Source organism: Chiloscyllium plagiosum, unplaced genomic scaffold (assembly GCF_037043375.1).
Source record: "Chiloscyllium plagiosum isolate Xiang-an unplaced genomic scaffold, Cpla_swu_hap1 HiC_scaffold_24, whole genome shotgun sequence".
Classification (NCBI taxonomy): Eukaryota; Metazoa; Chordata; class Chondrichthyes; order Orectolobiformes; family Hemiscylliidae; genus Chiloscyllium; species Chiloscyllium plagiosum.
In genome coordinates this window covers 60,528,490-60,672,668 of record NW_028270162.1, presented here as the reverse complement: position 1 = coordinate 60,672,668, position 144,179 = coordinate 60,528,490, and the positions used below count along the sequence as shown (strand labels likewise).

The window sequence follows — 144,179 nt, the reverse complement described above, 5'->3', positions numbered from 1 at the left end:
CTGGCAATCTTTGTAATATTAGGTACAATAGGCAGTTGAGTTTTGAGCTTTTTTCCCATCCATAACTTGGGACATATAGCCCTCTGTAATGGATCATAATGTTCAGTGTCACAATTGGACTTTTGGTGAATGCAGGATTTGTACAAATCCACTATGAAGTAGCCATTTGCAAATTGTATTCCATTGTCAGAAACACCTTTATCTGGAATTCCATGAGTTGCAAAAATTCTGATTACAGTTTGTAAAATATTTTTAAATTCAATCGATCTTGAAAGATTGTCAATGACAACCAAATACGATATGCTACTGAAGATAAATTAATCTATTCATGGCTTTCTCGGTTGAACCTTAGTCCTTAGTCAGCATTAGCATTTCCACCTGTTCTCGTTGGTGTATTCTGCGTGTTTGACATTTGAAATAATTTTTTCAATATTTAGAAATTCCGGATCACCAAGTTGATGACTGAGTCCTTGCTCTGCATCTGACGGTGCACAACTAACTGTGATGTAGATTCTCCATGATCGCTTCTCTGACTGAAGTTGGAATAATTAATTACTGTTGTAGACTAACATCTCACCAACAATGAAGTGTTTTTTTATGTTCAGGGTAAGCTTTCATGATAAACCATCAGTTCCTGAATTTCAATAACTTTCTGAAATATGTCAAATATTGATGGATGGATTTTGATGTATTCCTGGTCTTGCATCAGCTCCTGATGAATTTATTTATGTCTATTCTGATTTGCTGACCATTGGGTCACTGTAGTCTGGGTTAACAAATCAATTTCTTCAATGAAATTAACATCTCCCTGTGAAAGATGGTCAAAGGTTGTTCTACAGGTATGTCAACCAGTGGCCCTTGGGCAAGTATACAGCCCACCAAGGACTCCCTCACAGTCCGTGATCTGTGTGACAAATACAGGAAGCACATGTAAGTGATTCTGCAAAGAGATTCTCCCCCAATCAGAAGTCATTTCTCCTTTGCTCACTGCTGAGTCTCGCAGCAGTTATACATAGAAGAGAAACCACCTCTGATTGGAGGAACAGTGAACTGTATGAACACATTCTTATCTTTACTCGGCCTGAGACCTGGGCATCAGAAATGATGGAGAGTTTACAGGCACTAGGGGAGTCTGCAAGGGACAGGTTGCCAGCTGGCCAATTGGGGATGAGGCTGGGAGTTGGTGAATGGGTTGGAGACAGAATTGGTGTGTAGATCAGCAGCCCAGTTGGTGAACATGTTAGTGACTAAACTGCCAAATGGATCGGTAAGTGGGTTGGAGGAAGAGGGTCTGAATTAAGCAGTGGGTCGTGGAAAGGACAAAACTAAGTCCTTCTCATTCAGACTGTGGCCCTGTCCCTGAAGACCTAACTTTTGTTTAATTGTGTCATTAGTTTCTTGTCGAGTTTGATGTTCACCCCACTGTCAATATGTTAGGTTTTGTTGAAAACTCATTTCTGCTACCACTGGCATCTCACCATTGTGCTGTGGATCCAGCTATCTGCATCTTTGCTATAACCTGTAGACATGTCTGAAGTTGAGTTGGTATAAGCTATACACTTATGTGATGGATCAAATCTGGATGACACGATTGGCAAACACAGAATGTTGACTCCTTTCAATGCCTCACCAGTAGCAGATAAACTCTCATATATTGTGGACATGCAAGTCAAAAGGCGCCCATTGGCTTGAATTTGCTGCATCAATTAATAAGATTGCAGATCACCTGAATGTAAATTAAACTCAACATTCCAGGCTAAGCTCTTTCACTCTATAGTTTAGCAAGTATCTGTCTACTTCTGCTTTAAAAATATTCATAAACTCTGCGATGATACTTGGTGACTCCAACTCACTGGTTGCTCCTCCAATTGGCTGTCTTGGACATCCAACTCAAAGCATGATCCAATGGCGAGCAAGTGGCAAGTAACATTAATGCCACACAAATGCCAGGCAATGGCCATCACCAATAACAGCAAGCTAAACACCACACTTTATCATTCAGTTGTGTCACCATCACTGAGTATCCCATGATCAACATCCTGGGGCTTACCATTGGCCAGCAGCTGAATTGGACTTACCACATAAACACCGTGGCTACAAAAGCAGGTCAGAGGTTAGGAATATTTCAGGGAGTAACTCATCTCCTGACTCCCCAAAGCATGTCCATCATCTACAAGGTACAAGTGGGCGGCACGGTGGCACAGTGGTTAGCACTGCTGCCTCACAGCGCCAGAGACCCGGGTTTAATTCCCACCTCAGGCGACTGACTGTGTGGAGTTTGCACATTCTCCCCGTGTCTGCGTGGGTTTTCTCCGGGTGCTCCGGTTTTCTCCCATAGTCCAAAGATGTGCAGGTCAGGTGAATTGGCCATGCTAAATTGCCCCTAGTGTTAGGTAAAGGGGTAAATGTAGAGGAATGGGTGGGTTGCGCTTCGGCGGGTCGGTGTGGACTTGTTGGGCCGAAGGGCCTGTTTCTACACTGTAAGTAATCTAAAGTCAGGAGTGTGACGGAAAACTTCCCACTTGCCTGGATGACGCAGCTCCAAAAACACTCATGCAGCTTGACACCTTCCAACTGTCGACTGAGTCAGTAAGGGTGGAAGTTAGAAACAGGAAAGGAGTTTTCTACAGACCCCCAGTGGCGTCAGAGACATGGAGGAGCAGATTTGGAGGCAGATTTTGGAAAGATACAGAGGTAACAAGGTCGTTGTCATGGATGACTTTCACTTCCCTAATATTGTTTGGAACTTCCTTCGTTCAACTAGATTGGATGGAGCAGTTTTTGACAGGTGTGTCCAGGAAGGATTCCTGACACAATGTGTAGATAGGCCGACCAGAGGGAAGGTCATATTGGAATTGGTGCTTGGCAACGAACCAGGTCACGTGTCAGACCTCTTGTGGGGAGACCATTTCGGTGTTAGTGATCACAACTCCCTGACCTTCAATATAGTCACAGAGAGAGGTAGGAGCATAGAACATAGAACAGTACAGCATAGTACATGGCCTTTGGTCGTTGATGTTGTGCTGAACTTTTATCCGACTCTAAGATCAAACTAACCTCCATACTATCATCCATGTGCCTATCCAAGAGATGCTTAAATGTCCCTAATGTATCAGACTCTACTAACCCTGCTGGCAGTGCATTCCACGCTCCCAGCACTCTCTGTGTAAAGGACCTACCTCTAACATCTCCCCTAAACCTTCTTCCACTCACCTTAAAATTATGCCTCCTCATGATAGACGTTTCTGTCCTGGGAAAAAAGTCTCTGACTATCCACTCTATCTATGCCTCTATTCATCTTGTACACCTCTATCAAGTCACCTCTCATCCTTCTTTGCTCCAATGAGAAAAGTCCTGGCTCCTTCAACCTTTCTTCATAAGACATGCCCTCCAGTCCAGGCAGCATCCTAGTAAATCTCCTCTGCACCCTCTCTAAAGCTTCCACATCCTTCCGCAAAGGTGGCTCAGTGGTTAACACTGCAGCCTCACAGCACCAGGGTCCCAGGTTCGAGTCCAGCCTTGGGCATCTGTCTGTGTGGAGTTTGCACATTCCCCCTGTGTCTGTGTGGGTTTCCACTGGGTGTTTCAGTTTCCTCCCACAATCCAAAGACGTGCAGGTCAGATGAATTGCCCATGCTAAACTGCCCATAGTGTTAAGTGCATTGTTCAGAGGGAAATGGGTCTGGGTGGGTTAGTCTTCAGAGGGTCGGTGTGGACTGGTATATAACCTAATCTAATCTTCTGATAATGAGGTGACCAGAACTGAACACAATATTCCAAGTGCGGTCTAAACAGGACTCTATAGAGCTGCAACATAACCTTGCGGTTCTTAAACCTGATCAGCTTGAGTGGCAACTTTGAGAGATCTTTCATCAGGTCCCAAGGTCCCTCTGTTCCTCCACACCGCAAAGAATCCTGCCTTTAGCCCTGTAATCTGCATTCAAATTCGACCTTGTGAAGTGGATCATTTTGCACTTTTCCAGGTTGAACGCCATCTGCCATTTCTCAGCCCAGCTCTGTATCCTGTAAATGTCCCACTGCAACCTACAACAGTCCTCCACACTATCCATAACTCCACCAACCTTTGTGTCATCAGCAACTTTACTCACCCACTCTTTCACTTCCTCATCCAAGACACTTATAAAAATTCCAAGACAGCAGAGGTCCCAGAACCGATCCCGGTGGAACACCACTGGTCACCAGGCTCCAGGCTGAATACTTTCCATCTACTACCACCCTCTGTTTTCTATATGCCAGCCAATTCTGTATCCAGACAGCCACATTTCCCTGTATCCCATGTGTCCTTACTTTCTGAATAAGTCTACCATGGGGAACCTTACCAAACACCTTGTTAAAATCTATATACACCATGTCCACTGCTCTACTGTCATCAATGTTTTAAGTCACATCCTCAAAGAATCCAATAAGGCTTGTGAGGCATGACCTATCCCTCACAAAACCATGCTGACTACCTCTAGTCAAAATATGGTTTTCCAAGTACTCATAAATCCTGTCTCTCAGAATCATCTTCAATAATTTGTCCACCATAGACATAAGACTGACTGGTCTGTCATCCCCAGGATTGTTCCTATTCCCTTTCTTGAACAAGGGAATAACATTTTCTACCCTCCAATCATCTGACACTACTACAGTGGACAGTGAGGATGCAAAGATCATCGCCAAAGGTGCAAAAATCTCTTCCCTCGCTTCCTGTAGAAACCTTGAATATATCGTGTCTGGCCCAGGGGACCTATCTATCCTTATGTTTTTCAAAAGTTTTAGCACAACCGCTGTCCGAACATCAACCTGTTTGAGCATATCAATCTGTTTCATGCTGTCCTCACAAGCAACAAGGTCTCTCTCAGTAGTGAATACTGCAGAAAAGTATTAATTAAGGACCTCCTCTACCTCCTCCGCCTCCAGGTACAAGTTCCCTCCACTATCCCTGATCGGGCCTACCCTTGCTCTGGCGATCCTCTTGTTCCTCACATAAGTGTAGAATGTCTTAGGGTTTTCTTAACCTTTCCCTCGAAAGCTTTTTCATGCATCCTTCTAGCTCTCCTGAGTCCATTTTCAGGTCCTTCCTGGCTACTTTGTGACTCTCTAGAGCCCTGTCTGATCCTTGCCTCCTCAATCTTAAGTAAGCTTCCTTCCTTCTCTTGACTAGACGTTCCACATCCCTTGTCACCCAGGGTTCCTTCACCCTACCATTCCTTCCTTGCCTCAGTGGGACAAACCTGTCCAGCACGATCAGCAAGTGCTGCTAAAACAACCTGCACATTTCTGTGGTGCATTTTCCTGAAAACATCTGTTCCCAATTTAGCTACCTCAGTTCCAGCCCAATAGTATTGTAATTCCCTCTCCCCCAATTAAATACTTCCCCAATACTGTCTGCCCTCACCTTTACTATACTCATGAAGAGGGATAGAAGCATGCTTGATTGGCAACACATCCACAAGCACCTACACCCTCCACCACTGATGCTCACTAGCATTCTGTGTGTATTATCTACAAGGTGCACTGCAGAAATTCACCAAAGATTCTTAGACAGTGCTTTCCAAATCCATGACCACTTCCATCCAAAAGGACAAGGGCAGCAGATACATGGAAGCCACCACCTGCAAGGTTCCCTCCAAGCCATTCACCATCCTGACTTGGAAATATATCCTCATTCTTTCACTGTTGCTGGATCAAATTCCTGGAATTCCCTCCCTAAAAGCATTGTGGGTCAACCTACTGCACATGGTTTGCAGCAGTTCAAGAAGGCAGCTTGCTATTACCTTCTCAAGAGACAGGCGATAAATGCTGACCAGCCAGAGACATCCAAGTCCCATGACTGAGTAAACAAGAAGTACTGCAGGAGGGGTGATGACAGGGAGTTACCACAACTGTCACGTTGATGGGTGGACTGCGTAGCACAATGGTGGTCATCGCCAAATTGTAGTGACAGGGCTCAGGGCACAAGAAAGCCAGCTTATGTCTCACTTTGAGGTGGTAATTATGACATGTGGGGGTTCAGCAGAGATGGGTTGTTGAGGGAGTATTAGATAGAAAGGGACATGGAGACTTGTGGAGGGCACCCGACTACATTGTTGAGCCTGGGACTCACTGTATCCAACACAATCTGCATTTCCTTCCAAGATCTACCATTTGCTAAAAGCAACCTACAAATGGAAATTGATGAGGACCTTGACTGGAGAGTGGACAAGCCTGTGTCAATCTGATGATCAAAATATGATCTCCATTCCTGTGTGACAGGAGGTCCTGCGAGGGGCAATTGCATTTATCATGCACCTGCAGGATGCTATTTCTCACCATTTCATATAAAATCATAGAATCCCTACAGTGTGGAAACAGGCCATTTGGCCCAATGTGTCCACACCGAACAATGTCCCACCCAGAGCCATCCCACTACCCTTATACTTCCTATAGCTCACCCACCTAGCCTGCACATCCCCTGAACACTATGGGCAGTTTTGCATGACCAACCTGCCTAACTTGCACATCTTTGGACTGTGGGAGGAAACTGGAGCACCCGATAGAAACCCATACAGACACGGGGAGAACGTGCAAACTCCACTCAAACAGTTGCCCGAGGGTGGAATCAAACCTGGCGCTGTGAGGCAGCAGTGCTAACCACTGAGCTACTGTGCCGCCATTTGCAATCATATCATTGTTAATGTGAAATGGATGCAGTATATAATTAATTAGAGTGCAAATGCTGATTGCAGGCAATGGTCACCACATCACTGGTCTTTGCAAATTGCAGAAAAACATGATTCGCTGCCCTCTGAGAGAAGAAATTCCTTCTCAGCGCTATCTTAAAACGGTGACCCTTTATTCTGCAACTGCGTCCTCTGGTCCTGGACTCTCTCACAAGAGAAAACAAACTCTCCACATCTTTCATGTCAAGCCCCCTAAGAATGTTAGACCATAAGGCCCTCAGTCATTAGGAAATGTGAACAGGAATAGGCCATTCAGCCCCTCAAGCCTGCTCCACCACTCATTAGGATCTTGGCTGATGCCTTTTCTTCATAATCCTTCATTCACTATTGATCAAGAATTCATTTATCTCATCCTTAAATATACACAAGGGCTATACCCGCAAAGTTCTCTGTAACAAGGAGTTCCAGTAACTCACAACCTTCTAAGAGAAGAAATTCCTCATCATCACAATTTTATGAGGCATTCCTTTATTCTGACACTATACCCTCTGGTTCTAGATTCTCCCATGAGGGGAAACATCCCCTCAGCTTTAACCTTATCAAGCCCCTCACCAATCCTATATGGTACAATGGGATCACCTCTCATTGTTCTAAATTCCAATGAGTAGAATCCCAACTTGTTTCAATGAAATCTCCTCTCATTCTTCTACAACGAGTACAAACCCAACTCTCTCAATGTCTTTTCATGAGAAAATTCCTCCATACCTCGAATTAACCTGGTGAACCTTCTCTGGACTGCCTCGAATGCCAGTCTATCTTTACTTAGATAAGGGGATCAAAAGGACTCACAGTGTTCCTGGTGTATCAGACAAGTCCTTTGCATAAGTTTAGCAGACCTCTCTTTTTTTATACACCATTCCCTTTGAAATAAAGGTTAACATTGTATTTGCCTTCCCTGCTACCTGCTAAATTTCGATGCTGGTTTTTTATGATATGTAGATGAGGACTTTCAAATTCCTGTGTTGTGCAGCTTTCTTCAGCTTTTCCACCATTAATCTGGGCCTGTGAATTATCAGTTCAATACATTACAACCACTGTACCATCTCCTTTACAACAAACAGTTACATTTACAGCTACATACAAGAGACAGCCAAAAAAGTGAAATTCTTTCCTTGGTGATAGATTAAATTTGATCTAGCATATTAGCTGATAATTAGATTCAGGTTGCCTTGGTGTGGGGATTTAGGTAGAAATAAAACTCACTCTAGATAGTGGGAGGATCTATTCCCAAATAATTAATCTTTAGATGGGATCTCAAATTGGTTAATTTTCTGTACCACATTGCTCCTTATGAAAAGGTACTACAAAATAATTCAATCTTTTTTCTGCACATTTAAATGCTTTACAGGCACATTTTCGTCAAGGCTAAAGAAATAAAGAAATTTGGGCACGATTGAGGTTAAATACAGTTAACTGAGACAGACTTCACTGTAGCTTAAAAGAGATTAACTGAAATAACTCCTCAAAGGCCGGGTCCCATCGTGAAATCACCCTTATTTTACCAGGACATTCACTGTGAGGCCAGCAAGCTCAGTGTCAGCTTTCGAACTGGCTGGATTCTAAACTCCTGTTTATTTTTTTACAATTCAAGTTATACAGAGAAAAATCCAACCTTGTTTCAGTTCATTTTTCTCCACAAGTAAAAATCAATTACAATGCATTCAAGTGAAGCCTGAGATTGAAAGCTCAATTCGCACAATGGCTGTCGGCCCACACACAAAGGTTCAGTCCGGGGTCTACGCACTTAAACAAGCCAGGTCCAATCACCATGTCACCCCTTGTTTAACAGTGCACAGTATGGCATGGTGCCAATTCTCGAGCTGAGGAGATTCTAATCTCCTGGTTATATTTTTTCAGAGACAGTCCTCAATTGAGGAGATTCTAATCTCTTGCTTACTTTTTTTTAACTGAGGCGATTCTCATCTCCCGGTTTTTTTTTAACTGAGGAGATTCTAATCTCCTGGTTTTATTTTTTTTATTTTATTAAACAAATTACAAAAACAGTTTACAACAAACAGTTACATTTACAGCTGCATACAAGAGACAGCAATTTTACAAGGGAGAGTAGCAGCAAAGCCAGGCCCCAAACCCTACCATTCAAACAGTTTACAGGGACATGAGGACAAACCTCAAATCCCAGTTTCACATAAAGATATAAAGAAACAACAGCAAGGACAGTTGTACATTACACAGTACTGTTACATACAAAAGTGCAAATCTCCCGGTTTTATTTTTTTTTTATTTTATTAAACAAATTACAAAAACAGTTTACAACAAACAGTTACATTTACAGCTACATACAAGAGACAGCATCTCCCGGTTTTACTTTTTAGCCAAGGCTTTCCTGATTGGCTCAGGTTAATTATCCAATCAATGATGTTGTAGTCAACAAGGTCCAGCTGATCCCAATCAGTACAGTGACATAGGGAATGGAAAGGTCCCGATAAATCACAACGTACTTCTCAAATTCAAACTTAAAATTCAATCATCACGATGAAGCCGAATTAATTAGAAAATCTTGAAGTCTGAGATGGAAGTACCATAGGCAGCTTGTGCTTGAAATATGTGTGTGTGTTGTCATGAAGGTGATGAGAAACAGCTTATGGTGACTCAAATGCTTGGGTGGCGATAGTGTGAATAATTGTGAAATGCCTGATAGAGTATGGTACAATCAGAACTTTCAAAACTTGCATTTGTTTGAGACAGACCTGAACTGAAAATGGAAAAAGGAAACCGTGAAAGGAAACTGAAAAGATAAACAGAGAGAAGAAACCAAAAGTGAATTCATACTTTTTGGGCTGGCTGAAACTGGCTGAAATGTATAATAGATGCAGAGCTATCCGAGCTCAGTAATAGCAGTATGTACATCCAGAGGGGTAGAAAAGGCCAACTGAAGAAGACAGGGGCTAGATTCAGAAGATGGAATTAAGTTGCCTCACAGTTTCTGGTACTTGGAAATAGTACAGGTGGATCTATGCTGCCCAGAATGATTTGAGAATGTTCTGCAGACAGGCACCAGTTTTTCGGTGAGGACACACGCATGGAACTTGATTTGGTTCGGTGCTGCTGTCAGCTGGGGCTCACACTCATTCAGAGAAGAAGAGCTGAAATTCTTTATGAGGCAGACAGAGGGTGCGATTTTCCTTTACCCGTCACAACAGCAGTAATAGCAAATATTGTGACAAAATTGGATGAGGATGAAAATATCAGATTCCCAACGTCGAGAAAAATGTTCCAGACTTTCCCTTCAAGGGGAAATAACAGAATCTTGCCCTTGAGTGGTAACTATGTTATTTACGTCCAACTTCCAATTAGATTAGATTAGATTCCCTACAGTGTAGAAACACGCCCTTCGGCCCAACCAGTCCACACCGACGCTCAGAAGAGTAGCCCACCCAGACCCATTTCCGTCTGACTAACGCACCTAACACTATGAGTAATTTCACATGGCCAATTCACCTGACCTGTACATCTTTGGACTGTGGGAGGAAAGTGGAGCACCCGGAGATTCTTCTCTACTGAGCAATTAAACATCACAAATTCTGGTCAGGTAAAATGAGCAGGAAGCTGATAGCTGACCCTCACCTGTCCCCAGCCACTATGCAATGGTGTCTTTTGCACAGTATTCTGCAAGGTGCATAGGCAACATCCTCCTCTATTCACATGACTACAACAGTAAACCACCAGCCTCGCCACATCATCATGTTTGCTCTTCGCCTAACTCAGGCACTATTTTAGCCTTTAAACACTTTATCTTGGAGCTGATTACCAGCATGCTTCTGCCAGGTCACTTTGTGCATCTCGTGCATCTGCATAGGATGCTGGTACATGCTGATACATGAACACACCCATCCCTTGGCTCTCAGCTTGCTTTCCTAGCCTCATTCATTTCTGCACTTACGTGGAGGTTGCCAAATTCTGGTTGGTTTACTTTGGTGTCTTTGTACAGATTGACTTTAGCGCTGAGTTACAAATTGACAGCCTGAGAGATTTGTAGCGCAGAAAAAGAGACAGGCAGTCTGTGATGGTGGTGAGCACTGAGCTGTCAGTCTGTTTGCCAAGGGGTGCACATCTGTCACTGTATGGTATCGAGCTACATCAGCATCAGGGCTGTAGCATGTGCCAACAGCTTACACAGTTAACAAACTGCCTGTGCATCAAACATATGGCAATGTGTGAGAATCCAGGGAGAAGAGCTGTTAGTGGGGTCAAGGGGTACTGCACTGCAGTCAGTTAGACAGTCAAGTGACTCATCCAGTACCAAGTCAGTCAAGTGCAAGCAGCCTTGGGATTTTTCAGAGAAGTGAGTCAAGATGTCATGTAGTCATCAGTTCAGCAAGGCCCTGGATTTCCTGCAATGAAACAAAGGGAGAGACTGAACCCAATGGAAGTGGTTGAAAGAACAGTAAGAGGTGATATATGAGCAGGAGACGTACTGAGTGTTCCCCAGTGACTAACTAGGAACCACACTAGCTTTCGAGTAAACAGACTTAAAAAGCAGATATCTCTCTTTGCAACCATACAATCAAGGCAAAAGAAGAAATAAAGCCAGATATTTGAAACTCCTTCCTTATTTCTAAGGAATCTAATAACTTGGCGTAGTCAGCAGATTGCAAAGACGAATATTGGAACATTGATGACTCTCTACACCCTACTGGACAGGTAAGGGCTCCTCTTGATTCGAAAAGTCCCCGGGTGATAGTGAAAGATCAGACCCACTACATCTGATGCAATCTGTAACTTGTTTGTGACCTCCAAATTAAACTCAAATATAAATGTCCAGAAATAATCCCCTTCCCCCACCTCACCCTAGTTCTAAACTTCCAGCCCGCACTGTCCCCATGACTTGTCCGGACTTGTCCTACCTGCCTATCTCCTTTTCCACCTATCCACTCCACCCTCTCCTCCCTGACCTATCACCTTCATCCCCTCCCCCACTCACCGATTGTACTCTATGCTACTTTCTCCCCACCCCCACCCTCCTCTCGCTTATCTCTCCACGCTTCAGGCTCACTGCCTTTATTCCTGATGAAGGGCTTTTGCCCGAAACGTCGATTTCGCTGCTTGTTGGATGCTGCCTGAACTGCTGTGCTCTTCCAGCACCACTAATCCAGAATCTGGTTTCCAGCATCTGCAGTCATTGTTTTTACCTCGGGGACACAAATGCAGAACAAATTGACAATAGCAGTATAGTGCCAAAGAAATCTGCCTTTGTCATAGGGTTAAAACACAAACCAGCAAAAATGTTAAAGGTGTAGGTCCCTGAGTGGGAGACCAGTCACAGAACTTATGGTGAAATCACTGAAGCGACTAACCATCTAGAACAGAATTCGGAATCTAAGTTTAGAACCATGCAGACCATAGTAACAGCACCAGAAGCCTCAGCAGATAGACACCCTCCTCGATGGTAGAAAGCACTTGTACTCCATCCATAAGGTGCAGACTGAATATATTTTTAAGCTTTTCCAGTTCATAACTGTGGGCGAGAAGGACCTTGGGCCAAAACCTGTAGTGTTAAGGGAAAGCTATTCCAAGCCTGCCTTTAAACAGGAAACCTTTCCCTCAGGACCGCCCACCATTGAGCATGAAGGAGCCCACCTTCAATCTACTACATCCTACATTAGCAGCCCTAGAGAAAAGGCCCAAAAGCTGCTATGTCTCAATGGGGGTGGGCAATAGGGAAATCAATTGTCTTTTGGACACCCGTGCTGAATTGACATATTTACCTTTGATTGACGGATATAATCTGTCCTTTGATTGAGAGTGGAAGACTGCAGTTGGACTGGGGGAAGAGGATTGACTCTTTGGAAAACAAAACTCTTACCAATACAACTGGGACCACATGAAATTCTGCCATCTCTGTGGGTTGGGCCTGTGCAACAGTCTTTATTGAGAATGGATGTCTTAACCCAGATAAATTCATCATTGCATTTTGAGAATTGTCATATGACATGGTCAATACGGCATCTGCAAAAAGAGGATTGGCAAGATCATCCAACTTGGGCAAAGGACAAGAATGATTGTGGCCCTTTGCAGATAACACCAGTCACTTTTCCTGGAGTTGCCTGCCAAACACTAAACAATGCCCCATCAGTCTGGCCTCTATTGCTGGTACGTTGCCAGTAAACTCATAGTTCATCTAGTAGTCCGGTGTGGCCAGTTAAAGAGGCGGACAGAACCTGCTGTCCTACAGTGGACCATAGAAAAACAAATCAATGTATTGATCACAAAGTGCCCTTAGTTGCAGACCCCTCCACTATTTTTAACGCCATCTTACCTGACCGTAAGTACTTTTTGATAATAGACATAGATTTTGGTCACTCTCTCTGGCCCCTGAGGTACAGCAATCGTTTGTCTTTACTGTGCAACAGCAGCAGTATACTTGGACATGCCTGCCACAGGGTTTCAACATCGCCCTACTGTCTTTCACATGGCTTTGCAGAAGCATTTTGCAGGAATTGCCTTCAATGGCATTTATGGTGGTTCAATATATGGATGATATTCTGGTAGTGTCCCAGGCGGAAGAGCAACACAGGGAAGATTTGCTCATTCTCCCTGACCTTTTACACTCCTGTAAAAGGCACAAATTGCCCAGGAAGAGGTGGTATCTCAGTGGGAAAACGTGAAATGACCCAGGATAGAACCACTGCCCTGATCCATTAAGGAGATGCTGTCACATTTGGGACCCATAACTATACTGATCCCCCTTTCAGCAGGAGGATTTAGTGTAAAACTCAATGTAAATACCTTTTGTACATGTCTTACACTTATATCAAATGTCTCCAGCTGCTGGGTTTGTTCACACATTCCCATGCATTCAGAGGGCGGTATCCTTCTGAGACCCATTATTTTTAATGCACCTGAGATGTCAGAATGAGTCACTAGCCAGAACGAATCCTTAATGGCTAGGATTTTGCATGTCTGCTACATTTTCCGCAGAGAATGGGTGAAACAGTGGACATTGATCGTACCGAGATAAGTGGGAATCAGCAGGGAACAGCTTTTCTGCTTTTGAAGGTTGGCATCAATCCGTATACCTTTCTTCCTGTCCACCACCATTTGTTGCCATTATCAACACATCAGAGGTAGGAAGGCCGGTTGTCTCTATATGCCTCACTAGATCTGAGCCTGGGAGTTCGTCTGTGGGTCAGATAATTGCACCCAATATTTTAATGTCACTCCTGATGCATGGCCTCCATCTAAACTTAATTTTACTAACCTCATTCAAGCAACAACCTTTGACCACGTCTGGTTTTCTGAGTATATATCCAGGGTTGTTGCATACATTGGCATGTATTTTGTTTGTGGACACAAAGCATATGCCTGGTTGTCCCCCTCATGGATAGGCTCCTGTTACTTGCTTTTGTGCTCCTAATTATGCACCACACTTATGAAATCTCTGAAATCCACTCAACAGTGCTTACGTGTTCCATCACTGAGCCGGAGAGGTTCTGGATTATTGCCTTTCCTTAGTATGGAGCAGGTAGGAATTGCAGGGAGATTATGAACTTGGCAGCTATCCTAGAACAGACAGCCAATAGCACCTCTCAGGCTCTAGATAAGATTGATAGTTGCCATACAAGCAATCGTTTTGCAGAATCGCATAGCTCTGGTCTGGATCTTAGCTGAGAAAGATAGCTGTGCCCTTATAGGTCAAGAATGTTACACCTACATCTCTGATAACTCTGAAGCAATCACTAACTTGGTTGACCATATCCACAAGGAAATGGACAAACCTAAGCAGTACCCGACTTCCACTTTGTGGAGTTGGGCTCCCAGTTGGTTGGGATCATTGGGTACATCATTAATTCAAGGAATTATATTTTATACTGTTGTGATTCTTATTCTGTATTTCTTGTTTATGCTGCTTAAGTGTTGTATTCAGCAAATGCTGAAGCCTAATGTTTGGTATTTTACTGCTGTTCAACACTCCAGGCGACCTATATATTACAGTTGACTTGCTTTGCTTCAGGGATCATGTTTGTGAAGAATCAGAAGGGGAGAATTGTGGACTCTGTGTGGAGTTTGTCCCTTGTCTGTGTGGGTTTCCTCCAGGTGATCCGGTTTCCACCCACAATCCAATGATGTGCAGATTAGGGGGGGTGAATTGGCCATACTCAATGGCCCATTGTGTTCAGGGATGTGTAGGTTAGGTGCATAAGTCAGTGGTAAAGGTAGAGTAATGGGGAACGTGTTTGGATGGGTTACTCTTTGGAGGGTCGGTGCGGACTTGGGCCGAAGGGCCTGTTTCCACACTGTAGGGATTCTGTTCTGTAGGGATTCTATTCTGAGTGCATTGAAAATTGTGTGATTAAGCTACAGCATAACAAAGGTTGAATTTACAAATGTTATTGCAAAAAGCAGACTTGCAAAGTGTGGTTGACACAAAGGAAGTCAGTTTCAAACAGGTAGTGGCAAGTGACTCATTCCAACATCTCAGATGCATTAAAAACAATGGGTCTCAGAAGGATACCACCCTATGAACAGCTTGTGAGTAGATAGACTAAACAAAATGTAGAAAAAGCATGAAAAAAGCTGTTGCTGCAAATGTTTCAACTTGCAATCATATAATCAACACATAAGAAGAAATAAAGCCAGATATTTGAAAAGGTTACGGTCTCTTTTCTTATTTCTAAGGAATCTAACACCACTTTTCAGAACAATCCTGGACACTGTTCATGTCTTGCTGTGTTTGAACAAGTTGTGGACGTGTCGGTGTTGGACTGGGGTGGACAAAGTTAAAAATCACACAAGACCAGGTTATAGTCCAACAGGTTTATTTGGAAGCACTAGCTTTCGGAGCGCTGCTCTTTCATCAGGTGATAGTGGAGTAGGATCATAAGACACTGGAAAGAAGTTCTGGGATTTACATATTAATGAAACAAAACCTGCAACCCCATTCTAAAAGATGAAAGGCCTAACAGCAATCTAGGTTTGTCCAATATATTGTTTCAGTTACATGACACTGAGATCTTTTGTGATAAATTTTGTGTGTTATGAAAAGCAACCCTCCATCACCACTCTCTGTTTTCTATCTTTGAGCCAGTTCTGATTCAAATGGTTCATTCTCCCTGTATTGATGTAACCTTGCTAACCAGTCTACCATGGGGAACCTTGTCGAACGCCTTACTGAAATGCATTTAGATCATATCCACCACTCTGCCCTCATCAATCCTCTCTGTTACTTGTTCAAAAAACTCAAACAAGTTTGTGAGACATGATTTCCCACGCACAAAGCCATGTTGACTATCCCTAATCAGTCCTTGCCTTTCCAAATACATGTACATCCTGTTTCTCAGGATTCCCTCCAACAACTTGCCCACCACCGATGTCAGGCTCACTGGTCTATCATTCCCTGGCTTGTCTTTACCACCCTTCTTAAACAGTGGCACCACGTTAGCCAACCTCCAGTCTTCCGGCACCTCACCTGTGACTATCGATGACACAAATCTCTCAGCAAGTGGCTCAGCAATCACTTCTCTAGCTTCCCACAGACTTCTAGGGTACACCTGAGCAGATCCTGGGGATTTATCCACCTTTCTGCATTTTAAGATACCCAGCACCATTACCTCTGTAATATGGACATTTTGCAAGATGTCACCATTAATTTCCCCACATTCTATATCTTCCATGTTCTTCTCCACAGTAAACACTGATGCAAAACCTTGTTTAGTATCTCCCCTTTCTCCTGCAGTTCTACACATAGGCTGCCTTGCTGATCTTTGAGGGGCCCTATTCTCTCCCGAGTAACCCTTTTGTCCTTAATGTATTTATAAAATCCCTTTGGATTCTCCTTAACCTGATTTGCCAATGCTATCTCATGTCCCCTTTCTGCCCTCCTGACTTCTCTCTTAAGTATTTTCCTACTGCCTTTATACTCCTCGAAGGATTCACTTGATCTCTCCTGTCTATACCAGACATATGCTTCATTCTTTTTCTTGACCTAAACCTCAATTTCTCTAGTCATCCAGCACTCCCTACATCTACCGGCCTTGACCTCCACCCTAACAGGAATATACAGTCTCTGGACTCTTGTTATTTCATTGTTGAAAGCTTCCCATTTTCAAGCCGTCCCTTTACCTATGAACATCTCTTTTGAAAGTTCTTGTCTAATACCTTCAAAATGAGCCTTCCTTCAATTTAGAACTTTAACTTTTCCTGATGAAGGGTTTTTGCCCGAAATGTCAATTTTCCTGCTCCTCGGATATTGCCCGACTTGCTCTGCTTTTCCAGCACCACTCTAACTTGACTCTGATCTCCAGCATCTGCAGTCCTCACTTTTTCCTTTTAGATCTGGTCTATTCTTTTCCATCACTATCTTAAAACTAATAGAATTATGGTCGCTGGCCCCAAAGTGCTCCCCCACTGACACCTCAGTCACCTGCACTGCCTTATTTCCCAAGAGTAGGTCAGGTTTTGCACCTTCTCTAGTAGGTACATCCACATACTGAATCAGAAGATATTCATGTTCACACTTAAATTGCTCTCTACGTAAACCCTAAACACTATGGCAGTCCCAATCTATGTTTGGAAAGTTAAAATCCCCTACCATAACCACCCTATTATTCTTACAGATAACTGAGATCTCCTTAAAAATTTGTTTCTCAATTTCCTGCCGACTACTGGAGGGTCTATATTACAATCCCAATAAGGTGATCATCCCTTCCTTATTTCTTCATTCCACCCAAAAAACTTACCTGAATGTATTCCCAGGAATATCCTCCCTAAGTACAGCCATAATGTTATCCTTAATCAAAACCCTAATCCCCTTCCTCTCTTGCCTCCCTGTCTGTCTTTCCTGAAGCATTTGTATCCTGGAACATTAAGCTGCCAGTTCAGTCCATTCCTAAGACACATCTCTGTAATTCCTATGATATCCTAGTCCCATGTTGCTAACCATGCCCTGAGTTCATCTGCCTTTCCTGTTAGGCGTCTTGCAATGAAATAAATGCAGTTTAATTTATCAGTCCTGCTTTGTTCCTGCCTGCCCTGACTGTTTGACTCGCTTCTTTTCTCAAGTGTACCAGTCTCAATTGATCTCTTTCCTCAGTAGCTCCCTGGGTCACACACCACCACCACCACCAACGCCCCCCCCCCCCCCCCCCACCTTATTAGCTTAAATCCTCCCGAGCAGCTCTAGCAAATTTCCCTGCCAGTATATTAGTCCCCTTCCAATTTAGGTGCAATCCTTCTTGTACAGGTCACTTCTATCCCAGAAGAGATTCCAATGATCCAAAAATGGGAATCCTTCTCCCATACACCAGCTCCTCAGCCATGCATTCATCTGCTCTATTCTCTTATTCCTACCCACACTAACTTGCAGCACCGGGTGTAATCCAGATATTACTACCCTCAAGGACCTCCTTTTGAAATTCATGCCTAACTTTCTATATTTTCCCTTCAGAATCTCATCCTTGTCCCTTCCTATGTTGTTAGTCCTAATGTGTATAATGACCTCCTGCTGGTCCCTCTCCCCCTTGAGAACATTCTGCACCCTCTCTGTGACATCCTTGATCCTGGCACCAGGGAGGCAACACATCATTCTGATTTTTCGCTGCTGGCCACAGAAATGTCTGTCTGTACCTCAGACTGGAGAGTCCCCTAACACAATCAATTGCCTGGAACCTGATGTACCCCTCATTATACTAGAGCTAATCTCGATAACAGAAACTTGGCTGTTTGTGCTACATTCCTGTGAGAATCCGTCACCTCCTGCATTTTCCAAAACAGCACTTGTTTGAGCTGGTGATAGCCAAAGGAGACTCCTGAACTACTTGCCTCCCTCTCCTACCTTTTCAGGAGTTAACCCATCTACCTGATTGTATCTGTGGTTTTTCTCATATAACTGCCATCCATCACACCTCCAGCTCCTGTAAGTTTGTCATTGTATCTAACTGCCGTTCCAAATGATCCATGCAGTCGGATAGGGTTCACAACCAAACACAGTCCCTGCTATAATCATCGATAACATGTAAACTCTCCCTAAATTCCCACATCCAACAGGAAGAGCACATCATTCTACTGAAGGCCGTCTTTGCACCTTAACATCTACAGACCCAGAAAATAGCGCAGTCTTACTGCTATAAAAAACACTGCTCCAGGCTAACTTAGTATCTATATTATATATTTTTAAAATTTAATCAAGAGACAGATCTCAATAAAAACTAAAATCAAACAGAACTCACTCTACTCACTATGGTAGATTTACACCAAAAAAAAAGAATGGCAAGGTTACACTAAAAAACTATGTACCTAACTGCTCTTGTACTACGAGTTGGCCCACACAGGTTCCTGCAAGGTCAGCCGCGAATTTTGCTGTTTGTTAATTTTTCTTAGACGCACTCCAATGTCCAGGAATACTTAAACTCTAACAGCAAAGGCATAACTGTGCAGATTCACTGCTGTATCAGACAGCAGTGTAGGTTTCTTTCTCCGTTTGAATCATTGCCCATCTGGTCTCTGCCTTTTTATCTCTTCCTCCTTTTTAAAGTGTCATTATTTTGATCTTTTTCCTCCCCAAAGCTCCAAAACAACGTACTTACAAAAACTGAGGTTAGGAAAACCAACATGACAACAACCGACACTAACAACACTCAAAGATCAACACAGCTATAACTCAGAACATCATAGTGTAAAGTCTAGATCTCAGGAAGATTATACTATCATGAGATCTTAAATGAATTGTTAAATCACTTACACGTTACATAGGTGCATAGACTCTTAAACATTTCCATTCATAATTCAGAGTAAAAAGATCTGTGGCTACTCAAATTTGACATGTATTTTTATTATTAATGCATGTGATTTTTATCTTTGGGAAAGGAGATGCTGTCATATTGCTTTAAGGGCTGAATATGTCAATGAGGTATGGACCAGAATGAGACACTGTGACCAGCAGGAGTCTAGGCTGCAGCTTGTTAATGTAAGGATTTGTAGCTGTGTGGTGTTTCTTTGCTACTGCAAGTATTGATTCACTGTAATCATTCTGCCTGATGAGAAAATCTATCTTAGATTTTCATGTAAACTGAACCTAATTTGTTCACCTGTCCTGTGTAAAAGTGATAACTTTGTGTTGGGCAAACAACTCAATAACACAATACCAATTCGTGAAGTCTAAAACAACATTTAAGAAAATAGAAGTGTTATTTGCTGTAGATTTTGTGATGACAATGCATTGAGCTGGAGAAAGTCATTTCATAAGTGAGAATGTAGTGTCTAACTACTTATGATGCACTACTAGTCCTGTACAATTCCCTGGTTAGGTTCTGTGACATCAATTAGGATGTCATGACACTAACACCTGAACAAGTTCTATTTTCACCCAATACTCACTCTCCCTGGTGACCTGTACCCAATACCAGGGGGAGTGCGCGGTCCTGGTACCCAATACCAGGGGGATTGCGCGGTCCTGGTACCCAATACCAGGGGGAGTGCGCGGTCCTGGTACCCAATACCAGGGGGATTGCGCGGTCCTGGTACCCAATACCAATCCATCATCCAACATTACTGAACAGATAACATAAATATCTAATTTCTATTGTTGGACCTTGTTCTCAATTTGTCTGCTGCATTTTTAAAATTACAACAGTGAGTACACTTTAAAAATGCTTCATTGAGTGCAAAGCATTTTGGCATGTCCTGAAGTTGTGAAGAGCAATAGTTGAAGATGAACCATTACTTCATTTTGTCCAATTCTTTTAGTATTTGGTGCATACCAGGCTAAACAAAATGGCATACAGGGGAGGAGCTCTGATTCACGAACACCCGACTTATGAACACTTGTACTTACAAACACAATGCCATGCAGAGTATCTTAATAATAATTTTAAACTTCTCATATATGAACGTTTATTCGTACTTACGAATGGTTACTTTATATTTTCCAGTATTGTGTCCCAACTTGCGAATGAACTCAAGAGTGGTACTGTTAACAACTCAGACAAATGATTTCTTTAGACCTAGTGAAAGAAATTGAGAACAGAATTTTAAAGTTGGTAATTATCTGATTAGCGTTTTTAAACTGCTTTATTATTTTACAAAAATGAAGTTTGCTTACAGAACCGCGGGCTTATATCCCTCAAGTGTCCGACTCTACTTTTTATAGTTGATGTCATGATATCCATTTCTGACACCTTCTTGGAGATCACATCCAGATCTGAATGTTTCTTTTTCTTTCACTGCAGAAAAATGATAAATACAACCGTAGTAATCATTGTGCTAATATTGGTCCACGCACTCCCCCTGGTCCTGTACTGTGGGCTGAAGCCCAGGAAAGTGCCAACATATTCCTTCGAGACAGCTGCTGTTGCTGCAGATGCAGGGAACTGTTCAGAGATTGGCCGGTGAGTGTCTGTTAAAAGGCTTTGGTTCACATTGTCTGTCAGAGAAATAGTGAAAAATAGAGGATACAGGATGATCTGCCAAACCACTTCATGTTGATGGTTATCTTCACATAGTGTTTGTTCCTTATCTCATGTAGCCGTTTTATTTATTTTATATCAACCAACTATCTAATCTCTTCTTAAATGATTATATGAACTTGGTTTTAGTTAATGACCCTGGTAATCCATTCCACAAGTGCTCAAGCTACTATGTATAAGTGTTTCTCCTGAGCTTTTAGATCTATTTCTATCTGTCCTTTCATTCCAGATCCCTCAATCACTGTTTATCTTTATTCTGTCCCATACCTTTATAACTGTAAACGCCAATTACCTGAGGGGAATTATTTTACACAACCAGCAGTTATGGTCTGGAAGTCATAGCCTGAAAGCATTCAAGCAGATCCAATATGAATCTTCAAAAAGGAATTGGATTTATAATTGAAGGGGAATGAATTGTGATGCCATGGGAAAAGATCAGGATAATTGGCTAATTGGTTGAAAGAGCCAAAAAAAAAGGCACTAAAAGGTAGAATGACCTCAAATCACGAACTTTATTCATCAGAACAGCAGACCCAATTTTTCAAAGATACATTGTTCACCATTTATTCAAATCATTTGAAAAGAGAAACATATGTAAGTGAATGATATAACCAAATAATTTAACTTACTTAGGATAGATGAACAGATCATGTGTCAATGCTGCAGCACGTGGGAGATTCTGAAATCACTGTGATCCAGGAAAAACACACCTGCAGCAATTGCTTGTTCAAACTGCTTCAGTCCAGTTTGAACAAGCTGGAGGTTAAGCTACACACATTACAACACATCGGGAGGGAAAAGTTACCTGGATCTTTTTATAGCAGGAGGCAGTTACATCTCTTCCGATTGAAAATAGAAATTGGCGGACAAGCTGAGCAGGTCTGGCAGCTTCTGTGCAGAGAAATCAGAGTTACCGTTTCAGGTCAAGTGACGCTTTCTCAGAACTAAGAAGGGCCTGTCGACCTGAAACGTTAACTCTGATTTCTCTCCACAGAAGCTGCCAGACCCGCTCAGCTTATCTGCCAATTTCTATTTTTGTTGGTGATTTACTGTATCCTCAGCTCTTTCAGTTTTTACTCCCATTAGGATGATGGTTTTCTCATTTCTCAGTGGTCAGTGGCATGAAGGTGTGACAACAAATAGGGCCGGTAAGGGGACTCACAAAGCAGGAATGCAGGACTGTCAACCTCTGCAGCTATACTATTATAGAGTCACAGAGATGTACAGCATAGAAACAGACCCTTTGGTCCAAATTGTCCATGCTGACCAGATATCCCAAACTAACCTAGTCCCATTTGCCAGCACTTGGCCCATATCCCTCTAAACCTTCATATTCATATACCCATTCAGATATATTTTAAATGCTGTAATTGTACCAGTCTCCACCACTTCCTCTGGCAGTTCATTCCATGCAAGCACCACCCTCTGTGTGAAAGGTTTGCCCCTTAGGTCCCTTTTAAATCTTGCCCATCTCACCGTAAACCTATGCCCTCTAATTCTGGACTCCCTCACCCCAGGGAAAACTTCTTGTCTATTTATCCTATCCATGCCCCTCATGATTTTATAAACCTCTATAAGGTCACCCCTCAGCCTCCCATGGTCCAGGGAAAACAGCCCCAACCTATTCAACCCCTCCCTATAGCTCAAACCCTCCAACCCTGGCAACATCCTTGTAAATCTTTTCTGCATCCTTCATGTTTCACCACATCCTTCCGATAGGAAGGAGACCAGAATTGCATGTAATATTCCAACAGTGACCTAACCAATGTCCTGTACAGCCGCAACATGACCTCCCAACTCCTGTACTCAATGCTTTGACCAATAAAGGAAAGCATACCAAACGCCTTCTTCATTAGGCAGCATCCAGGAGCTCCAAAATCGATGTTTGGGGCAAAAGCCCTTCATCAGGAATAAACCCGAAACGTCGATTTCGAAGCTCCTGGATGCTGCCTGAACTGCTGTGCTCTTCCAGCACCACTAATCCAGAATCTGCTTTCCAGCACCACTAATCCAGAATCTGCTTTCCAGCACCACTAATCCAGAATCTGCTTTCCAGCATCTGCAGTCATTGTTTTTACCTCGCCTTCTTCATTATCCTATCTACCTGCGACTCCACTTTCAAGAAGCTATGAGCCTGCACTCTAAGGTCTCTATGTTCAGCAACACTCCTTAGGACCTTACCATTAAGTGTATAAGTCCTGCTAAGATTTGCTTTTCCCAAAATGCAGCACCTCACAATTACCTAAATTAAACTCCATCTGCCACTCCTCAGCCCATTGGCTCATCTGATCAAGATCCTGTTGTACTCTGAGGTAACCTCTTCACTGTCCACTACACCTCCAATTTTTGTGTCATCTGCAAACTTACTAACTGTACCTCTTATGCTCACAGCTAAATCATTTATCTAAATGAGGAAAAGTAGTGGACCCAGCACCAATTCTTGTGGCACTCCACTGGTCACAGGCCTCCAGTCTGAAAAACAAATCTCCACCACCACCCTCTGTCTTCTACCTTTGAGCCAGTTCTGTATCCAAATGGCTAGTTCTCCATGTATTCCATGAGATCTAACCTTGCTAACTAGTCTCCCATGGGGAGCATCGTCAAATGCTTTACTTAAGTCCATATAGATCACGTCCAATGCTTTGCCCTCAGCAATCCTCTTTGTTACTTCTTCAAAAAACTCAATGAAGTTTGTGAGACATGATTTCCCATGCACAAGGCCATGTCGAGTATCCCTCAGTAGTCCTATTACACAGTTTGAGGCTCCCCCAGCTTGTTTGCATAACAGTGGGGTCTGCAGGGTGGTTGAGCTAAATGACCATGACACCATTTATATTGGGAGTGCAACAAAGAATGTAGCAGGGCACAGTATATTGAGGAAGAGTTGACACTTCTATCCAACAAAGGACCAGAGTCCAGATGGTTATGTTGCCTTCCAGTGATACCAATTGTTCAGTGCTGGAAAGGAACGTGCAGTGGGAATGGGAGGATTCATTGATCATGCCCAATACAGGTTCCAATGAAATAGTAGAATTTGGAAGCAGGCTCTGTATTGACAGTATAAGGAATCAGACATTATATTAAAAAGCAGAAGCTCAAATATTATAATCGCTGGATTATTATCTGAGCTGTGTGCAAATTGGTAAGGAATGAAATTAAAGAGTTGGATAAGTGTCTCAAAGATTGCTATGGGACAAGTGGGTTCTGGTTTGTGGGGCATTAACCCCAGTACATGGGGAAAGTGGGGACTGTACTGTTGGGAATGTCTACAACTGAATTATGATGGGATGAGTGAGCTTGCAAACTACGTAACTTGGGAAATAGAGAGGGTTTTAAATGAAATGCTGTGGTCCTGAGATCAGGTGTGGATGATATATCCAAGGGTAAAGACAAGGTGAGACAGGAAAATAGTAATATGGAAATTGAGGGTTACAGAATGGGCAGAGATGGGGTAGAGAGAAAAATAAAACCTGGGAATACGCCAACAATCAAGACCAGATACTATAACAAAAAGACACAACGAAAGGCTCTGTAGCGAAATGTGCGTAGAATTAATTTTAACAATTGTACTGAAGTAAATAAATATAATCTGATAATTACATCAGAAATGTGGCTGCAGGATGACAAGGATCGAAACCTGAATATTTGGGGTATATTTAAGAACAATTGGGAAAATTTGGTAATGGTGGAGAAACAATACTATTGATCAAGGAAAGCATTTGTACAATAGTTAGAGATTATCTTCGTTTATGAGATCAGGAGTAAAATCAGTTTGGGTGGAGGTGAGGATTAGTAGGGGAAAGAAGTCGCTAGAGGGAGCCGTCTACATTTCCCTGAACAGGAACCATGCTGTAGGAAGAAGTAAACAAGAAGGAAATGTTGAGTGCTTTTGATAAAGGGATAGCAATAGCTATGGGTGCCGGAGCAAAACCAGCAGGCATGTGACTTCTACCATCCTTCTTAAAAAAAATCTTTAATATCCACAGTGAACTTTCAAATTAAAAAAAAAATTCTGGTGTTTACACTAAAGTTGATGTAATTTCCACAACCTTCCAAAACCTAGGGCCACTAAGCAACATTAAATATGTAACAACGTCAGTCCAGTACAGGTCTCAACTTGATCCATATAGCTTTGAATCATATTAATCCCATGATGTTGTTATTGAGGCAGTGATTTATTTAGGTTGATACAGGACAGGAGGCAACTTAGGATCAAAGTCATTGAGATGTACAGCACAGAAACAGGCAGTTTGGTCCAACTCATCAATGCTGAGCAGATATCCTAAATGAATCTAGTCCCATTTGCCAGTATTTGGCCCATCTCCCTCTAAACTCTTCTTATTCACATACCCATTCAGATGCCTGGCAAATGTTGTAATTGTACCAGCCTCCACCACTTCCTCTGGCAGCTCATTCCATACATGTACCACCCTCTGAGTGAAAAAGGGACCCGCTTAGGTCCCTTTTAAATCTTTCCCCTCTCACCTTAAACTATGCCCTTTGATTTTGGAGTCCCCTATCCTGGGGAAAAGACCTTGACTATTCACATTATCCATGTCCCTCATGATGTTATAAATCTCTATAAGGTCACCCCTCAGCCTCCAACTGTCCACAGCCTCTCCCTATAGCTCAAACCCTCCAACCCTGGCAACATCCTTGTAAATATTTTTTGAATGTTTCAAGCTTCACAATCTTTCCTATAGCACAGAGACCAGAATTGAATGCAGTATTGAATAATTGAAGAAGTGTCCTGCAGTATTCCAAAAGTATTCCAATGTCCTGCCAACTCCTATAGTCAACGCACTGACCAATAAAGGAAAGCATACCAAGCACTTTCTTCACTGGATCAGTGGTGCTGGAAGAGCACAGCAATTCAGGCAGCATCCGAGGACAGGCAAAATGGACGTTTCGGGCAAAAGCCCTTCATCAGGAATAAAAGGACTGTCCTATCTACCTGAAACTCTACTTTCAAGGAAATATGAACCTGTATTCAAAGGTCCCTTTGTTCAGCAACACTCCCCAAGACCTTACCATTAAGTGTATAAGTCCTGCCCTGATATTCCCAACCAAAATGTAGCACCTCACATTTATCTAAATTAAACTCCATCCATCACTCCTCCACCCAATGGCCCATCTGATTTTGGTGTTAAGATTAACCATTGATTGGCAGAGCTAGCTCAAGGTCTGAATGTCCTCCTGTTGTTGAAGTGCTTATAAATCTCTCAATCCCTTAACTGCAGGGATATTCTGAGGCAGAATGCCTCGGCTGTGGATGCTGCCATTGCCAGTTTGCTCTGTATTGGACTCATGAATGCACACAACATGGGGATTGGGGGAGGCTTCTTCATGACCATTTACAACGCACAGACAGGTAGGTGCCATGTTGCTCCAATTGTATTTTCACTTTCATTCTAGCTCTTTGTCCATAAATTCTGTACAGCCCAGAGGAACTATCCCTGGGCTATTGCAGACGGATCATTTAAAATGCTCTATATAGTTGCCAATGGTATCATGGCTTTGCATTCCATTGAACAGCCACTGGTCAAATTATTTCTTGCCTTTTTCCATAATTTTTACCAATGACAATATGGTTTATGAGTCTATCAATGACTCCATATGTGTCTATAAGAATAACCCACAAGCATAATAGATGAAATTTTCAAGACCGAGTTGCTGCTAAATCAGGTGAGCTCAAGGCTAAGGGATTGGTTGGAACCTGCAGCAGACTTTGCTCAGGGTATTCAAATAAACCATGACCTTAGCACTCTACTTGGGAGTTCCCCGACTAATCAGTGAGATAGTGATGGATCACAGACTTGAACTGTCAATCTCAACAATCAATGCAAAGATTTCTAATTAAAAGGATTAAGGGTCAGGGTGGCTCAACTGAAGCTTGGATTTTTGAAGAATTTTCTGATCAGCCTGTTCAGAGATGTTATTACGCATCTTTGAAGCAGGTGAGACTTGAATCCAGGCCTTCCATCCAGTGGGGGGGGGGGGAGGGGGGTGGAATTAGATTTTTGAGGCTGCAGTGACCAGCTGAATGGAGTGTACACCTGGGAAGGCTATTCCACCACAACACTGCACCCCTAGCCCCCATCTCGGCATCTCTCACTGGTACTTGAAGCCCAGCAGATCAAGCTGAGAGACTACAATGAGGTGAGTTTCTCTAAAGATGGAACAGAGATAGTCATCTTTGTCAACGATGCAAGTGCGTGTGCAAGTGATGGAGGAAGTTAACAGCGATGGTGTGGTTCTTCCCATCTTGAATAATGCACTAAGTGGACCTGGAACCTCAGGAGAACAGGAAATATGCCAGGTGCCCGATATTCTGATTATCCAGCATTCTGCTGTATAACACTTCTCAGAGTAAGAGATGGTAGAGTAGTGGGGGTGTACTGGATCAGTGTCCCAGTTTAATGCTGAATCCCGCCCTCACAACTGTGAAATTCATTAAAACAAAATCAGGAATTTAAACTAATCTCATTAATGATAATTGTGGCAACATTTGATCTGACGGCAGTACAGCAAGAAAAACTTTGTAATTTATTTAAAGTTTCTGTAGAATCTGTAACTGTTTTCCTCAAAACAGTCCAGAATGGGCTTTTAAGGGTTTATATCAAATGTAAAGTGATCAATTGTAATTGTCTTGTATAAGAACAAATTCTAGTCCATGTGATTTGATGACTCCTGACCTGGAAGCAGTACCAAAAAGGAGGAAGACAAGAAAGACATAGTTGGGCTGGTAGACAGAAAGGAAAGCTGCAGATGTAAAGGAGAGCTGTGAGAAGAGGAACTGGAGGATAAAGGCCATCAGTGCACAGATGCAGAAACAAAGTTAAAACATATAAAAACATAAAGAGGAACATCAAAAGCTCATGTGAGGAGACAGAAACAAAATATTCTCAAGGTGAAGTTAGATTTTTCTGTTTGGCAAAAAATGAGAGAAGAGATCTTGGAGGTACTGTATGAGCTGACTAATGAGGACTAAAACTTGAAAATGTATGAAAATTTTGGAGATGCTAAAGATCTGGGTGTCTTCCCAGAAGGGTGAACCTGTTATTTCTTGGTCAGTTGAAAAAGAGCACTGGTAAGCTAGACCAGCACTGTCCCAAAGAGTTAGGGGCCATGAAACGTGCTTGGCAAATGGGATTAAGGAAAATCCCAAGGTATTTTATACATATATATGTGAAGCAAGAGGATTGCTAGGGAAAGGGTAGCCTACTCAAGGATAAAGAAGGAATTTATACAGGGTGCCAGAGTGAGTGGGTAAGGCTCTTAATGAATATTTTGCATTGGTATTCACACGGTGAATGGTGAGTCAAGAGTGGGACATGTATAGGGCATATTGATATTTAAAGAAGAAGTGTTGGGTGTTTTGAAAAACATTAAGATAGACAAGCCCCCAGAATCTGATGGGAACTAGCCAGAATACTGAGGCCAGGGAGAAAATTGCAGGACCTTTGTACAAAGTCTTTGTTTTCTCTTTAGCCACAGGAGAGGCCCCAGAAGACCAGAGAATGAACAATGCTGTTCCTTTGTTTAAGAAAGGCAGCTGGGATGATTTGGGAGATGACAGACCAATGAGCCTTACATGGGTGGTAGGAAAATTATTGAAGAAGATTTTTAGAGACAGGCTTTACTCACATTTGGAAAAATATGGACTTATTAGGGATGGCTGTGTGTGGGAAGGTCACGTCTCACAAACTCGATTAAGTTTTTTGAGGAAAATGATTGAGAGCAGGGAAGTGGATATTATCTCCATGGACTTTGGTAAGATCTTTGACAAGGTCCCTCATGGCAGACTGATACAGAAGGCAAAGTCACATGGGATCCATGGTTAGCTGGTAAGATGGATACAGAACTGGTTTGGTCACAGAAGGCAGAGAGTAGTGGTAAAAGGGTGTTTTTCTCACTGGAGATCTGTGACCAGTGATGCTCCGCAAGGGTCATTGCTGGGGCCCCTGCTCATTGTAATGTATGTAAGTGAATTGGAGGAGAATATAGGTGGTCTGATTAGTAGGTTAGTGGGCAATACATAGGTTGTGGGAGCTACGCATACTGAGGAGGATTGCCAAAGAATACAGCAGGATATAGATGGGCTAGATAAATGGGTGAAGGGATGACAGATGAAATTTAATTCTGACAAATGCGAGGTGATGCGTTTTGGAAGGTCTAATGGAGGCAAGTATATAGTAAATGGAGGAGCTCTGAGAAGAATTAACATACAGAAGGATCTAGACATTCAGGTCCACAGTTCCCTGAAAGAGGCAACGCAAGTGGATAAGGTTGTCAAGAAGGTGCTTGCCTTCATTGGACGGGGCTGAGAGGATAAAAATTGGCATCCCACATTTCAGCGGAATCAAACCTTAATTTGGCTACATTTGGAATATTGTGTACAGAAGGATTTGGAGGCTTTGAGAGGGTACAGAAAGGTTACCAGTGTGTTGCCTGGTTTGTGGTAGTTCTGATTCATGCTGAGGTAAGTTATAAAAAGTTCAGTGTTGTTGATAATTTCTCCATTTATGAATGCTTTGGTCAACTTCAAAATTTTGGTGAATGATTCTCACATGAAACATGACTGGAATGATCACTATTTAACATTCCCCTTGGGGGAAGGAAATGTACCATTCTCACCTGCATCATCCGACGTACTACTCCAATCTAAACCATCTAGTTGACTCTTAAAAACCTTTTGAAATAGCCTAGCGAGACATTCAGTTGCACCAAATGTTTACAGAAAAGTTGAAAAGGAAAGAACTGGATAAACCAGAATTGAGATTAGATTAAATTAGATTACAGTGTGGAAACAGGCCCTTCGGCCCAACAAGTCCACACCGACCCGCCGAAGCGAAACCCACCCATACATTGACCCATAACCTAACACTACAGGCAATTTAGCATGGCCAATTCACCTGACCCTGCACATCTTTGGACTGTGGGAGGAAACCGGAGCACCCGGAGGAAACCCACGCAGACATGGGGAGAACGTGCAAACTCCACACAGTCAGTCGCCTGAGGCAGGAATTGAACCCGGGTCTCTGGCGCTGTGAGGCAGCAGTGCTAACCACTGTGCCACCGTGCCACCCATAATTGACTTCAGCACTGGAAATATTAATAGCACAGTATTCACTCAACCTGTAAAGTACTCCATCCCAATATTTGGCTTTGTAATAAAACTGGGAATTGTCAACTCACTCAATCATATTTTACAGGCAAAGTGCTAGACACAATCATCATCATCCTGACAATGTCCTGTCCTATTGATAGGGCAGAGTCAACAGAGATGGGAGTCCAGTGGTATATAATTAAATGGAGGTTGTTCTGGGAGTTCTCAACATGGATTCCAGGTCCCTAGGTCGTACCCTTTACCTATGTTCATCTATCCCTATCTCCCCACCCCACCCCTCTCCCCACACTCCCTTTGTCTACAGCTCCCTTTCAACCCACTCCCGGTCCTGAAGAAAGGTTACATCCAAAACGTTGACTTCTCCACCTCCTCATGTTGTCTGGTCTGGTGTGTTCTTCCAGCCTCTGCTTGTCTGCCTTGGAGTCCAGCATCTACCACATCTTCCGCCTGGGCAGCCTACAGCCTAGAGGAGTCAACACTGAGTTTTCCAATTTCAAAAAACCTCCCTTCCCATCTCCCCCCGGCCCCCTCCAAAATGACAACTTTTCCAGTCCCTTCTCCTCCCTTCCATTCCTCTGATTGACCCTTCCTTCCAGCTACCAATCAGGTTCATCATTCCCATCGACCAATCAGGTCATACCCTTTACCTGTCTTCCCCTATCCCTACCTCACCACCTCACCCCCCACTTATCTGCAGCTCCCATTGCATCCAAAGTTACCTTCTTAGGTCACAGCTATAGACACCAACATATCACCAGCTGCACAGCTGAACAATCTTGGTGGAAAAGACCTAAAATGGGTGAAGAGGGCGTGAAAGAGGTTCCTAACTCTCTGAACAGTCATTAGTGGTGAGCCCTGAAGGTGAAGTCTTCGCACATTTCTCTAACTGTGAGGGATGCTGCACCCTGATCATGAGGGACATGTCTGCACCATCCACCCACATTCAGGCTCAGCATGTGCAGCAACTTGGTGAAGGAGTTGTGCCAGCTCAAGGACCACACAATGCCATCAGACAGGGAGTGCCTCCAGCACTCCAACATCCTTCCAACCCAAGGGTGATATCAAATACACAACATCTCACAGCATTCAATATAGACCATCATTCTACTTGCATGAACAGATGATGAAGTGATGTAGTGTGCTTTATGATTCGACGACTCTATGTGTGGCTCACATCGGACACTTGGAAGCTGCACAATGAATGGTTCCCCTTTGGTCAACATTGGCTTCTTGCAATATCATTGCGGCTAACTTCAAAACTCATTGAGATGGTCATATTTAATTTGTAGGCATCAAGGGCATACAGCAAATCACCTTTTAGCAGCATCTGACCCCTAAGCTCCTTCATTCTCCATGGAGAACAAATGGACAATGAAATGCTTACAGATTAAGTGAAGTTAGGGTTTGAAGCCAAAGAGCTGCTTCATCTACTTGTTCCTCAAAGTTCCAATATCCAGCAAATGTACATTCCGCATCTTCATCCACCAAACGAACAAGGCAGTATCGTGGCTCAGTGCAGGGCAGTATGGTGGCTCAGTGCAGGGCAGTATCGTGGCTCAGTGCAGGGCAGTATGGTGGCTTAGTGCAGAGCAGTATGGTGGCTCAGTGCAGGGCAGTATGGTGGCTCAGTGCAGGGCAGTATGGTGGCTTAGTGCAGAGCAGTATGGTGGCTCAGTGCAGGGCAGTATGGTGGCTTAGTGCAGAGCAGTATGGTGGCTCAGTGCAGGGCAGTGTGGTGGCTCAGTGCAGGGCAGTATGGTGGCTCAGTGCAGGGCAGTATGGTGGCTTAGTGCAGAGCAGTATGGCGGCTCAGTGCAGGGCAGTATGGTGGCTCAGTGCAGGGCAGTATGGTGGCTCAGTGCAGGGCAGTATGGTGGCTCAGTGCAGGGCAGTATGGTGGCTTAGTGCAGAGCAGTATGGTGGCTCAGTGCAGGGCAGTGTGGCGGCTCAGTGCAGGGCAGTATGGTGGCTCAGTGCAGGGCAGTATGGTGGCTCAGTGCAGAGCAGTATGGTGGCTTAGTGCAGAGCAGTATGGTGGCTCAGTGCAGGGCAGTGTGGCGGCTCAGTGCAGGGCAGTATGGTGGCTCAGTGCAGGGCAGTATGGTGGCTCAGTGCAGGGCAGTATGGTGGCTTAGTGCAGAGCAGTATGGTGGCTTAGTGCAGGGCAGTATCGTGGCTCAGTGCAGGTCAGTATGGTGGCTCAGTGCAGGGCAGTATGGTGGCTTAGTGCAGAGCAGTATGGTGGCTTAGTGCAGGGCAGTGTGGTGGCTCAGTGCAGGGCAGTATGGTGGCTTAGTGCAGAGCAGTATGGTGGCTTAGTGCAGGGCAGTGTGGTGGCTCAGTGCAGGGCAGTATCGTGGCTCAGTGCAGGTCAGTATGGTGGCTCAGTGCAGGGCAGTATGGTGGCTCAGTGCAGGGCAGTGTGGTGGCTCAGTGCAGGGCAGTATCGTGGCTCAGTGCAGGGCAGTGTGGGGGCTTAGTGCAGAGCAGTATGGTGGCTCAGTGCAGGGCAGTGTGGGGGCTTAGTGCAGAGCAGTATGGTGGCTCAGTGCAGGGCAGTATGGTGGCTCAGTGCAGGGCGGTATGGTGGCTCAGTGCAGGACAGTATGGTGGCACAGTGCAGGGCAGTATGAGGGCTCAGTGCAGGGCAGTATGGTGGCACAGTGCAGGGCAGTATGACGGCTCAGTACAGGGCAGTATGGTGGCTCAGTGCAAGGCAGTATGGTGGCTCAGTGCAGGTCAGTATGGCGGCCCAGTGCAGGGCACTATGGTGGCTCAGTGCAGGGCAGTATGGTGGCTCAGTACAGGGCAGTACGGTGGCTCAGTGCAGGGCAGTATGACGGCTCAGTGCAGGGCAGTGTGGTGGCTACGTGCAGGGCAGTATGGTGGCTCAGTGCAGGGCAGTATGGTGGCTCAGTGCAGGGCAGTATGATGGCTCAGTGCAGGGCAGTATGGTGGCTCAGTGCAGGGCAGTATGTTGGCTCAGTGCAGGACAGTATGGTGCCTCAGTGCAGGGCAGTATGGTGGCTCAGTGCAAGGCAGTATGGTGGCACAGTACAGGGCAGTATGATTGCTCAGTGCAGGGCAGTATGACTGCTCAGTGCAGGGCAGTATGGTGCCTCAGTGCAGGGGAGTATGGTGGCTCAGTGCAGAGCAGTATGGTGGCTCAGTGCAGGGCAGTATGGTGGCACAGTACAGGGCAGTATGATTGCTCAGTGCAGGGCAGTATGACTGCTCAGTGCAGGGCAGTATGGTGGCTCAGTGCAGGGCAGTATGGTGGCTCAGTGCAGGGCAGTATGTTGGCTCAGTGCAGGGCTGTATGGTGGCTCAGTGCAGGATAGTATGGTGGCTTCGTGCAGGGCAGTATGGTGGCTCAGTGCAGGGCAATATGACGGCTCAGTGCAGGGCAGTGTGGTGGCTTCGTGCAGGGCAGTATGGTGGCTCAGTGCAGGGCAGTATGGTGGCTCAGTGCAGGGCAGTATGATGGCTCAGTGCAGGGCAGTATGGTGGCTCAGTGCAGGGCAGTATGGTGGCTCAATGCAGGGCAGTATGGTGGCTCAGTGCAGGGCAGTATGATGGCTCAGTACAGGGCAGTATGGTGGCTCAGTGCAGGGCAGTATGGTGGCTCAGTGCAGGGCAGTATGATGGCTCAGTGCAGGGCAGTATGGTGGCTCAGTGCAGGGCAGTATGGTTGTTCCGTGCAGGGCGGTACGGTGGCTCAGTGCAGGGCAGTATGACGGCTCAGTGCATGGCAGTATGACTGCTCAGTGCAGGACAGTATGGTGGCTCCGTGCAGGGCAGTATGGTGGCTCAGAGGAGGGCAGTATGACAGCTCAGTGCAGGGCAGTATGGTGGCTCAGTACAGGGCAGTAAGATGGCTCAGTGCAGGGCAGTATGACGGCTCAGTGCAGGGCAGTATGGTGGCTCAGTGCAGGTTAGTATGGTGGCTCAGAGCAGGGCAGTATGACTGCTCAGTGCAGGGCAGTATGGTAGCTCAGTGCAGGGCAGTATGACTGCTCAGTGCAGGGCAGTATGGTGGCTCAGTGCAGGGCAGTATGATGGCTCAGTGCAGGGCAGTACGGTGGCTCAGTGCAGGGCAGTATGATGGCTCAGTGCAGGGCAATGTGGTGGCTCAGTGCAGGGCAGTATGACTGCTCAGTGCAGGGCAGTATGGTGGCTCAGTGCAGGGCAGTATAGTGGCTCAGTGCAGGTCAGTACGGTGGCTCATTGCAGGGCAGTATGATGGCTCAGTGCAGGGCAGTGTGGTGGCTCAGTGCAGGGCAGTATGACTGCTCAGTGCAGGGCAGTATGGTGCCTCAGTGCAGGGGAGTATGGTGGCTCAGTGCAGGGCAGTATGGTGGCTCAGTGCAGGTCAGTACGGTGGCTCAGAGCAGGGCAGTATGACTGCTCAGTGCAGGGCAGTATGGTGGCTCAGTGCAGGGCAGTATGATGGCTCAGTGCAGGTCAGTACGGTGGCTCAGTGCAGGGCTGTATGATGGCTCAGTGCAGGACAGTATGGTGGCTCAGTGCAGGACAGTATGGTGGCTCAGTGCAGGACAGTATGACTGCTCAGTGCAGGGCAGTATGGTGGCTCAGTGCAGGGCAGTATGGTGGCTCAGTGCAGGACAGTATGACTGCTCAGTGCAGGGCAGTATGGCGGCTCAGTGCAGGGCAGTATGACGGCTCAGTGCATGGCAGTATGACTGCTCAGTGCAGGACAGTATGGTGGCTCCGTGCAGGGCAGTATGGTGGCTCAGTGCAGGGCAGTATGACGGCTCAGTGCAGGGCAGTATGACTGCTCAGTGCAGGGCAGTATGGTGGCTCAGAGCAGGGCAGTATGACAGCTCAGTGCAGGGCAGTATGGTGGCTCAGTACAGGGCAGTAAGATGGCTCAGTGCAGGGCAGTATGACGGCTCAGTGCAGGGCAGTATGGTGGCTCAGTGCAGGGCAGTAAGATGGCTCAGTGCAGGGCAGTATGACGGCTCAGTGCAGGGCAGTATGGTGGCTCAGTGCAGGGCAGTATGACTGCTTAGTGCAGGGCAGTATGGTGGCTCAGAGCAGGGCAGTATGACAGCTCAGTGCAGGGCAGTATGGTGGCTCAGTACAGGGCAGTAAGATGGCTCAGTGCAGGGCAGTATGACGGCTCAGTGCAGGGCAGTATGGTGACACAGTGCAGGGCAGTATGATGGCTCAGTGCAGGTCAGTACGGTGGCTCAGAGGAGGGCAGTATGACTGCTCAGTGCAGGGCAGTATGGTGGCTCAGTGCAGGGCAGTATGATGGCTCAGTGCAGGGCAGAATGACGGCTCAGTGCAGGGCAGTATGGTGACACAGTGCAGGGCAGTATGATGGCTCAGTGCAGGTTAGTATGGTGGCTCAGAGGAGGGCAGTATGACTGCTCAGTGCAGGGCAGTATGGTAGCTCAGTGCAGGGCAGTATGACTGCTCAGTGCAGGGCAGTATGGTGGCTCAGTGCAGGGCAGTATGATGGCTCAGTGCAGGCAGTACGGTGGCTCAGTGCAGGGCAGTATGATGGCTCAGTGCAGGGTAATGTGGTGGCTCAGTGCAGGGCAGTATGGTGGCTCAGTGCAGGTCAGTATGGTGGCTCAGTGCAGGTCAGTATGGTGGCTCAGTGCAGGGCAGTATGGTGGCTCAGTGCAGGTCAGTATGGTGGCTCAGTGCAGGGCAGTATGACTGCTCAGTGCAGGGCAGTATGGTGGCTCAGTGCAGGGCAGTATAGTGGCTCAGTGCAGGTCAGTACGGTGGCTCATTGCAGGGCAGTATGATGGCTCAGTGCAGGGCAGTGTGGTGGCTCAGTGCAGGGCAGTATGACTGCTCAGTGCAGGTCAGTATGGTGCCTCAGTGCAGGGGAGTATGGTGGCTCCGTGCAGGGCAGTATGATGGTTCAGTGCAGGCAGTACGGTGGCTCAGTGCAGGGCAGTATGATGGCTCAGTGCAGGGCAGTATGGTGGCTCAGTGCAGGGCAGTATAGTGGCTCAGTGCAGGTCAGTACGGTGGCTCATTGCAGGGCAGTATGATGGCTCAGTGCAGGGCAGTATGGCGGCTCAGAGCAGGGCAGTATGACTGCTCAGTGCAGGGCAGTATGGTGGCTCAGTGCAGGGCAGTATGATGGCTCAGTGCAGGTCAGTACGGTGGCTCAGTGCAGGGCTGTATGATGGCTCAGTGCAGGACAGTATGACTGCTCAGTGCAGGGCAGTATGGTGGCTCAGTGCAGGGCAGTATGATGGCTCAGTGCAGGTCAGTACGGTGGCTCAGTGCAGGGCTGTATGACTGCTCAGTGCAGGGCAGTATGACGGCTCAGTGCAGGACAGTATGGTGGCTCAGTGCAGGGCAGTATGGTGGCTCAGTGCAGGGCAATATGGTGACTCAGTGCAGGGCAGTATGGTGGCTCAGTGCAGGGCAATATGGTGGCTCAGTGCAGGGCAGCATGACGGCTCAGTGCAGGTCAGTATGGTTGTTCTGTGCAGGGCGGTACGGTGGCTCAGTGCAGGGCAATATGGTGGCTCAGTGCAGGTCAGTATGGTGGCTCAGTGCAGGGCAGTATGGTGGTTCAGTGCAGGGCAGTATGATGGTCAGTGCAGGGCAGTATCGTGGCTCAGTGCAGGGCAGAATTATGGCTCAGTGCAGGACAGTATGGTGGCTCCGTGCAAGGCAATATGGTGGCTCAGTGCAGGGCAGTATGACAGCTCAGTGCAGGGCAGTATGACGGCTCAGTGCAGGACAGGATGGTGGCTCCGTGCAGGGCAGTATGGTGGCTCAGTGCAGGGCAGTATGACGGCTCAGTGCAGGGCCGTATGGTGGCTCAGAGCAGGGCAGTATGACAGCCCAGTTCCGGGTCCGTATGGTGGCGAAGTACAGGGCAGTAAGATGGCTCAGTGCAGGGCAGTATGACTGCTCAGTGCAGGGCAGTCTGGTGGCTCAGTGCAGGGCAGTATGATGGCTCAGTGCAGGTCAGTACGGTGGCTCAGTGCAGGGCAGTATAATGGCTCAGTGCAGGGCAATGTGGTGGCTCAGTGCAGGGCAGTATGACTGCTCAGTGCAGGGCAGTATGGTGGCTCAGTGCAGGGCAGTATAGTGGCTCAGTGCAGGTCAGTACGGTGGCTTAGTGCAGGGCAGTATGATGGCTCAGTGCAGGGCAGTATGACTGCTCAGTACAGGACAGTATGGTGGCTCAGTGCAGGTCAGTATGGTGGCTCCGTGCAGGTCAGTATGGTGGCTCAGTGCAGGTCAGTACGGTGGCTCAGAGCAGGGCAGTATGACTGCTCAGTGCAGGGCAGTATGGTGGCTCAGTGCACGGCAGTATGATGGCTCAGTGCAGGTCAGTATGGTGGCTCAGTGCAGGGCAGTATGATGGCTCAGTGCAGGGCAGTATGACAGCTCAGTGCAGGTCAGTATGGTGGCTCAGTGCAGGACAGTATGGTGGCTCAGTGCAGGACAGTATGGTGGCTCAGTGCAGGGCAGTATGGTGGCTCAGTGCAGGGCAGTATGGTGGCTCAGTACAGGGCAGTATGACGGCTCAGTACAGGGCAGTATGGTGGCTCAGTGCAAGGCAGTATGGTGGCTCCGTGCAGGGCAGTATGGTGGCTCAGTGCAGGGCAGTGTGGCGGCTCAGTGCAGGGCAGTACGGTGGCTCAGAGCAGGGCAGTATGACTGCTCAGTGCAGGGCAGTATGGTGGCTCAGTGCACGGCAGTATGATGGCTCAGTACAGGGCACTATGGTGGCTCAGTGCAGGTCAGTATGGTGGCTCCGTGCAGGGCAGTATGGTGGCTCAGTGCAGGGCAGTGTGGCGGCTCAGTGCAGGGCAGTATGGTGGCTCAGTGCAGGGCAGTGTGGCGGCTCAGTGCAGGGCATTATGTTGGCTCAGTGCAGGGCAGTATGGTGGCTCAGTGCAGGGCAGTATGGTGGCTCAGTGCAGGGCAGTATGACTGCTCAGTGCAGGGCAGTACGGTGGCTCAGAACAGGGCAGTATGTCAGCTCTGTGCAGGGCAGTATGGTGGCTCAGTACAGGTCAGTATGACTGCTCAGTGCAGTGCGGTATGACGGCTCAGTGCAGGGCAGTATGGTGGCTCAGAGCAGGGCAGTATGACAGCTCAGTTCCGGGTCCGTATGGTGGCTCAGTACAAGGCAGTAAAATGGCTCAGTGCAGGGCAGTATGACGGCTCAGTGCAGGGCAGTATGGTGACACAGTGCAGGGCAGTTTGATGGCTCAGTGCAGGTCAGTCCGGTGGCTCAGTGCAGGGCAGTATGACTGCTCAGTGCAGGGCAGTATGGTGGCTCAGTGCAGGGCAGTATGACTGCTCAGTGCAGGGCAGTATGATGGCTCAGTGCAGGGCAATGTGGTGGCTCAGTGCAGGGCAGTATGACTGCTCAGTGCAGGGCAGTATGGTGGCTCAGTGCAGGGCAGTATGGTGGCTCAGTGCAGGGCAGTATAGTGGCTCAGTGCAGGTCAGTACGGTGGCTCAGTGCAGGGCAGTATGATGGCTCAGCGCAGGGCAGTGTGGTGGCTTAGTGCAGGGCAGTATGACTGCTCAGTGCAGGGCAGTATGTTGGCTCAGTACAGGACAGTATGGTGGCTCCGTGCAGGGCAGTATGGTGCCTCAGTGCAGGGGAGTATGGTGGCTCCGTGCAGGGCAGTATGGTGGCTCAGTGCAGGTCAGTACGGTGGCTCAGTGCAGGGCAGTATGACTGCTCAGTGGAGGGCAGTATGACGGCTCAGTGCAGGGCAGTATGATGGCTCAGTGCAGGGCAGTATGATGGCTCAGTGCAGGGCAGTATGACTGCTCAGTGCAGGGCAGTATGACTGCTCAGTGCAGGGCAGTATGACGGCTCAGTGCAGGACAGTATGGTGGCTCAGTGCAGGGCAGTATGATGGCTCAGTGCAGGGTAGTATGCTGGCTACACGCAGGGCAGTATGTTGGCTCAGTGCAGGGCAACATGGTGACTCATTACAGGGCAGTATGACGGCTCAGTGCAAGGCAGTATGGTGGCTCTGTGCAGGACAGTATGGTGGCTCAGTGCAGGTCAGGATGGTGGCTCAGTGCAGGTCAGTATGGCGGCTCAGTGCAGGGCAGTATGGTGGCTCAGTGCAAGGCATTATGTTGGCTCAGTGCAAGGCAGTATGGCGGCTCAGTGCAGGACAGTATGGTGGCTCAGTACAGGGCAGTATGGTGGCTCAGTGCAGGGCAGTATGGTGGCTCAGTGCAGGGCAGTATGACGGCTCAGTGCTGGTCAGTATGGTGGCTCAGTGAAGGGCAGTATGGTGGCTCAGTGCAGGGCAGTATGTTGGCTCAGTACAGGGCAGTATGACAGCTCAGTGCAGGGCAGTATGGTGGCTCAGTGAAGGGCAGTATGGTGGCACAGAGCAGGGCAGTATGGTGGCTCAGTGCAGGGCAGTATGTTGGCTCAGTACAGGGCAGTATGACAGCTCAGTGCAGGGCAGTATGGTGGCTCAGTGAAGGGCAGTATGGTGGCACAGAGCAGGGCAGTATGGTGGCTCAGTGCAGGGCAGTATGGCGGCTCAGTGCAGGGCTGTACGGTGGCTCAGTGCAGGGCATCATGTTGGCACAGTGCAAGGCAGTATGATGGCTCAGTGCAGGGCAGTATGATGGCTCAGTGCTGGGCAGCGTGGTGGCTCAGTGCAGGGCCGTATGACAGCTCATTGCAAGGCAGTATATTGGCCCAGTGCAGGGCAGTATGACGGCTCACCGCAAGGCGGTATGGTGACTCAGTGCAGGGCAGTATAGTGGCTCAGTGCAGGTCAGTGTGACTGCTCAGTGCAGGGGAGTATGGTGGCTCAGTGCAGGACAGTATGGTGGCTCAGTTCAGGGCAGTATGGTGGCTCAGTGCAGGGCAGTATGGTGGCTCAGTGCAGGGCAGTATGGTGCCTCAGTGCAGGGCAGTACAGTGCCTCAGTGCAGGGCAGTATGGTGGCTCAGTACAGGGCAGTATGGTGGCTCAGTGCAGGGCAGTATGATGCCTCAGTGCAGGGGAGTATGGTGGCTCAGTGCAGGGCAGTATGGTGCCTCAGTGCAGGACAGTATGTTGCCTCAGTGCAGGGCAGAGTTGCGGCTCAGTGCAGGGCATTATGTTGGCTCAGTGCAGGGCAGTATGTTGGCTCAGTGCAGGGCAGTATGGTGGCTCAGTGCAGGGCAGTATGGTGGCTCAGTACAGGGCAGTATGGTGGATCAGTGCAGGGCAGTTTGACGGCTCAGTGCAGGTCAGTGTGGTGGCTTCGTGCAGGGCAGTATGGTGGCTCAGTGCAGGGCAGTATGGTGGCTCAGTGCAGGGCAGTATGATTGCTCAGTGCAGGGCAGTACGGTGGCTCCGTGCAGGGCAGTATGGTGGCTCAGTGCAGGGCAGTATGACGGCTCAGTGCAGGGCAGTATGACTGCTCAGTGCAGGGCAGTATGGTGGCTCAGAGCAGGGCAGTATGACAGGTCATTGCAGGGCAGTATGGTGGCTCAGTGCAGGGCAGCAAATGGCTCAGTGCAGGTCAGTATGACTGCTCTGTGCACGGCCGTATGACGGCTCAGTGCAGGGCAGTATGTCTGCTCAGTGCAGGGCAGTATGGTGACACAGTGCAGGGCAGTATGGTGGCTCAGAGCAGGGCAGTATGACAGCTCATTGCAGGGCAGTTTGTTGGCTCAGTGCAGGGCAGTAAGATGGCTCAGTGCAGGTCAGTATGACTGCTCTGTGCACGGCCTTATGACGGCTCAGTGCAGGGTAGTATGCCTGCTCAGTGCGGGGCAGTATGGTGACTCAGTACAGGGCAGTATGACGGCTCAGTACAGGGCAGTATGGTGGCTCAGTGCAGGTCAGTATGGCGGCTCAGTGCAGGGCATTATGTTGGCTCAGTGCAAGGCAGTATGGTGGCTCAGTGCAGGTCAGTATGGCGGCTCAGTGCAGGGCAGTATGGTGGCTCAGTGCAGGGCAGTATGATGGCTCAGTGCAGGGCAGTATGATTGCTCAGTGCAGGGCAGTATGGTGGCTCCGTGCAGGTCAGTATGGCGGCTCAGTACAGGGCAGTATGGTGGCTCAGTGCAGGGCAGTATGACGGTCAGTGCTGGTCAGTATGGTGGCTCAGTGAAGGGCAGTATGGTGGCTCAGAGCAGGGCAGTATGACTGCTCAGTGCAGAGCAGTATGGTGGCTCAGTGCAGGGCAGTATGACAGCTCAGTGCAGGGCAGTATGGTGGCTCAGTGCAGGCCAGTATGGTGGCTCAGTGCAGGGCAGTATGGTGGCTCAGTGCAAGGCAGTATGGTGGCTCAGTGCAAGGCAGTATGATGGCTCAGTGCAGGGCAGTATGGTGGCTCAGTACAGGGCAGTATGGTGGATCAGTGCAGGGCAGTATGACAGCTCAGTGCAGGGCTGTATGGTGGCTCAGTGCATGGCAGTATTGTGGCTCAGTGCTGGGCAGCGTGGTGGCTCAGTGCAGGGCCGTATGACAGCTCATTGCAAGGCAGTATATTGGCCCAGTGCAGGGCAGTATGACGGCTCACCGCAAGGCGGTATGGTGACTCAGTGCAGGGCAGTATAGTGGCTCAGTGCAGGTCAGTGTGACTGCTCAGTGCAGGGGAGTATGGTGGCTCAGTGCAGGACAGTATGGTGGCTCAGTTCAGGGCAGTATGGTGCCTCAGTGCAGGGGATTATGGTGGCTCAGTGCAGGGCAGTATGGTGGCTCAGTGCAGGGCAGTATGGTGCCTCAGTGCAGGGCAGTACAGTGCCTCAGTGCAGGGCAGTATGGTGGCTCAGTGCAGGGCAGTATGGTGGCTCAGTGCAGGGCAGTATGATGCCTCAGTGCAGGGGAGTATGGTGGCTCAGTGCAGGGCAGTATGGTGCCTCAGTGCAGGGCAGAGTTGCGGCTCAGTGCAGGGCATTATGTTGGCTCAGTGCAGGGCAGTATGGTGGCTCAGTGCAGGGCAGTATGGTGGCTCAGTGCAGGGCAGTATGGTGGCTCAGTACAGGGCAGTATGGTGGATCAGTGCAGGGCAGTATGACGGCTCAGTGCAGGTCAGTGTGGTGGCTTCGTGCAGGGCAGTATGGTGGCTCAGTGCAGGGCAGTATGGTGGCTCAGTGCAGGGCAGTATGATTGCTCAGTGCAGGGCAGTATGGTGGCTCCGTGCAGGGCAGTATGGTGGCTCAGTGCAGGGCAGTATGACGGCTCAGTACAGGGCAGTATGACGGCTCAGTACAGGGCAGTATGACGGCTCAGTACAGGGCAGTATGGTGGCTCTGTGCAAGGCAGTATGGTGGCTCTGTGCAGGACAGTATGGTGGCTCAGTGCAGGTCAGTATGGCGGCTCAGTGCAGGGCAGTATGGTGGCTCAGTGCAGGGCAGTATGGTGGCTCAGAGCAGGGCAGTATGACAGCTCATTGCAGGGCAGTATGGTGGCTCAGTGCAGGGCAGCAAATGGCTCAGTGCAGGTCAGTATGACTGCTCTGTGCACGGCCGTATGACGGCTCAGTGCAGGGCAGTATGTCTGCTCAGTGCAGGGCAGTATGGTGACACAGTGCAGGGCAGTATGGTGGCTCAGAGCAGGGCAGTATGACAGCTCATTGCAGGGCAGTTTGGTGGCTCAGTGCAGGGCAGTAAGATGGCTCAGTGCAGGTCAGTATGACTGCTCTGTGCGGGGCAGTATGGTGACACAGTGCAGGGCAGTTTGATGGCTCAGTGCAGGTCAGTCCGGTGGCTCAGTGCAGGGCAGTATGGTGGCTCAGTGCAGGGCAGTATGGTGGCTCAGTGCAGGGCAATATGACTGCTCAGTGCAGGGCAGTACGGTGGCTCAGAGCAGGGCAGTATGTCAGCTCTGTGCAGGGCAGTATGGTGGCTCAGTACAGGTCAGTATGACTGCTCAGTGCAGTGCGGTATGACGGCTCAGTGCAGGGCAGTATGGTGGCTCAGAACAGGGCAGTATGACAGCTCAGTTCCGGGTCCGTATGGTGGCTCAGTACAAGGCAGTAAAATGGCTCAGTGCAGGGCAGTATGACGGCTCAGTGCAGGGCAGTATGGTGGCTCAGTGCAGGGCAGTATGATGGCTCAGTGCAGGTCAGTCCGGTGGCTCAGTGCAGGGCAGTATGATGGCTCAGTGCAGGGCAATGTGGTGGCTCAGTGCAGGGCAGTATGACTGCTCAGTGCAGGGCAGTATGGTGGCTCAGTGCAGGGCAGTATAGTGGCTCAGTGCAGGTCATTACGGTGGCTCAGTGCAGGGCAGTATGATGGCTCAGCGCAGGGCAGTGTGGTGGCTTAGTGCAGGGCAGTATGACTGCTCAGTGCAGGGCAGTATGTTGGCTCAGTACAAGACAGTATGGTGCCTCAGTGCAGGGGAGTATGGTGGCTCCGTGCAGGGCAGTATGGTGGCTCAGTGCAGGTCAGTACGGTGGCTCAGAGCAGGGCAGTATGACTGCTCAGTGGAGGGCAGTATGGTGGCTCAGTGCAGGGTAGTATGATGGCCCAGTGCAGGGCAGTATGATGGCTCAGTGCAGGTCAGTACGGTGGCTCAGTGCAGGGCAGTATGACTGCTCAGTGGAGGGCAGTATGACGGCTCAGTGCAGGGCAGTATGATGGCTCAGTGCAGGGCAGTATGATGGCTCAGTGCAGGGCAGTATGACTGCTCAGTGCAGGGCAGTATGACTGCTCAGTGCAGGGCAGTATGACGGCTCAGTGCAGGACAGTATGGTGGCTCAGTGCAGGGCAGTATGATGGCTCAGTGCAGGGTAGTATGCTGGCTACACGCAGGGCAGTATGTTGGCTCAGTGCAGGGCAATATGGTGACTCAGTACAGGGCAGTATGACGGCTCAGTACAGGGCAGTATGGTGGCTCAGTGCAAGGCAGTATGGTGGCTCTGTGCAGGACAGTATGGTGGCTCAGTGCAGGTCAGTATGGCGGCTCAGTGCAGGGCATTATGTTGGCTCAGTGCAAGGCAGTATGGTGGCTCAGTGCAAGGCAGTATGGCGGCTCAGTGCAGGACAGTATGGTGGCTCAGTACAGGGCAGTATGGTGGCTCAGTACAGGGCAGTATGGTGGCTCAGTGCAGGGCAGTATGACGGCTCAGTGCTGGTCAGTATGGTGGCTCAGTGAAGGGCAGTATGGTGGCCCGTGCAGGGCAGTATGTTGGCTCAGTACAGGGCAGTATGACAGCTCAGTGCAGGGCAGTATGGTGGCTCAGTGAAGGGCAGTATGGTGGCACAGTGCAGGGCAGTATGACAGCTCAGTGCAGGGCAGTATGGTGGCTCAGTGCAAGGCAGTATGATGGCTCAGTGCAAGGCAGTATGATGGCTCAGTGCAGGGCAGTATGATGGCTCAGTTCAGGGCAGTATGATGGCTCAGTGCAGGGCAGTATGATGGCTCAGTTCAGGGCAGTATGATGGCTCAGTTCAGGGCAGTATGATGGCTCAGTGCAGGGCAGTATGATGGCTCAGTTCAGGGCAGTATGGTGGCTCAGTGCAGGGCATCATGTTGGCTCAGTGCAGGGCAGTATGGTGGCTCAGTGCAAGGCAGTATGATGGCTCAGTGCAGGGCAGTATGACAGCTCAGTGCAGGGCTGTATGGTGGCTCAGTGCATGGCAGTATTGTGGCTCAGTGCTGGGCAGCGTGGTGGCTCAGTGCAGGGCCGTATGACAGCTCATTGCAAGGCAGTATATTGGCCCAGTGCAGGGCAGTATGACGGCTCACCGCAAGGCGGTATGGTGACTCAGTGCAGGGCAGTATAGTGGCTCAGTGCAGGTCAGTGTGACTGCTCAGTGCAGGGGAGTATGGTGGCTCAGTGCAGGACAGTATGGTGGCTCAGTTCAGGGCAGTATGGTGCCTCAGTGCAGGGGAGTATGGTGGCTCAGTGCAGGGCAGTATGGTGGCTCAGTGCAGGGCAGTATGGTGCCTCAGTGCAGGGCAGTACAGTGCCTCAGTGCAGGGCAGTATGGTGGCTCAGTACAGGGCAGTATGGTGGCTCAGTGCAGGGCAGTATGATGCCTCAGTACAGGGCAGTATGGTGGCTCAGTGCAGGGCAGTATGATGCCTCAGTGCAGGGCAGTATGATGCCTCAGTGCAGGGGAGTATGGTGGCTCAGTGCAGGGCAGTATGGTGCCTCAGTGCAGGGCAGAGTTGCGGCTCAGTGCAGGGCATTATGTTGGCTCAGTGCTGGACAGTATGGTGCCTCAGTGCAGGGGAGTATGGTGGCTCAGTGCAGAGCAGTATGGTGGCTCAGCGCAGGGCAGTATGGTGGCACAGTGCAGGGCAGTATGGTGGCTCAGTGCCGGGCAGTATGATTGATCAGTGCAGGGCAGTATGGTGGCTCAGTGCAGGGCAGTATGGTGGCTCAGTGCAGGGGAGTATGGTGGCTCAGTGCAAGGCAGTATGATGGCTCAGTGCAGGGCAGTATGGTGCCTCAGTGCAAGGCAGTGTGGTGGCTCAGTGCAGAGCAGTGTGACTGCTCAGTGCAAGGCAGTATGACCGCTCAGTGCAGGACAGTATGGTGGCTCAGTGCAGGGCAGTATGGTGCCTCAGTGCAGGGTAGTATGGTGGCTCAGTGCAGGGCAGTATGACTGCTCAGTGCAGGGCAGTATGACTGCTCAGTGCAGGGCAGTATGACGGCTCAGTGCAGGGCAGTATGACTGCTCAGTGCAGGGCAGTATGACCGCTCAGTGCAGGGCAGTATGTTTGCTCAGTGCAGGTCAGTATGGTGGCTCAGTGCAGGGCAGTATGGTGGCTCAGTGCAGAGCAGTATGGTGGCTCAGTGCAGGCCAGTACAGTGGCACAGTGCAGGGCAGTATGTTGGCTCAGTGCAGGGCAGTATGGTGGCACAGTGCTGGGCAGTATGATTGCTCAGTGCAGGGCAGTATGGTGGCTCAGTGCAGGGCAGTATGGTGCCACTGTGCAAGGCAGTATGATTGCTCAGTGCAGAGCAGTATGGTGGCTTAGTGCAGGGCAGTATGATGGCTCAGTGCAGGACAGTATGACTGCTCAGTGCAGGACAGTATGGTGGCTCAGTGCAGGTCAGTATCGTGGCTGAGTGCAGGGCAGCATGACGGCTCATGTCTGGTAAGTATGGTGGCCCGTGCAGGGTAGTATGACTGCTCAGTGCAGGGCAGTATGACGGCTCAGTGCAGGGCAGTATGGTGGCTCAGAGCAGGGCAGTATGACTGCTCAGTGCAGGGCAGTATGACGGCTCAGTGCAGGTCAGTATGGTGGCTCAGTGCAGGTCGGTATGGTGGCTCAGAGCAGGGCAGTATGGTGGCGCAGTGCAGGGCAGTATGGTGGCTCAGAGCAGGGCAGTATGACTGCTCAGTGCAGTGCAGTATGACGGCTCAGTGCAGGGCAGTATGGTGGCTCAGTGCAGGGCAGTATGACAGCTCATTGCAAGGCTGTATATTGGCCCAGTGCAGGGCAGTATGACAGCTCAGTGCAGGGCAGTATGACAGCTCATTGCAAGGCTGTATATTGGCCCAGTGCAGGGCAGTATGACGGCTCACTGCAAGGCAGTATGGTGACTCAGTGCAGGGCAGTATGACTGCTCCGTGCAGGGCAGTGTGACTGCTCAGTGCAGGGCAGTATGGTGCCTCAGTGCAGGGGAGTATGGTGGCTCAGTGCAGAGCAGTATGGTGGCACAGTGCAGGGCAGTATGACGGCTCAGTGCAGGACAGTATGGTGGCTCAGTGCAGGGCAGTATGGTGCCTCAGTGCAGGGGAGTATGGTGGCTCCGTGCAGGGCAGTATAGTGGCTCAGTGCAGGGCAGTATGTTGGCTCAGTATAGGGCAGTGTGACGGCTCAGTGCAGGTCAGTATGGCGGCTCAGTGCAGGGCAGTATGGTGGCTCAGTGCAGGGCAGTATGGTGGCTCAGTGCAGGGCAGTATGTTGGCTCAGTACAGGGCAGTATGACGGCTCAGTGCAGGTCAGTATGGCGGCTCAGTGCAGGGCAGTATGTTGGCTCAGTACAGGGCAGTATGACTGCTCAGTGCAGTGCAGTATGACGGCTCAGTGCAGGGCAGTATGGTGGCTCAGTGCAGGGCAGTATGGTGGCTCAGTGCAGGGCAGTATGGTGACTCAGTGCAAGGCAGTATGGTGGCTCAGTGCAGGACAGTATGGTGGCTCAGTGCAGGGCAGTATGGCGGCTCAGTGCAGGGGATTTTGTTGGCTCAGTGCAGGGCAGTATGGTGGCTCAGTGCAGGGCAGTATGGTGGCTCAGTGCAGGGCAGTATGGTGGCTGAGTGCTGGACAGTATGGTGGCTCAGTGCAGAGCAGTATGGTGGCTCAGTGCAGGCCAGTACAGTGGCACAGTGCAGGGCAGTATGTTGGCTCAGTGCAGGGCAGTATGGTGGCACAGTGCTGGGCAGTATGATTGCTCAGTGCAGGGCAGTATGGTGGCTCAGTGCAGGGCAGTATGGTGCCACTGTGCAAGGCAGTATAGTGGCTCAGTGCAGAGCAGTATGGTGGCTTAGTGCAGGGCAGTATGTTGGCTCAGTGCAAGGCAGTATGATGGCTCAGTGCAGGACAGTATGACTGCTCAGTGCAGGACAGTATGGTGGCGCAGGGCAGGGCAGTATGATGGCTCAGTGCAGAGGAGTTTGGTGGCTCAGTGCAGGGTAGTATGGTGGCTCAGTGCAGCGCAGTATGGTGGCTCAGTGCAGGGCAGTTTGGTGACTCAGTGCATGGCAGGATGATGGCTCAGTGCAGGGCAGTATGACTGCTCAGTGGAGGGCAGTATGACTCCTCAGTGCAGGGCAGTATGGTGGCTCAGTGCAGGGTAGTATGGTGGCTCAGTGCAGCGCAGTATGGTGGCTCAGTGCAGGGCAGTTTGGTGACTCAGTGCATGGCAGGATGATGGCTCAGTGCAGGGCAGTATGACTGCTCAGTGGAGGGCGGTATGGTGGCTCAGTGCAGGGTAGTATGGTGGCTCAGTGCAGGGCAGTTTGGTGACTCAGTGCAAGGCAGTATGACGGCTCAGTGCAGGGCAGTATGACGGCTCAGTGCAGGTCAGTATGGTGGCTCACTGCAGGACAGTGTGGTGGCTCAGTGCAGTGCATTATGTACTGCTCAGTGCAGGGCAGTATGGTGGCTCAGTGCAGGGCAGTATGTCGGCTCAGTGCAGGGCAGTGTGGTGGCTCAGTGCAGTGCATTATGTACTGCTCAGTGCAGGGCAGTATGGTGGCTCCGTGCAGGGCAGTATGTTGGCTCAGTATAGGGCAGTATGACGGCTCAGTGCAGGTCAGTATGGCGGCTCAGTGCAGGGCAGTATGGTGGCTCAGTGCAGGGCAGTACGTTGGCTCAGTACAGGGCAGTATGACGGCTCAGTGCAGGTCAGTATGGCGGCTCAGTGCAGGGCAGTATGTTGGCTCAGTACAGGGCAGTATGACGGCTCAGTGCAGGTCAGTATGGCGGCTCAGTGCAGGGCAGTATGGTGGCTCAGTACAGGGCAGTATGACGGCTCAGTGCAGGTCAGTATGGTGGCTCAGTGCAGGGCAGTATGGTGGCTCAGTGCAGGGCAGTATGTTGGCTCAGTACAGGGCAGTATGACGGCTCAGTGCAGGTCAGTATGGCGGCTCAGTGCAGGGCAGTATGTTGGCTCAGTACAGGGCAGCATGACGGCTCAGTGCAGGTCAGTATGGTGACTCAGTGCAGGGCAGTGTGGTGTTTCCGTGAAGGGCAGTATGTGGCTCAGTGCAGAGCAGTATGACTGCTCAGTGCAGGGCAGAATGGTGGCTCAGTACAGGGCAGTATGGTGGCTCAGTGCAGGGCAGTGTGGTGTTTCCGTGAAGGGCAGTATGTGGCTCAGTGCAGGGCAGTATGACTGCTCAGTGCAGGGCAGAATGGTGGCTCAGTACAGGGCAGTATGGTGGCTCAGTGCAGGGCAGTATGATGGCTCAGTGCAGGGCAGTATGGTGGCTCAGTGCAGGTCAGTATCGTGGCTGAGTGCAGGGCAGCATGACGGCTCATGTCTGGTAAGTATGGTGGCCCGTGCAGGGCAGTATGGTGGCTCAGTACAGGGCAGTATGGTGGCTCAGTGCTGGGCAGCATGACGGCTCAGTGCAGGTCAGTATGGCAGCTCAGTGCAGGGCAGTATGACGGCTCAGTGCAGGTCAGTATGGCAGCTCAGTGCAGGGCAGTATGACGGCTCAGTGCAGGTCAGTATGGCAGCTCAGTGCAGGGCAGTATGGTGACTCAGTGCAGGGCAGTATGGTGTTTCCGTGAAGGGCGGTATGTGGCTCAGTGCAGGGCAGTATGACTGCTCAGTGCAGGGCAGTATGGTGGCTCAGTGCAGTGCAGAATGGTGGCTCAGTACAGGGCAGTATGGTGGCTCAGTGCAGGGCAGTATGGTGGCTCAGTGCAGGGCAGTATGATGGCTCAGTGCAGGGCAGTATGGTGGCTCAGAGCAGGGCAGTATGACAGCGCATTGCAGGGCAGTATGGTGGCTCAGTGCAGGGCAGTAAGATGGCTCAGTGCAGGGCAGTATGGTGGCTCAGAGCAGGGCAGTATGACGGCTCAGTGCAGGTCAGTACGGTGGCTCAGAGCAGGGCAGTATTGCTGCTCAGTGCAGGGCAGTATGGGGGCTCAGTGCAGGTCAGTATGGTGGTTCAGTGCAGGGCAGTATGACTGCTCAGTGCAGGGCAGTATGGTGGCTCAGTGCAGGGTAGTATGGTGGCGCAGTGCAGGGCAGTATGATGGCTCAGTGCAGAGCAGTATGGTGGCACAGTGCAGGGCAGTATGGTGGCTCAGTTCAGGGCAGTATGATGGCTCAGTGCAGGTCAGTACGGTGGCTCAGTGCAGGGCAGTGTGGTGGCTCAGTGCAGGGCAGTATGACTGCTCAGTGCAGGGCAGTATGACGGCTCAGTGCAGGGCAGTATGGAGGCTCAGTGCAGGGCAGTATGGTGGCTCAGTGCAGGGCAGTATGGTGGCACAGTGCCAGGCAGTATGATTGCTCAGTGCAGGGCAGTATGGTGGCACAGTGCCGGGCAGTATGTTTGCTCAGTGCAGGGCAGTATGACTGCTCCGTGCAGGGCAGTATGGTGGCTCAGTGCAGGGTAGTATGGTGGCTCAGTGCTGGACAGTATGGTGCCTCAGTGCAGAAGGAGTATGGTGGCACAGTGCAGAGCAGTATGGTGGCACAGTGCAGGGCAGTACGGTGGCTCAGTGCAGGGCAGTATGGTGGCACAGTGCAGGGCAGTATGGTGGCTCAGTGCAGGGCAGTATGGTGGCACAGTGCCGGGCAGTATGATTGCTCAGTGCAGGGCAGTATGATGGCTCAGTGCAGGGCAGTAAGGTGGCTCCGTGCAGAGCAGTATGACTGCTCAGTGAAGGGCAGTATGGTGCCTCAGTGCAGGGCAGTATGGTGGCTCAGTGCAGGGCAGTAAGATGGCTCAGTGCAGGTCAGTATGACTGCTCTGTGCACGGCCGTATGACGGCTCAGTGCAGGGCAGTATGACGGCTCAGTGCAGGTCAGTACGGTGGCTCAGAGCAGGGCAGTATTGCTGCTCAGTGCAGGGCAGTATGGTGGCTCAGTGCAGGTCAGTATGACTGCTGAGTGCAGGGCAGTATGGTGGCTCAGTGCAGGGCAGTATGATGGCTCAGTGCAGGTCAGTACGGTGGCTCAGTGCAGGGCAGTGTGGTGGCTCAGTGCAGGGCAGTGTGGTGGCTCAGTGCAGGGCAGTATGACTGCTCAGTGCAGGACATTATGGAGGCTCAGTGGAGGGCAGTATGGTGGCTCAGTGCAGGGCAGTATGGTGGCACAGTGCCAGGCAGTATGATTGCTCAGTGCAGGGCAGTATGGTGGCACAGTGCCGGGCAGTATGTTTGCTCAGTGCAGGGCAGTATGACTGCTCCGTGCAGGGCAGTATGGTGGCTCAGTGCTGGACAGTATGGTGCCTCAGTGCAGGGGAGTATGGTGGCTCAGTGCAGAGCAGTATGGTGGCTCAGCGCAGGGCAGTATGGTGGCACAGTGCAGGGCAGTATGGTGGCTCAGTGCCGGGCAGTATGATTGATCAGTGCAGGGCAGTATGGTGGCTCAGTGCAGGGCAGTATGGTGGCTCAGTGCAGGGGAGTATGGTGGCTCAGTGCAAGGCAGTATGATGGCTCAGTGCAGGGCAGTATGGTGCCTCAGTGCAAGGCAGTGTGGTGGCTCAGTGCAGAGCAGTGTGACTGCTCAGTGCAAGGCAGTATGACCGCTCAGTGCAGGACAGTATGGTGGCTCAGTGCAGGGCAGTATGGTGCCTCAGTGCAGGGTAGTATGGTGGCTCAGTGCAGGGCAGTATGACTGCTCAGTGCAGGGCAGTATGACTGCTCAGTGCAGGGCAGTATGACGGCTCAGTGCAGGGCAGTATGACTGCTCAGTGCAGGGGAGTATGGTGGCTCAGTGCAGGGCAGTATGGTGCCTCAGTGCAGGGAAGTATGATGGCTCAGTGCAGGGTGGTATGGTGGCTCAGTGCAGAGCAGTTTGGTGGCTCAGTGCAGGGCAGTATGACGGCTCAGTGCAGGGCAGTATGGTGGCTCAGTGCAGGGCAGTATGGTGGGTCAGGGCAGTGCAGTATGTACTGCTCAGTGCAGGGCAGCATGGTGTCTCAGTGCAGCGCAGAGAGGTGGCTCAGTGCAGCGCAGTATGGTGGCTCAGTGCAGGGCAGTATGGTGACTCAGTGCAGGGCAGTATGACTGCTCAGTGCAGGACAGTGTGGCGGCTCAGTGCAGGGCAGTATGATGGCTCAGTGCAGGGCAGTATGACTGCTCAGTGCAGGACAGTATGGAGGCTCAGTGCAGGGCAGTATGGTGGCTCAGTGCAGGGCAGTATGGTGGCACAATGCCAGGCAGTATGATTGCTCAGTGCAGGGCAGTATGGTGGCACAGTGCCGGGCAGTATGTTTGCTCAGTGCAGGGCAGTATGACTGCTCCGTGCAGGGTAGTATGGTGGCTCAGTACAGGGCAGTATGGTGGCTCAGTGCAGGGCAGTATGGTGGCTCAGTGCAGGGCAGTATGGTGACTCAGTGCAGGGCAGTATGACGGCTCAGTGCAGGACAGTATGGTGGCTCAGTGCAGGACAGTGTGGCGGCTCAGTGCAGGGCAGTATGGTGGCTCAGTGCAGGGCAGTATGACGGCTCAGTGCAGGGCAGTATGACTGCTCAGTGCAGGGCAGTATGACGGCTCAGTGCAGGGCAGTATGACTGCTCAGTGCAGGGCAGTATGACCGCTCAGTGCAGGGCAGTAGGACTGCTCAGTGCAGGACAGTATGGTGGCTCAGTGCAGGGCAGTATGGTGCCTCAGTGCAGGGGAGTATGACGGCTCAGTGCAGGGCAGTATGACTGCTCAGTGCAGGGCAGTATGACCGCTCAGTGCAGGGCAGTATGGTGGCTCAGTGCAGGGAAGTATGGTGGCGCAGGGCAGGGCAGTATGGTGACTCAGTGCAGGGCTGTATGATGGCTCAGTGCAGGGCAGTATGATGGCTCAGTGCAGGGTGGTATGGTGGCTCAGTGCAGAGCAGTTTGGTGGCTCAGTGCAGGGCAGTATGACGGCTCAGTGCAGGGCAGTATGGTGGCTCAGTGCAGGGCAGTATGGTGGGTCAGGGCAGTGCAGTATGTACTGCTCAGTGCAGGGCAGCATGGTGTCTCAGTGCAGCGCAGAGAGGTGGCTCTGTGCAGGGCAGTATGTACTGCTCAGTGCAGGGCAGTATGGTGGCTCAGTGCAGCGCAGTATGGTGGCTCAGTGCAGGGCAGTATGGTGACTCAGTGCAGGGCAGTATGACTGCTCAGTGCAGGACAGTGTGGCGGCACAGTGCAGGGCAGTATGGTGGCTCAGTGCAGGGTAGTATGGTGGCTCAGTGCAGGGCAGTATGGTGGCTCAGTGCAGGGCAGTATGATGGCTCAGTGCAGGTCAGTACGGTGGCTCAGTGCAGGGCAGTGTGGTGGCTCAGTGCAGGGCAGTGGGTGGCTCAGTGCAGATCAGTATGACTGCTCAGTGCAGGACAGTATGGAGGCTCAGTGCAGGGCAGTGTGGTGGCTCAGTGCAGGGCAGTATGGTGGCACAATGCCAGGCAGTATGATTGCTCAGTGCAGGGCAGTATGGTGGCACAGTGCCGGGCAGTATGTTTGCTCAGTGCAGGGCAGTATGACTGCTCCGTGCAGGGTAGTATGGTGGCTCAGTACAGGGCAGTATGGTGGCTCAGTGCAGGGCAGTATGGTGGCTCAGTGCAGGGCAGTATGGTGACTCAGTGCAGGGCAGTATGACGGCTCAGTGCCGGTCAGTATGGTGGCTCAGTGCAGGGCAGTATGGTGGCTCAGTACAGGGCAGTATGACGGCTCAGTGCAGGGCAGTATGGCGGCTCAGTGCAGGGGAGTATGTTGGCTCAGTGTAAGGCAGTGTGGTGGCTCAGTGCGGAGCAGTATGGTGGCTCAGTGCAGGGCAGTATGGTGACTCAGTGCAGGGCTGTATGATGGCTCAGTGCAGGGCAGTATGGTGGCTCAGTGCAGGGCAGTATGGTGACTCAGTGCAGGGCAGTATGGTGACTCAGTGCAGGGCTGTATGATGGCTCAGTGCAGGACAGTATGGTGGCTCAGTGCAGGGCAGTATGGTGACTCAGTGCAGGGCAGTATGGCGGCTCAGTGCAAGGCAGTATGATGGTTCAGTGCTGGACAGTATGGTGCCTCAGTGCAGGGGAGTATGGTGGCTCAGTGCAGAGCAGTATGGTGGCTCAGTGCAGGGCAGTATGGTGGCACAGTGCAGGGCAGTATGGTGGCTCAGTGCCGGGCAGTATGATTGATCAGTGCAGGGCAGTATGGTGGCTCAGTACAGGGCAGTATGGTGGCTCAGTGCTGGACAGTATGGTGGCTCAGTGCAGCGCAGTATGGTGGCTCAGTGCTGGACAGTATGGTGCCTCAGTGCAGGGGAGTATGGTGGCTCAGTGCAAGGCAGTGTGGTGGCTCAGTGCGGAGCAATATGGTGACTCAGTGCAGGGCTGTATGATGGCTCAGTGCAGGGCAGTATGGTGGCTCAGTGCAGGGCAGTATGGTGACTCAGTGCAGGGCTGTATGATGGCTCAGTGCAGGGCAGTATGGTGGCTCAGTGCAGGGCAGTATGGTGACTCAGTGCAGGGCAGTATGGTGACTCAGTGCAGGGCTGTATGATGGCTCAGTGCAGGACAGTATGGTGGCTCAGTGCAGGGCAGTATGGTGACTCAGTGCAGGGCAGTATGGCGGCTCAGTGCAAGGCAGTATGATGGTTCAGTGCAGGGCAGTATGGTGACTCAGTGCAGGGCAGTATGGTGACTCAGTGCAGGGCAGTATGATGGCTCAGTGCAGGGCAGTATTGTGGCTCAGTGCAGGGCAGTATGGTGACTCAGTGCAGGGCAGTATGGTGACTCAATGCAAGGCAGTATGACGGCTCAGTGCAGGGCTGTATGGTGACTCAATGCAAGGCAGTATGATGGCTCAGTGCAGGGCAGTATGGTGGCTCAGTGCAGGGCAGTATGGTGACTCAGTGCAGGGCAGTATGACGGCTCAGTGCAGGGCAGTATGGTGGCTCAGTTTCGGGCAGTATCGTGGCTCAATGCTGGGCAGTGTGGTGGCTCCGTGCAGGCAGTGTGACTGCTAAGTGCAGGGCAATATGACGGCTCAGTGCAGGGCAGCATGACGGCTCAGTGCAGGACAGTGTGGCGGCTCAGAGCAGGGCAGTATGGTGGCTCAGTGCAGGGCAGTATGACTGCTCAGTGCAGGGTAGTATGACGGCTCAGTGCAGGGCAGTATGGTGGCTCACTGCAGGGCAGTATTTTGGCTCAGTACAGGGCAGTATGACGGCTCCGTGCAGGTCAGTATGACTGCTCAGTGCAGGGCAGTATGGTGGCTCAGTGCAGGGCAGTATGGTGACTCAGTGCAGGGCAGTATGACTGCTCAGTGCAGGACAGTGTGGCGGCTCAGTGCAGGGCAGTATGGTGGCTCAGTGCAGGGCAGTATGACGGCTCAGTGCCGGTCAGTATGGTGGCTCAGTGCAGGGCAGTATGGTGGCTCAGTACAGGGCAGTATGACGGCTCAGTGCAGGGCAGTATGGCGGCTCAGTGCAGGGGAGTATGTTGGCTCAGTGTAAGGCAGTGTGGTGGCTCAGTGCGGAGCAGTATGGTGGCTCAGTGCAGGGCAGTATGGTGACTCAGTGCAGGGCTGTATGATGGCTCAGTGCAGGGCAGTATGGTGGCTCAGTGCAGGGCAGTATGGTGACTCAGTGCAGGGCAGTATGGTGACTCAGTGCAGGGCTGTATGATGGCTCAGTGCAGGACAGTATGGTGGCTCAGTGCAGGGCAGTATGGTGACTCAGTGCAGGGCAGTATGGTGGCTCAGTGCAAGGCAGTATGGTGGCTCAGTGCTGGACAGTATGGTGGCTCAGTGCAGCGCAGTATGGTGGCTCAGTGCTGGACAGTATGGTGCCTCAGTGCAGGGGAGTATGGTGGCTCAGTGCAAGGCAGTGTGGTGGCTCAGTGCAGGGGAGTATGACGGCTCATTGCAGAGCAGTATGACTGCTCAGTGCAAGGCAGTATGACCGCTCAGTGCTGGACAGTATGGTGCCTCAGTGCAGGGGAGTATGTTGGCTCAGTGTAAGGCAGTGTGGTGGCTCAGTGCGGAGCAATATGGTGACTCAGTGCAGGGCTGTATGATGGCTCAGTGCAGGGCAGTATGGTGGCTCAGTGCAGGGCAGTATGGTGACTCAGTGCAGGGCTGTATGATGGCTCAGTGCAGGGCAGTATGGTGACTCAGTGCAGGGCTGTATGATGGCTCAGTGCAGGACAGTATGGTGGCTCAGTGCAGGGCAGTATGGTGACTCAGTGCAGGGCGGTATGGTGACTCAGTGCAGGGCTGTATGATGGCTCAGTGCAGGACAGTATGGTGACTCAGTGCAGGGCAGTATGGTGACTCAGTGCAGGGCAGTATGGTGACTCAGTGCAGGGCAGTATGATGGCTCAGTGCAGGGCAGTATTGTGGCTCAGTGCAGGGCAGTATGGTGACTCAGTGCAGGGCAGTATGGTGACTCAATGCAAGGCAGTATGACGGCTCAGTGCAGGGCTGTATGATGGCTCAGTGCAGGGCAGTATGGTGGCTCAGTGCAGGGCAGTATGGTGACTCAGTGCAGGGCAGTATGACGGCTCAGTGCAGGGCAGTATGGTGGCTCAGTGCAGGGCAGTATCGTGGCTCAATGCTGGGCAGTGTGGTGGCTCCGTGCAGGCAGTGTGACTGCTAAGTGCAGGACAATATGACGGCTCAGTGCAGGGCAGCATGACGGCTCAGTGCAGGGCAGTATGGTGACTCAGTGCAGGGCAGCATGACGGCTCAGTGCAGGACAATGTGGCGGCTCAGAGCAGGGCAGTATGGTGGCTCAGTGCAGGGCAGTATGACTGCTCAGTGCAGGGTAGTATGACGGCTCAGTGCAGGGCAGTATGGTGGCTCACTGCAGGGCAGTATTTTGGCTCAGTACAGGGCAGTATGACGGCTCCGTGCAGGTCAGTATGACTGCTCAGTGCAGGGCAGTATGGTGACTCAGTGTAGGGCAATGTGGTGGCTCAGTGCAGGGCAGTATGACTGCTCAGTGCAGGGGAGTATGGTGGCTCAGTGCAGGGCAATATGGTGGCTCAGTGCAGGGCAGTATGGTGGCTCAGTGCAGAGCAGAATGGTGGCTCAGTGCAGGCTAGTATGGTGGGTCAGAGCAGTGCAGTATGTACTGCTCAGTGCAGGGCAGCATGGTGTCTCAGTGCAGCGCAGTAAGGTGGCTCTGTGCAGGGCAGTATGGTGGCTCAATGCAGGGCAGTAGGTACTGCTCAGTGCAGGGCAGTATGGTGGCTCAGTGCAGCGCAGTATGGTGGCTCAGTGCAGGGCAGTATGGTGACTCAGTGCAGGGCAGTATGACTGCTCAGTGCAGGACAGTGTGGCGGCTCAGTGCAGGGCAGTATGGTGGCTCAGTGCAGGGCAGTATGACGGCTCAGTGCCGGTCAGTATGGTGGCTCAGTGCAGGGCAGTATGTTGGCTCAGTATAGGGCAGTATGACGGCTCAGTGCCGGTCAGTATGGTGGCTCAGTGCAGGGCAGTATGTTGGCTCAGTATAGGGCAGTATGGTGGCTCAGTGCAGGGGAGTATATTGGCTCAGTGTAAGGCAGTGTGGTGGCTCAGTGCGGAGCAGTATGGTGGCTCAGTGCAGGGCTGTATGATGGCTCAGTGCAGGGCAATATGGTGGCTCAGTGCAGGGCAGTATGGTGGCTCCGTGCAGGAGATGTATGGTGGCTCAGTGCAGGACAGTATGACGGCTCAGTGTAGGGCAGTATGGTGGCTCAGTGCAGGGCAGTATGACAGCTCAGGGTAGGGCAGTATGATTGCTCAGTGCAGGTCAGTATGGTGACTCAGTGCAGGGCAGTATGACAGCTCAGTGCAGGGCAGTGTGATGGCTCAGTGCAGGTCAGTATGGTGGCTCAGTGCAGGGCAGTATGGTGGCTCAGTGCAAGGCAGTATGGTGGCTCAGTGCTGGGCAGTATGGTGGCTCAGGGCATGGCAGTATGACGGCTCAGTGCAGGGCAGTATGTTGGCTCAGTATAGGGCAGTATGACGGCTCAGTGCAGGGCAGTATGGCGGCTCAGTGCAGTGGAGTATGTTGGCTCAGTGTAAGGCTGTGTGGTGGCTCAGTGCGGAGCAGTATGGTGGCTCAGTGCAGGGCAGTATGGTGGCTCAGTGCAGGGCAGTATGACGGCTCAGTGCAGGGCAGTATGTAGGCTCAGTGCAGGGCAATATGGTGGCTCCCTGCAGGTCAGTATGGTGGCTCAGTGCAGGGCAGTATGACGGCTCAGTGCAGGGCAGTATGGTGGCTCAGTGCAGGGCAGTATGGTGGCTCAGGGTAGGGCAGTATGATTGCTCAGTGCAGGTCAGTATGGTGACTCAGTGCAGGGCAGTATGACAGCTCAGTGCAGGGCAGTGTGATGGCTCAGTGCAGGTCAGTATGGTGGCTCAGTGCAGGGCAGTATGGTGGCTCAGTGCAGGGCAGTATGGTGGCTCAGGGCATGGCAGTATGGTGGCTCAGTGCAGGGCGGTATGACAGCACAGTGCTGGGCAGCGTGGTGGCTCAGTGCAGGGCAGTATGACAGCTCAGAGCAAGGCAGTATGATGGCTCTGTGCAGGGCAGTATGACTGCTCAGTGCACGGCAGTATGATGGCTCAGTGCAGGGCAGTATGATGGCTCAGTGCAGGGCAGTATGATGGCTCAGTGCAAGGCAGTATGGTGGCTCAGTGCAGGGCAGTATGACAGCTCAGTGCAGGGCTGTATGGTGGCTCAGTGCAGGGCAGTCTCGTGTCTCAGTGCTGGACAGCGTGGTGGCTCAGTGCAGGGCTGTATGACAGCTCAGTTCAAGGCAGTATGATGGCTCAGTGCAGGGCAGTATGGTGGCTCAGTGCAGGGCAGTATGACAGCTCAGTTCAAGGCAGTATGATGGCTCAGTGCAGGGCAGTATGGTGGCTCAGTGCAGGGCAGTATGGTGGCTCAGTGCAGGTCAGTATGATAGCTCAGTGCAGGGCAGTATGATGGCTCTGTGCAAGGCAGTATGGCGGCTCAGTGCAGGGCAGTATCGTGGCTCAGTGCAGGGCAGTATGACAGCTCACTTCAAGGCAGTATGATGGCTCTGTGCAAGGCAGTATGGTGGCTCAGTGCAAGGCAGTATGGTGGCTCAGGGCATGGCAGTATGGTGGCTCAGTGCAGGGCGGTATGACAGCTCAGTGCTGGGCAGCGTGGTGGCTCAGTGCAGGGCAGTATGACAGCTCAGAGCAAGGCAGTATGATGGCTCAGTGCAGGGCAGTATGGTGGCTCAGTGCAGGGCAGTATGGTGGCTCAGTGCAGGTCAGTATGATAGCTCAGTGCAGGGCAGTATGATGGCTCTGTGCAAGGCAGTATGGCGGCTCAGTGCAGGGCAGTATCGTGGCTCAGTGCAGGGCAGTATGACAGCTCACTTCAAGGCAGTATGATGGCTCTGTGCAGGGCAGTATGATGGCTCAGTGCACGGCAGTATGATGGCTCAGTGCAGGGCAGTATGATGGCTCAGTGCAGGGCAGTATGATGGCTCTGTGCAAGGCAGTATGGTGGCTCAGTGCAGGGCAGTATGACAGCTCAGTGCAGGGCTGTATGGTGGCTCAGTGCAGGGCAGTCTCGTGTCTCAGTGCTGGACAGCGTGGTGGCTCAGTGCAGGGCAGTATGACAGCTCAGTTCAAGGCAGTATGATGGCTCAGTGCAGGGCAGTATGGTGGCTCAGTGCAGGGCAGTATGACAGCTCACTTGAAGGCAGTATGATGGCTCTGTGCAAGGCAGTATGGTGGCTCAGTGCAGGGCAGTATCGTGGCTCAGTGCAGGGCATATGACGGCTCAGTGCAAGGCAGTATGATGGCACAGTGCAGGGCAGTATGGTGGCTCAGTGCAGGGCAGTATGGTGGCTCAGTGCAGGGCAATATGGTGGCTCAGTGCAGGGCAGTATGACAGCTCAGTTCAAGGCAGTATCATGGCTCAGTGCAGGGCAGTATGGTGGCTCAGTGCAGGGCAGTATGACAGCTCAGTTCAAGGCAGTATGATGGCTCTGTGCAAGGCAGTATGGTGGCTCAGTGCAGGGCAGTATGACAGCTCAGTGCAGGGCGGTACGGTGGCTCAGTACAGGGCAGTATGGTGGCTCAGTGCAGGGCAGTATCGTGGCTCTGTGCTCGGCGGTATGGTGGCTCAGTGCAGGGCAGTATGGTGGCTCAGTGCAGGGCAGTGTGGTGGCTTAGTGCAGGGCAGTATGGTGGCTCAGTGCAGGGCAGTATGGTGGCTCAGTGCAGGGCAGTATGACGGCTCAGTGCAGGGCAGTATGTTGGCTCAGTGCAGGGCAGTATGGTGGCTCAGTGCAGGACAGTATTGTGGCTCAGTGCAGGGCAGTATGATGGCCCAGTGCAAGGCAGTATGATGGCACAGTGCAGGGCAGTATGACGGCTCAGTGCAGGGCAGTATGTTGGCTCAGTATAGGGCAGTATGACGGCTCAGTGCAGGGCAGTATGGCGGCTCAGTGCAGTGGAGTATGTTGGCTCAGTGTAAGGCTGTGTGGTGGCTTAGTGCGGAGCAGTATGGTGGCTCAGTGCAGGGCAGTATGGTGGCTCAGTGCAGGGCAGTATGACGGCTCAGTGCAGGGCAGTATGTAGGCTCAGTGCAGGGCAATATGGTGGCTCCGTGCAGGTCAGTATGGTGGCTCAGTGCAGGGCAGTATGACGGCTCAGTGCAGGGCAGTATGGTGGCTCAGTGCAGGGCAGTATGACAGCTCAGGGTAGGGCAGTATGATTGCTCAGTGCAGGTCAGTATGGTGACTCAGTGCAGGGCAGTATGACAGCTCAGTGCAGGGCAGTGTGATGGCTCAGGGCAGGTCAGTATGGTGGCTCAGTGCAGGGCAGTATGGTGGCTCAGTGCAAGGCAGTATGGTGGCTCAGTGCAGGGCAGTATGGTGGCTCAGGGCATGGCAGTATGGTGGCTCAGTGCAGGGCGGTATGACAGCTCAGTGCTGGGCAGCGTGGTGGCTCAGTGCAGGGCAGTATGACAGCTCAGAGCAAGGCAGTATGATGGCTCTGTGCAGGGCAGTATGACTGCTCAGTGCACGGCAGTATGATGGCTCAGTGCAGGGCAGTATGATGGCTCAGTGCAGGGCAGTATGATGGCTCAGTGCAAGGCAGTATGGTGGCTCAGTGCAGGGCAGTATGACAGCTCAGTGCAGGGCTGTATGGTGGCTCAGTGCAGGGCAGTCTCGTGTCTCAGTGCTGGACAGCGTGGTGGCTCAGTGCAGGGCTGTATGACAGCTCAGTTCAAGGCAGTATGATGGCTCAGTGCAGGGCAGTATGGTGGCTCAGTGCAGGGCAGTATGGTGGCTCAGTGCAGGTCAGTATGATAGCTCAGTGCAGGGCAGTATGATGGCTCTGTGCAAGGCAGTATGGCGGCTCAGTGCAGGGCAGTATCGTGGCTCAGTGCAGGGCAGTATGACAGCTCACTTCAAGGCAGTATGATGGCTCAGTGCAGGGCAGTATGTTGGCTCAGTGCAGGGCAGTATGACAGCTCAGTTCAAGGCAGTATGATGGCTCTGTGCAAGGCAGTATGGTGGCTCAGTGCAAGGCAGTATGGTGGCTCAGTGCTGGGCAGTATGGTGGCTCAGGGCATGGCAGTATGGTGGCTCAGTGCAGGGCGGTATGACAGCTCAGTGCTGGGCAGCGTGGTGGCTCAGTGCAGGGCAGTATGACAGCTCAGAGCAAGGCAGTATGATGGCTCTGTGCAGGGCAGTATGATGTTTCAGTGCACGGCAGTATGATGGCTCAGTGCAGGGCAGTATGATGGCTCAGTGCAGGGCAGAATGGTGGCTCAGTGCAGGGCAGTATGGTGGGTCAGGGCAGTGCAGTATGTACTGCTCAGTGCAGGGCAGCATGGTGTCTCAGTGCAGCGCAGTAAGGTGGCTCTGTGCAGGGCAGTATGGTGGCTCAATGCAGGGCAGTAGGTACTGCTCAGTGCAGGGCAGTATGGTGGCTCAGTGCAGCGCAGTATGGTGGCTCAGTGCAGGGCAGTATGGTGACTCAGTGCAGGGCAGTATGACTGCTCAGTGCAGGACAGTGTGGCGGCTCAGTGCAGGGCAGTATGGTAGCTCAGTGCAGGGCAGTATGACGGCTCAGTGCCGGTCAGTATGGTTGGTCAGTGCAGGGCAGTATGTTGGCTCAGTATAGGGCAGTATGACGGCTCAGTGCCGGTCAGTATGGTGGCTCAGTGCAGGGCAGTATGTTGGCTCAGTATAGGGCAGTATGGTGGCTCAGTGCAGGGGAGTATATTGGCTCAGTGTAAGGCAGTGTGGTGGCTCAGTGCGGAGCAGTATGGTGGCTCAGTGCAGGGCTGTATGATGGCTCAGTGCAGGGCAATATGGTGGCTCAGTGCAGGGCAGTATGGTGGCTCCGTGCAGGAGATGTATGGTGGCTCAGTGCAGGACAGTATGACGGCTCAGTGTAGGGCAGTATGGTGGCTCAGTGCAGGGCAGTATGACAGCTCAGGTTAGGGCAGTATGATTGCTCAGTGCAGGTCAGTATGGTGACTCAGTGCAGGGCAGTATGACAGCTCAGTGCAGGGCAGTGTGATGGCTCAGTGCAGGTCAGTATGGTGGCTCAGTGCAGGGCAGTATGGTGGCTCAGTGCAAGGCAGTATGGTGGCTCAGTGCTGGGCAGTATGGTGGCTCAGGGCATGGCAGTATGACGGCTCAGTGCAGGGCAGTATGTTGGCTCAGTATAGGGCAGTATGACGGCTCAGTGCAGGGCAGTATGGCGGCTCAGTGCAGTGGAGTATGTTGGCTCAGTGTAAGGCTGTGTGGTGGCTCAGTGCGGAGCAGTATGGTGGCTCAGTGCAGGGCAGTATGGTGGCTCAGTGCAGGGCAGTATGACGGCTCAGTGCAGGGCAGTATGACGGCTCAGTGCAGGGCAATATGGTGGCTCCGTGCAGGTCAGTATGGTGGCTCAGTGCAGGGCAGTATGACGGCTCAGTGCAGGGCAGTATGGTGGCTCAGTGCAGGGCAGTATGACAGCTCAGGGTAGGGCAGTATGATTGCTCAGTGCAGGTCAGTATGGTGACTCAGTGCAGGGCAGTATGACAGCTCAGTGCAGGGCAGTGTGATGGCTCAGTGCAGGTCAGTATGGTGGCTCAGTGCAGGGCAGTATGGTGGCTCAGTGCAAGGCAGTATGGTGGCTCAGTGCAGGGCAGTATGGTGGCTCAGGGCATGGCAGTATGGTGGCTCAGTGCAGGGCGGTATGACAGCTCAGTGCTGGGCAGCGTGGTGGCTCAGTGCAGGGCAGTATGACAGCTCAGAGCAAGGCAGTATGATGGCTCTGTGCAGGGCAGTATGACTGCTCAGTGCACGGCAGTATGATGGCTCAGTGCAGGGCAGTATGATGGCTCAGTGCAGGGCAGTATGATGGCTCAGTGCAAGGCAGTATGGTGGCTCAGTGCAGGGCAGTATGACAGCTCAGTGCAGGGCTGTATGGTGGCTCAGTGCAGGGCAGTCTCGTGTCTCAGTGCTGGACAGCGTGGTGGCTCAGTGCAGGGCTGTATGACAGCTCAGTTCAAGGCAGTATGATGGCTCAGTGCAGGGCAGTATGGTGGCTCAGTGCAGGGCAGTATGGTGGCTCAGTGCAGGTCAGTATGATAGCTCAGTGCAGGGCAGTATGATGGCTCTGTGCAAGGCAGTATGGCGGCTCAGTGCAGGGCAGTATCGTGGCTCAGTGCAGGGCAGTATGACAGCTCACTTCAAGGCAGTATGATGGCTCAGTGCAGGGCAGTATGTTGGCTCAGTGCAGGGCAGTATGACAGCTCAGTTCAAGGCAGTATGATGGCTCTGTGCAAGGCAGTATGGTGGCTCAGTGCAAGGCAGTATGGTGGCTCAGGGCATGGCAGTATGGTGGCTCAGTGCAGGGCGGTATGACAGCTCAGTGCTGGGCAGCGTGGTGGCTCAGTGCAGGGCAGTATGACAGCTCAGAGCAAGGCAGTATGATGGCTCTGTGCAGGGCAGTATGATGGCTCAGTGCACGGCAGTATGATGGCTCAGTGCAGGGCAGTATGATGGCTCAGTGCAGGGCAGTATGATGGCTCAGTGCAAGGCAGTATGGTGGCTCAGTGCAGGGCAGTATGACAGCTCAGTGCAGGGCTGTATGGTGGCTCAGTGCAGGGCAGTCTCGTGTCTCAGTGCTGGACAGCGTGGTGGCTCAGTGCAGGGCAGTATGACAGCTCAGTTCAAGGCAGTATGATGGCTCAGTGCAGGGCAGTATGGTGGCTCAGTGCAGGGCAGTATGGTGGCTCAGTGCAGGTCAGTATGATAGCTCAGTGCAGGGTAGTATGATGGCTCTGTGCAAGGCAGTATGGCGGCTCAGTGCAGGGCAGTATCGTGGCTCAGTGCAGGGCAGTATGACAGCTCACTTGAAGGCAGTATGATGGCTCAGTGCAGGGCAGTATGTTGGCTCAGTGCAGGGCAGTATGACAGCTCAGTGCAGGGCAGTATGATGGCTCTGTGCAAGGCAGTATGGTGGCTCAGTGCAGGGCAGTATCGTGGCTCAGTGCAGGGCAGTATGACAGCTCAGTGCAGGGCGGTATGGTGGCTCAGTACAGGGCAGTATGGTGGCTCAGTGCAGGGCAGTATGGTGGCTCAGTGCAGGGCAGTATGGTGGCTCAGTGCAGGGCATATGACGGCTCAGTGCAGGGCAGTATGTAGGCTCAGTGCAGGGCAGTATGGTGGCTCAGTGCAGGACAGTATTGTGGCTCAGTGCAGGGCAGTATGATGGCCCAGTGCAAGGCAGTATGATGGCACAGTGCAGGGCAGTATGGTGGCTCAGTGCAGGGCAGTATGGTGGCTCAGTGCAGGGCAATATGGTGGCTCAGTGCAGGGCAGTATGACAGCTCAGTTCAAGGCAGTATAATGGCTCAGTGCAGGGCAGTATGGTGGCTCAGTGCAGGGCAGTATGACAGCTCAGTTCAAGGCAGTATGATGGCTCTGTGCAAGGCAGTATGGTGGTTCAGTGCAGGGCAGTGTGATGGCTCAGTGCAGGACAGTATGACAGCTCAGTGCAGGGCGGTACGGTGGCTCAGTACAGGGCAGTATGGTGGCTCAGTGCAGGGCAGTATCGTGGCTCTGTGCTCGGCGGTATGGTGGCTCAGTGCAGGGCAGTATGGTGGCTCAGTGCAGGGCAGTGTGGTGGCTTAGTGCAGGGCAGTATGGTGGCTCAGTGCAGGGCAGTATGGTGGCTCAGTGCAGGGCAGTATGACGGCTCAGTGCAGGGCAGTATGTTGGCTCAGTGCAGGGCAGTATGGTGGCTCAGTGCAGGACAGTATTGTGGCTCAGTGCAGGGCAGTATGATGGCCCAGTGCAAGGCAGTATGATGGCACAGTGCAGGGCAGTATGACGGCTCAGTGCAGGGCAGTATGTTGGCTCAGTATAGGGCAGTATGACGGCTCAGTGCAGGGCAGTATGGCGGCTCAGTGCAGTGGAGTATGTTGGCTCAGTGTAAGGCTGTGTGGTGGCTCAGTGCGGAGCAGTATGGTGGCTCAGTGCAGGGCAGTATGGTGGCTCAGTGCAGGGCAGTATGACGGCTCAGTGCAGGGCAGTATGTAGGCTCAGTGCAGGGCAATATGGTGGCTCCGTGCAGGTCAGTATGGTGGCTCAGTGCAGGGCAGTATGACGGCTCAATGCAGGGCAGTATGGTGGCTCAGTGCAGGGCAGTATGACAGCTCAGGGTAGGGCAGTATGATTGCTCAGTGCAGGTCAGTATGGTGACTCAGTGCAGGGCAGTATGACAGCTCAGTGCAGGGCAGTGTGATGGCTCAGGGCAGGTCAGTATGGTGGCTCAGTGCAGGGCAGTATGGTGGCTCAGTGCAAGGCAGTATGGTGGCTCAGTGCAGGGCAGTATGGTGGCTCAGGGCATGGCAGTATGGTGGCTCAGTGCAGGGCGGTATGACAGCTCAGTGCTGGGCAGCGTGGTGGCTCAGTGCAGGGCAGTATGACAGCTCAGAGCAAGGCAGTATGATGGCTCTGTGCAGGGCAGTATGACTGCTCAGTGCACGGCAGTATGATGGCTCAGTGCAGGGCAGTATGATGGCTCAGTGCAGGGCAGTATGATGGCTCAGTGCAAGGCAGTATGGTGGCTCAGTGCAGGGCAGTATGACAGCTCAGTGCAGGGCTGTATGGTGGCTCAGTGCAGGGCAGTCTCGTGTCTCAGTGCTGGACAGCGTGGTGGCTCAGTGCAGGGCTGTATGACAGCTCAGTTCAAGGCAGTATGATGGCTCAGTGCAGGGCAGTATGGTGGCTCAGTGCAGGGCAGTATGACAGCTCAGTTCAAGGCAGTATGATGGCTCAGTGCAGGGCAGTATGGTGGCTCAGTGCAGGGCAGTATGGTGGCTCAGTGCAGGTCAGTATGATAGCTCAGTGCAGGGCAGTATGATGGCTCTGTGCACGGCAGTATGGCGGCTCAGTGCAGGGCAGTATCGTGGCTCAGTGCAGGGCAGTATGACAGCTCACTTCAAGGCAGTATGATGGCTCAGTGCAGGGCAGTATGTTGGCTCAGTGCAGGGCAGTATGACAGCTCAGTTCAAGGCAGTATGATGGCTCTGTGCAAGGCAGTATGGTGGCTCAGTGCAAGGCAGTATGGTGGCTCAGGGCATGGCAGTATGGTGGCTCAGTGCAGGGCGGTATGACAGCTCAGTGCTGGGCAGCGTGGTGGCTCAGTGCAGGGCAGTATGACAGCTCAGAGCAAGGCAGTATGATGGCTCTGTGCAGGGCAGTATGATGGCTCAGTGCACGGCAGTATGATGGCTCAGTGCAGGGCAGTATGATGGCTCAGTGCAGGGCAGTATGATGGCTCAGTGCAAGGCAGTATGGTGGCTCAGTGCAGGGCAGTATGACAGCTCAGTGCAGGGCAGTCTCGTGTCTCAGTGCTGGACAGCGTGGTGGCTCAGTGCAGGGCAGTATGACAGCTCAGTTCAAGGCAGTATGATGGCTCAGTGCAGGGCAGTATGGTGGCTCAGTGCAGGGCAGTATCGTGGCTCAGTGCAGGGCAGTATGACAGCTCACTTCAAGGCAGTATGATGGCTCAGTGCAGGGCAGTATGTTGGCTCAGTGCAGGGCAGTATGACAGCTCAGTTCAAGGCAGTATGATGGCTCTGTGCAAGGCAGTATGGTGGCTCAGTGCAGGGCAGTATCGTGGCTCAGTGCAGGGCAGTATGACAGCTCAGTGCAGGGCGGTATGGTGGCTCAGTACAGGGCAGTATGGTGGCTCAGTGCAGGGCAGTATGGTGGCTCAGTGCAGGGCAGTGTGGTGGCTCAGTGCAGAGCAGTATGGTGGCTCAGTGCAGGGCAGTATGGTGGCTCAGTGCAGGGCATATGACAGCTCAGTGCAGGGCAGTATGTAGGCTCAGTGCAGGGCAGTATGGTGGCTCAGTGCAGGACAGTATTGTGGCTCAGTGCAGGGCAGTATGATGGCCCAGTGCAAGGCAGTATGATGGCACAGTGCAGGGCAGTATGGTGGCTCAGTGCAGGGCAGTATGGTGGCTCAGTGCAGGGCAATATGGTGACTCAGTGCAGGGCAGTATGACAGCTCAGTTCAAGGCAGTATAATGGCTCAGTGTAGGGCAGTATGGTGGCTCAGTGCAGGGCAGTATGACAGCTCAGTTCAAGGCAGTATGATGGCTCTGTGCAAGGCAGTATGGTGGTTCAGTGCAGGGCAGTGTGATGGCTCAGTGCAGGACAGTATGACAGCTCAGTGCAGGGCGGTACGGTGGCTCAGTGCAGGGCAGTATGGTGGCTCAGTGCAGGGCAGTATCGTGGCTCTGTGCTCGGCGGTATGGTGGCTCAGTGCAGGGCAGTATGGTGGCTCAGTGCAGGGCAGTGTGGTGGCTTAGTGCAGGGCAGTATGGTGGCTCAGTGCAGGGCAGTATGGTGGCTCAGTGCAGGGCAGTATGACGGCTCAGTGCAGGGCAGTATGTTGGCTCAGTGCAGGGCAGTATGGTGGCTCAGTGCAGGACAGTATTGTGGCTCAGTGCAGGGCAGTATGATGGCCCAGTGCAAGGCAGTATGATGGCACAGTGCAGGGCAGTATGACGGCTCAGTGCAGGGCAGTATGTTGGCTCAGTATAGGGCAGTATGACGGCTCAGTGCAGGGCAGTATGGCGGCTCAGTGCAGTGGAGTATGTTGGCTCAGTGTAAGGCTGTGTGGTGGCTCAGTGCGGAGCAGTATGGTGGCTCAGTGCAGGGCAGTATGGTGGCTCAGTGCAGGGCAGTATGACGGCTCAGTGCAGGGCGGTATGTAGGCTCAGTGCAGGGCAATATGGTGGCTCAGTGCAGGGCAGTATGACGGCTCAGTGCAGGGCAGTATGGTGGCTCAGTGCAGGGCAGTATGACAGCTCAGGGTAGGGCAGTATGATTGCTCAGTGCAGGTCAGTATGGTGACTCAGTGCAGGGCAGTATGAAAGCTCAGTGCAGGGCAGTGTGATGGCTCAGTGCAGGTCAGTATGGTGGCTCAGTGCAGGGCAGTATGGTGGCTCAGTGCAAGGCAGTATGGTGGCTCAGTGCAGGGCAGTATGGTGGCTCAGGGCATGGCAGTATGGTGGCTCAGTGCAGGGCGGTATGACAGCTCAGTGCTGGGCAGCGTGGTGGCTCAGTGCAGGGCAGTATGACAGCTCAGAGTAAGGCAGTATGATGGCTCTGTGCAGGGCAGTATGACTGCTCAGTGCACGGCAGTATGATGGCTCAGTGCAGGGCAGTATGATGGCTCAGTGCAGGGCAGTATGATGGCTCAGTGCAAGGCAGTATGGTGGCTCAGTGCAGGGCAGTATGATAGCTCAGTGCAGGGCTGTATGGTGGCTCAGTGCAGGGCAGTCTCGTGTCTCAGTGCTGGACAGCGTGGTGGCTCAGTGCAGGGCTGTATGACAGCTCAGTTCAAGGCAGTATGATGGCTCAGTGCAGGGCAGTATGGTGGCTCAGTGCAGGGCAGTATGACAGCTCAGTTCAAGGCAGTATGATGGCTCAGTGCAGGGCAGTATGGTGGCTCAGTGCAGGTCAGTATGATAGCTCAGTGCAGGGCAGTATGATGGCTCAGTGCAGGGCAGTATCGTGGCTCAGTGCAGGGCAGTGTGACAGCTCACTTCAAGGCAGTATGATGGCTCAGTGCAGGGCAGTATGTTGGCTCAGTGCAGGGCAGTATGACAGCTCAGTTCAAGGCAGTATGATGGCTCTGTGCAAGGCAGTATGGTGGCTCAGTGCAGGGCAGTATCGTGGCTCAGTGCAGAGCAGTATGACAGCTCAGTGCAGGGCGGTATGGTGGCTCAGTACAGGGCAGTATGGTGGCTCAGTGCAGGGCAGTATCGTGGCTCAGTGCAGGGCAGTATGGTGGCTCAGTGCAGGGCAGTATGGTGGCTCAGTGCAGGGCAGTGTGGTGGCTCAGTGCAGAGCAGTATGGTGGCTCAGTGCAGGGCAGTATGGTGGCTGAGTGCAGGGGAGTATGACGGCTCAGTGCAGGGCAGTATGTAGGCTCAGTGCAGGGCAGTATGGTGGCTCAGTGCAGGGCAGTATGATGGCCCAGTGCAAGGCAGTATGATGGCACAGTGCAGGGCAGTATGGTGGCTCAGTGCAGGGCAGTATGGTGGCTCAGTGCAGGGCAGTATGACAGCTCAGTTCAAGGCAGTATGATGGCTCAGTGCAGGGCAGTATGGTGGCTCAGTGCAGGGCAGTATGACAGCTCAGTTCAAGGCAGTATGATGGTTCTGTGCAAGGCAGTATGGTGGTTCAGTGCAGGGCAGTGTGATGGCTCAGTGCAGGACAGTATGACAGCTCAGTGCAGGGCGGTACGGTGGCTCAGTGCAGGGCAGTATGGTGGCTCAGTGCAGGGCAGTATCGTGGCTCTGTGCAGGGCAGTGTGGTGGCTCAGTGCAGGGCAGTGTGGTGGCTCAGTGCAGGGCAGTATGGTGGCTCAGTGCAGGGCAGTATGACGGCTCAGTGCAGGGCAGTATGTTGGCTCAGTGCAGGGCAGTATGGTGGCTCAGTGCAGGGCAGTATTGTGGCTCAGTGCAGGGCAGTATGATGGCCCAGTGCAAGGCAGTATGATGGCACAGTGCAGGGCAGTATGACGGCTCAGTGCAGGGCAGTATGGTGGCTCAGTGCAGGGCAGTATGGTGGCTCAGTGCAGGACAGTATTGTGGCTCAGTGCAGGGCAGTATGATGGCCCAGTGCAAGGCAGTATGATGGCACAGTGCAGGGCAGTATGACGGCTCAGTGCAGGGCAGTATGGTGGCTCAGTGCAGGGCAGTATGGTGGCTCACTTCAGGGCAGTATGACGGCTCAGTGCAGGGCAGTATGACGGCTTAGTGCAGGGTAGTATGTTGGCTCAGTGCAGGGCAGTATGGTGGCTCAGTGCAGGGCAGTATGATGGCTCAGTGCAGGTCAGTATGTTGGCTCAGTGCAGGGCATTTTGGTGGCTCAGTGCAGGGCAGTATGCTGGCTCAGTGCAGGGCAGTATGGTGGCTCAGTGCAGGGCAGTATGACGGCTCAGTGCAGGGCATTATGGTGGCTCAGTGCAGGGCAGTATGGTGGCTCAGTGCAGGGCAGTATGGTGGCTCAGTACAGGTCAGTATGATGTCTCAGTGCAAGGCAGTATGGAGGCACAGTGCAGGGCAGTATGGTGGCTCAGTGCAGGGCAGTGTGGTGGCTCTGTGCAGAGCAGTGTGGTGGCTCAGTGCAGGACAGTATGGAGTCTCAGTGCAGGGCAGTATGACAGCTCAGTGCAGGGCAGTATAGTGGCTCAGTGCAGGACAGTATGGTGGCTCAATGCAGGACAGTATGACAGCTCATTGCAGGGCAGTATGGTGGCTCAGTGCAGGACAGTATGGTGGCTCAATGCAGGACAGTATGACAGCTCATTGCAGGGCAGTATGGTGGCTCAGTGCAGGACAGTATGGCTGCTCAGTGCAGGGCAGTATGGTGGCTCAGTGCAGGGCAGTATGGTGGCTCAGTGCAGGACAGTATGACTGCTCAATGCAGGCAGTATGGTGGCTCAGTGCAGGGCGGTATGGTTGCTCCGTGCAGGGCAGTATGACTGCTCAGTGCAGGGCAGTATGGTGGCTCAGTGCAGGGCAAAATGGTGGCTCAGTGCAGGGCAGTATGACGGCTCAGTGTAGGTTAGTGTGCTGGCTCAGTGCAGGGCAGTATGGTGGCTCAGTGCAGAGCAGTATGGTGCCTCAGTGCAGGGCCGTATGACGGCTCAGTGCAGGGCGGTATTGTGGCTCAGTGCAGGTCAGTATGGTGGCTCAGTGCAGGGCAGTACGGTGGCTCAGTGCAGGGCAGTATGGTGGCTCAGTGCAGGGCAGTAAGCTGGTTCAGTGCAAGACAGTATGCTGGCTCAGTGCAGGGTAGTATCGTGGCTCATTGCAGGGTAATATGATGCCTCAGTGCAGGGCAGTATGTTGGCTCAGTGCAGGGCAGTATGTTGGCACAGTGCAGGGCAGTATGGCGTCTCAGTGCGGGGCAGTATGGTGGCTCAGTGCAGGGCAGTATGGTGGCTCATTGCAGAGCAGTATGGTGGCTCAGTGCAGGTCAGTGTGGTGGCTCAGTGCAGGGCAGTATGGTAGCTCAGTGCAGGGCAGTATGGTGGCTCAGTGCGGGGCAGTATGGTGGCTCAGTACAGGGCAGTATGGTGGCTCAGTGCTGGGCGGTATCGTGGCTTAGTACAGGGCAGTATGGTGGCTCAGTGCAGGGCAGTATGGTGGCTCAGCACAGGGCAGTATGATGGCTCAGTACAGGGCGGTATGGTGGCTCATGCTGGGTGGTATGGTAGCTCAGTGCAGGGCAGTATGGTGGCTCAGTACAGGGCAGTATCGTGGCTCAGTGCTGGGCGGTATCGTGGCATAGTGCAGGGCGGTATGGTAGCTCAGTGCAGTGCGGTATGGTAGCTCAGTGCAGTGCGGTATGGTGGCTCAGTGCTGGGCAGTATGGTGGCTCAGTGCAGGGCAGTATGACTGCTCAGTGCAGGGCAGTATGGTGACTCAGTGCGGGGCGGTATTGTGGCTCAGTGCAGGGCGGTATGGTGGCTTAATGGTTAGCACTGTTGCCTTGCGGTGCCAGGGACCCGGGTTCAGTTCTTGTCTTGATCACTGTATATGTGGAGGTTGCATATTCTCCATGCGTCTGTTTCGGTTCCTCCCTCAGAATTAGTGGATTTGCCATGTGAAATGCTGAGGTAACAGGGATAGGATGGGGTGAGAAAGATTTGGGCCAATCAAGGAAAGTATTGGGAAGTTGTGCGTGGAGTCGAAAGAGACTGGGGAATGAATATTTATCATGAGTATTCACACTGGAAAAGGACAATATTGTCGAGGAGAATACTGAGATACAGGCTACTAGACTGCACGGGATTGATGTTCGCAGGGAGGAGGTGTTCGCAATTCTGAAACGTGTGAAAATAGGTAAGTCCCCAGGACAGGATGGGATTTAGAGCTGAAAATGTGTTGCTGGAAAAGCGCATCCTGCTCCTTGGATGCTGCCTGACCTGCTGCGCTTTTCCAGCAACACATTTTCAGCTCTGATCTCCAGCATCTGCAGTCCTCACTTTCTCCTCCAGGATGGGATTTATCCTAGCATTCTCTGGGAAGCCAGAGAGGAGATTGCAGAGCCTTTGGCTATGATATTTATATCGTCATTGTCTATAGGAATAGTGCCAGAAGACTGGAAGATGGCAAATGTTGTCCCCTTGCTCAAGAAAGAGAGTGGAGACGAGCCTGATAATTATAGACCAGTGAGCCTTAGTTCAGTTGTGGGTAAAATGTTGGAAAAGGTTATAAGAGATAGGATTTATGATCATCTAGAAAGGAATAAGTTGATTAGGGATAGTCAACACAGTTTTGTGAAGGGTAGGTCGTGCCTTACAAACCTTATTGAATTTTTTGAGAAGGTGACCAAACAGGTGGATGAGGGTAAAGTTGTTAATGTGGTGTATATGGATTTCAGTAAGGTGTTTGACAAGGTTCCCCACGTTAGCTTATTGCACAAAATACAGAGGCGTGGGATTGAGGGTGATTTAGCGGTTTAGATCAGAAATAGGCTAGCTAAAAGAAGACAGAGGATGGTGGTTGATGGGAAGTGTTCATTCTGGTGTTCAGTTACTAGTGGTGTACTGCAAGGATCTGTTTTGGGGCCACTGCTGTTTGTCATTTTTATAAATGACCTGGATGAGGGCATAGAAGGATGGGTTCGTAAACTTGCGATGACACTAAGATCGGTGGAGTTGTGAATGGTGCTGAAGGATGTTGCAGATTACAGAGGGACATAGATAAGATGCAGAGCTGGACAGAGAGGTGGCAAATGGAGTTTAATGTGGAAAAGTGTGAGGTGATTCACTTTGGAAGAGCTACAGGAATACAGAGTACTGGGCTAATGGTAAGATTCTTGGTAGTGTGGATAAGTAGAGAGATCTGTATCCAGGTACATAGGTCCCTGAAAGTTGTCACTCAGGTTGATCGGGTAGTTAAGAAGGCATACGGTGTGTTAGCTGTTTTGGTAGAGGAATTCAGTTTTGGAGCCTTGAGGTCATGCTGCAGCTGTACAAAACTCTGGTGTGTACATTTCTGGTCACTGCATTATAGGAAGGATGTGGAAGCTTTGGAAAGGGTCCAGAGGTGATTTTCTGGGATGTTGCCTGGTATGGCAGCTAGGCTTTATGAGGAAAAGCTGAAGGACTTGAGGCTATTTTCATTGGAGAGAAGAAGGTTGAGAGGTGACTTAATTGAGACATACAGTATAATCAGAGGGTTAGATAGGATGGACAGTGAGAGCCTTTTTCCTTGGATGGCGATGGCTAGCATGAGGGGACATAGCTTTAAACTGAGGGGTGATAGATATAGGACAGATGTAAGAGTAGTAGGGGAATGGAAGACACTGCCTGCAACAGTAGTAGACTTGCCAACTTTAAGGGCATTTAAATGGTCATTGGATAGGGCATATGGACGAGAATGAAATAGTGCACGTTAGCTGGGCTTCAGATTGGTTCCATAGGTCGGTGTAACATCGAGGGCCAAAGGGCCTATACTGCGCTGGAATGTTCTACATTCTGGATCAGTAATGGAGAGGTGCGAGTAATATTCTAAAGTAGAGGTTACAAATTCAAAGAGGGTTATTTTCAATGGAACAAGATGGGAACTAGCCAGGGTAAAATGGAACCAAAACCTGATAGGAAAAACTGTAACAGGTCAATTACTGGCATTGAGGAGATGTTGCACCTAGAAGCTAAGTATATTCCAACTAAGGTGAAAAGTAAGAAAACCAAAGCCTGCGTTCTTTGGATGATGAGGGAAACAAAAAAAAAGATGAAATAACAGAGGGTGTTTAATGCATGTCTGGTGAATTCTTGAAGTAAGAACCAAGCCAAAATAATAGGCTGAGTGGGGAAATAAAGATAAAAATAAGATTGGTAAAAGGACAGTATGAGAAAAGAATTTAAGATAACTGAAATACAAAAATCTTCTCCCAGTATGTAAATAGTAAGTGGATAATACAAGTGCAGATAGAGCCTAACAGTGACAAAGAGGGTGATTTCTAAGCTTGGAGCTACCGGACAAGGGTATTTGATGACTATCTTATATTATTGATAACTAAGGAAGAGGATGTTGACAAAATATTGGTGAAGTAGACGTAATAAAGGTAATGGATGGAATGGAAATTCACTGGCAGTATTTCTTGGAAAGGTCAGTCTGCTCATAGTGGATAGATTGACTCTTCTGGATGGCTTGCATAGCAGGTAGTTGAAGGAAAGGCTTATCTTAGAACATAGAACATAGAAATGTACACCACAAGATGTAACACCAAATGTTATACTTCCTGTCAGACTTCAGTTGCCTGATTCAAACACAGTAAGAGCACTCCTACCTGTGATCCATTACCAATGACAAACTGTATTCCTGGAGCCAAGGGTTTCTCCAGTACTCCTCAATTTACATAATGGAGCACTTCATATCTTACCATGAATTCCATGTATTAGCACCTTTACTAGCAATAGTCCTTCTGTATCTCCTCATCCCTCAACATCAAAGATTGACATGATCCCATATCGCTTAAAACGATAACTTCTTTAGCTGCTCCTCCTGGCATATGTGAGTAAACCTTACCCTCACAAGCCAATGGTTTAGGAAGATCTGGTACTTACTCCTTATCCAATCTCTGTCCACGTTGTAAATTCTGGTGCAGCTTTCTAGCCTCCTCTGTGTTTTCCATTAACACTTTAACAAAATTCACTGGCTTACCCTGTTTTCCTACATCTGTCTTCCCAGTGCTTTTTCTGTGATTTGATGTGGCCTACTTTATTGCACTGAAAACATCTGAACCCTTTATCTTCTCTTTCCCCTTCATGGGTTTCCTTTTAACCCTGTGGTAAGCTACCTTTATTATCTTCAATGGAATCTACTTTTCCCTTCCCACGGGAGGACTTCTCTTCTCCTCCAATTTCTATCCCTTAAGGATTGAAGTTGATGTTGGAGCCAAACTTCGATTTATGAACCAACTCATAATCATCAGCCATTTCAGCTGCTGGCCTTGCTGTTTTAACTCTGCTATTCCACATGAGTTCTCACTACCTCAGGAAGTGAATTTTTGAACTCCTCCAAAATAGTCGTATCTCTAAAAGGGTCATGTGCTTGATCTATTTTTAATGCCCTTATCCACCGAACAAAATTACTTTGATTGATCCTTTCAAACTCAATGTAAGTTTGACCAGGGTCCCTCCTTTGATTCCTGAACAGTTGACTGTAGGCCTCAGGCACAAGCTCATATGCACTGAAGATGGCTTTCTTCACCTCCCCAGATACCTCCTCTGGTAGTAATGCAAGCTCCACCTCACTAGCCCTACCAACCAATTTTGTTTAGATCAACAAAGCCCACCTGATCACTGGCCACTTTACTTTAGCCCCCACTTTCCCAAATGAAATGAAAATGGCTTCTACATCCTTCCCCTTTCCATTTAAGGTAATGCTTGGATATATTTAAACAGATCCCCATCAGGCCTTTGGCTAGTATGGGTTTGCACATCATCACTATTCTCTTCACTCCCACCTGCGCCCACACCTTCCCCGTTCACCTCCATCCAAGGCCCCAAAGGATCCTTCCACATCCGGCAGAGATTTTCCTGCACATCCAAAAACCTCGTCTACTGTGTCCTTGGTTCTCGGTGTGGCTTCCTCTACGCTGGAGAGACAGTTCGCCAGCTCGCAGGGCTTTCCAGAGAACATCGCTGGGTCACATGCACCAAACAATCCCACCGCCCTGTAGGCCGACCATTTCAACTCCCCCTCCCACTCCACCAAATCCTGGGCCTTCTCCTCCACCAAATCCTAGCCAACTGACGTCAGGAGGAAGAATGGTAGCTCAGTGGTTAGCACTGCTGCCTCACAGCGCCAGGAACCCGGGTTCGATTCCAGTCTCAGGCAACTGTTTGTGTGAAGTTTGCACATTCTCCGCGTGTCTGTGTGGGTTTCATCCGGGTGCTCCAGTTTCCTCCCACAATCCAAAGGTGTGCAGGTTAGGTGAATTGGCCATGCTAAATTGCCCCATGGTGTTTAGGGATGTATAGGTTAGGTGCATTAGTCAGGGTTAAATGTAATGTATTAGGGGAGGGGAATGGGTCTGGGTGGCATGATGTGGAGAAGCCGATGTTGGACTGGGTGGACAAAGTTAAAAATCACCCAACACCAGGTTATAGTCTAACAGGTTTATTTGGAAGCACTAGCTTTCGGAGCGACGCTCCTTCATCAGGTGGTTGCGGAGAATAAAATCATAAGACACAGAATTTATAGCAAATAGTTACAGTGTGATGCACCTGAAATCATATATCGAAAAAGATCTGGATTGTTTGTTAAGTCTCTCATCTTTTAGAATGAACATGGTTTCTCCTTTTCATTTTCCTCTGCTTTTAACCATAATTCAAACTTTTTCAGTTCCCCTTCCTGTTCAAGCTGCTTCATCTCAAATTGAACTCTATCCATTTCCAAAGATTCCAATAGTGTTTCCAGCAAATTTAAATGTCGAGCTATTGCTGTAATTATCTCTCCTGTTCTCACAGACGAAGGCATACCCAGCTCTAACTTACCTGTCAGTTCCAACACCTTTGCCTTGCTCACCTTTTGTAAAACCCCCCAAAGTCACTTCTTCCACCTCCAGAAAAGAAACCGGAATTTTGAATAACGTAACTATCAGAAAAATCCACCAACCCAATACTGCAGCTTAACTAACTAATTGTTCCAACTCAGAAATATCCCATAAACACACCCTTTGGCAAAAAGGCAAATTCAAACACAGATTCTTACAGGCAGGAGGGAACAACATCCAAAGAGAGAATTCAGAAAAAAGTCAGAGGAATTATTTTGTGAAGCTTGCTCCCCTGGACTCACACATCTTTTGACAGCTACAGTTAAAACCAAACCAGAAAAAACCTGAACTGGACAAGCTGGCCACTGTTAAAGTAGACTCTTTGGTACCTCTGTCATTATAACCTCTCTTCAAAAAAAAACCAAGGACAAAATAATCTTTTTAAAGCATTGTCACACAAACATGATGCCAAATTAAACTAATCCCTTCTATCTGCCCTTTGGTCCATATCCTTGCATTTCTTGCATAGTTATGTGCTCATCTAAAAGTCCCTTAAAAGCCCCTATCTTATCTGCCTCCACCACTATTCCTGGTAGTGCATTCCAGTCTCCTACCACTCTCTGTGCAAAAAACCTTGCCCCTCACATCTCTTCTCAGCCTCCAATGCTCCAGAGAAAACATTCAGACCTTTTGCATCCTCTACTTATAGCTCATCCTTTCCAATCCAGGCAGCATCCTAGTGAACCTCTGCTGACCCTCTCCAAAGCTTCCAAATTTTCCCTGAAAGTGGCGACCAGAATTGAGCATAATACACTATGTGTGGCCTAACCAAAGTCTTATAAAGGTGTAACATGACACCCGAACACCTGTACTCAATGCTCCAACCAATAAAGAGAAGCATGCCATATGCCTTTTTTTAACACACTACCTATTTGCCTTAATCTTCCAATCTTTGCGAGATATGAGAGAAGTGTTAGAGATTGAGAAACTTAGCAAATGTGAAACTGTTGCTCAAGAAAGATGCAGGAAAGACATTTTGAGGAACTCCAGACTAGTAAGTTCGACATCAGATATGGGTAAGATTTTAGAAACATTAACTGGAGGATACAAAAACAGGCACTTCGAGGGGTTTGAGGTAATTAAGAGTCAGCATGGATAGGTAAGATACAGGCTGTGTTTGATTAATCTAATTGATATTTTTGACAAAGTAATGAAGGGGAATAGTTTGATACTACCTGTACTGATTTATGAAAAGCATTTCGCAAAATGCCATGTGAAAAGATAGCTAACAAAATTGAGGCATACCTTTAATAAAACAAAAACGATATGTTTCAGATGATAGAAATTTGAATGACAAAATTTATAAACATCCTGGGGGTTACCACTGACCAGAAACTGAACTGGACCAGTCATAAATACTGTGGCTACAAGAGGTGGTCAGAGACTAAGAATTCTGCATCCTTCAGCCTCATCATTCACTCCTTCCACAACAGGCTGGTGTTGGTCTGGAACATCTGTCTAATTTTTGCACAACTTTCCAGATGTTGGTGAGGAGGCTTTAGCAGAGTTGCCTGAGAAAGTGAGGTCTGCAGATGCTGGAGATCAAAGTTGAAACTTTATTGCTGGAACAGCACAGCAGGTCAGGCAGCATCCAGGGAACAGGAGATTCGACGTTTCGGGCACAGGCCCTTCTTCAGGAATGATTCCTGAAGAAGGGCCTGTGCCCGAAACGTCGAATCTCCTGTTCCCTGGATGCTGCCTGACCTGCTGTGCTGTTCCAGCAATAAAGTTTCAACTGGGATGGATATTCCCAATGTTTGATGATAGTTGGTCCTGGGGTTTACTCTTATTATAGTTATGTGTAATGATTTAATACAACCAAATGACAAATCACATAGGTCAGACAGCTAACGATGGCAAATTCCCCTCCCAAATAATCACTGTTGAACCAAATGCAGTTTAATGACAATCCATTATGGTCATGATCACCATTACTGACATCAGCTTCTTATTCTTTCCACTACGGATGCTATGACTTCCAAAGAAAAATGGGAACAACTGCAGACATGAGCCATCCAAAGAACTGAACAATACAGACACCTTGTCATTTTCCTACCACTCCACCAGCCAGAGCTGTTTATGGAAAGGCAAGACTCAAATTTCCAAGTAGTTTCTGCACACTGCATCCATTTTACAGAGGATTAAACAGTGGATATGCAAATATGGGAGAAAGTGAGCACTGCCGATGCTGGAGATCCAAGTTGAAGAGTGTGGAGCTGGAAAAGCACAGTCGGTCAGGCAGCATCCGAGGAGCAGGAGAATCGACATTTCAGGATGAAGAGCTTATGCTCAAAATGTCAGTTCTCCTGCTCCACAGACGCTGCCTGACTGGCTGTGCTTTTCCAGTACCACACTTTTCGGATATGGAAATATGTGCCGACTTTGCTAACAAGCAAAAATTAGTCCATGATATTCTCATTCGGGAGTGTAAACCACTGATGAATGCAACTCATCGAACATTGCTGCAAATCTGTGGAGATTTCTGAGTAATATCGGCGTTTTGGCTTAACATTTTACTCATCAATGTTTTCCCTTAATCAGGTTTCTCTGCCCATTAATATACCATATAGTCAACAGCATTACAGTAATTAAAATGATGAGAATTGTCGAGAATGTTGGTACCTTCCCATGTCCCTGTCACAGTAATGACAATGCTCTGGACAATCTTTGCACTCAGCACGTGCGTCAGTTTTAGTGCGCGACTGACCCTCTCTACCAGTTCTTTTGATATGGTATCAGGTGCTTTTACTTGGTACTTTTACCATAATTGAGTGACTAGGGTCCCTCTTGTGGCCTATGGTGGTCCCTCTATCCTGGACTGAGAGGTCCAGGTTCAAGGGTCACCTACTCCAGAATTGTGTGATAACATCTCTGAAAAGGTTGATGTGAAAAATAAGTTAAATACATTTTTAAACATTGACTAACAAAGATATAAAATTGCCTGCCTTCTTGGACAAAATTTAATCTGGGAACTCGACTCCAAATGTATTTTTCATACCCTCTTATGATGGGTGAGGCATGGATAAAACTACATTTCTGCCCATCCCTGAGTGTGCAAGTAGTTGTGGTGCTTTGAGAATGGTTATAGGGTTGATGATTCCAGGGTCTTGACTCAGTGATATGCAATGATATTTAAGTGTTAAGAAGATGTGGGTGTACTGTACCTTTAAGAGAGTTGAAAGCTAGCAGAACCCCCCTGACAGCGCCAAATGTTCTCAACAAGATACAATATAATATGTGGGCCAGCAGATAGTGTAGCTGGTTGCCTGGAGACAAAAAAACAAATTCGAATTAGGCCAATCAGTTTAAATTATATCAAAAAACCAAACAGCAATATAGTATATTGACAATTTTGGAAGCCAATGACACAATCCAATGCTATGGGGGTATAAGACCAGGAAAACTTGAACAGTTGGGGGAGAACTGGTTGCTGGTTTAAATTTAGCAGAGGGTTTACCCCATGTTGGAACACAAAAAGAAAAGAAAGGGCCAGTCTTTATATCGTATTGTACATGATCTCAGGAGGTCTCAAAATACTTTGCAATGAATTACGTATGGAGTGTATTGACTACACTGTCAGAAACACAGCAGCAGGATACCCCAAACAGCACTAACTTTCAGATAGTCGCTTTTACTGGATTGGCTCAGGGATAAACAATGGCCAGGATGTCATGGCTTTCTGTTGCTCCCCAAAACAGTACTTTACCTCATTCAGGGCAGTAGGCAGGATGTTTAGGAAGCAAAGGTGGGACAGGGAATCTTGAGCAGGAGGTTTCGCCTGTTCTCTATTAGACCTAAAGAAGGATTCCTGTCCTTCCTGGGCCCACAGAGGAAAGAAAATAAACTACCTGTTTAGGCCTAGAGACACCTTTCCTGTAGATCCCGATTCTCTCTCGACTGACGGGAAAGCCACAACGTTTCCTTCTGCTTAAACCCAAGTTGTATATTTGGAAAAGGTCCTTGCTATCCAGACGTCTGCATAAAAAAAATCATGCCCTGAAGAAGGGCTTATGCCCGAAACGTCGATTCTCCTGTTCCCTGGATGCTGCCTGACCTGCTGCACTTTTCCAGCAACACATTTCCAGATAAAAAAAATCATGGTTGGTGATTTGGTGCAGTTCGAGAGCAGGTAAATGACCTTGGTGACTCCGACTTTTTTATTGGGCCGTTAGCGTTAAAATCACCTTCACGGTACTTTCATGCTGATTGAGACATTTTCTCATGTTGCACGCTCACTTTTGCTATGAATGCTAAACACAAAATTTAACCTGTAATGTAATTCTGGTGAAAGGAGGAAGGTATAAGTGGTCTGATTAGCAAGTTTGCAGATGACACTAAGATTGTTGGAGTAGCAGATAATGAAGGGATTGTCAGAGAATGCAGCAGAATACAGACAGATTGGAGATTTAGGTGGAGAGATGGCAGATGGAATTTAAACCGGGCAAATGCGAGGTGGTGCATTTTGGAAGATCCAATTCAAGAGCGAGTTATATGGTAAATGGAAAAGCTCTGGGGAAAAATGATATACAGAGAGATCTGTGTGTTGAGGTCCATTGTACCCTGAAGGTGACAACGCAGGTCAATAGAATGGTCAAGAAGGCATACGGCCTGCTTTCCTTCATCGGACGGGGTATTGAGTAAAGAGTTGGCAGATCATGTTACAGTTGAATAAGACTTTGGTTCGGCCACATTTAGAATATTGCATACAGTTCTGGTCGCCACATTACCAAAAGGATGTGGAGGCTTTGGAGAGGGTGCAGAGGAGGTCCACCAGGATGTTGCCTGGTATGGAGGGTGCTAGCTATGAAGAGAGGTTGAGTAGATTAGGATTATTTTCATTAGAAAGACAGAGATTGAAGGGGGACTTGATTCAGGTTTACAAAATCATGAGAGATAAAGACAGGGTGGATAGCACAAAGCTTTCTCCTAGAGTGGGGGACTCAATTACTAGGGGTCACTAGTTCAAGAGGAAAGGTTTAAGGGAGATGTACATGGAAAGTTTTTTACGCAGAGGGTGGTGGGGGCCTGGAACGCGTTGCCAGCAGAGGTGGTAGAGGCAGGCACGATAGCGTCATTTACAATGTATCTAGACAGATACATGAAGGGACAGGGAGCAGAGGGATACAGATCCTTAGAAAATAGGCAGCAGGTTTAGATAGAGGATATGGAAAGGAGCAGGCTTGAAGGGCCGAAGGGCCTGTTCCTGTGCTGTAATTTTCTTTGTTCTTTGTAATCTTATGATTTGATATCACTTTTTCCTATTTTTCAGGAAAAGTAGAAAGTATTAATGCCAGAGAAGTGGCCCCAAATAATGCATCACAGGATATGTTTATCAATAAAACAGATGAAGCTTCTTTTAAAGGTAATGACTAGAACAGTAATCAATACATTGCTGTTGACATCTAATTCACTCCCGCTAGTGAAACCTGAATTTAATGGAACCAGGTTTCTGATGAAAATGCTACAGCATTCCAAAAGCTGGCTGAAATCAGCTGCTTTTTTCCCTGCTTTCCATTTCTACTTAAAGCTCTGATTATTTTCTGTGGCCTCCTTCAGAGGAGTCTTTTGATAACTTGCAAAAACCGGTATTATTCATGTGTTATTGATGTTCATGTCAGCAGCTTACTTAACAATGAGGAATTACTGGGTAATAATTGGCAGTGGGTATCTTATTTAGCCTATTCAACATCTCGGGGCCCTGAGAGTGATTACAGCATTGGTATTCCTGCATTGGTTTGGTTATCCCTGTGAAGACTGTGGGTCAAAGCTGAGATCTTCTAGTTGATAAGTTTCATTTCTTGTTAAATAAAGTCACTGTGGGAGCCTCCAACTTTTCCAAAACAAGTTGTAATCTTCTTGGGCAATGGACTCTTTGGGTGGAATTGACCCCTCCCTAAAGGTTGTGGGGTTGGCAAGATGCCTCTGGTGAGGCACCATCCCTTTGCTGCCAGCTCAGTAATCAAGATCTAAAATTCATGGGCAACCTTCCCAACGTGTCATCGCTTAAGGCCCTTAAGTAGTTAATTAACAGTCTTTTCAGGGCCTCAGCCAGCCACCAACCCAATTATCTGTCTTCGCAGCAGGTGGGAAAAGTGTCTGTTTTTCTGACAGGATCCCAGGTCAGTCTGCCTGCCAGGTCAGAATGAACCTCCATTTTCCCCAATCTAAGGGAGGAGTCAAGAGTTTGGCCTGAAACCTGCCCTCCTGCCCTTGGTTCTGACTGTCCAAAACCCTCTCTCCCACGTTGCAATCTCTGGATTATGAAAGCTTGTTGCCAGTCCAGCTTCTCATGCTGTACAACCTGTGATGCTCTGCAGTTCCTTGTGGCCTCTGAAACATATTGTTCTCTCTGTAAGGCCAGCAGCTCCAGAGAGGATGGGACCTCAGTGTCAAGGCAGCTGACTGACTGGGTAACTCCCTTGCCAGCACTGAAGTGGCTGATTGGTGCTTGATCAGACAGCCTTTCTCACTGGTAGGAGGGGGTTTAGTTGTTATTGAAGATACCTCCCCTTATGCCGAAGGTTAAAAAGCAATAAATCAGGCACTCTAGAGTTGATCTTAACGGGTTTTGAGTTTCCTGGCATCAAAACTGTGTATAGGTGGTTTCATATTGTATTTCTGACCTTACTTGTGGCCTTGTCTTGTTAATGTGGTTACATGCATTCTATCACCAGGTTCAGAAAACAGAAAGTTCGATAAAATAAAATTAGGAGCAGGAGTAAGCTCTTCATCTCCTCAGGTCTGCTCCACCATTCAGTAAGATCCCATGGCTGATCTGATTACTCCACTTTCCTGCCTACTCCTAAATAACCTTTCACCCCCTTGCTAACCAAGAATCGATTGCCCTTTAAGGAAGAGAATTCCAATGATTCACATTGAAAAAAATATCAGAAACAAAATTCTCATCATCGCTGGCTCAACTGGTTGATGACTTATTTTTAAACAGGAACCCCTATTTCTAGATTGTCCTGCAAGACGAAACATCCATTCCAAACTTGCCCTGCAAAAACCCCTCAGGACCTTTGATAAAAACGGAAAGAACTCTGGATGGTGTGAATTAGAAACAAAACAGAAGCTGCTGGAAAAACTCAGCAGGTCTGGTAGCATGTGAAGAGAAATCAAATTTCATGTTTCAGGTCTGGTAACCCTTCCTCAGATGAACCCAAAACATGGACTTTGATTTCTCTTCACAGATGCTGCCAGACCTGCTGAGCTTTTCCAGCAAATTCTGATTTTGCCGCTCAGGATCTTGTAGGTTTCAACTAAGTTGCTTCTTAACATTCTAAATTTCAGCAGATACAAACCAAGATCCTACTCTTTTCCAGGGATTAGCATAGTATCCAGGCACGTGTCTGCGTGGGTTCCCTCCGGGTGCTCTGGTTTCCTCCCACAGTCCAAAGATGTGCAGGTCAGGTGAATTGGCCATGCTAAATTTCCCATAGTGCTAGGTGCATTAGTCAGAGGGAAATGGGTCTGGGTGGGTTACTCTTCGGAGGGTCAGTGTGGACTGGTTGGGCCGAAGGGCCTGTTTCCACACTGTAGGGAATCTAATTTAATCAAATTGCCCGTAGTGTTAGGTGAAGGGGTAAATGTAGGGGAATGGATCTGGGTGGGTTGCTCTTCGGTGGGTCGGTGTGGACTTGTTGGGCCGAAGGGCCTGTTTCCACACTGTAAGTAATCTAATCTAATCTAATCTAATCTAAACCTTCTTTGAACTGCCTGCAAAGCATTTACATCTATCATTAAATAAGGAGGCCAGTATTCTACACATTACTCCAAATGTGGTCTTACCAATGCCCTGTACAAATGACCTTCCCTACTTTTGTATTTTATTTCCCTCATTGTAAACGATGACACTATTATAGTAGCCCTTTGTGAATCATGCATAAGAAAATCCAGATCAGTCTGCATCCCAGAGCTCTGCAGTCTCTAAAAAGATCTAGTAGATGGTACACAGTGCTGTGACAGAGCATCATTAATGTAGGAGTCAATGTTTATGGGTGTGGTGTCAGCCCAATGGGCTGCTTAATCTTGGATGGTATTAAGCTTCTTGAGGTTTATTGGAACTTATCCAGGGCAATTGGGGAATACAGTATTCCACCATGATGCTGACTTGCAGCTTGCAGATGGTGAGTAGGCACCGGGACTCAGGAGTTGAGTTAATCCTGCAAGATTCCTAACTTCCGAACTGTTCTTGTAGTCACTGTATGTATATGACTAGGACAGTTCAGTTTTTGGTAAACGGCAACTTCCAAGATGTTGATAGTGGGGACTCCGCATGGGAATACATTGAATGTTAAAGGGCAATCGATGGTTGTTACTTGACACTTGTTACTTGTATCTGAATGTTACTTACCACTAGCTGCCCAACCTGGATATTATCCAGGTCATGCTGCAGTATCTCAGGAGTCATGAATGGTGATGAACATTGTTCAAAATTATCTCAATGTATATTATGAAGCATCAAAAGTTGATGCCAAGGTGAAAGCTTTGGTTTACTTGGAGCATCTTAATAATTGAAAATAATCAAGTTCTTCTTTGGGTCTAATCATTACTCAGCGCGATATACATGACCAAACAACTTGTAAATCAATGCATTGAACTGCAAAGGTATCATTTTAATCACAAGCTTACTGTTTAATTTTGGACTTACTGACAGGAGGATTGGCCATAGCAGTTCCTGGTGAAATCCGAGGATACCAATTAGCACATGAAAGACATGGACGGTTACCATGGAAACAGTTATTTGAACCAAGCATCAAACTTGCCAAAGAAGGATTCCCCATTAGTCGGTCTCTTGCAGATGCCATAAACAAAAATAAGGTCGACATTGAGAAAGACCAGTCTTTGTGGTAAGATACAGCAATGTGATTCTCTGCATATTGGGTGTTGAAGGTATTTGTAAATCCAGGCTGCTCACTCTTGAGATTGTTTGTCTGATAAACATTTTGGGCAACATTTTATAACTCAAAAATCCATTTGTGAAGAATTACAGAAACAGGCCACACAGGCCAGCAAGTCCAGGCTGGTGTTTATGTTCCAATTGTACATTCTTCCATCCTTCCTCATCCAACTACTAGAATTAGTTGGGTGGATTTAGGAAGAGTTATTAGTCAGAGGGAAGTGGGTCTGGGTGGGTTACTCTTTGGAGGGGTCGGTGTAGACTTGTGCACTATCTAATGCACCTAGCACTATGGCACGGCAAATTCACCTGACTCGCACATCTTTGGACTGTGGAAGGAAACCGGAGCACCCGGAGGAAACCCACGCAGACACGGGGAGAATTATTGCCCTGAGGATAGGGACACCTCTGCATCACATTTGTCTCACTGTTCCAAGTGTCCACAGATGGTAATGCAAAATCAATCAGCCTCAAATCTAGCTGCTGTCAAGTTTTCTCAGGCTTCCTCATCATCAATGTTGATCGCTCAGCATCTTTGTCAGGCTCCCCTTCTTCCTCATTGGTGGAGATTGGTAACTCATCTTGATCCAGGGAAGGCCACTGATCTTCTTCCTACAGTGCCGACCATTCGTCCAGAAGCTGAGACTGCTTTAGCCTGGATGGAAATCTCAGACCAGCAAGGGCATGGTTTGGTCTGATGCTAGGGGAAGGAGAAATCCCTCCTCAGCACCACCCTGACCAGTAGGACACACAGGTCCCTGCCCACAAACTGGGATGCTGAAATACCCCTCTCTGCTATATCTAGGGTAAATGTGAAGAATCATACAGAATAGTTTCAGACTGACATTGCTTGTCCAGGCGCACAAACAGCTTTTAAAGATGACCGTGCTGTAAGGGTTGCTCATGAATTGCAGGATATTTGGTGAATGACAAGTTCTTCTGGGAATAGCAAATGAGAGATATCATATGAGTACGTGGTTAATGAGCTTAGTTTGGAGAGATACAATAAGAAATCTCTGCAGCCTTCATGTCACCAAAAAACTCTCACAAATTTAGATAAATGTCTCCGCTTTCAAAATCTTAAAGTGACAGGACTGCTTAATTCCCTGAGTCTTCCTTTATAATCCAAGCTTGAAGTTGTCTAATCACTATTTCTAATTTTATGCATTCTTTCCAATCAGTTCTCAATCTTTATGATGTGCTTGGATTTCCAATAAAAATGCTTGGATTAATCTGACTGCACACAGAGCACACCTATACACCAATACTGAACACAAAACAGTACAGTACAGTACAAGTCCTTTGGCCCTCGATATTGTGCCAACCTTTTTTCCTACTCTAAGATCAAACTAACCTACGTACCCTTCACTTTACTATCTTCCATGTGCCTATCCAAGAGTTGCTTAAATATCCCTAATGTATCTGACTCTACAACCACTGCTGGCAGTGCATTCCACTCTCTGTGTAAAGAACCTATCTCTGACATCTCCCCGCAACCTTCCTCCAATCACCTTAACATTATGCCCCTCATCATAGCAATTTCCACCATGGGAAAAAGTCTCTGGCTATCCACTCTATCTATGTCTCTCATTGTCTTGTACACCTCTATCAAGTCACCTCTCAACCTTCTTCACTCCAATGAGAAAAGCTGTAGCTCCCTGAACTTCATAAGACATGCTCTCCAGTGCAGGTAGTATCCTGGTAAATCTCCTCTGCACCACTCTAAAGTTTCCACATCCTTCCTATAATGAGGGGACTAGAACTGAACACAATATTCCAAGTGTGGTCTAACCATGGCTTTATAAAGCTGCAGCACAATGTTGCAGCCCTTAATCTCAATCACCCTGCTAATGAAAGCCAACACACCACATGCCTTCTTAACAATGGGATCTACGGACATGGACCCCAAGATCCCTCCGTTCCTTCACAAAGAATCCTGCCTTTAACCCTATATTCTGCATTCATATTCAACCTTCCAAAATGAATCACCTCACACTTTCCCAGGTTGAACTCCATCTGCCACTTCTCAGCCCAAGTCTGCATCCTGTCAATGCCCCACTGCAACCTATAACAGCCTTCCACCCTCTCCACCACTCCACTTTGGTATCATGGGCAAGCTTACTAACCCACCCCTCTACTTTCTCATCCAAATCATTTATAAAAATTACAAAGAGCAAAGGTCCCAGAACAGATCCCTGAACCCAGAACACCTCTAGTCACCATGGTCCAGGCTGAATTCTTTCTATTGACTACTACCCTTGTCTTCTTTGGGCCAGCCAATTCTATATCCAGATAGACAGGTTTCTCTGTATCCCATGCCTCCTTACTTTCTGAATGAGCCTGATCAAATGCCTTGCTAAAATCCATGTGCACCACATCCACTGCTCTTTGTCAGCTATCTTTCATCTTCCATAGTTACACCGGCACCACTCCCCATCCCTTTTCCCGCTACATTGATGACTGCATTGGTGCCACCTCGTGCTCCCATGAGGAAGTTGAGCAGTTCATCAACTTCACCAACACATTCCACCCTGACCTTAAATTCACCTGGACCATCTCTGACACCTCCCTCCCCTTCCTGGACCTCTCCATTTCCATCAATGATGACCAACTCGACATTGACATTTTTTACAAACCTACTGACTCCCACAGCTACCTGGATTACACGTCCTCCCACCCTACCTCCTGCAAAAATGCTATCCCGTACTCCCAACTCCTCCGCCTCTGCTATATCTGCTCCCAGGTGGACCAGTTCCATCACAGAACACACCAGATGGCCTCCTTCTTTAAAGACCGCAATTTCCCTTCCCACGTGGTTAAAGATTCCCTCGAACGCATCTCATCCATATCCTTCCCCTCAGCCCTCAGACCCCATCTCTCCAACTGTAACAAGGACAGAACGCTCTGGTGCTCACTTTCCACCCTACCAACCTTCGCATAAACCATATCATTTGCCAACATTTCTGGCATCTCCAAACGGACCCCACCACCGAGGATATATTTCCCTCCCCACCCCTTTCCGCCTTCCGCAAAGACCGTTCCCTCCATGACTGCCTGGTCAGGTCCACGCCCCCCAACAACCCACCCTCCCATCCTGGCACCCTCCTCTGCCACCGCAGGAATTGTAAAACCTGCGCCCACACCTCCTCCCTCACCTCCATCCAAGGCCCCAAAGGAGCCTTCCGCATCCATCAAAGTTTTACCTGCACATCCACCAATGTTATTTATTGTATCCATTGCTCCCGATGTAGTCTCCTCTACATTGGGGAGACTGGACGCCTCCTAGCTGAGCGCTTTAGGGAACATCTCTGGGACACCCGCACCAATCAACCACACCGCCCTGTGGCCTAACATTTCAACTCCCCCTACCACTCTGCCGAGGACATGGAGGTCCTGGGCCTCCTTCACCGCCGCTCCCTCACCACCAGACGCCTGGAGAAAGAATGCCTCATCTTCCGCCTCGGAACACTTCAACCCCAGGGCATCAATGTGGACTTCACCAGTTTCCTCATTTCCCCTCCCCCAACCTTACCCCAGTTCCAATCTTCCAGCTCAGCACCATCCTCATGACCTGCCCTACCTGTCAATCTTCCTTCCCACCTATCCACTCCACCCTCCTCAATGACCTATCACCTTCATCCCCACTTCCATCCACCTATTGTACTCTTGGCTACCTTCTCCCCAGCCCCATCTCCCTTCCTATTTATCTCTCCACCCCAGAGACTCCCTGCCTTCATTCCTGATGAAGGGCTTTTGCCCGAAAGGTCGATTTTCCTGCTCCTCAGATGCTGCCTGACCTGCTGTGCTTTTCCAGCACCACACTAATCTAGATACTGCAATCCTTGGCAGTACATTTCATATTCCTATCCACCTTTGGGTAAAAATGCTTTTCCTCAAATCCCTCCTAAATGGCCTGCCTTGAACTTTAATATTTGATGAAGGAGAACTGCTGCTTTCTATGTACCATGTCCATGCCCTCATAATCTTATACATCTCTATCAGGGCCCCTCAACCTGCATTAAAGAAAACAACCCAAGCTTATCCAGCCTCTCTCTATAGCTGAAATACTTCATCTCAGGCAGCACCTAGCGAATCTCCACTGCGTCCCCTCCAGAGCAATCACATCCTTCCTATAATGCAGTGACCAGAACTGCACACTGTACCCCAGCTGTGTCATAACCAAAGATCTGTACAGCTCCAACATAACCTCCCTGCTCTTATAGTCTGTGCCTTGACTGAGAAAGGCAAATGTCCCATTTGTCTTCTTAACAACACTGTTAACCTCAAAAAGGTGGTTCTGGAAAAGTACAGCATCCGAGGAGCAGGAGAGTCAATGTTTCAAACATAAGCTCTTCGTCAGTTTATGCATGAAACGTTGACTCTCCTGCTCCTCGGATGCTGCCTGACCGGCTGTGCTTTGACTTTGGTCTCCAGCATCTGGAGCCCTCACTTTCTCCTACCCTGTTAAACTGTCCAGTTCTATAGTTGCTGCTTTCTGGAAAGCAGCAATTCACAGGACAGCATGGTGGTTCAGTGGTTAGCACTGCTGCCTCACAGCACCAGGGATCTGGGTATGATTCTAGTCTTGGACAACTGCTTGTATGGAGTTTGCACACTCTCCCCATGTCTGCATGGGTTTCCTCCCACAGTCCATAGATGTGCAGGTTAGGGTGAATTGGTCATGCTAAATTACCCACAGTATTCAGGGATGTGTAGGTCAGGTGCATTAATGAAGTGAATTCTAGAGTAGTATGGGTCTGGGTGGGTTACTGTTCAGAGGGTCGGTTTGGATGCATTTGGTCTAATGGCCTGCCCCCATACTGTAGGGATTCTATGATGAGCTATTCACTTCCCCTGGAAAATATGCATTTTGGAATTCAGTGAGGGCAAAGTTCTGCTTGGGTCTAATATAAATGATACCTACCACAGCTCTTAAGGTGCAACCGTTTTTTTTTTTAAAAATGATTGTTACAATCATAAGGACTATGAATCTATTATTTTTTGAGTTTGGTGCTAAAATGAAGGGGATCATGTGACCTGTTCTGATGTCTGCCTGACAGCCAGTCTGAATGATTTGGTATTTAGAATTTAAGGGTGCCCAGATATTTTACTGGGAAGACGATATAAGGTGTTTACATTTGGAGCCAAGACTGTTTGCTAACAGCGAATAGATTGAGCCTCCAAAGTCCCAGAAAAGTGTTAAGAATGTCGTGTTGTGAACAGCTATGCTTTAAAGTGTCCACTTGCTTTCAAGATACAAGAGAATTCACATCTCAAGAATAGCTGATTCCATCTGGATACAAAGCCAGTGTGATTCACATAGCCATGTGGATGGGCTTTGAGAGGAAACGTCTGAGATATCCCTGAGAACTCAGACAGAAAGTTAGTTTGCAAGGATCTGGAGGGGAAGAACAGTGTGGTAAAAACAAGGACTGCAGATGCTGGAAACCAGAGTCTAGATTAGAGTGATGCTGGAAATGAAGGAGGCCTCTATTCCTGATGAAGGGCTTTTGCCCGAAACGTCGATTTTCCTGCTCCTCGGATGCTGCCTGACTTGCTGTGCTTTTCCAGCACCACTCTAATCTTCCGACGCCCCTCCCCCAAGTCCCTCCTCCCTACCTTTTATCTTAGCCTGCTGGACAAACTTTCCTCATTCCTGAAGAAGGGCTTATGCCCGAAACGTCGATTCTCCTGTTCCCTGGATGCTGCCTGACCTGCTGCGCCTTTCCAGCAACACATTTCCCACTCTAATCTAGACAGAGAATGAATAGTAACAAACAGGAAGAGGCTGTGATTCAGGAATGTAGTTGTGAGCTCATGCATAGGTTGGAAAGATCAAATCTGTGAAGAGTTAAAATGAGGCTGGAAGATGTTGAGTTAGAGAGAAAAGGCTCTCGAGAAGCCTGTAGTATGAAAAAGCACCAAGAATTAAAAGTTTCCGCCTGGGAAAGGAAAAGATTGAAAATAAACCCTAAGGAGTTAAGAAACATTTGAACTGATTACAGGAGAATTGAACATCTACGTAAAGGACAGTTTTACATATACTTGATGGTGAGTTTTTCTCAGTTGTATTAAAAGTTCTATTCTGTAATTTAATTGGCTGATTTAATTAAATTTAGCATAAAGATGATTTCAAAAATTGTATTTAGCTAAATAGTTTTAGTCTGTTTCTAATAGCAAACGGCTTAAAGTGTGATATCAAGTGTCAACCATGTAGCTATTAACTGGACACTTGAAATTTTTTTTCCAAGCTAGTGGCAGGGTTTGTAACACCAGAACCTGGAATACTTTGGTTCTTAACTCAATAAGGAGGGCTGAAAAGCATACTGTGCTTTTATACACATCTCACAGAGGAAGGAAGGCAATACACAGTACACTTTTGCTAAAATGCAACTCTTGAACATGTTTGATTGTACTATTCTCTTCTGTTACTCAACATTTTGTCTGTCTCTTAACAGTGAAGTATTTTGCAATTCCAAAGGGAACATACTCCAGGAAAATGAAATAATTAAATTTCCAAGATTAGCTGAAACTTATCAGATTCTGGCAGACGAAGGAGCTGATGCATTTTACAATGGATCTCTCTCCCAAACGATAGTGACTGATATCAGGAATGCAGGTGGGAAAATGTATCATTTGCTGACTCTCCATTGCATCATCTTGATGGCAGCAGTTAGAAAGCATACAAGGCAGCTTGAAGCTTTTGATCCCATCAACTAATTCCTGTGTTGTTAATAATTTTGTATTTATTTCACTTCTGCACAGAATGTATACGTGGTGTTGGCAAGGCTGGCATTTATTGTCCATTTTTAATTGCCTTGAGAAGGAGGTGGTGAACTTTTTCGAAACACTCAGTGCAGTCCTTATGGTGTACGTGCAACGAGTTCTGTAAGAGATGGAGTTTCAGAATTTTGACCGAGTGATGTTTGTTGGATGGTTGTGGCTTCAATAACATTGAAGAAGCTTGAACCCATCTAGGATAAAGCCGCCCACTAGATTGGCACCTATTCCATCAGTTTCAACATCCACTTCCTTCACCACTATTGTACAGTGGCAGCTGTGTGCACTATCTTTGGCCTCAGACAACTGTCTGTGTAGAGTTTGCACATTCTCCCTGTATCTGTGTGGGTTTCCTCCCACAGTCACAAGGATGTGCAGGTTAGGTGAATTGGCCATGCTAGACTGCCCATAGTGTTCAGGGATGTGTAGGTTAGGTGCATTAGTCAGGGGTAAATGTAGGGTAACAGGGGAAGGGCATGGATCTGGGTGGGTTACTCTTCGGTGGGTCGGTGTGAACTTGTTGGGCCAATGGCCTGTTTCAACACTGTAGGGATCCTATGATTCTATGATGCAGTTCCAAGTTGAATGGTGAGTGACTGAAAGAGTAAACCAAAGTGGTGGTCTTCACATCCCACCTGCGGCTTTTGTTCTTCTAAGGGGTTGAGGACGTAGGTTGAGAAAATTCTGTCAAAATAATTTTTCCAAGAAATGGCAGTGCCTCTTGTAGGTAGTACACACAACTGCCACTGTACAATAGTGGTGAAGGAAGTGAATGTTGAAGCTGATGGATTGGGTGCCAGTCTAGTGCACTGTTGTACCCGCAATGGTTCCAAACTTCTTCAATGTTATTAGAACTGCAACCATCTAACAAACAGAACATTTTCTAGTACATACAGAAAACAAAAATATTAATAATTTAACTTGTGTTCAATGCCAATGTGCATACAATTTTGGAACTACAATTCCCTACCTTTCCTTTTTCAACTGCTCCTGCTCAACCCAACTCCAATGTCTGTATAAGAGTTATATGTAGACTGTTTATATATCTGTTTGGACCAGTAAGATGGTCTTATGTGAGGTCAACTGGGTTTAGAGCCAATGTGGAATCTGCCAACAATTACCCCAACTTCTCGTGTGCAGTTGCAGAGTTGGCCATCGGGTTACGAGACAGCATATGAAGTTTATAACATTGAAGAGTTAAAGGGTTAAAGGTGGAAGCCACTTGAGCAGAGTCAGCCAAGCCCACTATTTGTTTTCATTATCATTGCTCTCATGATTCACCTGCAATTGCCCATGGAGAGCTTCCTGCTACAGCTTACTGCGGCAATACCTGGTTCAGGCAGATTTTCTCTGTTCCAGCAAGCAGGAGGTTTTACGTTGATCAGGCTGCTGGCTGAGGGCGGGCTTCCTGCTGGAGCTACAAACCTGAAGCAGATAGTCCCGACCTGCCTCACGTTGCTGACCAATCAAAGGGCAGTACCTCCACAGTGATGGTAATGAGGGTGGCTGGAGGATCACCACTGAAGAAAAGGTGGACGTTGTTTGGGGATGGGGTATTTTTCAGGTTGGCTACACCTTGTCCCGCTGAATGCTTTTGTTTTGAATAAATTATTGTGGAACAAAAGACACCTGCAGGCGCACACGCACACATGCAGTGACTAACAAACACAAACATATACACGGATAGCCTGCTCCCCGGTTTACCAGTGACCAACTCTTTCTCATTTCACCTGGAGGTGAAGTAATTACAGTCAAGGTGGGTGAGGCCCTTAAGTGAGGCCATTAAGTGACGACTTAGGGGCCTGAATTGTTGTCAGAATGTAATGGTTCTCCATTAGTCCTCCTCCAAAACATATCTTCTGAGGTGGTGGGAAGAAGATTGGAATTTCCCTCGTACCAACCCATATGATTATCTGACATCCTTTTTCTTAATTTCAAAAATATACTTTATTCATAAATACTTTGATCTATACATATGTATGGCAAGTCCAGTTGTAAACATTCCATTTCTTTGCGTATCAAAACAGAGTAATCATTCCTCTTCACAGGTCTGTACGATTACATTTTGAGCTGAGGTGCCAGCAGAGAACAAATGACTGCGCGGGCCCCCTGTTCTTCTTTAGGCAGGCAGATGTTACACGGTGGTCTTTCCCCACCGCGCCTTGGCGGCAGCTGCCCCAAGCTTCAGCGCGCCCCTCAACACGTAGTCCTGGACCTTGGAATGTGCCAGTCTGGAACGGTCCAACTACTCGGAGCGTTCCGCGGCAGCGAGGCCAGGCCCATCCTTCGCAACACCGGGGACAGGTAGAACCTCAGTACGTAGTGACACTTGGTGTTTGCGTACCGGGGATCCACGCACAGCTTGATGCAGCCACACACAAAGGTGGCCATCAGGGTGAGGATGGCATTGGGTGTGTTTTTTCCCGCATTGCACCGGTCTTTGTACATTGTGTCTCTTCGGACCCAGTCCATCTTTGATCTCCACATGAAGTGGAAGATGGCCCGGGTGACTGTGGCAGCACAGGTTCTGGGAATAGGCCAGACCTGTGCCACATATAACAATACCGAGAGTACCTCACACCTGATGACCAGGTTTTTTTCCCGCGATGGAGAGCGACCGTAGCTTCCATCTGCCCAGTTTCTGTCTCATCTTCCTGATCCGCTCCTCCCAGGTCTTGGCGCACGCCCCAGCCCCCCCCCCGAACCAAATACCCAGCACCTTCAGGTGGTCGGTCCTGACGGTGAAGGGGATAGAGGATTGGTCGGCCCACTTCCCGAAGAGCATGGCCTCGCTCTTGCCTCGGTTTACCTTGGCCCCTGAGGCCTGTTCGAACTGGTCACAGATGCACATGAGTCTTTGCACGGACAGCGGATCCGAGCAGAAAACGGCGACGTCATCCATGTACAGGGAGGCCTTAACCTGCAGGCTCCCGCTGCCAGGAATAGTCACCTCTCTCAGGCTTGCATCCTTCCTGATGGACTCGGCAAATGGCTCTATGCAGCACACAAACAAGGCAGGAGAGAGGGGGCAGCCCTGCCTGACTCCAGATCTGACTGGGAAGCTATCTGATTCCCACCCATTGGTTGAGACTGCACTGACAATGTTGGTGTAGAGCAGTCTGATCCAATTACCGATTCCCTCCCCGAAGTCCATTTTGGAGAGAACATCTCTCATATATGTGTGTGATATCCTGTCAAAGGCTTTCTCCTGGTCCAGGCTGATGAGGCAGGTGTCCAACCCTCTGTCCTGCACGTAGGCGATCGTATCTCTGAGGAGTGCGAGACTCTCAGCGATCTTCCTGCCCGGTACAGCACAGGTTTGGTCAGGGTGAATCACCGACCCCAGAGCAGACCTGACCCGGTTGGTGATGACCTTTGACAAGATTTTGTAGTCTATGTTTAACAGTGAGATTGGTCTCCAATTTCTAATTTCCTCCCTCTCCCCCTTCTGCTTGTAGATGAGCCTTTCCTCATGGATTCACTCATGGTACCTGCCTGAAGCATGTTGACATACACCTCCAGCAGGTTCCGGCTAATCAATAGACAATAGACAACAGACAATAGACAATAGGTGCAGGAGTAGGCCATTCAATATGATCATTGCTTCTATACTCAATTCCTCTTGTTATGAAGGCCAGCATGCTATTAGCCTTCTTCACTACCTGCTGTACCTGCGTGCTTGCCTTCATTGACTGGTGTACAAGAACACCCAGATCTCTCTGTACTGCCCCTTTACCTAAATTGATTCCATTGAGGTAGTAATCTGCCTTCCTGTTCTTGCCACCAAAGTGGATAACCATACATTTATCCACATTAAACTGCATCTGCCATGCATCTGACCACTCACCTAACTTGTCCAGGTCACCCTGTAATCTCCTAACATCCTCATCACATTTCACACTGCCACCCAGCTTTGTATCATCAGCAAATTTGCTAATGTTATTGCTGATACCATCTTCTATATCATTAACATATATTGTAAAAAGCTGCGGTCCTAGCACGGATCCCTGCGGTACCCCACTGGTCACTGCCTGCCATTCCGAAATGGAGCCGTTTATCACTACCCTTTGTTTCCTATCAGCCAACCAATTTTCAGTCCAATCCAGTACTTTGCCCCCAATACCATGCGCCCTAATTTTACTCACTAACCTCCTGTGTGGGACTTTATCAAAAGCTTTCTGAAAGTCCAGGTACACTACATATACTGGATCTCCCTCGTCCATCTTCAGAGTTATATCCTCAAAAAATTCAAGAAGATTAGTCAAGCAAGATATCCCCTTCTTAAATCCATGCTGACTCTGTCCTATCCTGTTACTACTATCCAGATGTGCTGTAATTTCATCCTTTATAATAGACTCCAGCATCTTTCCCACCACTGAGGTCAGACTAACTGGTCTATAATCTCCTGCTTTCTCTTTCCCACCTTTCTTGAAAAGTGGTATAACATTAGCCACCCTCCAATCCTCAGGAACCGACCCTGAATCTATCAAACTCTGGAAAGTAATCACCAACGCATCCACGATTTCCCGAGCCACCTCCTTCAGTACCCTGGGATGTAGACCATCAGGCCCCGGAGACTTATCAACCTTCAGACCTAACAGTCTCTCCAACACCAAATCCTGACAAATATAAATTCCCTTAAGTTCAGGTCCTTCAGCCACTGTTACCTCAGGGAGATTGCTTGTGTCTTCCCCAGTGAACACAGATCTGAAGTACCCATTTAATTCTTCTGCCATTTCTTTGTTCCCTGTAATATATTCCCCTGTTTCTGTCTTCAAGGGCCCAATTTTAGTCCTAACCATTTTTTTGCCTTGCACATACCTAAAAAAGCTTTTACTATCCTCCTTTATATTATTGGCCAGTTTACCTTCGTACCTCATTTTTTCTCTGCGTATTTCCTTCTTAGTAATCCTCTGTTGCTCTTTAAAAGCTTCCCAGTCCTCAGTTTTCCCACTTATCTTTGCTATGTTATACTTTTTCTCTTTTAACTTTATATGTTTCTTAACTTCCCTCGTCAGCCACGGCCACCCCTGCCTCCTCCTGGGATCTTTCTTCCTTTTAGGAATGAACTGATCCTGCAACTTCTGCATTATACACAGAAATATCCACCATTGTTCCTCCACTGTCATCCCTGCTAAGGTATTGCACCATTGAACTTTGGCTGGCTCCTCCCTCATAGCTCCATAGTTCCCTTTATTCAACAGAAGTACTGTTACTTCCGACTGTACCCTCTCTCTCTCAAATTGCAGATTGAAGCTTAATGTATTATGGCTTCTTCACTTCGAGGTCTCTGACCAATTCTGGTTCGTTACACAATACCAGATCCAGAATTGTCGGCTCCAGCACCAGCTGCTCTAAGAATCCATCTCTGAGGCACTCCACAAAGTCTCTTTCCTGAGGTTCAATACCATCCTGATTCTCCCAGTCTACCTGCATGTTGAAATCCCCCATAACAACTGTAGTAACATCTTTGCGACAGGCCAATTTCAGCTCCTGATTCAACTTACATCCGACATCCAGACTACTGTTTGGGGGCCTGTATATGACTCCCAAGAGGGTCTTTTTACCCTTAGTATTTCGCAGCTCTATCCACACTGACTCTACATCCCCTGATTCTAGGTCGCCCCGCGCAAGGGACTGAATATCCTCCCTTACCAACAGGGCCACCCCACCCCCTCTGCCCGTCAGTCTGTCCTTATGATAGCACGTGTAGCCTTGAATATTCATTTCCCAGGCCCTGTCCACTTGAAGCCACGTCTCAGTTATCCCCACAATATCGTATCTGCCAATTTCCAAAAGAGTCTCCAGCTCATCCATCTTATGTCTAATGCTTCATGCCTTCATGTATAGTATTTTTAATTTGTTACTGCTCTCTCCCTTCCCATTAACCCCTATTTCACTCAACCTTACAGCATGATGCCTTTCTGAGTTTTCTGCCTCATTGATACAGTTGTCTTTCTTGACTTCTCTTGTTCTAACTTTCCCTTCAATTTCCTTTTTAAACATCCAGTTTGTCCCCTCACCCCGCTACCTAGTTTAAATGTAGCGGTGTTGCAGTAGAAAACCTGCCTGCCAGAATGCTGGTCCCTAACCTATTAAGGTGCAAACCGTCTCTCTTGTAGAATTTATGCTTACCACAAAATATACCCCAGTGATCCAAGAACTTAAATCTTTGCTTCCTGTACCAGTTCCCCAACCACATGTTCAAGTCCGTTATCTCCCTGTTTCTGGCCACACCAGCCCGAGGAACTGGAAGCAAACTGGAGATAACCACCTTGGACGTCCTGCTTTTCAGCCTTCTTCCTAGTTCTCCAAAGTCCCGCTGTAGTATGTTCCTCCTCTTCTTCCCGACATCATTTGTGCCGACATGTACCACCACCTCTGGCTCTTCACCCTCATCCTTGAGGATTTCCTGCACTCTGTCTGTGATGTCTTTCACCCTGACACCAGGAAGGCAACACACCATCCTTAAGTCCCGTCTGCTGCCACAAAAACACCGGTCAGTTCCTCTCACGATGGAGTCCCCTATTACCACGGCTCTGTGCAATGTCCGACTCTTCCGCTCCGCCTCTGTGCCAACTTTTGATTGACAGACCTGGCCGCCTTGCGAACTGGCAGTGTCATCAGTCCCACAGAGCGGAATAGAGCTCGACCGGTAAGCCATCGCTTCCGGGAATTTTATTCTTTTCGAAGGACTCGAGGACCTTGGTCAGCTCATCCAGAGATAGCGGCTGGTCCAGCCTCTCCCGTGTTCTGTTGTCTAAGACCCCCGTGATAGAGGACAGGAACGACTGGGAGGCCGCGCTGTCGGTCGGCTTCGCGTCATATAGACTGGCATAGAAGGATTTACTGATCCTCATGATGTCAGCCTGAGATGACATTATCGAGCCATCTTCTTCCTTCAGGCTGCTGAGCACAGAGCTCTTTTTGTGCACCTTCTGGAAGAAGAAACGTGAGCACGTCTCGTCCTGCTCCACCGAGCGGACCCTGGACCGGAAGATTATCTTGGAGGTCTCCGAGGCAAAGAGCGAGGCTTGCTGGCCCTTCACCTCCTTGAGGTCCTCCGTGACATTGACCCCCATCGTCTGCAGCAGGAGCAGGGTCTGCATACTTTCCTGGAGCTGGGACAGTTTTCCCCGCCTCTCTCTTGCCTCCTGAACACCTTTGAGGATGAAGAACCTCTTGATGTTCCCTTTTACTGTTTCCCACCAGTCCGCTGGGGACTCAAAGAGGGGCTTCGCAGTTCTCCAACCTGCGTAGTCCCTCTTGAGCTCCTCATGTTTCCCGGGGTCAACAGCTTAGTGTTCAGTTTCCACGTTCCCTTACCAGCCCGCTGCTCGTCCTGTAGGTGACAGTCAGCCAGCAGGAGGCAGTGGTCAGAGAAGAATATCGGCTTGACGTCGGTGGATCTGACCGAGAGCGTTCGGGACACAAACAGGTAATCTATCCTTGAGCGGATAGACCCGTCTGCTCGTGACCAGGTGTATCTACGCTGCGCTCCGTCTGCAGGGGTGCTGAAGACGTCATGCAGCTTGGCATCTTTGACCGTGTCCATCAGGGCTCTGGACGTGGCGTCCAGTTTACTGTCCCCCCTGCCGGATCGTCCATCTGCATCGATGATACAGTTGAAGTCTCCGGCCAGAATGACCGGCCTGGACGTAGCCAGCAACAGTGGAAGCTGCTGCAGGACGGCCAACCGTTCACTCTTACCCACTGGGGCGTACATGTTGATTAGTCTCACGGGAGCGTTTCTGTATGTAACATCAGCAACGAGGAGGCGCCCGCCCACCACCTCCTTAACCTCGGAGATGGTGAAGTTGCCTCCTCACAACAGGATACCCAGGCCTGAGGAGCGGTTATCGTTGCCCCCCGACCACACTGACGGTCCATGGGCCCACAAGCTCGACTATCTCCTGTAACTGCTGAGGTGCGGTATCCCACACTCCTGCAGGAACAGGACGTCGGCTTTGACGTTGGCCAGGAAGGCCAGTGTTGAAACACATCGCGTAGCCGATTTTATGCTGCGCACATTAATACTTGCAATTTTTATCCCCATTTTTTTAACAAGTTGTGAGGTTACCTGTGTCCGATTGCCACTGGTCCTGCCCCTCTGGGGTAGCTGTCTGCACCCCCATGCAGATTATCTGACACCTATTTTTGTTTTATTACAAAAATATACTTTATTCATAAAATACTTTGATGATCTGTACAACTGGACATGCCATACATATGTAAACATTCCATTTGTTTGCACACCGAAAACAGAGTAATCATTCATATTTACAGGTTGGTGCGATTACATTGAGCTGAGGCGTCAGCGGAGCCCAAATGACTGCGTGGGCCCCCTGCTCTTCTTTCCCCACCGTGCCTTGGCGGCAGCTGCCCCAAGCTTCAGCGCGTCCCTCAACACGTAGTCCTGGACCTTGGAATGTGCCAGTCTGCAACACTCAGTCGGGGTCAACTCCTTCAGCTGGAAGATCAGCAGGTTTTGGACCACCCAGAGACTGTCCTTCACCGAGTTGATGATCCTCCAGGCGCAGTTGATGTTCGTCTCGGTGTGCGTCCCGGGGAACAGGCCGTAGAGCACGGAGTCCCGCGTCACGGCGCTGCTCGGGACGAACCTCGACAAACACCACTGCATTCCTGTCCAGACTTCCTCTGTGTAGGCACATCCCAGAAGGAGGTGTGTGACAGTCTCGTCCCCCCCCGCAGCCGCTTCGAGGGCAGCGTGCGGTGCGGCTGAGAGTCCGGGCGTGCATAAAGGATCTCACAGGCAGAGCCCTTCTCACCACCAGCCAAGCCATGTCTTGGTGCTTGTTGGAAAGTTCTGGCGATGAGGCATTCTGCCAAATGGCTTTGACAGTCTGCTCAGGGAACCGCTCGTTAGGATCCGCCCTCTCCTTTTCCCGAAGGGTCTCAAGGACACTACGTGCTGACCACTTCCTGATGGACTTGTGGTCAAAGGTGTTTTTCTTCATAAACTTCTCCACGAAGGACAGGTGATACGGAATGGTCCAACTACTCGGAGCGTTCCGCGGCAGCGAGGCCAGGCCCATCCTTCGCAACATCGGGGACAGGTAGAACCTCAGTACGTAGTGACACTTGGTGTTTGCGTACCGGGGATCCACGCACAGCTTGATGCAGCCACAAACAAAGGTGGCCATCAGGGTGAGGATGGCATTGGGTGTATTTTTTCCCCCGTTGCCCAGATCTTTATACAGCGAGTCCCTTCGGACCCGGTCCATCTTTGACCTCCATATAAACTGGAAGATGGCCCGGGTGACTGCAGCGGCACAGGTTCTGGGAATAGGCCAGACCTGTGCCATGTATAGTAGCAATGACAGTGCCTCACACCTGATGACCAGGTTTTTTCCCGCGATGGAGAGCGACCGTAGCTTCCATCTGCCCAGTTTCTGCCTCACTTTGCTGATACGCTCCTCCCAAGACTCGGCGCACGCCCCAGCCCCCCCCGAACCAAATACCGAGCACCTTCAGGTGGTCGGTCCTGACGGTGAAGGGGATCGAGGATTGGTCGACCCAGTTCCCGAAGAGCATGGCCTCGCTCTTGCCTCGGTTTACCTTGGCCCCCGAGGCCCGTTCGAACTGGTCACATATGCACATGAGTCTGTGCACGGACAGCGGATCCGAGCAGAAAACGGCGACGTCATCCATGTACAGGGAGGCCTTAACCTGCAGGCCCCCGCTGCCAGGAATAGTCACCCCTCTCAGGCTTGCATCCTTCCTGATGGACTCGGAAAATGGCTCTATGCAGCACACAAACAAGGCAGGAGAGAGAGGGCAGCCCTGCCTGACTCCAGATCTGACTGGGAAGCTATCTGATTCCCACCCATTGATTGAGACTGCACTGACAATGTTGGTGTAGAGCAGTCTGATCCAATTGCAGATTCCCTCCCCAAAGCCCATTTTGGAGAGAACATCTCTCATATACCTGTGTGATATCCTGTCAAAGGCTTTCTCCTGGTCCAGGCTGATCAGGCAGGTGTCCAACCCTCTGTCCTGCACGTAGGCGATCGTATCCCTGAGGAGTGCGAGACCCTCAGCGATCTTCCTGCCCGGTATAGCACAGGTTTGGTCAGGGTGAATCACCGACCCCAGAGCAGAACTGACCCAGTTGGCGATTACCTTTGACAGAATTTTGTAATCCGCATTCAACAGTGAGATTGGTCTCCAATTTTTGAGTTCCTCCCTCTCCCCCTTCCGCTTGTAGGTGAGGGTGATGATGCCTTTCCTCATGGATTCACTCATGGTACCTGCCCGAAGCATACTGACATACACCTCCAGCAGGTCCTGGCCAATCAAGTCCCACTGAGCGGAATAGAGCTCGACCGGTAAGCCGTCGCTTCCGGGAGTTTTATTCTTTTCGAAGGACTCGAGGGCCTTGGTCAGCTCGTCCAGAGATAGCGGCTGGTCCAGCCTCTCCCGTGTTCTGTCGTCTAAGACCTCCGTGATAGAGGACAGGAACGACTGGGAGGCCGTGCTGTCGGTCGGCTTCGCGTCATACAGACTGGCATAGAAGGATTTACTGATCCTCATGACGTCAGCCTGAGATGACGTTATCGAGCCATCTTCTTCCTTCAGGCTGCTGAGCACGGAGCTCTCTTTGTGCACCTTCTGGAAGAAGAAACGTGAGCACGTCTCATCCTGCTCTACCGAGCGGACCCTGGACCGGAAGATTATCTTGGAGGCCTCTGAGGCAAAGAGTGAGGCTTGCTGGCCCTTCACCTCCTTGAGTTCCTCCGTGACATCCACCCCCATCGTCTGCAGCAGGAGCAGGTTCTGCATACTTTCCTGGAGCTGGGACAGTTTTCCCTGCCTCTCTCTCGCCGCCTGAACACCTTTGAGGATGAAGAACCTCTTGATGTTCCCTTTTACTGTTTCCCACCAGTCCGCTGGGGACTCAAAGAGGGGCTTCACGGTTCTCCAACCTGCGTAGTCCCTCTTGAGCTCCTCATGTTTCCCGGGGTCAACAGCTTGGTGTTCAGCTTCCACATTCCCTTACCAGCCCGCTGCTCGTCCTGTAGGTGACAGTCGGCCAGCAGGAGGCAGTGGTCAGAGAAGAACACCGGCTTGACGTCGGTGGATCTGACCGAGAGCGTTCGGGAAGCGCTATTATTTTTTTTTTATTTCAAAAATATACTTTATTCATAAAATAATTTGATGGTCTGTACAGTTGGTCATGCCATACATATGTAAACATGTACATACAGAGATCAAAACTTATCATTTCTATACAGGTCTGTACATTTTTTGATCATATGCCCATATAATTAGCTGAGGCGTCAGCAGAGCCCAAATGACTGCATGGGCCCCCTGTTCTTCGTTAGGCAGGCAGGTGTTACACGGTGGTCTTTCCCCACCGCGCCTTGGCGGCAGCTGCCCCAAGCTTCAGCGCGTCCCTCAACACGTAGTCCTGGACCATGGAATGTGCCAGTCTGCAACACTCAGTCGGGGTCAACTCCTTCAGCTGGAAGATCAGCAGGTTTCGGACCACCCACAGAGCGTCCTTCACCGAGTTGATGATCCTCCAGGCACAGTTGATGTTCGTCTCGGTGTGCGTCCCGGGGAACAGGCCGTAGAGCACGGAGTCCCGCATCACGGCGCTGCTCGGGACGAACCTCGACAAACACCACTGCATTCCTCTCCAGACTTCCTCTGCGTAGGCACATTCCAGAAGGAGGTGTGTGACAGTCTCGTCCCCACCGCAGCCGCTTCGAGGGCAGCGTGCGGTGCGGCTGAGAGTCCGGGCGTGCATAAAGGATCTCACAGGCAAGAGCGAGGCCATGCTCTTTGGGAACTGGGCCGACCAATCCTCGATCCCCTTCACCATCAGGACCGACCACCTGAAGGTGCTGGATATTTGGTTCGGGGGTGCTGGGGCGTGCGCCAAGTCTTGGGAGGAGCGTATCAGCAAAGTGAGGCAGAAACTGGGCAGATGGAAGCTACAGTCGCTCTCCATCGCGGGAAGAAACCTGGTCATCAGGTGTGAGGCACTGTCATTGCTACTATACGTGGCACAGGTCTGGCCTATTCCCAGAACCTGTGCCGCTGCAGTCACCCGGGCCATCTTCCAGTTTATATGGAGGTCAAAGATGGACCGGGTCCGAAGGGACTCCCTGTACAAAGATCTGGGCAACGGGGGAAAAAATACACCCAATGCCACCCTCACCCTGATGGCCACCTTTGTGTGTGGCTGCATCAAGCTGTGCGTGGATCCCCGGTACGCAAACACCAAGTGTCACTACGTACTGAGGTTCGACCTGTCCCTGGTGTTGCGAAGGATGGGCCTGGCCTCGCTGCCGCGGAACGCTCCGAGTAGTTGGACCGTTCCGTATCACCTGTCCTTCGTGGAGAAGTTTATGAAGAAAAACACCTTTGACCACAATTCCATTAGGAAGTGGTCAGCACGTAGTGTCCTTGAGACCCTTCGGGAAAAGGAGAGGGCGGATCCTTCCGAGCGGTCCCTGAGCAGACTGTCAAAGCCATTTGGCAGAATGCCTCATCGCCAGAACTTTCCAACAAGCACCAAGACATGGCTTGGCTGGTGGTGAGAAGGGCTCTGCCTGTGAGATCCTTTATGCACGCCCGGACTCTCAGCTGCACCGCACGCTGCCCTCGAAGCGGCTGCGGGGGGGGACGAGACTGTCACACACCTCCGTCTGGAATGTGCCTATGCAGAGGAAGTCTGGAGAGGAATGCAGTGGTGTTTGTCAAAGTTCGTCCCGAGCAGCGCCGTGACGCGGGACTCCGTGCTCTACGGCCTGTTCCCCAGGACGCACACTGAGACGAACATCAACTGTGCCTGGAGGATCATCAACTCGGTGAAGGACGCTCTCTGGGTGGTCCGAAACCTGCTGATCTTCCAGCTGAAGGAGTTGACCCCGACTGAGTGTTGCAGACTGGCATATTTCAAGGTCCAGGACTACGTGTTGAGGGATGCGCTGAAGCTTGGGGCAGCTGCCGCCAAGGCGCGGTGGGGAAAGACCACTGTGTAAAGTCTGCCTGCCTAAAGAAGAACAGGGGGTCCATGCAGTCATTTGGGCTCTGCTGACGCCTCAGCTATTTATATGGGCATATGATTGAAAAATGTACAGACCTGTATAAAAATGATAAATTCTGATCTCTGTATGTACATGTTTACATACGTATGGCATGACCAAATGTACAGACCATCAAATTATTTTATGAATAAAGTATATTTTTGAAATAAAAAAAATCTTGTAGGGAGCCCTGATGTTTGTCTCGCATCTACATGAGTGACAAAAACTTCAAGAATTGCTCAATGGCCTCCAAAAATTGCTATAATCAAAATTATAGCTCACAAGGCGCTGTATTTGGTGGCCTGACAAAGGCACAGTTATCAGAAACCTGGTCAAGAGAGGCAAAGCTTTCCAGGTAAACCAGAAGGCCCAGCAGCCTCACTGCGCCAATGGGATTGGCCTAGGAGACCGTGAATGCGACTACATTCAGACTTTCAAGGGCCATTTATGGGCACTATGTTCTTAATCTTTATCGATCCCCATTCAAAATATATCGATAGGCACTGAATGGCTTCTATTAACTCTTACAGCCTCATAGAAAAACTTCACCAATCTTTAAACAAGCCTGCAGATCTTTATGAAGACCAACAGGTAGGGCATATTCATTTGGCACCATACCGCCCATCCTCGAATGTTCTAGCTGAGCGGGTGGTCCAGATGTTCAAAAAGCTTGCAAGTTGCCTCTTCAACTTCAGGATCGTGCCACAAATGATGACAAGTGCAGCCCTGGTGGATGGGCTGACACTTTGGACACGGCTTAGCCTGACTTTCCCAAACTTAAGCATCAAGATTTAATCAATCAAGAATCCAACAAACGGATCATGATAGACAGAGATGAGACACCGGGAGATACAGTCCACATAAGGAAGTTTGGTGACAGCTCTCCATGGATTCGTGCTTAAAAAAATTGATCCGCTGTCATACATAATTAAAACTAGGGAGAAGACTATGAAAGACACGTCAACCACCTCTGTGGAACCATCCGTAGAGGCAAGTGTTTCGACAATCATGCCACTATAGGCCTCCTTCACACCATGTGGATGGGAAACTCCACCCACTAAAAACTCGAGATCCAGTCCTGAAGGCTATGGAGATGGAGACAGAGATAGAAGAGATGGAGATAGGAAGGTGATTGCAAACACAGAGGAATGACAATTTAGCAACAAAAACTTTTAAAAAGTACACTTAAAGAAAGAATCAACGTTGATTTATGTTTATATCATGCTTTTCTGGATAAAAGAAAATGGAAAATATCCCAGGCCATGTCAAATTGTCATCAGGAATAAATTCCACATATTCCAATCTGTGACATATTATAATATGCAATGAAAAATACACCCTTTGGACTAATAGAAACCCTGATAGATGACCTATATTTCTGGCTGTTACTACAATCTGTTGTGTATGATTATCAGATACATCACTCTATTCTGTTGTTGCACAAAAGCAGCAAAGATAACTGATCCTAGGTATTAGGGAGATAAGTTATGAGGTATGAGGAAAGTCTGTGACACTTGTGTGTTACAGACTAGAAACACAATAGCATTAAAACACAAAAGATAGACAAGATGAAAACAGATTATTGCTTCAAAAGAAAGCATACAAACCAAAACATTTGAGGAAGAAGTTCTTCATATGGAGGATAAACAACATTGGAAGTAATATTCTAGTTGGAGACAAAGACATGAAAGATATTCAAAATGTAGTTGGATACTAAGGTAAATAACCTGTAATGCTGCAGCGAAGAGATTCATTGCACTGATTAATCATTTCTTGTCTGGAGATTTTTCCCTAAGTTTTTTTTCTTTATTCTTTCATGAGATATGGATTTTGCTGGCAAGACCAGCATCTGCTGCACATCCTTAAATGCCTTTGAAGTGAATGGCTTGCTAGGCCATTTCAGACCCAGTTCAGAATTAACCACCTGAGTGCAGAACTTGAGACAGATGTAGGCCAGACCAAGTAAGGAAGGCAGATTTCCTTCTGCGAAGGACATTTGTAAACCAAATGGGTTTTTGTAACAATTGGTAAGAGCTTTCATGGTCATCATTAGTGAGAGCAGTGTGTAATTTTAAGTTATTTAATTTAAATGCATCTAGCTTTTATTGTGTGATTTAAACCAATTTATACACTGGTTTGAATTGAGACTTGTGTCCCTTCATAATTCTCAGATTAAAATTTAAAGTTTTCAGTTATTACAATGTGGGAACTGGCTGGTTGCCAACAGCAGACTTCTACTACATAAATAGAGTCATAGAGATGTACAGTGCGGAACCAGACCCTTCAGTCCAACTTGTTCAAGCCGACCAGCTATTCCAACCCAATCTTATCCCACCTGCCAGCACCCGGCCCATATCCCTCCAAACCCTTCCTATTCATATACCCATCCAGATGCCTTTTAAATGTTGCAATTGTACCAGCCTTCACCACTTCCTCTGGCAGCTCATTCCATACACTTACCATCTTCTGCATGAAAAACTTGCCTCTTAGGTCTCTTTGATATCTTTCCCCTCTCACCCTAAACCTATACCCTCTACACTCCAGGGAAAAGACTTTGTTTATCATTACAGTGCATAATGAGATCCACCAACTCTTCACCCACCCTCACAAACGCATCCCACCAAGGACAAACCCACTTCCATAACCCCACATTTCCCAAGGCATTTCCCAGGGCAATCCACCTAACCTACATATCTTTGGACTGTGGAAGGAAACTGAAACACTGGAATGAAGATAACTCAGACATGGGGAGAACCTGCAAACCCCAAACAGACAGTCTCCCAACGCTGAAATTGTACCTGTGTCCATGGCGCTGTGAGGTAGCAGTGCTAACCACCGTGCCACTATGCCACCTATATCTGCATAGGCTGTTTGAATAGGTATCATGATTGATTGCAATTCTGTCACCCTTGTCCTATAACTGTACACATTATTTCATTTTAAACAATTATCTCATGCCCTTTTGAATGCATCTTTTGATTCTGCCACCACCACAGTTCTCATTTCATTTGTATGAAAAGGTTTTTCTTACCTCACATGAACTTCTTTTGCAAATCACTTTAAATCTGTGCCCCATTGTTTTTTGGACTTTTCATCAGTCAGATCAGTTTCATCCTCTCTATTCTCTCTAGTCCTTGTGATTTTAAACTGTTCTATCAAATCTTCTCTTAGCCTTCTCCTCTCTGAGGAAAATAGTCCCAACCTCTCCAATCTATCTTTGTACCTGTATTTTTATATCTCTTGAACCATTCTTGTAAATCCCTTTTGCTCTCTCTTCAATGTGCTCAAATCCTTCCTGAAGTGTGGGAACCAGAACAGTACACAATACTCGAGGCAAGGTCTAACTTGTATCTCATACACGTTCAGCATAACCTCCTGCTCCTGTATTGTATAACCATATTAACAAAGACTAAGATAGGTTATGCTTCTTTAACCACTCTTTTGACCTCTCCTGCTGTCTTTAATGATTTATGTACATTATATATAACACAAACACACACAACACCTAGGTCTCTCCTGCTCACTCTTTAAAGTAATATTCTTTATACAATCTCTACATGTTCTTTCAACCATCTGTATCACCTCATACTTCCCTCATTGAACTTTATCTGAAATATATTTGCCCATTCCACCAACTTATCAATGTCCATTTGAAGATCTGCACTATCCCACTGCATTATCTTCTACAGCTGGTATGCAATACGTGTCCAGGAGACATGCTCATGGGATCATTATTATATCATGCCCTGTGTCCTGATGGTTTAAAGGTCTCAGGCTCCATCTTGCTGGAGACACTTGCAGCATGACATGTTGACAGAGCCAGCAAAAGTTTGAAATGAATTGCTCTGTATTAGTCCAGACATGGAGGTGCCTTTGATAGTCATGTGTACAGATTCCAATATCTGTAATAAGCATGTATTGAACCTTTGTGTGTTACCAACATCTAGTTCTTATGCTATGAGACTAATGTAAGTATCACCACATCGTGTACAAATACCCTGTTGAAGATAAAAAAAAACCCCATCACCATATTTATGGTAGATTGAGAAGGGCAGGTCAACTTCATCCTCCTTGCAAAGTTTTGTATCTCGTACAAGCTTTGAAATTATTCCCTGCATGCCAGAATCTTGATCATTATCATAAATTAGGAAAAACAAGAGCCCCTACAATGACCACGGAACTCCATTAAAAGCCTTCTTCTAGTTTAAAAAATATCCTATTAAATATCCTATTTAATAAATAGTCTCTGAATCTCATCACTCAGCAGCTAATTTTGTATTCATGTTGCTATTGTCCCTTTTATTTCATGAATTTTTCACAAGTTTGTTGTGTGGCACTATTCAAATGCCTTTAGAATGCATGTACACTACATCACCAGCAATACCCTCATCAACCCTGTTATTCATAGCTTCATAATAATAGAAGCAGGATTAGACCATTTGGCCCGTTGAGCCTGGTCCACCATTCATTAAGATCATGGCTGATCTATCCATGTCCCACCTCCTCCTACCTGCATTATTCCCATTACCCTTAATTCCCCTACCATGCAAAACCCATCCAACTGCGTCTTGAATATACTTAATGAAGCTGCCTCTACTGTTTCCTTAGGCAGAGAATTCCATAGATTCACTACTTTCTGGGGAAAGCAGTTGCTCCTCAGCTATGTCCTAAATCTACTTCCCCGATGTCCTAGTCTCACCCATCTCAGTGGAAACAACTTGGCTGCCTCTATCCTATCTATGGCTTTCATAATTTTATATGTTTCTATAAGATCCCTCGCATTCTTCTAAATTCTAGCGAGTACAGACCAGGCGGCTCAACCTCTCTCCATAGGGTAACCCCCTCATCTCTGGAATCAACCTGGTGAACCTCCTCTGCACCGCCCCCAAAGCCAGTATATCCTTCCTCAAGTAAGGAGACCAGAACTGTGCACAATACTCCAGGTATGGCCTCACCAACACCTTGTACAATTGCAGCAGAACCTCCCTGCTCTGAAATTCAATCACTCTAGTAATGGAAGCCAATATTCCATTAGCCTTCCTGATTACCTGTTGCACCTGCAAATCAACGTTTAGTGATTCATATACGAGCACTCGTAAGTCCCTCTGCACAACAGCTCGCTGCAATCTTTCACCATTTAAACAATACTCTTACTTACTATTTTTACTTCCAAGGAGGATAACCTCACATTTACCAACATTGTGCTCCATCTGCCAGACCCTTACCCACTCACTTAACCTAAATTTCTCTGCAGATCCTCCACATCCTCTGAACAGTTTGCCTTTCCACTTAATTTAGTGTCGTCAGCAACTCAGATACGTTACACTTGGTCTCCTCTTCCAAATCATTTATATATATCATGAGCAGTTGTGTGCCCAACACCAACCCATGCAGCACTTTGCTCACCATTGATCTCCAACCAGAGAAACATTCATTTATCCCAACTCTCTGCTTTCAATTGGTTGCCCAGTCCTCTATCCATACCAGTACTTTCCCCACAACTCCATGCATTCTTATCTTATGAATGAGTATTTTATGCAGCACCTTACCAAATGCCCTCTGGAAATCCAAGTATACAACATACCCCATTTGTTCTTCTCCATCCACTGCATTTGTTACATCCTCAAAGAACTCCAGTAAGTGGAGTTAAAGATGACCTTCTTTAATGACTATTTGACTAATAATGATAAGTCAAAAACGACCTTCCCTTCCTGAATCCATGCTGCATCTGCCTAATGGAACCCCTCACATCCAGATACCTCACCATTTCTTCTTTAATGATAGTCTCTTCACAAAATCTCCAGCAAGTTAATTAAATATGATTTTCTGTAAGAAAGGCAATGGCAACAGGCAAAAAAATACTGCCATCTCCAACTTATCTTCCAAGTTACACACCATTTTAAATTGGACATGTTTCTTTATGACTTGGTCGTAACATTGAACGGTACTGTGATTACCTCAATACACAGACTCCAGCAATTCAGGAAGACTTTCATCATCTCATCTAAAATAGCAGAGATAGGAAATTAATTCTGCAAGCTTACGTTTTAAGAATGATTGTATATGGGCTGTTATGACCTTCCTCAGAAATACATATAAACTGATTTTTCCACTCTGTAATGTCGTATGCAGTGCTGATTAAACTGTGTATGATGGAGGACAGTTGACTACTGCGATGATAATGAGTCTACATCTACTCTCCTATATTTATTTGGCACCATTGTGTTGAATTACTTTCTCCTCTGCAGGTGGGATTATAACTCTTGAGGACCTGAGAGGTTACAGAGCTCATTACCTATTACCTAAAGATATGGTGAACATATCGATTAGTAACTACACGTTGTTTGTGCCAAGTGCCCCTACCAGTGGACCTGTGCTTGCATTGATACTGAACATCCTGAAGGGTGAGATATCACAGCAGTGACATTTTGGTCAGCAGGATAGGTAACACCAACAGGAATGGCCAGAATTAAAATGTCATTTGCTTCTCTGCGATTCCCACTGAAATCCACAGAAATCTTCCCATGGTTGTGCAGTCAGATCATTCAGTTATGACCTACCCAAACTTCCAGTATTGATTTCATTATTTGGTCCAATGATTTTATTCAGCTTCACCAAGCTTTGTGTTTCTGAGATCAGTTGGTGAAATAATTATTTATAAACAAAAAAGAAGTACAGTACAGGAACGGACCGTTCGGCCCTCTAAGCCTGTGCTAATCATCATGCCCTAACTAAACTGAAAAACAAACCTTCTGCCATTATTTGGTCCATAAGCCTCTAATCTCTTCTTATTCATGTGACCATCCAGATGCCTCTTAACTGTTGCCATTGTGCCTGCTTCCACCACTTTTTCTGGCAGTGAGTTCCAGGCTCCTACTATTTTCTGCATGAAAAACATCCCCATCTGACCTTGAACCTGTGCCCCCTTGTAATTGAAAAAAAAAGCCTCTGACTATCCATCCTTTCCACCCCTCTCACAGGCCTCTATCAGGCCTCCTCTCAGCTGCTGTCTTTCCAGTGAAAACAATCCGACTCTTTTTAACCTTTCCTCATAGTCAGCATCCTGGTACCTCTCCAAAGCTTCCATGTTATCCTAGTATTGTGGCCACAAAAACTCCACAGAAAATGTTCATCAAGTGAGTGGCAATTATGGGCAGTAGATATGCAGTCCCCACAGCTATTCCAATTCAATTGCTTTCCTGACCAAGTATTCAAAAGAACTATGTTTGAAATGTGTGCCTCGAGTTCAAAGTGTGGGGATGGGGAATCAATTTAGGATGAGGGATGGACCAGCTGTGCTGGAAGACATTTTTGAATCCAGGTTAGGAGGTACAGTCATGTGAAAAAAATCAGTGCCTTTGGCCTTTTGAAAGTCTCTTCCTGGTCAACAAGTTAGATTTCTCCACTGAAGGTTGTGTTGGGATCCCACAGCTGGTACAAAGTACAACTTAGTAGTGCTACTGCCTATTTGGGCTGAATGGTTGGCCACTCATTTCAAAGACTGATTGAATAAACCTTGATAGTGTCAGCCATGTCATTGATGCTGTTTAATGGGTTTGGAAGCTGTTCAGACTGTTAGTTCTCCAAGGTTTCTCAGTGCTGCTCCAGGAACTAGTTCAGCCCATCAAGCAACGCAAAAACAGGGAGATTATAATGGAACTGTATATAGTGTTAGTTAGGCCACAGCTGGAATATTGGCTCTCATTGCCACATTATAGGAAGGATGTAATTACATTAGAGACAGCGCAGAAAAGATTCATCAGGGTATTGCCTGAGCTGGGATGGTTCCGCTATGAACAGTTGTTTTCCTTAGGCTGAGACGGAATCTGATTGTGTTGAGCAGTGTAGACAGGGTAGATAGGGAGAAACGTTTCCCCTTAGTGAGGGGTCAATAACAGTTTTAATGTAAGGGGCAGGAGGTTTACAGGGGATTTGAGAAAAAATATTTTCACCCAGAGGGTTTTGGGTATCTGGAACACACTGCCTAAAATGGCGGGAACCCTGAAGACATTTAAAAACTAATTAGACGAGCTCTTGAAGTCTTATAGCATAGAAGGCTATGGGCCAATTGATGGAATATTGGCTCAGAATAGATGGATGATTAATGACCAACGAGGATATGATGGGCTGATGGAACTCTTTCCAATGCTATAATAGCTTTATAACTCTATAATTCTATTCTAGTGCCCTTGTGAACCATCACAGCCTTTGAGCTTGAGGCACACCAATAGCAGGGAAAGCACAACTGGGGTTCTGACTGTGCCAATCAGTTCGGTTACTTCCAGAGTCAAATTGAGATGTAGCTTCAAGTGGGAGAACAGATAGGATCTCTCATTCCTGAAAATGTGTTGACTATTTTATTTTGGAAGGTCTTTGGATGATCCATTGTAACAGTCTGTCAATTTTTCATGTGAGACTAATGTGTCTGAATTTCCTTTCATGTATTAAGAATGGTGTGACATTGGCTTCTGATGTTTTGTACTGATCTCACATTAAAACCACCATAAAAGATCTTTATCCCATCTTCCTTGGATTACTGATGGACTTTATTCAGATAATTACATTCCCATGTTATGTCTCAGCTTACTTTTTATTTACAGGTTACAATTTTACTTCAGATAGTATTTCTTCTCCGAAGCAGAGGGCCTTGACATATCACCGAATAGCTGAAGCCTTTAAATTTGCATTTGCAAGGAGAGGCATGATGGGAGATCCACGATTTGTCAACATGACTGAGGTAAATTGTCAGTCTAATGTTGTTCAGTTAATTGAAATGTCTTCACCATGCACAGTCACACTGCACACTAACTGAATTGTCATTAGTTCTTGTTCTACCTTGAATGTCCATGGGTGTGAGTTAGGCATTGTCTAGGTATTTGCATGCATATGACACTGGAAAAGCACTGCTGTTCCTGTTGTAATGTTCTAGGGTTTCCAAGAAGGTGACTTGTGATGAGTTTGTAAGATTGATTGGAGACACCAAGTTCATTGATGATAAACTCAAGGGATTAATGTGACAATTCCATGTAGACCTGGAAGACATAGCTAGCATTTTAAATGAATACTTTGCTGTGAGAAACAGGGACTCTGACATTATTTTCAAAACCTCTCTGGCCAGTCAAGAAGCCATCACTGTTGGAAACAGTTGGAAACTATTGGGAAACAATTGGAGAGACAGAATCAATATGTAAGATAGCTCGCTGAGCTGGAAGGCTTGTTTTCAGACATTTTGTCACCGTGACTAGGTAACATCACCAGTACGTGTCTCTGGCGAAGCACTGGTGGTATGTCCCACCTCACTATTTATAGGTCTTACAGGGTGATATCAAACCTTAAGAAACCAACACCTGGTCATGGTGATGAAATGTCTGAAAACAAACCTTCCAGCTCAGCCAGCTAACTTTCATACTTAACATCAACCTGGGCTACAAATTTTCTCAAAAATGCTAAGGCAGATCAATCTCCACTTGAAAAGACAAGGATTAATCAAGGATAATCAGCTTGGCTTTGTAAATGGAAGGTCATGTCTAATGAATTTGTTTGAATTTTTTGAGGACGTGTAGATGCTTAGTAGTAGGCAACAGAGGGTGATGGTCAAAGGATTTTGTTTTGCTGGAAGCCTTTGTTAAGCATATTAATGATCCAGATGTGAATCTAGGAGGTATGACAGTAAGTTCACAGATGACACAAACATTGATGCTTTGATAAATAGTGAGGAGAGAAACCTTAGACTACAAAATAAATTAGATGGGCTGATCAGATGGCCTTAATAGGAAGAATGGAATTTAATCCTCACAAAATGTGGGATGTATTTTGGGTGGACTAACAATGCAAGGGCATGCATGTTGAATGGTAGGACCCTTTGGAAGTACAGAGGGACCGTGATGTGCACGTCCATTGATCCTTAAAGGTAGCAGGACAATTGGATAAGGTGTTTACAAAAATTAAGAACCCCACCGTACCTGCGGGGGGAATACATTCCAAGACCTACCACAGGAGCCCAAAACTGCAGATAGGTGCAAACCCATTCAGCTCAACCGGACATTCACCTTTGCAGCAACCTCCGGTCCCTGGTTCCGGAAGGTTCCCTTTAATATGTTCAAGCTGCAGTAAACCGCAGGTGACTAAATCCATGGAAAATGATTCAGCGGATGCAGGGGTTGCCCTATATTTGCTGTTATTAGTCAAAGCATTAAAAAGCATTGCAAAAGCTAAGAGGTTCTGATGGACCATTTACAGTGTTCGTTAGGTCACAGTACTGTACACAGTTCTGGCTGTCACACTATAAAAAGGATGTTATTGCATTAGAGAGAGTATGGAGGACACTCAAGAATTACGCCTAGGCTGGAGTGTTTCAGCTAAGAAGACAGACTAATTAGGTTGGGGTCATTCTTACGAGAGACGATACTGAATTATACAAAGATATGAGTGGCATAGATGGAGTAGATAGGGAGACCCTTTTCTGTTCAATAACCAGGTTATTGTTGCAGTTTTAAAGTAAGGAGCAGGGGATTTAGAGAGAAGTTGAGGGGGAGAAATGGTTCATAAAGTTACAAGAAGTTTCAAAAGGGTTGTGAATATCTGTTACTCATTGCCAAAGTGGTTGTAGAAGTAGGGACCATCACGACAATTAAGATCAATTTAGAAAAGCACTTGAAATCATAACAGACAAAGCTATGGATCAAATGCTAGAAAAATGGGATTAGGATAGATAGATGTTAAATGACTGGAGCAGATAAAATGGACTGAAGGGCCGTTTTCTGTGCTGAATGACTTTAGATTAGATTACTTACAGTGTGGAAACAGGCCCTTCGACCCAACAAGCCCACACTGACCCTCCGAAGAGCAACTCACCCAGACCCATTCTGGTTACATTTACCCCTTTACCTAACACTACGGGCAATTTAGCATGGCCAGTTCACCTGACCTGCACATTTTTGGACTGTGGGAGGAAACTGGAGCACCCGGAGGAAACCCACGCAGACACTGGGAGAATGTGCAAACTCCACACAGACAGTCGCCTGAGGCAGGAATTGAACCCGGGTCCCTGGTGCTGTGAGGCAGTGGTGCTAACCACTTTGCCACCGTGCCGCCCACACTCGAACCTGTTTGTTTCCGGTTTTGATCCAGCCACTTGGGAAGCAAAATGAACAGAGTCGGATCTCATCCACAATTCTAGTTTTCCACAAAAAAAAAATAGATTTTTTTGTTTGGAAACATTAGAAACTGTACAGTTTAAAGAACACATCAAACATCAAACCAAATCTTTTCCAAGTCAAAACATAAATGTATGCTTTGAGACAGAACCTTCAAGAACAGGTCAATACTCCAATGGAACATGCTTCTTTACGTGAGGAATAACTACTGAAGAATGAACTACATCCCTGTTTTCCCACACAACATCGCCTTATAGACAAGCTATTTACATAGAAGAAGCAATTTCCCTCTGTTTTACTGGACTTATACCAGCATAGGATCCTTCAGCAAGCACTACTTGTTCAAGGTGTGTGATCAAGCTTCCAGATTGATTAAATCTCTGAATTAATGGAAATCAGCAGAGAAAGAAAAAACTCACCAACTTCATGTGAAGTGTTTCTATACCTTATCACAGACTTTCCTTATCCATCTAATAACACAGATTAATCAAGTCAAGGACTCGGGAGGAGTGAGAGAGATAAGGAGAAACTGTACACAAAGTGTTGTAAAAAGGAGTAATCTAAGTCACTTGATTCATTTGAGAATGTATAAATATGTTCATCAATGTTTAGAAGGAAAGGAGGAAAGTCTTAGAAAGGGGTATTGTGGATCGGCTTTAGGACTCTAGAGCAACCTTGTGATGATGTCATTAAGCTGCTCCCTACTGGGCACAAATAACCATGTAGGAGGAGTTAGATAAATAATGCATTATTGATGCAGTTCAATGAATAATCTCTGAGCAATCCCACATTCAGATTAGAGCCTGTTATGTCTAAGACTACCATATATGGTAGTTTTACTATTAATATGCAGCAAATGGAGTTCGAAAGGAACTTAAGCCTGAAGACAGTTTTTAAAATTACGTTCTCCTTAACTAGTTCTTTTGATCCGAAACTGCTGGGTGGGAGCATAAAAAGCATGCCTCAAAAAGAAAATTCATAATTAGGTAAAACTTTGAAAAAGTAAATACAACAAATCATTTCCACATGCAGCAAGGTCAGTAACCAAATGTAACTGATTTAGGATGTGGAGTAAAATGAAACAGGGAGACACAGTGAATTGCAGGGATCGGAAAACCACTGCCTGATGGTGGAAAGATTTTCAAAAATACTTTTCAAAAGGGAGTTAGATTTATATTTGTGAAGATAAAATTTGCAGGGCTTTGGAAAATGTGGGAGTGGGACTCATTCGACAGATCTTTCAATAAGCCGGCATGAATAAGATGGATCAGAAGGTCTTAGCCTGTGCCTTTGTTTAGAAACAATCATACAATCATACCCTGTATAGTCCACCATGATTCTCTGAGGAAGCAGTTGAGTTCCTGGAATGTTGTGCGCTAGTTGCCAGAACTTTCCACACAAACTGAACACTGCCTTAAAGACACTGCCTGAAGTCATTGTCAGAGATGCATTTCAACTATCCTGTGTGACATCAGCCATTTCCAACACCAACTATCCTATGTCCTCTATGAATGAGACTGACCATTTAATATTGACTGGTGTGTTTTCGGTTCAGCCTGCACATATCCATTAAATTGAAAACCTGAATATTCAGCAGAGACAGAGACAGACTTCATCCATTCGGTCTGGACTTATTCAAATCCTGGTCTCTAAAGTGAGAGGTCCACTGCACTATACTAACCATTTTATTCTTTGGATCCTTTTCATTAATAGTTCGTTTCCAATATGACTTCAGAGTATTTCGCGGCAAAGCTGTGGAGTAAAATCTCAGACAATATAACACGTCCTACAGGATACTATGAGCCTGAGTTCTACACCACCGATGATCATGGGACATCCCATTTGTCCCTTGTAGCAGAGGATGGCAGTGCAGTGTCAGTAACCAGCACCATTAATTTATAGTAAGAGATTACTGGTCTTAAAATATTCATTTGCTGTGATAACATCTCTATTTGTTTCCTTCCCCTTGTTGTTTCTGCTTGGTCCTGCTATTGTTGTGTATGAGAGGGTAATGGGGTACCTTATTTGGTATATTAACTTTTTCACAGCTCTTTTTGGCCACAATAGGAATTGTAATAATGGGCGGAGGGTGACGTGGGTAGAAATATAACTCCACATAAGAATGAAGGAAAGAGAATGATGATTCCCTCCACTTGTCAGTCACTATAGCTACTTTTATTTGTTTCCTAAATAACAATAAAAATTGCAAATCAAAGAGATTTGGTCAGGAAGTAAGTTGCTAGCTGAGCTGGTAGGTTCGTTTTCAGACATTTTGCCGCCATGCCCGGTAACCTCATTAGTGAGCCTCTGGTGAAGCATTAGTGTAATGACCCACTTTCTATTTATGTGTTTAGGTTTCCTTGGGTTGGTGATGTCATTTCCTGTGGTGATGTCATTTCCTGTTATTTTGCTCAGAGGGTGGTAAATGGGGTCCAAGTCGATGTGTTTGTTGATAGAGTTCTGGTTGGAATGCTCATGTGTGTCTCTGTTTGGCTTAGCCTAGGATGGATGTGTTGTCCCAGTCGAACTGGTGTCCTTCCTCATCTGTATGTAAGGATACTAGTGAGAGAGGGTCATGTCTTTTCGTGGCTAGTTGATGTTCATGTATCCTGGTGGCTAGTTTTCTGCCTTTTTGTCCAATGTAGTGTTTGTTACAGTCCTTGCAAGGTATTTTGTAAATGACATTAGTTTTGTTAAGTTCATTAGCTGCTGTTTCAGTGTGTTGGTGAGTTTGTGGGCTACCATGATGTCAAGGAGTCTGAGTAGTCTGGCAGTCATTTCCGAGATGTCTTTGATGTAGGAGAGAGTGGCTAGGGTTTCTGGATGTGTTTTGTCTGCTTGTTTGGATTTGTTGCTGAGAAATCAGCGGACTGTGTTTATGGGTAACCGTTCTTTTTGAATACACTGTGTACTCTTTGGAGTTCCTCGGTGCTGCAATATGTGGTGGCTTATTGAAATAATGTCCTAATGCAGCTTCATTTTGGGTGTTGGGCTGATTGCTTCTGTAGTTCAGTATTTGGTCAGTATGTGTTGTTTTCCTGTAGACACTGGTTTGAAGTTCCCCATTGGCTGTTTGCTCGACAGTGACATCTAGGAATGGCAGCTTGTTGTTGTTTTCCTCCTCTTTTAGAGAATTTTATGCCAGTAAAGGTATTACCGATGGTCTTGAAGGTGTCCTCTAATTTATTTTGCTTAGTGTCATCCATGTAGCAGACCCAAAGTTTGGGTTGGATGGTTGGCAGAGCTGTTTGTTCGAGTCTCTGCATTACTGCCTCTGCTAAGAACCCTGATATTGGAGATCCCTTGGCTGTCCCATTGGTTTGTCTGTGGGTTTTGCTATTGAAAGTAAAGTGGGTTATAAGGCATATGCCCACTAGCTTGACGATGTTGTCCTTGCTGATGAAGTTGGTGGCATTTGGTGTATGTGTCTTTAGCTCCTCTAATAGTGTAATCAGTGTTCCTTGGCAGGTTGAAGTTGGATGGATGTGCACAGGGTTGTTACATCAAAGGAGACTATCATTTCATCCTCTTCTATTTTGGTGTCTTTGGTGTTTAGCAATTCTTGAGTGGACTGAATGGAGTAGTGTGAGTCTTCTTCGAAGTGTTTTAGTCTTTGGTGTAGTTCCTTGGCTAATTTGTACATTGGTGTTCCAGATACCGAGACTATGGGTTTGAGGGTGGGGCTCCTGGTTTGTGAATTTTGGGTAATCCGTAGAAGCATAGTGTGTTCAATTCGTCTGGTTTCATTTTTTGGAAGTCTATCTTGTTTAATTCTCTAGATTTCTGAAGTTTTTTGAGTAAGGGCTGTGATTCGGTTCTCTGCTTGTCGGGGAGGGTCTATCGCCACCTGTTGGTAAATGTCAGTGTCTGCAAGCAGTGTTTGCAAGCTTCCTTAATATAGTCTGTTCAGTTTAAAATGACTTTCAAGCGCAGAATATGACATCCTCGCAGGAAATGACATTACCAACTCAAAAAAACCTAAACACATAAATAGAAAGCAGGTCATAACACCAGTGCTTCCCTGGATGCTCACTGGTGATGTTATCTGGCATAGTGACGAAACGTCTGAGAACAAACCTTCCAGCTCAGCAAGCAAACTTACATCCAGAACCTCAACCTGAGCTACAAATCTTCCCAAAACTCATGTTGATTGGCTTTAGAATTTTTAGATTATACCGTTGTCATCAAAGTTGCTTTATAATTGCAAGTACTTTTCTGTTATCATTTTCATGACTTTACCTAACCTTCTCGTGCCTGAAGCTCTCATAACGGCCTACGCAGTATCGTTCTTCATTTGTATCTTTGGCACTCACCACTTCTGATTTGGCTTTCCATATCCACTCAGAGGGTCAGTGTGGACTTGGGGCCAAATGGCCTGTTTCCATACTGGAGGGAATCTTATCTAATCTCATCATCTATCCACATTTAAAGTCTTCATATTACAAAAAGAAGATAAAGTCACCAGAGAACATGCAAAGAAGGTTTATTCTAGAACTTTAGGTTATAATTATCAAGAAAGAGACAGAGGCCCTTTTCTCCAGGAATGAGAAAGTGTGACTTTAACATCTGAGATGGTAAATTCTTAATACAGTAGATATATAAATGTCTTCACATCTACTCATGTATGAAACTGAAATTTCATAAATGTAAAATAATTACCAATAAATATCCTAAAGAAGTCAGAAGAAACCATATTACCCCAAGAACTGTTGAAATCTGGAGCTTGCTTTTTGAGGGGAATTGCATTGATATTTTTAAGGGGAAACTAATAAAGTACCTGAGGGAGAAGGATATGCTGACAGGATGAGTGAAGTAAGGTTAAAACAACAGAATAGACCAATTGGGTGGAATGGCTCACTTCTATATTCGGGTAAGAGATGCAGTTGAGAAAGTGGGACGTACATGGTGAATTGCATTGTCACCGTCAGCACCATATTTAAATCCCAAATGTACACTTGTTCAAACACTGCAAGCCAGGAACTGCCAGTCAAAGTCTGATGGTGAACCGTTATTACAGAGGCTCACCTTTTAGCGGACAATGGTGGAGAGGAGGACCATCCTCTTTCCTCAATATTGCCCAAAGAGAGCACGGTACTAAATATTGCCATCTTAGACTGAAATATATCATCTAGGTCAGTGCAATGACAGCTGGTGAGAAGAAACCTGCAGTAGTGTTATGAATGTCCAACTAATTGCAAAATGAAACCAAGCAATGGATCCTGAGATGTATCCTGTGTCAGATTCTTGCAAAGGGATGTGTGCTGCTGTGCAGAGCAACCCTGAAGGAGCATTTCAGTGTAAAGTGTCGGTGAGCCTTAAAGTGCAGTGAGGTGCATGTGTGTTTTCTGAGCCATAATGACGTGGTTAGGCTTGTGTTATGTCAATACCGACTTCCATGGATGAAGGGTGGACACAGTTACTGCCCTTGAAGCATATTATGAGATGTTGGTGGATGAAGGTGAACATGGACTCTGGAGAAGCAACCAAGTGGCATCTCTTAGAACCTAGTCTACCTATCAAACTGGATAATCTTATATTTATCCCCATTGTGTTCCAACTGCCAAACATTTGCTCATTCATTTGCCCTTGAATGCCTTTGCATCAACTCCACAAATTTCACTCATACCTAATTTAGTGTCATTTACAAATCTGGGAATATAATATTTAGTCCCCACATTCATTGGTATAGATTATGGATTTGAAAATACTTATGTGAAAGTAAGTAGTGATAATTGGTATCAATCTGTCTTTGGGTGGGTATTGAACATTAAGACAAAAATGACTGGTCTTGCTGTATAGAGAATGGATGGAATAATAAATTTTTGGTGTTATTAAAATAAATTCTTATTTTTGTTGTCTTGCAGCTTTGGGTCAAAGGTGAGGTCCAGAAAAAATGGGATCATTTTCAATGACGAAATGGATGACTTTTCTTCGCCAGGCACAAAGAATTCATTTGATCTTCCATCTTCCCCAGCCAACTTCATCATGCCAGGTTTTGATTGGTAGACAATGGAAACTAAAGTTAGAGCTGCGAAACTATGATCTCGCTTAAATAGGCATGCATGTTCTTCACACTCGAAAACTAGAATTGTACACAATAGTGCTTATGCTACCTTTAGACAGAGCTATCCAAGGACTGAGGTAGAGAGTGGTGGGTGTGTGGAATGCACTGTCATCGGTGGTGGTAGAGTCATAGAACATAGAACATAGAAGAATACAGCGCAGTACAGGCCCTTCGGCCCTCAATGTTGCGCCGATCCAAGCCCACCTAACCTACACTAGCCCACTATCCTCCATATGCCTATCCAATGCCTGCTTAAATGCCCATAATGAGGGAGAGTCCACCACTGCTACTGGCAGGGCATTCCATGAACTCACGACTCGAGACATTAGCGACATTTATGTGACTGCAGGACAAGTACACGGATGGTAATAAATTGAGGGGTTTGTAGGTTACGCTGATCTTAGATTAAGATAAATGCTTGCCAACATCGTGGGCTGAAGGGCCTGTACTGTGCTGTATCGTTGTATGTTCTATGTTCTACTCTTCAAAACTCCATATTAATTAATAGATCTCAATTTCTTTTTGATTGAAGGACTCCTTTTCAACTATAATCATAGACCTGCCTTAATTATAATTATAATACACAATTTTCAAAATCTCAGTGCTGCATAAAAAGAGTGTTTTAGTGCTGTGTTGTTTTTCAGAAAGCAGGTTTTAACTACGGATTATGAGTAGCTACTTTTCCTTGCAGGGCCTGTTTATTCTTCACAGGAGCAAGGGCCTGAGGAGAATTGAGCATGAAGAAAGTGCTCAGAAAATAGGAAGTAGAAAGTCAGAGGGAGAGAGAGAAAGACAGAGGTTTTGGAGGGTGGGGAACACAAGGCATGGAAAGAGCAGTGTGCAGAGAAAACATAAGCAAATGAAATAGCACTCGAGAGCCAGGGGGTGGGGGAGCAGAAGCGCAAAAGAAGACAGCATACCTCTGATTGTCACTCATTCAGTTACACCTGATCACAGTACTGAAGTTTTACAAATCTATGCTGTCTTTGATAGCAGAAGCTTTTTCCAGCCATCCTATTCTTTACTATAAACTCTAGTAATTTCGAAACCACAGATGTTACTCATTTGATTTTTGTTCCCTAATTTTCCTGCTTGTAGCCTTTTAAAAATAATGGAATGTGTGAGAAACAAAAGCCCACTCACATCAATAATTTCAGTCCGAGACAACATTTCTGAACAGCAGCGTCGTTTTATTTGTACACCTGCAGGTGGGTGCTTTGTCTAATTGCCAGGTAAGGCAATGACAAAATGCACAGTATATCCCAAAAAACCCTTGCAATTTATACAGTTTCTTTTCCCATATGTTTTCCTTATTCCATTGTTTGTTCCCTGCTTCGCTTACGTCACTCATTTCCTTAAGACTGATCCCACAACTTCTGTTTATCCTGTCTTGTCCGTGACAAACTCTTATCTCTGACTCCCATAAGGGTGTTTGACGTCAGTCTACCGTAGGTTATTGATTAGGCATATCTTTTCTTCTATCAGCATCTATTTCCATCCAGAGGCCACTTTGACCTCTTTGATTAGGGTTTATTCCTGTGTCTCCGTGTAAGGGAGAAACAGATGCTTTCCTGTTTGCCCATATATCCACCATTGTTCTGTATTCACGTCTCATACTAACATATCCTTTCTTTTTGCTGAATATATATTTTCTCATTCCTGTTCTGTATCAGAATTTATAGTTGCAGAAATAACATTAATTCATTTATATCCCACAATATGCCATATGCATTTGTCAATCTATAGAATGTTAGAAATGGGAATGGGTCATTCGGCCAGTCAGGCCTGCTCTGCCGCTCAATTCTATTCCTGTCGTCGGGTAAACTTCCTGGAACTCCCTCCTCAACAGCATTAGTAAAAGAAATGGAGTGCAGCAGGTCAAGAAATCAACTCACCAGCATCTTCGAAAGGACAACTGGAGACAGGCAATAAATGCTGGCCTAGCCAGAGATGCTACCATCTCCGGAATGAACTTTTTAAAATTTAAAAATCAATTAATTTAATCCCAATTGCCCAACTTTTCTCCAGTCCCCTTGTTACCCAGAATTGACAAAAACCTACCAAACCTAGTCTCTCAGAAGCTCCAATTGTACCTCTGCATGAGTGTTATTTTCAATGAGGAAATGGCAGTTTTCAGTTTCACAGGGGTTATTCATCCAAGATGCAAACTGACGTGGAACCACAAGCTAAATAACCCACAATCCTCCAGATCACATCAAAGTCCTGCCACGTCTATTTGTGAATGATGTTGTACATTTTCCAAACAGAAGAATCCTAAACATACTGGATACAGTAACGACTAGAGACCATGACCAACATCTAGCTTTAGTGTGAAGACTTGTGGTCCAGGAGTAGATAGGAGTCCAGGCCTAGAGCCCAGGCCTAGCTAAGCCGTTCCAACTTTACAAGATGACAAAGTGGAAAACTACCCAGTTATGTCCTGAACACAAAAGACAGAACGAAACCAATCTGCCATTTACCACCCTACTACCTTACTTTCAATGACCAACAAAATGAGGAAAAGTGTCAGGAATTGGGTTATCAAAAAGCACTTACCAGTAACACAAAATGCCGTGGATACTGTAAATATTAGAAAATGCTGAAAATAATAACTTATCCATTAATACTCAGTTTCAGACCAACCTGAACCATTCAGACCTCTTGGCCCAACAAAGGATCAAAGATCTGAAGTTCAGAGATGAGCCGTGTCCTTAACATGAAGGCAACATTTGACCAAATATAGGATCAAGTTGCCTTTGTAAAATTGACATCAATGAGGATCAGGAGCACCTCTTCACTGGTTGGAGTCTGAACTATCTCAAAGGAAAAATGTTATGATTGTCAATGGATAATCATCATAGCCCCAGGCTGCAGAATTTTTGTTGTTGTGATGAACCAGGTCCAATCTTTCTCAGCAACATCTTCAATGACTTTTACACCTCGTGTTCAGAAAAGGGGATGTTTCCAGATGATTACACAATGCTCAGTTTCATTCACAACTTCAGAGATAATGAATCAATTCATGCCTGTATTTAGCAAGTCTTGACATTCAGGTTTAAATTAATGAATGGCAAATAACATTCATACGACACAATTAAAAGGCAATGATCATCCAAAGCAAGAGAGATTCAAACTACCTGTTCTTGATATTTGACATTATTAACCTTGGAATCCTCCATCATCAATATTATATTTTCCATTGACTAGAAACATAACTGGAACAGGACTTAAATACAACAGCTACAAGAGCAGTTCAGAGGCTGGATGTTCTAAGCTCAGTGACTTGCCTTTTGGCTCCCTAAATGCTGTTGAGCATCTAAAAGACACAAGCGAGGGGTGTGATGTAGGATTCCCCATTTTCAATGGTTCCAGCTTGAACAGGAAGTTCAATGCCATCAATGACAAAACAATCGATTGACTGCGCTACATCCTCGACCAAATGCATTCACTCTTTCTATCAATAGCACCACAAGATGTAAAGTAGCAACCAATTGAGATTGGTCACAACACACTGCAAAACCACCATCTCGAGTACTTGGAAGAATAAGGACTGCATGGGAACAGCATCACTTGCAAGTTCCCCTTCAAGCTGTACACCATCCTGACCCAGAAATATATTAGTGTTTAGATTAGATTACTTTAGATTAGATTAGATTAGATTAGATTACTTACAGTGTTCTTTCAGCATGACTAGACCAAAGCCCCTACCTAACAACACTGTAGCTACACCTATGCAACAACAACTGATATTTATATACTGCCTCTCATGTCCAGTGGAACAGCACATACACAGAGATGGCATGTCTGGCACATAGTCTGTAAGGTATAATTTCATGTTTATGACTTTGTCAGGTTAGATTTGAAGGAGGGTTGACAACTGAGTTTGACTGTTTGGCCCTTTCTTGTTCAGCAAGGGGGTGAACAGTTATCAGGGACAGGAATATGGATATGACTGCACCATCAAATCAGATTGATTTTATTGAATAGTTGAGCAAGTTCCAAGGGCTGAATGGCCTATTCCTAATTTAGGTATTTGTCTGTTTTGTATGGTTTTACCAAGGTACATATTTGGGAAATAGAAAAGGGGTCAGATATAAATCCTTGGAATACATCAGAGTAACACAGAGAGGGAAGAGAGATGAGCAATGCAAGCAACATGTTGGTTACCATTAGACAGATAAGAATCTTAGCAGGTGAGAGCAGTCTCCCACCAGCTGGGAAACAGCGGTGCAATGTTAGAGGGGAATGATGTGGTCAACCACGCCAAAGGCAGCAGACAGGTCTTGAAGGTCGAGGAGGGAATATTTATCTTCTTACTGTCCCATTTCCTTGATATGAGCTGATTTCATAATGTGGCAGCGGTGGAAACATACATTGCATGGACTAGGCTGTTAAGAATTTAATACATCAGAACCTTTTTAATGGCAATTAAGGATGGGCCTAAATGTTAGCCTTGCTGTGATACAAATATCCAATTAATGATTTTCTTTTTAAAGAGTCCCCACATAATAATTAAAATGGGATTCACTTAACAATGCCTCGGTATTCAAATTATATTTATTAAACATATTCCTATACCGTAACTGACCATCAGGCTTTTAAAAATATTCTTTTCTCAATAGATAAAATACCCCTTTCATCTATGTGCCCTGTCATTCTCCTTGATCAAAACAAATCCGTAAAGATGGTGGTGGGAGCCTCAGGAGGACCGAGAATCATTACTGCAACTGCTCAAGTACGTACTAATGGAATATGAGGATCAGAACAGAAGGCATGGGAACATGTTACAGCTGTACAAAATATTGCTGGGGCCACATTTTGTGTAGTGCATGCAATTCTGCTCACCCTGCTCTATGAAGGATGTTATTAAGCGAGAAAGAGTGTCAAGAGGAAAAACAAGGATGTTACTGAGACTGGAAGGTCTGAGTTATGGAATCCGTACAATATGGAAGCAGGCCATTCAGCCCCATTGGATCCATGCCGACCCTCCGAAAAGCATCCCACCCTGACCCAGCCCCATAAGCTATCCCTGTAATCCTGCATTTCCCATGGCTAACCCACCAAGCCTGCATATCGCTGGACACTATAGGCAATTCAGCCTGGCCAGTCCAGTTAACCTGCACATCTTTGAACTATGGGAGGAAACTGAGCACCTGGAAGAAACCCATGCCAACACGGGGAGAATGTGCAAATTCCAATACTGGAAGTGAGCTCCGGTCCTTGGCACTGTGGGCAGCTAACCACTGAGCAACGATGTTACCCCAGCGAGAGGCTAGATGGACTGGGATCTTTTTCCCTGGTGTGTAGGAGACTGAGGGGTGATGTTATGGAGATTTATAAAATCATGAGGAGCATAGATAAGGTGAAGAGCCAAGGTCTTTTCCTGAGAGTAGGAGAATCTAAAACCAACGGGCATAGGTTTAAGGTGGGAGGGTGAAGACATAAAAGGGCCCTGAGGGGCAACTTGTGAACACAGAGGGTGATGCATATGTGGAACGCGCTGCCAGAGGAAGTGATAGAGACAAAATAACTGCAAATGCTGGAATCCAAGATAGACAAGCACGAGGCTGGAAGAACACAGCAAGCCAGGCTGCATCAGGAGGTGGAGAAGTCAATGCTTTGGGTGTAGCCCTTCTTCAGGACTGGAGGCAGGTGTGGGGGGAGCTGCAGAAAATGGGGGGCGGGGGAAATGGGGTGGCAGGTGGTGAAGTAGTGATAGCTGAACGCAGGTAGAGGGTATGTTCTGGTTGGTGGATGGGAGGAATGACTCCAGTTGGTAGCTGGAAGGTAGGGTTGGTAGGTAGAATGGAAAGGAGGGGGAGGGGCTGGGAAGTGAGTTGGGGGTATGGTAATGGAGGTTATTTGAAATTGTAGAACTCAATGTTGAGTCGTCTAGGCCTGTAGGCTGCCCAGGCAGAAGATGAGGTGTTGTTCCTCCAATTTGCGATCTGATTTGCTGTGGCAGTGGAGGAAGCCGAGGATGATCATGTCGGAAAGGGAGTGGGAAAGGGAACTAAAATGGGCAGTAATTGGGAGGTCAGGTCAGCCCTGCAGGCCCGGCTGAGATGCTCGGCGAGACGTGCCCTGAGTTTACGTTTGGTCTCACCGATGTAGAGAAGACCACATCGGGAGCACTGGATGCAGTGAACTAGGTTGGAGGAGAGACAGGTGAACTTATGTCTCACTTGGAAGGACTGTTTGGAGCCCTGAATGGAGGTGAGAGGGTGTACCTGGCAGGTTTTACATATTTTCCGGTTGCAGGGGAAGGTACCTGGGGGTTTGGGGGAATCGGTGGGAAAAGAGTAGCACAAACCAAGGATTGGTGAAGTGAGTCATTCTTGTGGAAGGGAAAGAGGGGTGGGGGAGGGGAAGATGGTCTTGGTGTTGGGGTTGGAGTTGGCGGTAGTGTTTAGGGATAATACGTTTGATGCGGAGACTGGCTGGGTGGTAGGTGAGGACAAGGGGGACTCTGTCTTTATTGTATTGGGAGGTGTTTAGAGCAGTGGAACAGGGAATAGAGGTAGTTCTCTGAGGGCTGTTTAGATGACTGTTGGGGAAAAAGCATATTGTTTGAAATAGCTGGACTTCTGGGATGCTTGGGAGTGGAATGTCTCCTTGTCTGAGCAGAAGCGGCAGAGGCAAAGGAATTTGGAGAATGAATGGAGTTCTGGCAGGATACTGGGTGGGAGGAGGTGTAGTCCAGGTAGTTATGGGAGTCTGTAGGATTGTCATAAATGTCCGTCTGGAGCCTATCTTGAGGTTAAGAAAGGGGAGGGAGGTGTCCGAGATGGACCAAGTGAGGGCGGGGTGGAAGTTGTGGGTGAAGTCGATGTGGTAGAGGCAGATACAATTACAACATTTAAAATACATTTGGACAGGTTCATGAATAGAAAGTGTCCAGAGGGATATGGGCCAAACACAGGCAAATAGGGCTAGTTCATTTTCAAAAAGCTGGTCAGCATGGATGAGTTGGGCTGAAGGGCATGTTTCCATGCTGTATGATTCTTTGACTCTAAATACTAGAAGACTGTGAGGAAGTCTAACTTGTCACTTGTTCCTATTATACTTGTAGGTGATAATGAATGTGTTGTGGTTTAATTACACTGTTAAGGATGCTGTGACTGAACCCAGAGTTCACAATCAACTAAACCCCAATGTGACTGAATTTGAGAAAGATATGGAGAAGGTTTGTGTATATTTTGTGCATTTCTGTACGGGCTAGGTATTGGTTAATATTGCCATAGGGTTTGAAAGTTATGGATTTCCATTTACTTCCCACCAACCTCCCCACCTCTCTGGCTGCAAGAATCTCCTTTGTATCAGTCATCATGGAATTATACAAACTTGAAATGCATTCAGCCATTCATTCATGTACGTGTGTGTGTCAGCTGCACTCCCTGCACTCACCAAATGAGTCCTGTGTCTTTCTTTGTATCAAATATTTTCAAATATTTCTGTTTACCTTGAGGAGTGGAAATCATCTGATATAGGCTTTCAAAATCATGAGAGGTCTTGATGGATTGGACAGGGAGAAACTCTTTTGGTCTGTAGGAGGAGCAAGACCAAGAGGGAACAGATTTAAAGTGTTTTGCAAAAGCTGCAAACGTGAGGTGAGGAAATCTTTTTCACACAGCAAGTAGTTAGGGTGCAGAATTAATTAATTAATGGAACTAAGAAGTGCTTGGAGTGTTGATGCAGATGTGATGGGTTGAATGGCATTCTCCTGCACCATAACAATTTGGTGATTTATCCAATTTTCCTTTCAAAGATAGAATGCTCTTTGGACAAATCATATGAACCTTTTTCTTTTCCCCTCTTCACAATCTGTTAAATTAAATTAAGCTTGGTATATTGGGTCCAGGTCGATGTGTTTGTTGATGGAGTTTGTGGATGAATGGTCCGACCTGGACCCAATATACCAACCACTACAGTGGACAGCTGAAACTGACAACCGGAAGCGGCAGGGACAGACCACTATAAACACTGGAGGAAACATCAAAGAAGCGCTTCGCAGGAGGCTCCCAAGCACTGATGATGTCGCCTAGCCAGGGGACGAAACGTTTGCAACAAAAACTTCCAGCTCGGCGAACAGAACCACAACAACTAAATTAAGCTTTCCAAAGCAATAAAATCTCTGTTAAATCACTTCTCAGCCTTCCCAAATTATCCCAGAATCCAAATCCCTCTCAGAATTATTATTCCCTAAATCCTGGTGTAATCCTGGAGAATCGAGGCTGAATGTTCTCTTTGGCATAAAGGTACCTTCTATTCTATGTTGTCCAAAAGCACACAAATCTTCGATTATGATGTAACAGTGCCTAGAACAAAAGTTAATAATTACACAACACCAGGTTATAGTCCACCAGGTTTATTTGGAAGCACTAGCTTTCAGGGTACTGCACTGAAGTGGTTGGACTATAACCTGGTGTTGTGTGATTTTTAACTTTGTCCACCTCAGTTCAATACTGGCACCTCCACATCATAGAACAAAAGGGTATTATACTTCTTTTACTCTTGTATGTTGTAATAAATGGAAAATCGTTCTAAAGATTTTACTGTATTTACCTACATACACCCCTTCAACAAACTACAACTAAAATAACCTTTGTTCATCACTATCCTTTGCATCTCTAAATATTTGCTCAATATTCCATTCAAATGTTTTCTTACTTTTTCATAAAATGTGGACATTGCTGCCAGGGTTTTATTGGAATTTCCCTGGATAGTTGTGGTTAAATGGATGGACAATATCAGACCCTGAATGGAGGGTGATTGTGACACAGTAAACAGTGAGATGCCTATAGTCCCTCAAGGATTAGGACTAATTGTGAATGTGAAATGCTCAGTACACAGCATGAATACCTGGGTGTTACCATTAACCAGAAACTAGACTAGAGAAACCATATACGTCCAGCCACATCCAGGACAAAGCAGCTTTCATAGAATCTCTAGAGTGTGGAAACAGGCCCTTTGGCCTAACAAATCCACATTGTCTCTCCGAACAGTAACCCACCCAGACCCATTCCCTGACCCTATTACTCCACATTTACCCATGACTAATGCACCTAATCTGCACATCCCTGAACATCAAAGGCACTTTAGCATGGCCAATTCATCTAACCTGCACATCTTTAGATTGTGGGAGGAAATTGGAGCACCCAGAGGAAACCCACACAGGCACAGGGAGAATGTACAAACTCCACACAGACAGTTGTCTGAAGCTGGAATCGAACCCGGGTCCCTGGAGCTGTGAGGCAGCAGTGGTAGCCACTGAGCCACTGTGTCCTCTTCTGGATGGGTACACCAACCACCACCTAAAATATTCACTCCCTCCAACACCAGTGTGCAAATAGAAGTGAGAGGAGGGAAACAATCAAGCATTTTTATGCTTCAGGCAGAAATATAATATAGTATGTTTCCTTCTTGATGACGCCAAGGTCAAGGTTATCAATTTGCAGATTCCGAACATCCTGAGGGGGAAAGGTGAGCAGCCACTTATTGTGGTCCACACTGGTACCAATGACATAGGAAGAAAGACGGATATGGTCCTGCAATCAGAACTTGGGAAGCTCTCAGGCAGTTCCTCAAAAGTGATCGTCTTTGGTTTATATTTAGGGGAGGTGACGGCTTAGTGGAATCATCACTGGATAGTTAATCCAGAAACCCAGATACTGTTCTGGGGACCCAGGTTCAACTCTCGCCATGGCAGATGGTGGAATTGAATTCAATAAAAAAGAAAATTAAAGTCTGGAGTTAAGAGTCTAATGATGGCCATGAATCCGTTGCCAGAAAACCCATCTTGTTCACGAAAGTCACCTCTCAACTTTCTTCTCTCAAGGAAACAGCCTCAAGTCCCTCAGCCTTTTGTCATAAGTCCTTCCCTCCATATCAGGCAACATTCTAGCAGATCTCCTCTGAACCTTTTCCAAACCTTTCACATCCTTCCTATAATGTGGTGACGAGAACTGCAAGCAATACTCCAAGTGGGTCTGCACCAGAGTTTTATACAGCTGCAGCATGACCTCATGGCTCCAAACCTCAATCCCTCCACCAATAAAAGCTAACACACCGTATGCCTTCTTAACAACCCTAATCAACTAGGGTGGCAACTTTCAGGGACCTATGTACCTGGACACCGAGATCTCTCTGCTCATCCACACTACCAAGAATCTTACCATTAGTCCAGTACTCTGCATTCCTATTGCTCCTTCCAAAGTGTATCACCTCACACCTTTACACATTAAACTCCATTTGCCACCTCTCAGCCCAGTTCTGCAGCTTATCTATGTCCCTCTGTAACCTGCAACATCCTTCAGCACTATCCATAACTCCACTGACCTTAGTGTCATCTGCAAATTTACTAACCCACCCTTCTACACCCTCCTCTAGGTCATTTATAAAAATGACAAACAGCAGGAGCCTCAACAGATCCTTGCGGTTCTCCACTAGTAATTGAACTCGAGGATGAACATTTCCCATCAACCACCACCCTCTCTCGTCTTTCAGCTAGCCAATGTCCGAGCCAAGTCACTAAATCACCCTCAATCCCATGCCTCCGTATTTTGTGCAATAGCCTACCTTGGGGAACCTCATCAAACACCTTACTGAAATTAATATACAACACATCAACCACTTTACCCTCATCCACCTGTTTGGTCACCTTTTAAAAAAACTCAATAAGGTTTGTGAGGCACGACCTACCCTTCACAAAACCTGTTGACTATCCCGAATCAACTTATTCCTTTTGAGATGATTATAAATCCTATCTCTTTTAACCTTTTACGCACTTTGCCCACAACCGAAGTAAGGCTCACTGGTCTATAATTACCAGGGTTGTCTCTACTCCCCTTCTTGAACATGGGGACAACATTTGCTATCCTCCAGTCTTCTGGCACTATTCCTGTGGACAATGACAACATAAAGATCAAAGCCAAAGGCTCGGCAATCACCTCCCTGGCTTCCCAGAGAATCCTAGGATAAATCCCATCCGGCGTGGGGACTTATCTATTTTCACACTTACCAGAATTGCTAACACCTCCTTGTGAACCTCAATCCCATCTAGTCTAGTAGCCTGACTCTCAGCATTCTCCTCAACAAATTGTCTCTTTCTAGTGTGAATACTGATGAAAAATATTCATTTAGTGCTTTCCCCTATCTCCTTGGACTCCATGCATAACTTCCCACTATTGTCCTTGATTGGCCATAATCTTACTCTAGTCATTCACTTATCTAGCTTCCCACAGAGTTCTCGGGACACCTGATCAGGTCCTGGGGATTTATCCACCTTTAACCGTCTCAAGACATCTAGCACTTCCTCTTCTGTAATCTGGGCATTTTGCAAGATGTCACCATCTATTTCCCTACAGTCTATATCTTCCATATCCTTTTCCACAATAAATACTGATGCAAAATATTCATTTAGTATCTCCTCCATTTTCTGTGGCTCCAGACAAAGGCTGCCTTGCTGATCTTTAAGGGGCCCTATTCTCTCCCTATCGGAAAGATGTTGTGAAACTTAAAAGGGTTCAGAAAAGATTTACAAGGATGTTGCCAGGGTTGGAGGATTTGAGCTATAGGGAGAGGCTGAACAGGCTGGGGCTGTTTTCCCTGTAGCGTCGGAGGCTGAGGGGTGACCTTATAGAGGATTACAAAATTATGAGGGGCATGGATAGGATAAATAGACAAAGTCTTTTCCCTGGGTTCGGGGAGTCCAGAACTAGAGGGCATAGGTTTAGGGTGAGGGAGGAAAGATATAAAAGAGACCTAAGGGGAAACTTTTTCACACAGAGGGTGGTACGTGTATGGAATGAGCTGCCAGAGGAAGTGGTGGAGGCTGGTACAATTGCAACATTTAAGAGGCATTTGGATGGGTATATGAATAGGAAGAGTTCGGAGGGATATAGGCCAGGTGCTGGCAGGTGGGACTAGATTGGGTTGGGGGGATATCTGGTCGGCATGGACGGGTTGGACCGAAGGGTCTGTTTCCATGCTGTACATCTCTATGACTCTATGACTCTATTCTTTTATTCCTGATGTACCTATAGAAAGGGTTAGAGTTTTTCTTGATCCTATCTGCCAGTGACTTCTCATGCCCCCCCTCAAACCCCCGTTTTAAGCTCTCTCTTTAGGTCTTTCCTGGCTAACTTGTAACTCACAAGTGCCCTAATTGAGCCTTCATACCTCATCTTAACATAAGCCTCCTTCTTCCTCTTGACAAGAGCTTCAACTTCTTTAGTAAACCACGGCTCCCTCACTTGACCACTTCCTGACAGGTACATACTTATCAAGGACACGCAGTAGCTGTTCCCTGAATAAGCTCCACATTTCAGTTGTGCCCATCGCCTGCAGTTTCCTTCCCCATCCTATGCATCCTAAATCTTGCCGGATTACATCATAATTGCCTTTCCCCCAGCTATAACTCTTGTCCTGCAGTATATACCTATCCCTTTCTATCGCTAAAGTAAACATAACCAAATTGTGGTCACTATCACCAAAGTGCTCGCCTACCTCCAAATCTTCCACCTGGCTGGGGTCATTACCCAGTACCAAATCCAATGTAGCTTTGCCCCTTGTTGCCCCTTGTTGGCATAAGCCCATACTGAAGAAGGGCTTATGCCCGAAACGTCGATTCTCCTGCTCCTTGGATGTTGCCTGACCTGCTGCGCTTTTCCAGCAACACATTCCCTCCGGAGAGAATGTCTTAAGAAGAAAGGTTGAGGGAGCTAGGGCTTTTCTCATTGGAGTGAAGAAGGATGAGAGGTGACTTGATAGAGATGCACAAAATGTTGAGAGACATAGATAAATTGGATTAGACAGAGACTTTTCCTCATGGTGGAAATGTCGATTGTGAGGGGGCATAATTTTAAGGTAATAGGAGGAAGGTTTAGGAGAGATGTCAGGAGAGAGAGGACGGTTCTTTACTCAGACAGTGTTGGGTGTATGGAATGCACTGCCAGCAGTGGCAGTAAAGTCAGACACATTCAGGACATTTAAGCGACTCTTGGATACGCACTTGGAAGTTACTACAATGAAGGGTATGTAGGTTAGTCTGATCTTAGAGTAGGATAAAAGGCCGGCACAACATTGAGGGCCGAAGGGCCTGTACTGTGCTGTAATGTTCTATGTTCTATGTTCTATTTGTCTACATACTGTGTCAGGAAACCCTCCTGCACACAAAAACTGACCCATCTAAAGTACTCGAACTAGAGCATTCCCAGTCAATATTTGGAAAGTTGAAGTTCCCCATAACAACTACTCTGTCACTCTCACTCCTATCTAGAATCATCTTTGCTATCCTTTCCTCTACATCTCTAGAAGTATTCGGAGGCCAATAGAAAACTGCCAACAGGGTGACCTCTCCTTTCCAGTTTCTAACCTCAGCCCAAACATCCTTTCTGCCACCACAATACTATATTTGATTAACAATGCACACCTCCTCCTCTTTTACCATCGTCTCTGTTCTTACTGAACCATTTAAACACTGGAATCCGCAACAACCATTCCTGTCCCTACTCTATCCATGTCTTTGAAATGGCCACAACATCAAAGTCCCAGATACCAACCCATGCTGCAAGTTCACCCACCTTATTCTGGATGCTCCTGGTACACACTTCAAACCAACTTCCTGCTTGCCAGTGCCCTCTTGTGACCTTGAAACCTTAATTGTTACCTCACTACTCTCACCCTCCTGGATACTGGAACTACAATTTAGGCTCCAATCTCCCCCTGCTGAATTAGTTTAAACCCTCCTGAAGAGCATTAGCAAATTTACCCCCCACTAGAATATTGGTACCCCTCTGGTTCAGGTGTAGACCATCCTGTTTGTAGAGGTCCCACCTACCTCAGAAAGAGCCCCAATTATCCAGGAATCCAAAACCCTCCCTCCTGCACCATTCCTGCAGCCATGTGTTCAACTCCTCTCTCTCCCTATTCCTCGTCTTGCTAGCACACATCACAGATAACAAACCAGAGATAACAACTGTGTTTGTTCTAGCTCTAAGCTTCTACCCAACACCCTGAATTTCTGCCTTAAACCCCTATCCCTTTTCCTACTATGTCGTTAGTGCCTATGTGGACCACGACTTGGATCTGCTACCCCATCCCCTTAAGGATCCCCAAAACACGATCAGAGACATCATGAACCCTGGCACCTGGGAGGCAGCACACCAACCGTGAGTCTCTCTTGTTCCCACAGAACCTCCTATCTGTCCCCCTAACTATGGAGTCCCCAGTGACTAATCCCGTGAATCAATGCATTAAAAAAAACTTTCTATTATTACATTCAAATAAAGTTAGAATTAGAAGGTTGGAACAAGTGAATGCCTGACTGGTGAGAAGATGCCTGACAGAAGGCTTTTTTACACCAGGGACTATGAAACAAATTCAGGGGGTGATGGACCCCATTCAGGCTGGAGGAGTTGCCTCAAAACAGCCTAAGGATTAACTTTCTTGCAGCACGATTTGCCAATGCTATTGGGGAGGGATTAAACTAATTTGACAGGTGTGGGACTGGGAACCAGGATGGGTATGAGAGGCACACAAAGTGGAACAGAGAAATAGAGAAACAGATAGCACTAGAATGGGAAATATTAAGATATTAGCTTGCTTCAACTTGGGTTACTGTGCATGTATACGGTAAGTAAGGTTGCGACTGGCAGACACAAATATCCACATAAAAGTACAGTTTGTGGCAATAACAGATACCTGCCACAAAGAAGGGCAAGACTGTGTATTAATTATTGAGGGTTGCCTCAAGGTATTTTGGAAAGATTAGGAAGTAAAGTAGGTGGCAGTGTTGTTTAAGAAAAACACAGCAGTGCTAGAGAGAGAGGAGATACAATTGCATTGTTTGCTGTACTTTGTAAGGCCATCAACTAGATGGAAATATGTGCAGGAACAAATTTGCAAGAACAATACAGACAGGTGCAAGAATTCTATGGTAGCTTTAATGGGGACTTTAGTAAGGGATTGTAGGAATGAAAAGGACAGAGAGGGCAAGAGCCTCTGAGAGTGTGTGCAAGAGATTTTCAGGATGAGTATGTTTCAAGGCCAGGGGCAGGAGGCATTCTTAAAGATGATTCTTGGGAACATGTTGGACCAGGCGATGCAATTATCAGTAGGGCATCATGTGGAGAATAATTTTCATATCACAAAATTTAGGCTGGTTTTGGGAAAGAACAGGGTAAGTAGACTTAATTGGAGCAAAGTCAACTTCAACTCAGTAAGAATGAATCTGGCCAAGGTAAACTGGAATCCCAAAACTGGCAGATAAAATTCTACCTGAACTGAACTGTACCTTTAAAGAGACAGTTCCGATGCCGTTAAGGTATATTCCTAAGAACAGAAAGAAGGGTTGCAGGGATGGGAGTGGGAGTTGGGAGGTGGGGAGAAAATGAAAAACTCTCTTGATGATAAAGAGGTAGATGATACAAAAGTATGCTTATGGCAGGTGTCAGATTCTGACCAAATAAGGGAAGCCATCAGAAACTATGAGAAGAGACTGATAGATTACAAGAAATTGGAGCAGGAGAAAGATGTTTAGAACATAGAACATGGAACAGCACAGCACAAGAACAGGCCGTTTGGCCCACATGTCTGTGCCAACCATGATGCCGATCTAAACTAATCTCATCTGTCTGCACATGGTCTATATCCCTCAACTGCCCACCTGTTCAAGTTTTGGGGCAACCACCCCCTCCAGCCTGAATAGGGTCCATCTCCCCTGGAATTTGTTTCATTGTTCCAGGCATAAAAAAACCCCTCTGTCTTGCATCTTCTCACCAGTCAGGCATTTACCTGTTCTAACCTTATAGATCTATTTTTATTTGTATTGCTATTGTATCTGCTTCTATCACCTTCTGTGTGAAAAACTTTCCTCACACATCTCCTTTAAACTTTCCTCCTCTCACCTTAAATCTATGTCTCCTAGTATTGGACATTTCTACCCTGGAAAAAAAGACTTGGACTGTCCACTCTATCCATGCCTCTCATAATTTTAAATATTTCTATTAGGTCATCCTTCAGCCTCTGATGCTCCAGTGAAAACAATTCAAGTTTATTCAACCTCTTATTGCTAATACACTTCAATCTAATGCAATACTCTGGTAAACCTCTTTTGCATCCTCTCCAAAGCCTTCACATCCTTCTGATAGTGGGGTGACCAGAATTGCAGCAAATACTCTAAATGTAGTATAACTGAAGTCTTACACATTACACATGATTTACCAACTTTTATACTTAATGCCTCAACCAATAAAAACAAGTATGTTGTACACTTTCCTTACCACCTAATCCACTGTGGGTCTACTATCAGGGAGCCATGGGCTCGTGCTCTATGTTCTCTCTAATGTTCCTACCATTGACTGTATACTTTCTTCTTTCATTTAACCTCCAAAGGTGCATTACGTCACTCTTGTCCAAATTAAATTTCATCTGCCACTTCTGTGCCCAACTTTCCAACTAATCTATAGCTAGCTGTATCCTTTGGTCACCTTCTTCACTATTTGCAATTCCACCAATTTTCATGTCATCTGCAAATTTACTATGTTTTATCCAAATAATTTATACATAGAAATTACAAATAACAGAGGTCCCAGTACTGATCCTTGCTGGTCAAAGATCTCCAGTCAGAAAATACCTCTCTACAACTTACCTCTGTCTTCTGTGATTAAGCCAATTTTACCCACCGTTCCAACTCACCATGGATCCTATATGACTTGATATTCTGGACCAACCTGTCATGTGGGACTCTGTCAAATGCTTTAGTAAAGTCCATGTAGACAAAATCCGTTGTGCTACCTTCACCAATCATCTTCATTATTTCTCAAAAACCTCACTCTATTTGTGAGACAAGACCTTACCCCTATAAAGCCATGCTGTCTATCACTAATAAGTCAATTTTTCTCCAAATGCGAGTAAGTTCTTTCCTTAAGAATTTTCTCCAATAATTTCCCCACTAGTGACCTGAGGCTCGCCAGCCTATAATTTCTTGGATGATCCCAGTTGCCTTTCTTAAAAAAAAGAACAACATTGGCTATTTATCACTCTTCTAGGTCCCGGCCTGTGCCTAAAGAGGATACAAAGACCACTGCTAAGACCCTAGCAATCTCCACCTTTGCCTCCTTCAGTATCCTGGGATAGATCCCATCAGGCCCTGGGGATGTATCTATCTTAATGTTTTTCAAGAAAACTCAACATCTCCTTCTTAATGTTGACATGCCCCAGAATGTCAACATGCCCCTCCCTAATCTTATCGTTATTCATGTCCTTCTCCTTTGTGAATACCAAGGCAAACTAAAAATTCAGGACCTCACCCACTTCCTCTGGTTCTGTGCATAAATTTCTTCCTTTGTCCTTGAGTGGACCTACCCTTTCCCGACCTACCCTCGTATATAAAATGATTTGGTATTCAACTTAATCCTACTTGCCAAGGACATTGGATTGCCCCCTTTAGCTCTTGTATTTTCTTGTTTAAGTTCTTTCCTGCTCCCTTTATATTCTCAAAGACCCTGTCTGATATCAGTTTCCTAAACCTTATATATGCTTCCTTTTTCTTTCTGATTAACTTTTCAGTATCTCTTTTCATCCCTGGCTCCTGAATCTTGTCATCCTTATCTTTCAACCTCATTGGAACATTCTGGTCCTGAATTCTAATCAACTGGCCTTTAATGGACTTCCGTATGTCACATGTGGATTTACTCTCAAACAGCCACCCCAATTTAACTTCTCCAGTTCCTCCCTGAAGCCTGCTGCACCATTCTATAAGACCATAGCTGATTGTGGCCCATTGATCCGCGTCAGTCAACAAAGATCTGACATCAATATTCTCATGTTCAGGCTTTTGGCCTACAGCCCAGGAGACTAGTACAATGCAAGTGATTAATAATGTTGCATAAATGTTACAAGAGTTTCTGATTCAGCCACCAGATAATGAGTTCCAAACTCCCACCAGTTCTTAATAAAGAAAGTTAGCCTTAAAGCTCTTCATAACCTTCTACCTCTTCACTTATAACTACGCTTTCCATTTATTAACCTCTCTACTAATGGAGAAAATACCTTTCTATCCACCCTACCAATGCCCCTCATAATCTTATACACCTCTGCCAGGTGCCCCCCTCAACTTTCACTGCTCCAAGAAAAACAAATCCTACCTATTCAAACTTTCCTCAGTTTAAACCTTTCACTATGAAAGCATGGCAGCACCCTGGCAAATCTCCTTCTGCCCCTACTCGAGTGCAATCACAACTTTCTTATAACATGTTGTCCAGAACTGCACACAGTATTCCAATTATGGCCTAACAAGCACTTTATATAATACCAGCATAACCTCCTCACTCATGTATTCAATGCCTTGACTAATAAAGGCAAGTATCCCATATGCTATCTTGACTAACTTACCAACCTACCCTGCCACCTTCAGGGATCTGGATACTGAGAGTCATGGAACACCAGCACTGCAGAAAGAGACCTTTCTTTTTTTTTATTTCAAAAATATACTTTATTCATAAAATATTTTGATGATCTGTACAATTAGTCATGCCATACATCCGTAAACATTCCATTTCTTGGTATACAGAGACAGAGCAATCATTCATATATATACAGGTCTGTACGATTACATTTTTAACTGAGGCGTCAGCAGAGCCCAAAATGACTGCGTGGGCCCCCTGTTCTTCTCAGACAGGCAGATGTTACACGGTGGTCTTTCCCCACCGCGCCTTGGCGGCAGCTGCCCCAAGCTTCAGCGTGTCCCTCAACACGTAGTCCTGGACCATGGAATGTGCCAGTCTGCAGCACTCAGTCGGGGTCAACTCCTTCAGCTGGAAGATCAGCAGGTTTCGGACCGCCCAGAGAGCGTCCTTCACCGAGTTGATGATCCTCCAGGCACAGTTGATGTTCGTCTCGGTGTGCGTCCCGGGGAACAGGCCGTAGAGCATGGAGTCCCGTGTCACGGCGCTGCTCGGAACGAACCTCGACAAACACCACTGCATTCCTCTCCAGACTTCCTCTGCGTAGGCACATTCCAGAAGGAGGTGTGTGACAGTCTCGTCCCCCCCGCAGCCGCTTCAAGGGCAGTGTGCGGTGCGGGAGAGAGACCTTTCACCCCATTAGAGCTGCAGCAACCCCCAAGGCACACCCTACCCAGACCCAGACCCACCCCCCCATCCTATCCCCATCACACCACATTTTACTATGGCTAACCCACCAGCCTACATATCCCTGGTTTCTATAGGGCAGTTTGGCATGGACAATTCATCTAACATGCACACCAAGGTCCCTCTGATCTCCAGTACTTTCCATTGTTCTAACATTAATAACCTCTTGCCTTTTAGCTCTCTCCAAGTGCATGACCTCACAGTTCTTCAGGTTGAATTCCATTTGCCATTGCTCCGCCCACTTATCCAGTCCATTGCTAACCTCCTGCAGTTAACAGCTGTCCTTTTGAACATTTACCACTGAACCAATTTTTGTTATACGCAAATTTCTAGATCATAATCTTTCATTTCAGTCCAGTCATAATTTATACCACAAACAGCAAGAGCTGCAGCAATGATTCCTGTGAAACCCCACTGGAAGCAGGTTTCCAGTCACAGAAACACCCCACTGTTATCACTCTCTGCTTTATGTTTTTCAGACGGTTTTGCATCCAGTGTGCCACTTTGCCTTGGATCCCACTGGCTCTTACTCTCTTGACCAGTCTGCCATTATCAAAAGCCTTGATAATTGGGGCAGCTTGGTGGCTCAGTGGTTAGCACTGCTGCCTTACAGTACCAGGGACCTGGGTTTGATTCCAGCCTCGGGCAACAGTCTGTGTGGAGTTTGCACATTCTTTCCGTGTCTGCATGGGTTTCCTCCCACAGTCCAAAGATGTGCAGGTTAGGTGAATTGGCCATGCTAATTTGCCCACAGTGTGCATGAATGTGTAGGTTAGGTGCATTAGTTATTGGAAATATAGGGTAGGGGAATGAGTTTGGGTAAGGTAATTTTCAGAGGGTCCAAGTGGACTTGTTGGGCCAAAGGACCTATTTCCTCATTGTAGGGATTCTAGGATTCTATAATGTCTGCGTAGATGAGCATGTGTAGTCGTATAGGGCGAGAATCAAATGTGAAGGGCATTGTAGGGGAAGGGAAGGCAATTAATTTGGAAGATATGAGAAGAAATCTTTCTAGGTTCTGTGGAAAGTGAGTTTCCATGAAACTTGAAAACTGACACAACCATGAAAACTTTAAGGTTGGTCCACTGAACTCTCTTCTCTAAAAAAAACTTTGGATGCTAGGGATTAATTGGCGCTTTTAAAACTAACATTGATCGATTTTTATTTGGTAAAATATCAAGGGTTCTGGATTAAAAACATACAAACTCTGTTGTTGTACAGATTAGCCATGACTTCATTGAAGAGCTGGTTAAAGTTCCTTGTTCCTATGAGTTCCGAACACTCACTGGCACCAAATTTCATTCATTATATCCACTCCTCATCTATACCATTCCAATATCAGAAAAAATCTGCAATACGTTTTTTTTATTACTAAGTCAAACCTTTGATAATGAATTCATACTTCCTGACCTTTGTTGGTTTTGTAGGCTATACAAGAAGGCTTGCGAGAGAGACAGCACACATTGAAGATGGTAACCAACCTTCTTTCAGGTGGTATAGTCCAGGCCATCGTCAGAGACAAAGGAAAGTGGTTTGTTGAATCAGATTACCGTAAAGAGGGCAGGCCTGCAGGTTACTGATGGTCCCGTGGGGCTGTGATCAGCAGAATTGTGTTAAAGTTCATTTTGCTCCAGCAAGTCATAAAATTTCAGGAATAATTAACTAAAGGAAAGATACTGAGTGAATACAATCAATAAACAATGGTTTTTAATCAAGCTCATCCAATGTACATTTGATATTTGCTATATTCAAAGTTTGGGTGAAGATTTGTAGCTCGGGTGCTCGTTGTTGTGGTTCTGTTCGCCGAGCTGGGAATTTTTGTGCAAACGTTTCGTCCCCTGTCTAGGTGACATCCTCAGTGCTTGGGAGCCTCCTTGAAGCGCTTCTGTGGTGTTTCCTCAGGCATTTATAGTGGCCTGTCCCTGCTCCTTCTGGTTGTCAGTTTCAGCTGTCCGCTGTAGTGGCCGGTATATTGGGTCCAGGTCGATGTGTTTGTTGATGGAGTTTGTGGATGAGTGCCATGCTTCTAGGAATTCCCTGGCTGTTCTTTGTTTGGCTTGCCCTATAATGGTAGTGTTGTCCCAGTCGAATTCATG

General features: G+C 47.7%; 1 protein-coding gene and 1 pseudogene across 1 annotated transcript; one reads left to right on the top strand and one right to left on the bottom strand.

The window, feature by feature from the left end:
• Positions 1 to 26,389: 26,389 nt before the first annotated feature.
• On the top strand, positions 26,390 to 143,936 carry LOC122562432 (glutathione hydrolase 1 proenzyme-like). Its single transcript, XM_088000337.1, has 11 exons — positions 26,390 to 26,516; positions 82,239 to 82,331; positions 85,629 to 85,821; positions 92,330 to 92,490; positions 111,958 to 112,113; positions 114,310 to 114,446; positions 118,579 to 118,766; positions 122,730 to 122,857; positions 127,552 to 127,664; positions 130,002 to 130,115; positions 143,511 to 143,936. The coding sequence occupies exons 1-11, from the start codon at positions 26,453 to 26,455 to the stop codon at positions 143,661 to 143,663; spliced, it is 1,500 nt and encodes a 499-aa protein (XP_087856463.1). The 5' UTR covers positions 26,390 to 26,452; the 3' UTR covers positions 143,664 to 143,936.
• LOC148145769 (uncharacterized) lies at positions 119,841 to 120,586 on the bottom strand (annotated as a pseudogene).
• Positions 143,937 to 144,179: the final 243 nt, after the last annotated feature.

Coding starts and splice junctions, on each gene's coding strand:
- LOC122562432 (XM_088000337.1), top strand. CDS start 26,453: ATGAATGCACACAACATGGGGATTGGGGGAGGCTTCTTCATGACCATT. Junction 82,332..85,628: donor AGATGAAGCTTCTTTTAAAG/GTAATGACTAGA, acceptor ACTTACTGACAG/GAGGATTGGCCATAGCAGTT. Junction 114,447..118,578: donor GATTTGTCAACATGACTGAG/GTAAATTGTCAG, acceptor TTTCATTAATAG/TTCGTTTCCAATATGACTTC.